Source organism: Uloborus diversus, chromosome 3 (assembly GCF_026930045.1).
Source record: "Uloborus diversus isolate 005 chromosome 3, Udiv.v.3.1, whole genome shotgun sequence".
Taxonomy (NCBI): domain Eukaryota; kingdom Metazoa; phylum Arthropoda; class Arachnida; order Araneae; family Uloboridae; genus Uloborus; species Uloborus diversus.
In genome coordinates, this window is record NC_072733.1 from 180,663,075 (window position 1) to 180,807,253 (window position 144,179).

The following is a 144,179-nucleotide window of genomic DNA, read 5'->3' on the forward strand; positions in this document are numbered from 1 at the left end:
CCAATCAATTGTAAAAACAAATATAGTTATTTAGTGAAAAAAGTCTCAGTGGCGCAACTAGTTAGTGCGAGGTACTTACTATAAGGAAGTACTAGTAATTTACGCCGAAGTTGTTACATAGATGTCAGAGGACGCGATTAAGATACCGGGGTGCCCAAGGCCAAATGCTTTTTGGGGACTAATTTAAATCCCAAACTTACTTTTAACCATTGGCTGCAACAATTTTAGGAATTTTTTTTGTAGGCCTCAAAACCGCGGGGTCCCTAGTCCACGGCCTAGTTGGCCTATTCAGTAATCAAGCTCTGCATGTGCGAATAGTACAGTGAAATACCGTTTTAACGATCACCAATACAACGAAATTTCCAGTTACAGCGAAAATAATTTTGATCCCTTGAAGTTCGTTGTAACGGGGTTTCACTGTATTAACTAAATGCACGAGGAGAAACTGGCTCTATGGGCAACAGAGACCGCCTAGTAAACGGGCAATAAGCGTCTGAAAAAAATATTAAAAAAGTAAAATCCGAATGAAATTTAAATTAAAAAAATGCTTACCGTTCAATGCGAATAACGGCAAATTTCAATCGACGCGCGCAGGATGTCTTACTAGAGGAATCTTTTTTGTTTTCTTGTTTTTTTGACGCTGTAAGTAAAATAAATAAATAAATAAATAAATAAGAGTAGTTCTTGGAACGCGTTATCAGAGTAATGCGATATGAGACAGTTCAGGTTAAAGATGTTCGGCATTAAAATTTTGATAGTGATAACGCACTGTTCACAAGGCATTGACATTTTGAAGCATTGGAATTTTAAAGCTAGAAATACCGGTAATACTAACAGACTCGAACCCTCAAATAATTAAATATTTTTTCCTCGGGAATTTAATTTGGTATGCACTGCATATTAGTATATAACTAAGATTTCAGAACTATTAAAAAAAGAGAAGAAACTAAGAACAATAAAAATATAATTTTTACGTTTAGTAATACTAAAGAACTGCGGAAATATGGGCAAAACCGTACAGGCGGGAAAAACCGACTCTTCTGGTTTCTGCTCTATTTTGTGATTAAAGGAATATCAGTTAACAGCGTAACTGCGATAATAAGTAGTTGAAGCTGCGTTATTATTTGTTTTGTTATTTATTTAAAGTATGAATATTTTTTGAAACTTTCCTTAACATATTTTTTAAGATGATAAAGATACTATATTATATCAGAAAGACTTAATATTTTCTATGGGATAAATACATATATAAATATGAATGCACTATATTTAGTGCATTGTATTTTAGTTTTGTTTAGCATCTGTTTAGTTCTGTGTTTGCATTATAACCCTAGGTTACAATTGGCAAAATGACGATTATGTCCAACCCTTGGAGGAAACCGTCATTTTGCAATGGTTGAGAAAAAAAACAATAATACAGTAACTATGTGCATCAACACTTCGAAACTCAGGACATTGGCTCCCAAATGTATTAGGACGTATGGTAACTTTTATCCTAGAAATATCTATAAATGTCTTACAATTTCACTGCAAAATTTAAAGGGACGGCTTGGCCCACTTTTCTCTATACAATTAACGCATAAGTTGAAAGTAACAGAAATGCAGTGTCAATACAAATTAACAAAAGCAATCACATATTGTCTTTCATTTTCTAATTAAATAATAATATTTAAATAAGTAAACAAAGCAAAAATAAATAAGAGCAATTATTCTGCATTACGCGTTAATAATAACCTAGTATATGAAGTTAAGAAAAATGATCCATAACGAGCAGTTAAAATTTTTCAAATGCAAACTTCTTACCTCTACTCTTAAACGCCTTTCAAAGAAGTGCTTTTCTGAATGGATACTCTTATAATAACCACTTTTTATATCGATAAAAATCTAATCAGTTATCTATCTTCATTTAATTCTGATAATAAGAAACTTTTTTTAAGCCGTATAATAAACAAACTATGAATTTCTACCTTTAGTATGTTATTACGTTCTATTTATGTAATTGTAATGTTTTTTATGTTTGACAGCTATTAGTCGCATCTAGCTTCTCATCAAGTTGTTTGATAAGAAACTAAGATAAAAGTCAGATCGAAGTGCCTTTCAAAAGATGATGCTCAAAGCGATTTTCAGTATTATCTTCTAGTATTAGAGTCGAATGACTCTCGAGTGTACATGCAAAACATTAATGAGAACAAACCAATTATAAAGTCTAATATCGTTTATTTTCAATCGCCGACAGTAATACTGCACTGTTGTTTCGTGTATTGAAAACAAAGCTTAACTTGCATGAGAGCTCTCGGAAGCACAGCTCCAGCACTTATTTACAATATTTTGCATATTTTTACTTATTCGACGGCATTTAGGCTGTTAGTGCATTTGAACGAGTTTTGAAGATCATGGTGCTCCACACTTCTTTTGATGGAAATTAAAGCCTGCTTGAGAAAATTAGAATATTATTTTTATTTCTTAAGTATGCATTCAACTCATCAATTAACTTCTTTTAGATGGTTCCTGTTTTAGGGTTTCAACAGTGCTACTATAAATATTACATCATACTAGCTGTTCCCGCACAACGATGCCTGTGTTAAGAATTTAAAGGATTTTCCTTGAATAAATGAAAAGCCCCCTCCCCGCTCCTCCCCTCGCACACACCATTAAAAAACAGAAACGTTCCTTTGCAATTTAAAATATTTCTTCAAAAAAAATAAATAAAAGCATAAGTTACATTAAAAGTTGCTTTAAAATGTCAAACCACCAACGTCATTGTTTATCGCCTATCTCGCCAAGCGACCAAGCTACTGAAAACCAGCCGATTTGTGAGCAAAGCTAATTCCAATCAGTTAGCGATCCGATGTTTAAAAAAAAAAAAAAAAAAAAAAAAAAAAAAAAAAAAAAACTCGCTCTCTCTCCCCTTTCATCCGAGGAACAAGAACGTAATTAAAAAGCACATTATATCTAGAACAAGAGAGAAATCCCGTCTCCCGTATAGAGAAAAGAATTTAACTCAAACGCGCAACGTAATTAAAAAAAAAAATGATTATTCCGCTCCATCTAGGAAAAAAAGTTTTTAATTAAAATTCGTATTGCAAACACAAAGAGAAAATCCCGCTCCTCTGTAGAAAAAAGAACTTAACTCAAATACGGTACGCAATTTTGCTGCGACGGGGAAAGAGAATACATAATATTTATACGTAAGATTTTTTACTATTCACTCATATTTGATTCTAAACTTCTAATAAAATCGAATACAATTGACCCACTTAGCAAAAATGCAATCAATAAAAATAGGACTATTTTTGTTCTATTACTTTTTTTAAAAACAGATGTAAAGCTTTCTTAATACCTGTTTACATGATGCATTTGAGATGCTATTGCGGTGTAAAATTAAAATTAAACTAATATAAAACTTGGTGATTTTCTAGTGTCTTCAAGAGGGTTATTTCTTATTTAGGGTTTGAACAAAGTTATAATGCCAAAAGAAAGACTCACTATGCTGTCCTGCCTGGGACAAAAAATAACCTTTGTGTCTTGCCACATGCAGGCGGTGAAATCGCATGCTTCCTTCAATTTTCGCCACGTGTTTAAATTTGGCGCTTTTGTGAACATTTCGGCAGACTTTAAGACTTTATGTCTCGATAACGAGGGGACTAGGGAAATAACTTTTGCGTCAAAAGGATGCCTCAATATACTCTTTCGATTGCTACCTATTTCAACGTTTTTCATTATTACAGTATTAGTATAGTTCTTTGGTGAGTCGAAGCAGAGCCCGATCATTCTGATATTGGACATGGGGCTCATTTGTATTTCAGGGTCCCCCCTAGGGCTCGACTAGGATTTTTGAAGACACTGGGCGTAAAATTCATGTTGTCCCCCTCCCTCATATTTCCGCTTATTATGAAGCTATAAAATATTTCGATACTTGCGTATTAACACAACCATGCTAAATTGGGGGGTAACCCCATATCACAACGTTTAAAAAGTAGAAGAGATATGGTACACGATAATTATATAAGATAAAGTTAAAATTTGCCAGTTTACCATAAATATCAAATATATTTATGATATAAATTTCAATAGTAAATACAGACTAAACTTGGAGTGGTTTTGAGATTTGCAAAGAGATCAATTTTTTAAGGGGAATTTTTATCAACAAATAAAGAGATTGTTTCCTTGTCTTTGCTTTTGCAAAAATATCAATGATATCATTGTACTCTAGATTCTGAGTGAAATCATTATTTATTTTTAAATAGCATGATGAATTAAGGAGATTTTGGGCCCTCCTGAAATCTAAGAGCAGGGGCCTGTGTCCCGCATGCCCCTGCAGTAATCAGGCCATGAGTCGAAGCCTTCTTCAACCATTAAGAAAGCTTCAATGAATGGTTCAGATGTCTAACCTAGAGATCCTTGTCTAACTGTGAGTTAAATACTCTTGTACGTACAAGCGTAAGTCAGATATCACTACAAGCAAATATTTTTATTTCAAAATTTTATGAATGAGTTAGTTTCACTGCTGATAATATGAGAATATTTAAACTTTGTATTTAAAGTAAACTACACTTGGCTGTCAGAAGCATGTATTCAGGTAAGTTAAATAAATACCTTTGTGCTGAAATATAAAATAAGAAATAACAACGTCAAAAAGCACAAATTGCAGATTACTGCAGACACGTGTTTCAGCGTTACGAGGAACGCCTTTTTCAACCCAAAAGAAATGAGCTTATGGATGAAAAGACATTCGACAAAAGCCAAAAGATGTCTTTTCCACACCAGATCATTTCTTTTGCATTGAAAAAGGCGTTTCTTGTAACGCCGAAACACGTGTCTGCAGTAATCTTCAATTTGTGCTGATGTCGTTATTTCATATTTTATGTTTTCGGGTATTCTTTCATTCTTTTCTCACATCAAAAACTGAAACTTTGTGTATTTTCAACAGTTTTATTTCCACAGTCAAACGAACATATAAAACAGTAGGATAAATATACACAAGACATACACTCAAGAGACAAACGATGAACATAAACATTTGGTTGCTCTTGTAAGACTCGATTACTGTGTTATGCAAGGTGTGTTCATTAAGTTTTATATGCTTGAAACGAATTCACTAAATAAGTTTAGTTGAATGCATAGCTGTAGGAACTTGGGTTTTCCCTCAAGATCTCGGATTTTCAATGGAGATCATAGGTTCTTGGGACTTATTGATAACAACGATACATTTATTAAATATTTTGACGGGGGGGGGGGATAAAATGTAATGATTTCACTAAAATATCTTTTTTTTTTGTCTTGGTAAGCTAGAATGGAGATTTCTTTCATGCACTAGCGGTGACAAAGTAAGAAGATCCGAGTGGTCTAAGAGATTGCTTCACACACTGGAGGCGATGGGTTCGACTCCCACCCTAGCTCCGGATGTACTTTCCCCTCTTTGTGATGTCAACTCTTTCATGTGGCGCTTATATGTATTCTGTACTTTATAGAATAAACGAAGTGATGTGTGCATCACAACTTAACACTCCAACTTAATGCAATTTCCTAATTATTGGCATTTTTAATGTGATTCAATAGTTTACTCTCTAAATATCACCAACAGTGGCCAAATTGAAACCAGATTTTAAAAAAAAAATCGCCAAATTTGTCGCCAATACTGGCGATATATCGCCAAGTGTCCGCCAAATTATAACACCACTTAAGTTTACATCGAAATTAACAATGATTTCCCCACAAAAAGGGGCAAAATACCCCTTTAGAAACACCCGAATGCAACTAAAAGGGGAGGTGCACAACTAGACCCCACTAAGAGTCTACGTACCAAATTTCAACTTTCTAGCACATACCGCTCTTGAGTTATGCGACATCCATACGCACATACACACATACGTACATACACGCATCACGAGAAAACTCGTTGTAATTAACTCGGGAATCGTCAAAATGGATATTTCGCGTGTTTTTATACGTTCTTAGGCACTTATCCACGTGTAGTCGAGTCGAAAAAAAAAAAAAAAAAAACTCAACATTCATTCGGGGGTGAGTAAAATGGAAATTAAGGTCGATTTTTGAGTGAAAATTTTTTCGCGAGTACAATACTTCCTTTTTACTTCCTTTTACAAAAAAGGTCGAGTTTTTTTTTTTTTGTAGACTCGACCCCACGTGGATAAGTGCCTAAGAACGTATAGACACGCGAAATATCCATAATGACGATTCCCGAGTTAATTACAACGAATTTTCTCGTTACGTCTGTAGGTATGTATGTATATGCGTATGTATGTCGCATAACTCAAGAGCGGTAAGTCCTAGAAAATTGAAATTTGGTACGTAGACTCGTAATGGGGTCTAGTTGTGCACCTTCCCTTTTAGTTGCATTCGGGTGTTTCTAAAGGGGTCTTTTGTCCCTTTTTGGGGGGAAGTCATTGTTAATTTCGATGTAAACTCAAGTGGTGTTATAATTTGGCGGACACTTGGCGATATAGCACCAGTCTTTTTGGTTGCCAAGTTGGCGACAAATTTTGCGATTTTTTAAAAAAATCTGGTTTTAATTTGGCCACTGTTGGTGATATTTAGAGAGTAAACTATTGAATCAAATTAAAATTGCTAATAATATGAGAATGACATTAAAATTGCCAGTAATAGGGAAATGAAATTAAATTGGAGTAAAAGGAAGTCATGTGATGCACACATCAGCTCGTTTGTAAAAAGTAAAAATATATCATGCGTGTGGGAGGCAAGACACTCAGGTTGTAGTCTTCATGAAAATAAACTTGTGCAATAAGCACCAAAAGATAGAAAGTACAAAGATGGCGTTCTGAAGAAAAAATCCGTTTTTAGCTCTGAATGTTATTATTGTTTTTTTTTTTTTTGACTCGTGCTCGCTCTTTATATTTTTTTCTTTCTTTTTTTTTAATGATTTTCTTTTTTTTTTCTTCTCGCATATTTTGATTTCTTTTGGTCAGTGGTTTGGATTTTAATGTGTTACATTGTCGGCCATTTTGGCTCATATTTCTTTTTTCATTATTTGAGTCATGGAATTCGGCATTTATTAGGATCAATCTGGTGTGCATTTCACGGCTAATATTACAGTTTTATTTTCCTCTTTTAAATTTTTAAGTTGAAATTTTCGGAGGAGTTCCCAACTTTGGGTACGAAAACATCTTCGCAAGCTTTAAGTTTTTACAGAAATAGAAATACAATTTTGAATTTGCGTTTTTAAAAGTAAAAATTTACATTTTGTGCAAAAGTAAACAGAAACTGCATCTTCTTCCTCCGAGAAGTACGCTGTCAGGTTAGATTAAAGCGCAAAGAAAAGAAAAATAGATGCACTAAACACACAATTGGTTTAGTTTTGACCCCAAGTAATATGAGTTAAAACAAATGACCTTATAAATATCAAAACATTCTCAATGATACATTTCTAGTCCAAAGTTTAGCAGTAATGAACACACCTTGCAAACATTTTGAAATAAAATTATAAATTCATATTGTTTGAGATACTTATAATGATATCAATTTTAATAGATTGTTTGTAGTGAGTGCTAATCTAGTAGATTTAGGCTTAACATTTTTGTCAAATACCCTGATTTTCCAATTGGCGTGTATAAGTTGACTAATTACATATAAGTAGCAGTTCTTAAAAATATGCATTTAGTATATAAATTAGTAGTTCATATCTTTAAAAACAAGAGGTAACGGAGATGTATTTCACTGGAATAATGTACAAAAATAATATTTGAATCACTTAATTTTGCAAAATAAGTTTTTTCTTCTAGTCATTGTTTCTGGATAACGTACGAACAATTCAAAAGTACAAATCTTTAGAAGACACGAAACATTGAATATGTAGTAATGTGGTCACCTTCTCTCAGAAATACTTTTGCTAATGCTTGTATTTTGCATTAGTACTTTCACAATAACGGCAGTCCAAGTATACTTTATCGTAACAGAACAGTACACAAAAGATGTGAGATATGTAAATGATGCTTAATTAAGATGAATTTTTAATGAGAAAATAAATATCATAATTAGTGTTGGCTGAAAAGCCATTGTTCATTGTCTTTCTCACAGACATTTAGCATTTGCATGCATGGAATTGAATCACAAAGACGACCATAAGAGGAAACACTGCTTCTTCCATTTCAGACAATTCAAATTGCAGTTACAGTTACACTGTTTTTCCTGTCTTGATGGATTATGCAGCGCTCGATTTCGCCACCAGTAGACGTGGTGGCTGTTGACGGAAGTATTGATCCACTGCTTACAGACCTGCTTTCAGTATTGGTCAGACTCTGAGTCAAAGGTGTAGATGTGGGAGTTTTTTGACCTGAAAAAAAAGAAGACATTATTTAGTGGTCAGTATTTTTATAAACATTTCATGGATTTTCTATGGGGAAAAAAATGTTATTTTTCACAAAATTAAGAAAGACGTGTTGCTTTGAACGTAAGCTAAAATCTTTTGCCGTAACTATTTCGGATGAAAATGCTGCGACTCATAACACATGAGCTACATGCCACTTATACCCTAAAAATCTTATTAAAGGAGAGTCGGGAGAAAGGGCACAGCTGCATTCAAGTCTAAACAAAATATTAGAAATTATTTCTTATTTTATCTGTAGATTGATCAGTCTTACTGTTACTTAATTCTAATTGTTACTCCAGCCATACTAGTGCTAAAAACAGTAAAACGTATTTTATACCTCATTAGCAATTTTTCCATTATAATTACAAGTTATATCATTATTTGTAAAATAAAAACATTACAACGTATTCTAAACTCAAAAATATAGTGTTTTTAAGCCATCTTCTATGTTATTTCTCTAGTACGTTTTTCTGTCGCTATACGAGATCTTCTCAATTCCTGTATCAAATTCCATGATATAAGGGAAGGTTGCCGTCAATGAACCACATAACAGTTTTCGATTTTTTAGAAAGGAAATTCAACTCAAATTTCACGTTAATTATAGGAACAATTTCTCATTGTATTTCTCTTTTAATACCTTCATGATATATATCACTTTCATGATAAATATACACAATGAAGAATAAAAATTAAAAATAAATATTTTAGCATATATGTGGTCCATTCATGGCTACCGGTTGCTATGGATGAACTATCGAGTTTCCATCGATGTACCACATTCTCAAATTAAAAAAAAATCAAGGCGTAACTTAAAAATATTTATAACAGGTGATCAATAAACACTACAAATAACAATAAGTTATAAAAAAAAAGAGATTTATTTTCTAAAATGTTTTATTTTCGAAATAGAGGAACATACAAAAAAAAAAAAAAAAAAAAAACAGCAATTACACAACACACAGCTGTTGTCATCACACTTCGTTCGCCACTTAATACTTTCCCAACCTGTGCAACACTGTTCTTAGCTAATATCTTTGCTGCCTCTTTTGAACTGTTGGAAATTTTTTAAAAATCGATATTGAAAATTTTCGTTCTGCGCAAGATTTCTAAAATGTCAAAAAACTTATTGACCATTTTATTACTGAAACCAGAAGCGTAAGTCTCAAACTACAAAAGATTTTGGTACTAACAGACTTTTTGTCTTAATTAAATCTGCGGACATGTTATTTTTCTCAGCCTCTTGAAAGGCCAATCCCCCCAATTTTTGGAAGTAATTCCAAAAACGTCTTCTCTAGTTTTAAAATATGATTCACTTATCTCATTCCTATTTCGGAGGGCTTATCTCCTAAATTTCTAATAATTGACCAAGGTAACAACAAACCTGTTTTTATCTTCCATGCGACTGTTTAAAATTGCTTTCAGGACTCTATATTGTCGGCAGACTTCGTTAAGGTCCATGCAATTATTTCTGTAAGCTACTGTAGCACATGCTCTCACTTGTCCACTAGCCATATTTTACTAGTATTTGCATTTTTTGGAGCAGCAAAAGTATTTGAAACTGCATTATTATGTTTTAATTTTTTAATAAATTTTATATAAAAAAAATATTGTCTTGAAATTATAATAAAGTATAAATGGAAAATAGTAAAATATTTTCCACGAATTGGACCACTTTGTCAGGTGGTCCATTCATGGAAACACCTAATGGTTCAATGATAGCAAACTGCGACATTTTGAATATTCTTATAGGTGTTACTGCTGTGATGAATCATGATGAAACGTGAAGTATGGGGAACTGTACTTGAAAACGCACTCTTTTAAGTCAATGTTCACGTTTAATTGATTAGTGATATTCAAAAAGCATGTTACAACTAAATGAAAATCTCAATAATTAGTAAGATAATGGTAGAAATCTTTTCTGACCGATTAACAATATGATGAAGTAATTTTAGCTAATTGACAACTCTGCAGTAGACAGTTTTCAGACAAATGAAGGTACTAAAACTGATTACGCGTCTGCACAAACTCTGGTACGGGAAATATCTTCCTTGTCTTGTCATTGAACCGGTTCATTGACGGCAACCTTCTCCTACCTCTCTCGTTTGAAAGCTTATCGTGCCAGCTAATGACTAAAGATAGACCCACTGTCTATTTATTTATTTATTTTTTGTTGTCAACAAATAAGTTTTTTTTTTCTGTTTTTTATTGCACATTACTTCAATGAAGAGCATCCCAAAACAGAGACACATCGGCTCGGATGGATAGAGCGTCATGCTAATAAAAAGGGCGTGGGTTCAAATCCGGGAGAAAAAAAAAAGTCGTATTAATGTATATTTTTTTCTTCATCAGGATTCTAATCCACGTTTCCATAAAATAAATAATAAACTCGTAGTAGGATTCCGAGCTACAGTTCTGTTGTTGTTAAAGTCAGGAAACGATACATTGATTTTAACACAGTAAATCGCAGTTTAGCTTATAAAAAATATTTTAACAAATTAGAAGCGTATATTTTAATTTATTTTGTTGCTTAACTACGCGTTGCTTCAGTCTACATTATCCCGAAATTTGCATTGAAATCAGAAAATCAGCTAATCATTTAACGATTCAAGTTTTAATTTCTCTTCATGTTGATTATTGAAATTAATTGTTGGGATGTTGCAATGAAATGACAAGTTGTTTTGAAAATACATAAATAACTCCGTTATATGCTACCTTAAAAATAATTTAAGTGAAACACCAACGTAAATAAAGCACAAATTTTGAAGAAAACTTCTTCAAAATTTTGTGCTTAAAAAAAGTTTTATTTACGTTGGTTTTTCACTTTAATAATATTGTAGCACAAAGCTTATATGATAATTTTTCATTTCTCTAAAAAATATATCTTTATAATGTAATGAAGTAATATTCAAAATCGTAAAAGGTAACATTCCATTCACCAAAACAGATATAAATAATATCTTAGTAATGTAACAAATATTCTATCAAATAAACTTTTGTTACTCTAAATAAAAGATTAGAATTACCAGAGACTTTTATTTATTTTGGAAAATGCTAAGCATATGGGAAGAAAATTATCCAGAAAGTGAAAATATATCAAATAATAACAAACTGAAAACAGTTGAATTGACTGTAAGTAGTATTCGAAATATGACAGCTTTAATAAAGATTTTAGACTCACAAAAAATAGTGTTTGCAACATTGTCAGAGTTATGTATACAAACAGTGAGATGAAGAATTTAGTATATGAAAAAGAAAAAATCTCATTTTCCGCAAGAAAATAACTTACAGAAAGAAAAAAAACAAAGAAATCAGAATAAAAGCATTCCCAACCACACATATTTGGTGACACCAGAGGAGACGAGTCCTACTATTTTTCAGTTTTGTCTGATCAAAATACAAAACTCGCGAAATTTAAATTCTGAAATCTTGTGCTAGTCCTCCTTCATGTTTGTCCCATTTTCCCCTCATGTAAGATAGTTATGGGACAGAATTTACATTTTTAAAATTTGGAATAAATAAATAAATAAATAAAAAATAAGTTAATAAATACATAAATTTATTAAATAAAAAGACTGGTTTTTTTTGTATGTTACAGATTTTAAATGCTTTTTACATAGCTTAACAAACATACTATTAGACAGTAAGTAGTTACCGCCTTTAAGACAGAACTAGATGCAATATACCGACAGCCTTGTTATCCCATTCAAAAACTACAGTTTCGTCTTTATTATAGATTCAACAGTCTGGAATAGGGAATAACCGATCTGGAAGCAGACTTCATCGCGTCAAAGCTATTAGATTTTTATATGCTGCATTCTTGATAAGTTTGAATTAGTAAAGTAAAACAAAAATTGTGAAATTTGTCCCACTCCTTCTAACTCCCCCTAACGTATTATAGCATCAGAAACTTTGAGTTTAAAGACCGAATAACTTTTGTGTCATCCAAGAAAAGTGGGTTTTGGCAAATTAAAGTTTTCACAATCGAGGATTGCAGCAACGTTTTGAATTGTTTTTTTTTTTTTTTTTTACATTCTCTGTATTTTGTCTTTTTGAATCTGCAATCCTCTATCATATGGATTTTTATCCATACTAAATATCACACAAAAAGTACACTAAAAATAATAATACTTTTAAAGTTTTATCATAACTCATGAATCAATCATCCAAGCATAAATTATCTGAGCAGCAAGAAATGAGCTCAACTGTAATCGTAAATAAAAGATAGTTAAAAAATATAATATTTTAAAACAAAAGCCTATTTATTTCAAAGCAGTGAAAATAAAGATGAAAAACATATTGTAAATCAGTGAATACTATGTATCTTTGTTGTAGGAAATTCTCACATCAGATATGGCTAAAAAAATAACGATTCATAATTACTGTATCTAATCATTTAAAGTTCAATAATACTCCAAAATATACATAACTATTACAAGTACAAAGAATCTACAGGGTGTTCCGTTTTAAACTGCGAGATCTCTATTTCCGCAACCGTTAGTCCTAGATGCATACTTCTAGTTGAAATAATATTCAAAATCAGATGCAAATTTGAAGCAAAAATAAAAATGAGTCAAAAAACACAAAATTTAACTTTTTATACGGACCCTAGGTCCCCTAACTTATATTCAGGGAAATAATCTCCATTGAAAAACAATTCCAACACAAAAAGTTTTACATTAGTGCGACCAATATTCACCGAGATATGAAACGCAGCGTTTTGTGACTTACACCACTTTACACTCGCCGTCAACAGCATCTTTTGGGGGGAAATATAACAGTTAACAAGGGTTTAAAATTATATGTGTGCATAGAGTGTGGTTTTTTAAATTGATTGAGGTTTTGTAGTGTGTTTATGTGTTTCATGGCATAACATTTGCATTTATTTTTGAATAGCAATGAAAAATATAAATATATTTTTTTTTTTTTTTTTTACTACGACAACCTGTCATTCTTCTGAAAGGGCGATAAGTTCAATCTCATTTTCTGTATGGTTCCTTAGAACTTTGAAATGGAATATCTCCTTGAGTTTTGGTCGCACAAATGTCACGTTTTTTGGGTCACTAATGTTTTCAATGGAGATTATGTCGCTAAATATAAGTTAGGGGACTTAGGGCCCGCATAAAAAGTTATATTTTGTATTTTTTGACTCATTTATATTTTTGTTTCAAACTTTCAATATCTTAGCTCTGCATCTGATTTTGAACATTTTTGCAATTGGAATTATGCATCTGGCACTAACGGTTGCGAAAATAAAGGTCTTGTAGGTTAAAATGGAACACCCAGTATAATCCAAATGAAATATCCAAAACGAAAAAAAACACTTTTTGCATGCAAAAAAGAAGGTGGCAATATAATTATATCAAAACAGATGCGTTTTTCGAGCCTAAATAATTTAGCTCTTACAAATTCCATTCATCATGCAATGGGAATTTATCATATGACGCTGTTTACCGATCACAAAGCAAAGCAAATACTAGTCAATGGTAAAGTGAAAGCAATACTGCCATGCGAAACACAAAAGCCGTATCTGCACTTTTTTTTAAAAAATCAAAATTGAGTTATGATCACCAAGTGATTTTTTGGCGCATATTTTACCTACATATAATGTTTTATAGTCATTTATGAATGGGAAATATTTTTTAAAAAATTCTGAAAAAGTTGCATCTGTATTGAATACATGAAGGTACACAACTTAAAACGACAATTTCTCATTTTGAACTCAGATGCAGGTACGACTTTTGCGCTTAGCACGGCAGAATAAGCAATACCAATTGCTTTTAAAAAACAAGAGAGGTAAAGAAGACCCACCAGAAATGCAAAATGTTCATGGTTGCTTTTCGTGATAAGGACAATATTCTCTGACACCATAGCAATTGACACTAGTAGTACGTAGTAAAGCTTGACCGCGAAGCGAAGGCGGATGACCATGAAGCAGAAACATCATTTGTATCGTCCGTACTAGGTTGATTATTATTTTGTAATATATAGGATCAGTGAGAACGACTCTATCTTTTAGGGGCTTTCTGGCTGGTTCTACCTATTACAAATGATACAAAATGAGGTTTCATTTCAAGGTCACCCGCCTTCTCTTCACGGTCACGCTTTACCCTCGTTGAGTGGAATTAAAATAGGAGAAAAAATACATGCGCCCGAAAATGAGCAAAATTTGAAGAGTTTTTTTTTTTTTTTTTCCTGATCGAAAGATCAGAGGGGGAAAAAATCTGAAGTCTTTCGACAAAAAAGATTGATAATAGACGTGTTTATCAATTATTTAACTATTGTGAGGGAATATTTTCATATTTACAACCAATTGACATTTATGCGCATTCAATTATACTTATCAGTTTTACTTTTCTAATATAAGTGGAGACATAAGTACGTTGAAATTTTTACAACTACCTGATCGCACAACGCATTCAAATCTCTGCAGACACACTAAGCTTCGTTCAATCCATTTTTCTATCCTTCTGCGAAGTTCTGTCGGAGCAGCAATTGTGTATAAAACAGGATTCAGCGCAGAGTTGATGGGTAAAATGAAAACTACAACACAAGCATAGAGATTATCTGAAAAGAGAAATGTCTTATTTTCAGTCTCGAGTTTTACAAATTTATAATGACAGTTTAGCAGTTTATAAACAATATTTTAAAATGCAGTTCAGCTTCAATTAAAAAAAAGAAAAAAGAAAAAAAAAAAAAACAAGACGATGACTTGCTTAATTAAATATTTTTTTTTGCTTAAATATAGGACATTATTAGGTAGTTCATTGTTATTTCATTTTCATTGTTATTTCATTTATTTGGGTACCTGCGTTATCTATATAAAAGTTGAGATTATGATCACAAAGTACAAAGAGAAATTTGTTTTGATCATTTCATCTGCAGGATGATTAACAACTTAACGCATTTGTCCGTATCTAACACGGGCGATAGTTACTGGCATATTTGCACATGCCCGTGTCCGACATGGACGTTCTTATGTGCACGTTATTTTATTTCCAATGCTCGCCCGAGTGCCACTATAGTAAAAATAGATAGTTTATATTATTATAGAAATTATTTGCCATAGCTGGTTAACTCTGCAGCATTTTTTTTTTTTTGAATAAACCAAGTTTTCTTGTGTAACGTAGTTCTTAGGTATGAGAAAGGTAATCCATCCATTTTTAATGCCAAGCTAAATTTTTAGCCATTTTTATGCTTGTAAGTATGACAATATGATTAATTTGATTTTAATATTTTTAAACTCAAAATGAAAATGCAATGAAATCGTTTACACTTTTACTGTACTGTAATTTGTTTATGACTTTGGTCCTCCCACTCCTTAGTCACTCCCCTACCCCAACTGAAATTGCTAACAATAATGCTATACCCAATTAATTTTCTGTCAAAAAATAAATAAATAAATGCAATAAAATCTACTATTTTTCGTCAGTTTTTCCAAAAAGAAAAAAACCCTCGATTTAAGGGTTTAAAATTAAAGTATACCTAATTTAAAGTGCTGTATAAAAAAAAAGCCACCGGTCACAATAACTTCAAATTTAAACTGAAATTACTTGATGAAGGGGAAAACTATGTCATAAGAAAATGTCGTTCCTGTAATGCTGTGGCTATATCTTCAATTGACTTTGAGAATCAGTTGATTTCCTCCCTTTTCCAGATTTCACTTTAAAATAATCTGCATCTTCGAATTTCTTTCTTCAATTCCTTGGCAAACATTGAATCATAGTCTTTTTTTCATACTCTTCAATGACCAAAAAAAATTTTTTTTTTTGAAAGCTGTTACCTTGCTAACAGTCTCTGTTCTTGCAAAAGCGTTTCACAAACAGAGCTCGGTACTTTATTGAAGGACTAATAATTAGAACCCGCATTATATGTAAATACATACGTGTGTGGGTGCTTTTCTCAACACATTAACAATTGCCAATAACAAGTAAAAAAAATCGTCTCCTTAATAATTGATAGTTGTTAATTTTACAAATACAAGACATTGAAGTACACAAATCAATGATCAGAAACGAAAAAAGTTTAAATTTTGCGACAGTTTTAAATTTAAATCTCATAAAAAAATTGAAATACTGTGTCCTAACTTAAATATTTCAAAAACTCATGAAGATGTTTTTAAACGTTTGTTCAATCAATTAATAATGAAAAAGAAAACAGACATTACATTATTATTTCATGAAACTTTTGACAGCTATACCTAGAATTTTGAAGAAATATCTCCATTTTTCACAAGTCTTCTTACTCTTTTACACTGCAAACATTTATGCAGTTATATCTTTTATTGCCTTAAGTAGAACCATGCTTTGAAAATTCTTAAAATATTTATATAAAAGTATTATTTGTTAATTTATGATTCAATTTTCATATACGGAGACAAAATGACAATAAACTAGGAAAAGTTTCTAATTCACGTGTTTTATTCTCTTTTGGCCCGATTTTTGCACAATTACAATCACATTAGTGCTACTTCGAAACATATTGCTTATATCGCCAATTAGAAGTTTTATGAATGAACAATTCCAAAACTTTAATGATAATATATTATGGTCCGTAAATGATTAAGAAAACATACAACCACTGTAAACATTATTATATACCCAAACTTGTTTTTGTGTGGTGGATAGGGACCGTATAAAAAAAAATTGCATTAAAAAAAATTGTTTGAAACTCCACGAGTAGCTTTAAAAAGTTGTTTTCGCAACACAGTTATAATTTTTTTTTTATGCGGTGGGTAGGGACCGCATAAAAAAAGTCTCACGTAGAAAATAACCCCAAAACTTACAAAACAACTAAGAATATCCTATCTTTAAAACAAATCAAAGTAAACCAAGTGGTGACAATTTTGCCTAGTAGTAGGACAAAATTTTCCGAATAAGGAATTTTTTGGGAGGTCAGAGTGACTTCCCATCGGGGTGCCTATGTCGTCACTTGAAGATACTGCCTCCCACTTGTTTTAAAAATAATTTCGTCAATTGAGTCCCAATCTGATTGAAATTTTCATATGCCGCAAAAAAAAAAAAAAAAAAAAAGCGCAAAAAAGACCGCACGAAAAACAGGTTTGTGTGTATTTTGATTTTATTCAATTTAAAATTCAGAAATCAGAAAAAATATTTACGTGAAATGGAAACCCCAACTAGAGCCAATAGTTTTATCAAAACAATAGGAATCCAACATAGGCAATCTGTGAGGACTATGAAGAAGAAACGAAGAGCCAGAACTGCATCTTCATGTTTTTTCATGATAACAGGTCTCGCCGACTGTCGGTCACGTTTGATAATGAAGAACATTCTTATGTACAGTACAATGATTAATATCACCTGGAAGAAAAAAAAGCGTGTGTTATTGAGGTAAGCTTTAGTAACCAAAATCGAAATACATATTCAATTTTTTCAAGTGCTTTAAGTATATTAGAAGATCTGAACTTAAAATAAGTTGGGGTCGTGTGTAAGGAAGAATTATTAAACCCATTGAAAATTAAAAATAATAATAGTTGCACTATTGACGAATTTAATCTTTTATACCATTCTATAATGCATTAGCAGCGTGAAAATACGAACGAATTTTAATGTAATCTTTTAGGTGAAGTGTGTTGGTACTTATATTCCTTTTCATCAAATACTGTAATTTACTCCAATTCTGCGTCTTGATTCTTAGTTCATCTTTCTGATTATAAGGAACAGATTATTTGAGATAAGTTTTAGTAACCAACATCAAAATACATATTCATTTTTTTCAAGTGCTCTACTGATATTAGAAAATTTGAACTTAAACTACGTTCGGATGTAGTGTAAGGAAGAATTATTAATATCATTAAAAAATGAAAAATTATAATAGTTACACTATTGTTAGATTTGATGTTTTGTACCATTATATTATAGACAGTTTTGAGTTATTATTTCTCATAGCTGAAATTTCCACAACATGTCATTTTTAATACAAAGGTGGCCATAATTATAAGGACAAGAGAAAAATCCTCACAATCTTGACTGCATTTGGTCGGAAAGTTATGCAAATTTTATAACTGGAAACTAGTGGTAAGAGAACTTTTTGTATTACTTTTATTCGAAATACATAGGAATTTCGTATTCATAGAATGAAGTTTGAATTTATACGTGCCTGAAATATGGACAACATTCTAAGGACAATTAAATTTGTTTGTTCTAAAAAGTAAAACTTGCTTGTTTTTTGTTTTGCATGCTGCACTACATAATGATATGAATGCTTAGTAAGTGATAGGGGATGTCACATTCTATTTTTAGTCATGCCGCTAAGTACTAAACTTAAAGAATTTGAGAAAAGAGAAGTGGTTGATTTTAAAAACTTCATGACTTACTGCACGTCAAATAAAAACAAATCTGAATAGACAGCGATTGGTCATTTGGCTTGGGTTTATCAATAGATCTATTTTAAACAAATTTAAGAAGGTTCTTCTGCCTTTATATAGGAGTTTAGTAAGACCTCATTTGGAGTACGCTGTTCAGTTTCGGTCGCCTTATCTGAAGAAAGATATTTTTGTATTGGAAAGGGTTCAAAGAAGGGTAACTAAATTAGTAAGGGAACTCTCAGATTTAGATTATGATACCAGACTTAATAGGCTTAACATGTATAGCCTGGAGCAAAGGAGAGTCAGAGGGGACATGATTCAATTATTTAAATTCATCAAAATGAAAGATGTAAAGGGATTAAATTTTTGCAGGGAAAGCAGGACAAGGGGTCATTGTTTTAAGCTATTTAAATCTCAGGCTAACTTGGAAATTAGGAAAAGCTACTACTTTAGCAGGGTCGTGGGCACTTGGAATAGCTTACTGGAAGAGGCGGTAATGAGCAAGGGGGTGGATAGCTTTAAGAGGGCCATTGATATTCATTGGAGACTAATTAATTGACTAGGACCAGCCTAGCTGGGCCCAGAGCCTGTTGCTGGTCGTCACATTTGTATTTGTATTTAAAGTTTTCTCAAAAATTTCGGCAAATAAGGACCACAAAGACGAACAGGTAGGAAACTTTTCTGTTTCTGAACGTGTGAAACACATGATAATAAGACGAGCTTACTCCAAAAAACAAATATCATGAGATAGTAGATGGGAATTCAAGTTACGATGCAACTCTCGAGTTATTCAATATGTTTTACAAAGAGAGAAAAAGTTTCATGATGTGAAATTAATGTCACGACCGACTCTTAAAAAAGTTCATAAGAGACCAAAGGTTGAGCGTGCCAAAAATGCGTTCTTGTTGATAAAAAGTGGGATAATGTAATCTTTTCTGATGAGAAAAAGTTTAATTAGGACGGACTAGTTGGTTTTTGCTACTTCTGGTACGATCTCTGTGAAGGAAAAAACAAATTTCAAAGCGTACATTTGGAGGCGGCTCATAAATAATCCGAGGAAGTTTCGCAATGGACCAAAACTATACCAATATATTTTATTCCGGGCAGAATGAATTCTTAGAATAATGTTGAGGTACAGAGCAATATTATTAAAAAAAAGGGGGAAAAAACCCCACCATCAGTTACGAGTTCAAACAATTAGTTCCAGCAGGATAATACATGTTTTCTCAAACCTCAAAATGATTTCTTTGTCCTTATTTCGTGAAATTACTGTACTGGCCCGAAAAAAAGGCTAGATCTAAGTTTAATGGAAACTTTGTGAGGCATTCTGGTCCCCGAAGTATGAAAAAATGATATTCAATATCGAAAAAAGCAAAAACTAATTTTCTCCAAAAAAAGCCAGAATAAAAATTTTCAAGAACGTTCTTCAATTTCCATAACATCAAGACTGATACAAGTGGCTGAAAAAAAGTGGGATATTACAGATTACTAAATATTTTCAGGGCAAAACGCTAGTTGTCCTTATAATTTTGTCCAGTTTTAACAATGAATTTTTAAAATTAATCATGGTAAAACATTTATATTTTGTATTTTCAAATGTCCTGCATTGCATAACGATTTCTATCATAAAAAGGCATTTTGTGCATAAATTTCACGAAATTATTTCATAAGTAATTTTTTTTTACTGGTCAACTTTCTGTGTGTCCTTATAATTCTGACCACCACTGTAACCAAATAACAGCGATTTCTGATATTTTTTTGCTCAGTAAAAACAGAGTAACACAGTGCAATCATTACAGCACAAAAATTAATTCAAATCAATTCTTACAGCTGAGAAATTTATCCCAAAAAATACTAAAGCAGAATATTCCCATCCCAGGAGATATGGATCGTCGATGTGGAGGGGGAAGCAAAGGCCGTTGCTCGAGTAGAATCCTTGCTCTTGAGGCCACGTTAATACTGGAATAATAGCAAGCAAAAATCCAACTGCCCAAACGGCTCCCAAACAATATCGAGCACCAGCAAGTGTTACTACTCGAACGTTGGTTCGTATGCAACGATACCTGGAACAAGCAGTTCAAACACTATTAGTATTATGAATAAGAACACGTTACACAATGTAAAAAATCCTGTATTATTTTTAGTTCCATGAGAAACAACTAATGAATTTACAATCATGATAAAGTGAAGTGTTTATGTTCACAATATCTTTACGCCTGGTAGTTATATTTTAAAACACAGTAATTTTAGCGATGGTCTACATTAGCATTAAAGGTAAAGGTTAATTGCTTAAATTGTAAATTAAGTAATGACAAGAGAGTTGTGTGATTCAACAGCAGAGGAAGAAAATCATCCAGTTTAATGACTACCAAATTTTATTGTCAATTAGAGTAGAAATAAAGTATGCAATGTAATCACAATTGGTATTAGTATTGAACAAATGCTCAGGATTCGTCATTGTAGATTTATATATTCAAAATCAAAGTTCGTGTATCCGTATTAATATGTTTTTCAAGTTACTGATTCTGCAACAGCATAAACAATTCTAAACGAAAGAAAATTCAGTGAGACTCCGCCGTTTCTACCTCGACTGCAATTTCCACTGGCCAAATTTCTAGATGTGCGAACAATTTTCAACTCAGACAAAAATTTTCGTGCCCATTTCATTTTATTTTATTTCTTTTCATGTTTTAGATAATTTACGTATATCAATAAATAATTAATATATGATTGCTCTAAAGTTAATAATTATTTCACAATCATTTATTTTTCTCATCAGTAGTACTTGAATGCATAAAGCTCCCTTGTAATATTTATTTACCGTTTATTTTCGTGTCAAAATAGTGTTAAAAGTGCAAAATTTTGGCAAATATTCCTGGAACAAGTTTAAAGACTCAGTATTTTTGCCTTGTTGTAATGACCACAAATACGTAATGAAAGGGCTAATTTTTCAAGGAAGCTGAAATAAAACACTTGTTAAGAGGTTAAATTTACTGCTATCTTATTTTCCTCTAAACTGCTAATTTTTTTAATTCTATGACTGACAAAATATAGAATGAGGCCGTTTAACCTACTTATAATTACAATTGTATGGAGAAATAAGGTAAAAAAAGTATAAAAATGCTAGAGCTCTTTATTGAAATATATAATCCTCATAAGATTGTTAAATGCATAGATATACAAAATGTTCTAGTTACTTTTCTACAGAATATGCTAATTATAATATGAAGCACATAATGGCATTGATGTACATACCTTTCGAATGTAATGAGGGACAGAATTAAAACCGATACTTCACTCGATATCATTGCTATGACACCACAAGCAGTGCAATGCCAACTTGACATCCATGCATGAGCATATTTATTATATTTGTCTCTAAAAGAAACGTCTTGAGCACCAACAGCTACTAAATATATCCCCATCAGCAAATCTGCAACTGTATACATTTACAATAAATGACTAATGTAGTTAACAACATCTAAAATAAGTAAGGATAATTTTGCAATGAAGCTCAAAAATAACTCAGCAATTTCAGTCAAATAAAATGTCTTCAATGTAATACTGGCTTTTTGATTTGGCATATTTAATATTTAAAAACTAAATATTAAGAAAAAATGTGTCCAAATCAAATAGGAATAAAAAAGGATACTTAACCCCTTCAGTTGGAATCATGAAATAATAAACCCCAGTTTTTTTGGTTGGACTTTTAGAGTACTATGTCAAAGAGCATCTTACAAACAAAATTTCAAGCTTGTTGGTAAAAAATTAAAAAAGATTAAGTCAAGTCTCGTACTCCAGACAAACATTTAGCAATAAATACTTCAGCGAAAAAAAAAAGGCTAAAACATCGCACAAGTTGTTTTTCTTTTGTAAAACTTTCAACAAGCGATAGAAAAACATAATATCAGCATTTTAAAATTTTTGAATAAACGATCATACATTAAACTAAATCAGAAATAGAACTAAAATTTTGTAGCGAGAATCCATCATTAGAAAATTATGCCATTTCGGGAACCCCAGCGGGCGCTGTTTTTGCCGTGCGCATTTCGTTTTGTCAAGGTGGTCCCGCCGACCCGCCGAATCCCAATCTTCCAATCACTATTTGGATGCGTTGCCAATCCCAAAATGAGAAACGCTTACATAGATAATATCAAGCAGAACGTAAAGCGTCAAGTACAAAAAATATCACGTAATTTGAAGTTCATGTCCGGTATACACGACACCAGGTCTGATCTGAAGGGAATAGACGGTGAAAAACATCAGAAATCCTGTCAAAAAGTAACTGTGTTTAATATTAAGAATTGCAATGAAATTTGAAAAAGCTGCATGATTGATATGATTCTTCCAACTAAGATTTTCCTTCAAAGCGGGATTTATAAAAGAAATCAGTAGTACGGTTCCAAGTCAATTTACCTGCCGTTTTCGCTCCAATTTCAAAAATTATGTTTAAAAGTATTATCTCGATGGAGTTTCAAGAATAATGTTATTTTTTCCTTTTAAAGCAATTTCCAGCTGCAGTTTTGAAGTCGGTTCTTTTTTTTTTTTTTCAAAATCAGTAATTTTATTTTGACACTTATCTAAAAATGCTTTTCTCCCAACGTTAATACACTGTTCGTGTGCGCCTTTTGCAGTCCTGGAAATTTTAAACGATTTTCCACTTCGCGCCAAGCACTAACGCAGCCAGAATAATTGCCTTCTAGGGTCCTTTCGGTCATGACAGACCTTATATGATATAAACTGATATTAGGGTAGGAAATATGCATTAAATCCAAGGATTAGGGGAGGGGGGAAGGTTGGCCCTCAACCTTTCTCTTTCTTTCTTTTTTCTTTCACAGACACAATTTTCAGTTTTAGATGTCGGCGCCACCTACAGGTCTTTAACTAACATTCCTTCAACGGGAAGAAAACTCGATGAAATGTGGGTCAAAATAAAAAATAATTATGTATGAATGTAAAAATGTTTCGTCTAATTAAGTTAAAAAGAAAGTTAAATAAATGTTCTTTATCGACGTAAAACTTTATAAAACCCTGCACGTAAAGACATAGGATGTATTATTGATTACTGTTTAGCAGCTTTACAAGAATTTTACTAATTATTATCTCAACACGTAAAACGCATAGTGAATTAAGGTAGAATATTTAAACAGAATAAGGAGGAGCGAAGTGAATAGCTTTATTTAGACAAATATTGCAACAACGCTTTAATGTTTTCAATAAAACAAATTAAATTAAAAAAAATACCTTTAAAAATACTTAAAAAAATATGCATTTTAGAAATTTCACTCAGAGCAGCATTATGGACGGATTAATTGCTTAATGATTAAATGTTATACTCACATGCTAGGTTTTTAATGAACAATGATAAAACACGATCCTCTTTTCGTGATAGCACTCTCCATGTCAACACTACTGTGTTTCCAGCGCACGTCATTAGAGCAACAAACCATACAGACATCCTCAATGCTGGCCAAACCAGGAGATGTTCAGTTGATGACAGACCGTCTGTTTTAGGGGTACAAATGCGAACATATGGAGCATAGCTGCAGTAAAAGAATTTCTTGAAATATCTGTAACAAAAAAGAAATGGTATCAGATAATTTTTTTACTGGTAATAATATTGCAGAGCTAGAATTTTTACGTGCAGGGAGGTTGTAGAGCCTCCTATATAGTTTAAAAAATATTTCTCGTTCGTAAAATGGAAACTCTATCTTTTCTCAGTTCTTTAAAAATGAAAAAAAAAAAAAGCGTTATTATTTCTGTGCCTCAAAGCCAGACTGACGTAAGTCCAAAAAATTGCGATTTTCCGATTAATAGAGCATTGTATGTAGAAGCCTATTCCTTATCGAGCCATGTGAACGCAATTCTTTAAAAAAATTCCTTTTCAATTTTGTACCAGGGTTAAAAGAGCACGCGTCAAATCTTTTGCATGCGCCAGAAAAACGTTTTTTTCTCTCTCCTGTAAAATTACCATAATGTGACTTACGTCCATGTAACTCTGAGGTACAGACTTCTCTTCTTGATACCAAGTGCTACCGTTTTTTGTTTGTTTAAATGGTTTAAAGTTTAGTTGACGGTAAGAAAACGATCATTTTTTGAGCTCTTTTACTATCACGGCAGAGTTACCAATGAAAGAATACTAAAAATAACCGTTTTTATACCTTAAAGTAATCTTTAAAAATAAATAGATTAGAGAACTTGGTAGCAAGAAGCAAAGAAAAGCGATTTTTGTTTTATATTTAAGGAATTTAAAAAATAGTAGAGTTTCCGTTTCATAAAAATTCATAAAAAATGCATATGTATTTTTCTTTTTTTTTAGAATTTGAATAACAGGCGTTACAAGATATTGTCGTAGTACTGGAGCATCTTTGATTCTGTATGCATGTAACATTACTTGAAAATGAAAATACAAGTACTTTAGAAAGACGGAAGAAAACGTAGTGTACGGCCTTTAAAGGCGTCTAAGAAGTTAGAGTTAAAATTAGTAGCTACGACAATACGTTAACTGTTGAAATTAGCTTATCTTTAGAATCATAAGGAATTACGTGACATAAATAAGCGTCTTTTCGTTAGGCTACATCAAACTGGGTATGGATGGCAGTTTCAAGATTTGTCCTGGCTCGGAAAAATTTCGATAGTGTATTTAACTACTCCAGATTTTCATAGAGTTAAAATATATAAATAAAAAGAGAAAAAAGATTGCTTCTTGCTTTAGCACTCATAATCGTATATTGAGACGATAGCGATGGAACATCAGGACTATATCTCAATTTCAGCCGATGTTTCATTGAAATGGATAGGATATAGTGGGGGTTTTGGGTAGGCGGGAGGTAATTATACGAAAACAAAAGTTCAACTTACATGAATTCCAAACTAGTTAGAGGATGAAACAATTGGATGTCAATATTTTTTATTTCCAATCCTTGGAGATATCTAGGAAAGATAAATCACACTTAAATAATAAACAAAAATTCGAGTTTCAACATTCAAGGAAATGTAATTTCGGAAGAATAATATCAAACTTACAGAGATTTCAATGAATGTAAATCTCGAAATATTTCTGTTGGCAAAGATGTGATCATGTTGGATTCTAAGTTCCTGTAAATACAAGTGTAAAAAGAATTCTAAATTCAGATTTATATACAAAGAAATGTATTTATAATATACAAATAAGATGGGGGATATTTTTTAAAACGAACAGAACTAAGCAAATTAAGAAATTGAAAAGTATGCTAGATTTTGTACTCACAGTTTATTCAAGTTCTTCAAATTGAAAAATAATTTTGGCTTCAAAAAAGTTAGTAAATTGTGTGATATATCACTGAAAAAAGAAATGAATTACAATTAGTGCATTATATTGGTGCCACAAAATAATATTTCCCTTTTTAATTTTTTGTTAATTCAATTTATTTTTGTAGACTAAGCATCATTAAAATATTTTTTAAATTTCAGATCTAATACTATCTGATAACAACTACATACTAACAAAATTTTAATAACACTTCGTATAAAATAAATGATTTTTGGCATGTTGACATACATCATATCAAAGGTTTACCAATGAGCATGTTACTTTTGGACTATACAATATGTTTTTTAAATTGAAAACCACTTACAGCTCGATCAGTTTCACAAGGGAAGAAAAGGACGCTTCTTCAATATCTTCAATGAAATTGTTTTTCAATATTCTAAATTAAAAGACAAAACAAGAAAAAAGGGAAATAGATTAGAGTTCACATTTTGCATGAAAGCATAGCATGATGAATAATTGCCTTACATTTATCAATATTGTATACTTAAGAAGTTCTGAAACCATTATTTTGTTTTATCATTTTCGTCATGAAGCAAAAGATAGAAACACTAATCCTTTTGTTGGAAATGGTAAATTCTAGTCATTTCAAAGAAGGAAAACGAATTATTCTTGAAAAATTATTCCCTTCACCATCAAAAAAGATATTTCTTTTATAAGACACTCCGACGAACCAAATGAAGTAGAAGATTGAAGGAGTCGGACTGATTTTGGGGTAAAGAAGCTGTTTTTTTTATTATTATTATTTTTTTAATATATCTTTCTGGTTAATAATATACTCCTTAATAATAGCATTATATATTTCTTAATAATAGCAAGAAATGTAAAAAGGAAAATATTCAACAATAATACTTACAGCACTTCTAGAGAGGTCAAATGCCGGAAGGTTGACCTTTGAATTTTGAGTAAGCTATTTTTGCCTAATCCTCTGTAAAAGAAATAGCATTGATATTTTTTGATTAAAATGATCAAGTTGCTATGTTAAAAAATAGCTAAGAATACACAAAATAATGTCAGTTGTGATGAATTTGTTCTCCAATAATAAATAAATAAAATGTTTTAAAGACAGAAGGTAAGATTCGATTGATGACTTCAAAAGATTTTCTATTAATAGTAATATGGCTGTAAGAATGAAAAGTTCATTTTAGTCTAGATTTATTCAAATGTATGCGTTTATCTAAAATGCATACACAAAATCGTAAAAACAGTGATTGAGAAAATTTATTAGTATAATTTTTTGTTAGCATAATCATAAAATACGAGTACATATCTGTACCTCAGAGGTCAGAGCCATAACAACGTAAGTCACATAATCGTTACTTTAGAGGAGAGAGGGAAAACGTTTGTCCGGAGCATAGAAAAAAAAAGATGGGACGCGCTGTTTTTTAACACTGGTAAATAATTACAAAAGATTTTTTTTTTTAGTATTACGTTCATATGACTCGATGCGGAATTGAATTATACATAAGATGCACTAATAAACAGAAAATCGCAATTTTTGGGCTTTCCTCAGTCGGACTCTAAGATGCAGATATATAAAGAAAAGTGTAGCACCAATTCGTAAACAACCAACAACTTCATAAGTTTGTTATCGAAAAACCTTAAACACTAATTTTTCTGGACTTTCGTCAGTCTGACTCTAAGATGCAGATACAGTGGCTCCCAAAAGTGTTCGTACACCTACGACTTTCAATGGAATAAGTCATTATCCATTGGTTAAAATTAATATTTCGGAATAGGTATTTTATTATAAGATCTGTGATCTATTCTTAACAAAACTACATGAAAATTTTTAATAAAACATTAAAACATAATTTTTAAAAAATCAAAAACCAAAAATTGCCGGAAATTTCATCTTATAAAAGTCTTCGTACACTTTGGAAAAAATGTCAAAAAATTAGTAAATAATCTAAAATTTTACAAAGTTATTATTTAGTAGGATATCATGCAGTATCAACAACAGCTTTTAAACGTATGGGAATAGATTTCATTGTTTTTTCTTTCTTTTTTTTTGTGCAGTTTCCGAGTAAGTGTTCAGCCGCACTTCGAGTCCTATTGTTTCTAGTTCGCTTTTCGTTTTAATGGTGTATTTTCGTAATCCAGCTACCAGATATCTCCAAACATGTTCCATTAAGTTTAAATCTGGCGATCGAGGAGATATTTCTAAGCTTAAGGACAATTTTTGAGAAACCAAACGCAAACGTGTGCTTTATCTGGTCTTCTTGATAAAATACAAAGTTGTTTCCGATTACCAAATTTTGGGCTAATAGTTTAAAATTGTTTTTTAAAATATTTAAATAAACAGAATGATTCATTATTTCATCAAAAAATTCCCAGTTTCCAAGTCCTGATGCTGTAAGGCACCCTCACACTAGAACACCTTCACCGTCCTGATTAACTGATCCAACTAAGTTCTTAAGATTAAATTCCTCATTTTTTCTTCTATTTACAATTATACAACAATTTAACCCAAAGTGTTGAATTTATTTTCATCTATAAGTAAGACGTTGTTCCAAAACGTTTTGAGCTTATTTATCATTGATATTACGACGGAAAGCGTAAGCTTACTGTTTTTCGCATGAACATGAAAATTTCTGCGGGAAGAGGTCCCATTTAATCTAGCTAATCAGAGAACTTGGCGAACAATTTTAAGTGAAAATTAAATGTAAAATGTTTCATTCAATTCTGCAGAAACTTTTTCAGCACTCAAATGTGTATTTTTCATAATTTTTTTAACTGTAAACTTCCGATCACGCATTGTTAACTTTGCCAGTTGACCTTTTCTTACCTTGTTTTCGATCCGATTCCTTTCTTTAAAGCATTTTATCAAACACTTTACTATAGAATGGAATAAATTAACTAATTTAGAGACATTTCAAACCAATTTTCCACTACTGCGGGGAAAAAATTCAACTTTCGAATGGTGTTTGTGGTTCTTTTCGAATACCAGCGATTTTAAAGTAATAAGCACAATATTAAGGAATAAATACACAAAAAATTAAAGCCAAATAACCTTAAAGGGTCAACACAATGCAAAAATAATAAAAAAAACGACATGTGATAACTTTAATCATGAATTTATTCGAAAATATTTCAGTGTACGATGACTTTTGTGGCGTATTTTTTCTCTAACTCTTCGTTTTTTGACAAATTTCAAAAATAAAATCTGGTAATATTTTGAAAAAAAACTACTGGGTTTTATTCAGAATGGCATAGGAATGGTGTGAAAAAAAATTGGACTTCATATTCGAATTCAGTTTTGCGTTATTTTGGTTTTACTACAAAATTTCAAGGTGTACGAACACTTTTGGGAGCCACTGTATACAAAGAAAAGTGTAGCACAAATTTGTAAACAACTAACTTCATAAGTTTGTTATCGAAAAACCGTAAATACTAATTTTTCTACCCATAATTAACGATTGAGGTGACGAAAAAAAAACTAATTTAATGCACTGATGTATATTTTTCTATTTTGTAAACTTTTTCGTAATACAAGGAAAGTGTTATAAATGCTACTTACAGCCAAAATAGCTTCCTTAGGGGTGGGAAAATTCCCAAGTTGGTCAATTTATTCTCTGTTAAATCTCTAAGAAAAGGAAAAAAAAAACATTAACTTGAATTTGCAAAAAAATGCATATAATATTTGTTATGACGTTTTATTAACTTTACATAATTATCTATAAATACGTATATTTGTTCCAAAATATTAGAAGCAAGAAAAATATTGCAATATATGTTTTTTTCTCATAAATATAAAAGTATATATTGTACGCATTAAAATTTTAAACATCGATCGTGTAGTTAGGAATTAAAAAGACATTTATGTAAGACGATTTTTTACTTACAAAACATTTAATGATGGTAAATCCCTTAGTACGTCGGTGTTCAAATTCCTAAGGCTGTTACTTTGCATAACTCTGTAAAAATTAAAACATTGTATTCCTGAAATAGTATGAAACATTTTCATAAAATAAAACTTTTACCAAGATGTCAAAAATTAATCCAATTATTTCAAAATAAACATGATGATAAGAATAATAATAAACTGCTATAACACAAAGTGGCATAGTTGGACTCTTCTCAAAGAATATGGAAGATATTTTTTAAATGCAAAAAAGAGTGGCGATCCGGCGACAAATGATAGTATAGTATTTTTAGTGGCCACCGTTTATTTAGTGACCACTTAATGAATGACGACTGCTAATATAGATCTTTAGTATATACATGTAAAGGCTTTTGTAAATTCCCCCTTCCCCCATTCGGTGAATATTTTTGGAGCGTTAGTGTTTGGTGCAGTTTGTTTTATTTGAGCTTGATACTGAGTGTAAGTAAATGTAACGTTACACTCAATGTCAATGTTCGGGGAAACTCGCTTTAGAAATAATATTTCTTTCTCTAGTAACAATACTAACAGATGTAAAATGATGACATGCTTTTGGAAATGAAATTTTGCTTAATTGTGTCTATTTCTCCACCTGTGACAGTAACCTATGTAAAATATTTTCATAGGCGAAGAGTAGAAACTAGCGAAAATAGTTTCATTTTTCTTATCCTCGGCATTAACGGAGGTAAATGAGTGAACGGTCCTTTCTGGAAGGGAAACTTAACAATCACTTTCTGTTAATCGGAGAGCATCGATTATTTCTATGATCTTCGTAAATATGAGTAGTAAAAACCAGCAACTCTAAATGGAACGAAACATTATCAAAACGTCTTTGTACTGAGCTAAGAATAAAACGAATAGTAGGGTCTATTGTGGTAAATGGTCTCAGAATTTCAATGCTTTGCTTAAGATCCCCCCCTCTTTTTTTTGATGAATTGAGAGATAAAATAATGTGTATTGTGTTCAAGACTACACAGTCTGAGAGAAACTGGGTATGAAAAATTTGACTTTATGACTGTTTGTAAGCAAAAGAAATCGTGTTTACATTAACCCCGACGTGTTTCCACTTACCCCAGAGATGAGGTGGTAAATGGAAACAGCGATTTCTTTCCCCATGAGGTTGATGCAGGTAAGTAACAGCAATATACACTGTCAGTAGTATTGAGAGATGAACTTTTGCGCACTGTGTTCAAGAGTATTGAGAGAAGCTAGGAAAGAAAAATTGGACTTTATGCCTGTTTGTAAGCAAATGAAATCGTGTTACATTAACCCCAGCGTGTTTCCATTTACCCCAGAGGCGAGGGGGTAAATGGAAATAGTGATTTCTTTCCACATGAAGTTGATGCAGGTAGGCAATAGCAATATTATATATCTATCAACTTTATGTGGAAAGTTGATGCATGTAGAGTCAACTTACAACACAATCAGAACACAATCAGTTTCGAAGCTTAAGAAGTTTCATACAACAAAACGCAATATGAGGCCCATAGTCACATGTGATCCTCTGAATCATTTAAATGTAATCAAAAATAATTTAGAAAGAAAAAAAAAATGAAAAAATTAAATTATTACCTAAACTTATGTAAAATGAACACAAAAGTGTAATTTCATTAAATTTAATCTTCCGAAGAATAGAAAGAATAACAAACTTAGTTGTTTCCCACTTACTCCAGAGTACAGTACGTATGGGGTAATATAAACACCTAAATTGCACATCAAAAATAGCAAGGAAGGTGAAATCCATAACTAAATGATTTTAATAATCATCTACATGTCACTTAAAACCAGTTGAAACCAGTTACTTTGCATTTGTAGACCCGCTAGAAAGCAAAAAGTAAGGTAACTGAACTTTCACAGAGCCATCTTCAAACAATGATGACACCTACGCAATAGTTTAAAAACACGCGGAACTCTCAGAGTGTTTTCTGTATGTAGCCTAGTATTCACTCCCCAATAGTTTCGCTTCTAAAATTACCACACGTGTAGCACAAGAGTTTGTTGCAAACTACCCCGTGTTTCTATCCACTCAAACTGACCCTAATTAATATAAGTAAATCATTATTCGTCAAAAATTACTTTTTTTTCTTTCAGTGATTTATGCTTTGCTTGCATTGATTATTTATTCTATCCACATACAGGGTGAATCTAGAAACTTGGAAAAACTTTAAGGAGTGTTAGAGGGGAGTATAAGAAGCAAAAATCATACAGGAATATACGGTCGCAAACGCAATGCTGACGCACTATATGCACACAAAACCAGAAACTGATGGATGCAAAACAGGTCACAAATTTACTACGCAAAGACGATTTTACACAATATTTTAGTTTTTAAGAAAGGTTTAAAGCGGTTGTTGAAATTTGCTTCCAGCAGCTGTAGTACATGCGTCGCAATGACTAAGCACTCACATTCACAATAACGAGCCATTTGACAAACTTGCATCCATCGCGTGTATTAGAGCCATTACAGGCCGTAACTTTTAACAACTGCTCTAAACTTTTCTTAAAAACTAAAATTTCGTGTAAAGTCGTCTTTGTGTAATGAATTTGTGTCCTGCTTTGCATCCATGAGTTTCTGGTTTTGTGTGCATGTAGTGCATCAGCATTGCGTTTGCGATCATATATTTCCGCATGAAGATTTTGCTTATCATTCCCTCTAATACCTCTTGAAGTACCTACCCAAGTGTTTGGACTCAGTCTGCATAAAAAAATCTAAAAACAACAATCACAGTAACAGAATGTTCTGTTCATGAGATTAATAATTTTTTTCTGTATCCAAAGGATATTTAGTAAAGGAAAGGGATCCTTATCTCTTACTCAATCAAGCAAAAACCATGAGCAATCCTTGATCTCTCAATAAAACGTTATAATATTATTAAAAAACGAAAACATTAGAAAGTTAAAAATCAGTAAATCTTATCAAATAGTACTAATTATAATACTTACAACCACTCTAAATTTTCTAGTCCTTTAAACGTCCCTGGTTCTATGATCTCGATTTCATTTCTCATTAAAATTCTGAAAAAGTCAATTATTTGTTGAGGAAACAAAAAATCGTATAACATACAAATTGACAGCATGAAGTTGGTTTCAAGATATCAAAGAATTTTATTACAAAGTGTTATAATACACGCTGAGGTGACTATGCAGGTTAATTCAAATCAGCCTTTTCTCAAACATATCCAAAAGAAATGCCTACGAACTAATATTTTCGGAAAACAATTAACAGAGTTAGAATTAGTGTTTTTGCATAACTTTGAATATTGATTTCAAACATAGATTTCATTTTTATCTAGCATATAAGGAGGTCTTTTTAATTTATTTATTGAACAACATATCTGATTACAATAAAAAAATATTCAAAACATATTAACACATCAAACTCTCACAGTTATTGAATCAAGTGTTTATTGCGTTTTAGTGTCATGGAAAGTCGTGGCATGTGGGTCTTTGGGACCTCCACAATTTCAGCATAGCACTGAAGGTGAGGGAGGTTCTCCAATATTTTTCATACAAGGTAATTGTTAGCAACCGACCTTAGAACTTTCGAATCACCAGATTTTACGAGCACGTACTCCGCGTGCATTCTGTGGGTCTTTGGTGGCGTCGGGCTCCGAACACGGGATCTTCCAATTCCTCCACCTATCCACTAAACTACGCACGGCCTTTTAAAACATACTGCATTCGTACATTAACTTCATATTATTGCAGTTGCTTACTGCAAAATTCTAAATTGTTTTAGATAATTTTATTGGTTTATTGACAATATAAATTTTGAGTTCGTGTACTTGGCCACACAAGACCCGTTTTTGAACTCATGTCCAATATGACAGTTAGTACAATGAAAGCACATAGTGTAGGACAAAACTAACAGTAAAGAAAAGAAAGTTACAGTCAGGGGCAAAGGGCGGGAATTTAGCCCATCACTTCAGTTTTATTAGAATGACGCGCTTCCAAACTGTGCTACCGAGGCTCCCTGAAGTGTTTCTTTCTTTCTTTCTTTTGGTGCTGATTGCATAGGTTTATTTTGATGAGGACAACAATCTGACTGTCTTTCCCCCCGTACGCGTGATATATTTTTATTACAGTACAGAATACATAAACAGAACATAAAAGTATTTACAACACAGAGAGGGGGAAGTACATCCAGAGCGAGGGCGGGAGTCGAACCCACCGCCTCAAGTGTGTGAAGCAATCGCTTAGAGTTTACACGGTAAGAAAGGTGGAGCAATGGCGTTGCCAACTGGGGTTAAAAATCTTAAAAACCAAGTAAACAATATTTTATTTCACTTTAACACCAAATTATACTTCTACATCCACTTCAAGTGATAAAGTTTGCACCAAATACCAATACGGGAGTATTCTTACACCATTTTCACACCCAACTGACGCGATACGTGAATAATTTTCATTTGCGGAAACATCAATTTTGTCGTACTTTTGTCAAGTCTCTGATGGCAACGAGAGGTCATTTGTAAAGAATCTGATCTGCATTACCGCTCCGTTGTATTGTGAATCTTCCATGTGTATTATTGTCCTGAGAATGAAATTAGGATTTAAATTTTTGGAGGTAATTAGCTTCTCCGCTGAGAAGAGCTAAAGGCTTCTATGTATCAAATCCAATACCATCAAATCCAATACCGCTCCGTGGGTTGCTACCGTTCGAAATTCCTTGATATGAGAGGTAAGATTATTACATTACTTTTTTGTGTAGCAAATGATATTAAGTTTTCATAAGATAGATATACCTTTATTTGTGTTGTTTGTTAAAACATTTTATCACATTACATTTTATATTGCAAATGCTGTGCTTTTGAAATTTTCTGTACTCAAGCCTAGTGAGAATTCCTCCTTAGTAATATTCTATGTACGTTTGAATAACGAACCAAGGTTATTAAGGGTGCATTCGGAAACAAGGATCGGTCGCCTCGGTGCAACCGCAAGCGTTCGGAAACGCTTGCGGTGGAACCGGTGACGTCACTTAACCGCGTTCGGAAACGCTGCGGTTGTTTTCTGGCGGCCGACTTGGTAGCAACCTGTGGCACCGCTGTCTGGAAGCGGTTAGCGAGATCACAAACGTCACAAAGTCTGTGTTGGCCAATCCGGTCGTGTTTCATGTTTTGATCGTAACGCACGTGACTTGCCTATTATGAAAGTTACGCTTTGATTGGAGTGTCGTTTGCTGCTGAACTAGAACTACCGCGGTTTAACCACGAGCGTTCGGAAACACAGCTGTTCTACCGGAATTCCTAGAGAAATTCCAAATACGTCATAACCACACCGGGCTAACCACGCGGTGTAACCGGTGGATAGTTTCCGAACGCAGCCTAAATGAGAAAATACATAATTGACAATAATTGCGAAATTTAGTTCTATCTTAAATATATAAGTTTTAAATGCAATAAAGTAACAGCAGGGCAGTTACTCCAATGCCAAACCAAGTTCATTAAATCAGAAGATGCATGATTGTTATTAGTTGTAAAACCTAATTCCTATCGTAAATATATAGGTTTTTAAATACAATAATGTAACAACAGGGCACTTACTTCAATACCAAACCAAGTTCATTAAATCAAAAGATGTATGATTGTTATTAGTTGTAAAACTTAGTTCTATCGTAAATATATAGGTTTTAAATGCAATAATGTAACAGGGCAGTTACTGCAATGCCTGTTCTATGTAAAATTTTATTAAGAACAGCATAAGTACAGTATGCCTGAGGAGTTGTTCATAGTAATTTTCCAACTTAACAAAAAAGTTCTTGCGACTTTAAAAAATAAAGCATATTAATATTCATACCAAATCAGATAACAATAACCGTAGTAGTTCGGAAAATTTTCGAACATTATTTTTTTTTCAAAGTTCGATTACAAAGAAAGTCAACCTAGAAATAAATGCATATAAAAACAGATGGAAAAATTAATTTGGCATACTTCTCCGCATTCATTATTGTCAGTAATTAATAGCGATGACCAAAATGACAGTTTCACGCTTGCAAACCAAAGTGCCAATACGTTTTGAAGTTCATGTGTGATTTACGACTGTAACTTAACTTGATCTCTGGCACAGAAAGGGAATTTATTTTTGTGTATTCGTAGTCATAACAATACGTCACTAAACGTTTTGATAAACTTTTATTACATTTCAAGCCTGTGACTTAAGCTTTGTGAATGAAATACTCAAGTATTTAAGTTTTATGTCAATGAATAAATTAGTATTTGAGTATTTATTTCACATATCCATGTGTCTTGTCCGTTATATTTCAATTGATGCATTTTGACTACTTACATTTTCTTGTTCTCGAGAAAATTGTTTATTTCACTAAAATGTTTTGAATTATTTTCCGATTCAGTTTTGGACTTCAAATAAGTAGCCTATTTTTGTTAACTTCTTTTTGTGCGGTGGATAGGGACCGCCTAAAAAAATCGCATAAAAAAAGTTCGTTCGTTTTATAAATACTATCATCAATTAAGTCCCAATCTGATTGTAATTTTCATAAACCGCACAAAAAAAGTTCGCACAAAAAAAAAAAAGACCGCACAAAATGGACCGCATCCATAGCTATATCAGAAACTTTAAGGTTCTAGTTTTGATTCCTATAGAGCTGAATCGAGAAATAATTTTTATAAAAAAGGAGTGTGTTAAGCATGTCAGTCTGTTCTTTGAGTTTCAATCTAGTTTAGGTTGGATCTTCACCAAATTTTGCATAAATGTTCTTAGGCCTTTACGTTGGATCTTAGACACCCACAGAGGATCGTAGGGGTCGATGAGAGTCCGTAAGATGGAATCACCCATCGCGTAAGTTGTACATTTGAAAAAAAGCAGGCCATGTGCCGCATGCAAACCACCATACTTCTATTGCGGTAATAGCCAAAAAGAGGGGAAAGGGAATAAGTCATAACTAGTCGACCCGTGCGGAACTCCGCACTGTGCTTCAAATCGTTTCATAAGGCATTTCGCTCTTTAAGAATTTCAAAGGAAGAACATTATGAGGAAGAACCGAAAAAAAAGTAAGCGCAGAGAGAAGGCATGTAATTTAAACACATCAGTAACAAAACCTCGTTAAATACAACGTTGTGATAATTTGATCATAGCTCCCCTTTTAATCGTACATATTTTCAATGCAAACATAAATGTCATTAAAATTGTGGCTGAGTGGTGACTCGTGAAAAAGCAATAATTGTGCATGTGAAAAAACAGGTTGTGGCAAATACAGCCCTGCACATGTCAGCATCTGACGGGAAAAAAGAAACACTAAAGAGATATTTATTGGCACGTATTCGAATTGGGGCCATTCTGACTAACAGCCCGACACCCCAACAAACCTAGCAATTGCGCCTTCCTTTTCGAAAGCTATTCATTTGAAGGAATGCGTAGTAAAAAACAGCAAAAAAAGCTTTTTGCCAAAAAAAAAATAATAATAAGATCATGCATCTGTGTTTTGTAATTAACCAGCATGATACGATTTAAAATTATTCACAAAGCATGGAATTTGATTGAAGAATGACGAAGATCTCACGTAGCGATTGAAACAAACATTCTAGAGAAGTAATAAATTTGATTGAAAATAAGTGTTTTTATCTTTGAATATTGAACTATTTCACATAGAAGGTTGCTTTAATCGTTACGGCTTAAATGCCCTCACATGTTTCTCTTTTAATCGAACACTTAAAATTCAAAACCAAAACCAGTTGAACTGAGTCCGTTCTTAAGTGTAATTTTTCGAACGTAGACAAAATGTATTTTTTTTCAGCAGAAAGCAGAGGAGTAGAAAATAATTTCTTGCTAATGAAGTTGATAATACTTTTAATGCTTTATATCGTATTCGCGCGAATAAAAAATTAAAGGTTTACTGAGTGAAACTCGTAGTTTTAATCGGGCGTAGTATTTTTTCATTTGTACAAAAGATCGAACACTGCTATTAGAAACATCTACATTTTAGCATACAATAAAAATGTTTTTCTGCACAAAAAGGATTTCTTTAGGTAAATCTAATACTTTTTTATGCTTACATTATGTTGAGTGGTCTGGATGTAGTCAAAGAACACAGTTCGATTAACAATCAACTTATCCGAATGATAACTGTAGCCTGCATAAAGGAGTCGAAACACCAAGTAGCATTCCCACTGCATTTATTTTATTAGGTGTGTATGTTATGAGCATATGTAATGCGTAATACTAACATAAATTTGATATTATGTCGGACAGCCCAAGCTTGCCCGAAGTTCAGATAGTTTATAGCCGAACGCTCTACCGAAAAAAACTTATCAATTAAACCGAACAACTAAGTCCAGTGCTGTTAAGCTTTATTAAAATATGAACACACACACAGGCTTTTTTTTTTCCGAAAGCGACGTAAAAAATGGAAAACTGCATTAGAACTTTGCTTTAAAAAATGCATAAGAACTACAGGCAGCATCAAGGTTTTGAAACAGCAAAAGGCGATTTCGAAAACTTGAATTTTCGACCGTAAGTCTTTTTTTCGTCATTGGACAGCCTGATAAGTTTTAAAATGAGAGGGGATTAATATATAAGATAAGATATTGAAGAAATATGTTTTTATTTTTGAAACTTTTTACAATTTGTTATTGCAGGCTGCTTAAACCGTTATAACTTAGATGGCAGCACGTGTTCATCATTTAACAGCACGGTTAAAATACAAAATAAATTGAACTATGCTTTCGAATGTAGTAAAAATGTGATAAGCTATTTGTTTTTTAGCAAAAAGAAGAAAAATTATATATTTTACCCTTCAAATTGAGGTAGTATTTTATTTATTTGTACAAAGAGTCAAAAACTCATTAGAAGAATATATATTTCAATATACGATTTATTATTTTTTTTTTCTGAACAAAAAACAATTCTATTGTAGTCTGAAATCTTAAACCTGTTACTTATATTTTCGCTTACATTATGCTTTAATTTTCTTTTCAGAGCCAAAGCTTCAAAAAAAAAAAAAAAAAACGTGCAATTTCGAAGTAATTTAGCACAAAATCGCTGAATGTTTTCATATCAGCAGAGAGCATTTCCTTCTCATTTATTCTATTCCCTCACAGTTGTTATTCAATTAATTCAGTGTTCATGTAATGCGCGATATTTCTCTAATTTTTTTGTTGCAGATTGTTCGGACGTGGGCCCGAACACGTAATCTCCTGTTTACGAAGAGAACGCTCTGCCGATCAAGCTACTCAGCTCTGTCGGTCATAGCGCAAATTAAAGTTATAAGTTTGACCGAAAACCTCATTCTGGTTCTTTAAAACAGGTTTTTCGGCTAAAAGAAACAATTTTCAGACCTTGGGTCTATTTTTCGTCAGTAGCCAGCACCATAAGCTATAAAATAAGCCGTAAATCAAAGAAATCGATCAAGAATTGAGGGAAATTTGGCGTAGAAACCAAAAACAGGCTACAGAAATAATATATAAGGATTATAAGGCTTATTTTCGAGTAACACTAGAAGACAATTTTTCCCTTTTCTTAGGAAGTCTTAGATTCGATTATCCCGGAAAATTGTTTGATAGTTGAATTCAGTGACATTATCGAAAAAGATGTTTATAAAGCACATTAATTGCATTAGTTAATACTGTAGTTAGTGTGTATTGCGGAATAGTTGTCAAGTGTAAAGCCTGAGAAAAATAAGAGTTGGTTACAGCTGCTTTAAGTCCTTCTTTTATTATCCTTTCAAGTGACATGCTACGATTAAAATTTCGCCCGAGTCGGAGCAGAGTTTATATTCATGTATGGTGGTGCAGACACGCAGAGAGGGGGAATTTGAGGGAAGGAGGAGTTCAAACTCCTTAGAACACTTAGTTTTAAGCTATTTTGCCAATCCTTGTACGTTATATTTTATAAACATGTAAGAACTGTTACGACCCCCCCCCCCCCCCCACACACAGGTGCTAAATTCTGACTGTACAAGTGTGTTCGTGTGTACGTTATACAGTTGATACTTGATTTACGAACTGTTTGGGACCAGGAAAATCGATGATAAAATTGAGATTTCGTAATATTGAATAACATTGTTTCAAAAAGACATTTTGGGATTGGTAAGCTGTTCGCAAAATGACGAGAGTAGGTAAATTGGAGATCCATAAAATCGAACGTCAACAGCGTAAAATCGGGTTTACGCTGAATCTTCACTAAATTATACACTTCGTTACCAAGAGAGAGATGAGAGAAAAATAGTTGTAGGAGGTTTGAAAGAAAATCAAAGCTTTTGCATTTTAAAACCATGAAATTGCTTTCTCTATGCGCAGGAATTGCTAAAAAACACATAAAAAATTGCATATGACGAAACTTGCTTTCCGTGATGAAAATTCTTCGTTAATTAAAACAAAAGTTTTGAGTGATTTTAAGATTGCTGGGAGCTTAGTTTTTAAAGACATTTTCTGCACGAGTTTTAATCAGAGTGGGAAAAGTTGAGTTAAATTGAGCACTATTTTATCTGCATAAATAAAACAAAGAATATATGTGTATTTATGTATGTATATATGTGTACATGTTCTATTTACAAATCCACAGTTTACGTCGGATTTCGATTAAATTTGGCAGGGAGGTATTAGAGCACCCGAGAAGGAACGCACGGGGATTTTCAAACGCGAAAAAAGTACCGAACCGTTCGAATTTTAATTTTAGGATCGAAAATGGTGCTTTTCTGTTATGAGGGCGAAAAAATTCTTGCAAAAACTTAGAATAAAATATCCATACCATCCCTTGATTTTTCTACATCAGATAAAATTTGTTCCAATGTTCCAAGGTAATTAGAACGTGAATTATATCTGTTTGTAACTAATTCCATGTTTTACTGTAAGCCTTGAATTAGAAATTCGTTGTTGATCACGGTCATTGTAGAACAATGTTTTTTTTTTAAATTGGGGGGGGGGGAGGCTGTTAGAACGCAAAAAAAAAAAAAAAACCGAACCATTCTAATTTTAAGTTTAGGACTCGAAAACGGCATTACATGGCTCTTTCTACCCGAAATAACTATCCGATCAGTTCAAGTTTAGTGTCAATCGAAAGCCCGCGAAGAATACCGCTTTGGAAGATCCCCCCCCCCCCAGAATTCAAACCACCAAGTCCCTTAAACCCCCTACAAAAAAGTTATCAGCATTTTTAAGTTAATGAAAATCAGTTTTAAATCGGAAATTAATCGTCTGCTGCTAACTCAGTTTCAATCAGCGTGATTAAAATCAATGAGAAGAAAAATATTTGCTATCTTTTTCTCGAGTGTGAACAAATGAAATTTTCATTTGGTTTGAGGATTTTATTGTACTCGGGAGATTTAAAATTTGTTTCCAATTTTGGTACTTTTTCCACGATCTGTCGGGAAATTTTACAGATTTTTATTTTGTTCAATCCGGATTGTTGAATACGCGTCATTAAACGTAAATTTTATTTTTGAGGTACACCGTGCAAATCCGGGCGACGCAGCTAGTAGTTAAATAATTGCCTACTTTTCTCCTTTCAGTTTAAATAAAAATGGACAGTCAATAAATAATAGAAATGTAGTAGTTATGTAACTCAATTGGACCAATTTCTTCCTATCTACACTGTTTCAAGCCAATTAGCTCCCCATTATGTGCATGGAGTCAACCTGTAACTCCTGAACATTACATATTCAACTGTTCTCTAACCAGCTCTTTTCATTGCACTTACAACACCAACCTTTCTTTTTCCAAAAATATTACACGTATTCTATCACATCCAGTTTTACGCGAAGAATATCTATAAAATAATGTACCTACTCATATCAGAAGCAGATGACTTTATATTTCCAGCCTAAAAACTTTCAAAGAACTTTTATTGCCGTTTATATTGTATTTCCAGCCAACCAGATTTTCCTAACTTCTATTTCACTTGTTTACTGGGTTTTTAAAATATTTTATGCGTTTGTATGTATTAAGATAGTAAATTTTCTAGAGACTAATAATCTATTGACTAGTTTTCAGTACGGTTTCAGGAAAGGTAAATCTTGTGCAACTAATTTATTACATTTCTATGACAAAGTTACCATGGCTTTGGACAATAAGAAGCCTGTAGATGTTGTTTACATTGATTTTCAAAAAGCTTTCGATAAGGTACCGCACGTTGCTCTACTTAGCAAATTAGCTGATATAGGAATAGGAGGGAAAACTTTCATTTGGGTAAAAAACTGGCTGACCGGAAAGAATCAAAGAGTAGTTGTAAGGGGAAATTATTCTAATTGGAGTGAGTTCTTAAGCGGGGTTCCTCAAGGATCAGTGTTAGGGCCTGTTTTGTTCATTGTCTTTATGAACGATATTCACAAAAATATTTCTGGGAACATGAATTGTTTTGCTGATGATGTCAAAGTTATGGGGACTGTAGAAAATGAAGAACAAGCAAATCAGCTGCAAGAGGATCTAGATCATATTACGGAGTGGGCTGATAAATGGGGTATGGCTGTTAATGTTGGGAAATGTCAAGTGCTACATTTATTGCATGGAAATAAGTGTACAAGTTATTATTTGCAAGATTCAGTCATTAGTCAGGCAGACAAATATACTGATCTGGGGGTCTTAATAAGTCAGGATTTAAAGTTTAGCCAACAGTGCAGCATTGCTAGCAACAAAGCCAATAAGATGCTTGGGTTTATCAATAGATCTATTTCAAATAAATCTAAAGAAGTTCTTCTGCCCTTATATAGAAGTTTGGTAAGACCCCATTTGGAGTATGCTGTTCAGTTTTGGTCTCCTTATCTTAAGAAAGACATTAATGTATTGAAAAGGGTTCAAAGGCCGGCTACAAGGCTAATAAGTGGACTTTCCCACTTAGATTATGATTCCAGGCTTAGAAGGCTAAAAATGTAGTCTTGAGCAAAGAAGAGACCGAGGGGACATGATTCAGCTGTTTAAGTTTATTAAAACGAAAGATGTTACAGGGCTAAAGTTTAGCACTGAAAACAGGACAAGAGGTCATTGTTTTAAGCTATTGAAATCTCAGGCTAACATGGATATTAGGAAAAATTATTATTTTAGCAGGGTAGTGGAACCTTGGAACAGCTTACCGGAAGAGGTGGTAATGAGCAAAGGAGTAGACAGTTTTAAGAGGGCCATTGATCTTCACTGGGGATTGTAAATTGACTAGGACCAGTCTAGCTGGGCACAGAGCCTGTTGCTGGTCGTCACTTTTGTATTTGTATTTATGTATGTATCAAAATTGTTCCAGCGAGTGCGTAGTTGCTCGTGACCTATTCTGTTCCCGCCACTCGCCACATCTGGTTAAACCCTCACCAGAGTTGGTACGGTGGTGATTGGTTTAAATAAATAAATAAATAATTCAATTGGAGGTTTGTTCTAAAAGTTAAAAAATAATTTTTCGAGGTAGAGGTTTTACTTCAATCATTTAAATCGATTAGGATTGAATTACGGAAAAATTCGTTTTAAGATCTATTTCTTTTTTAGCCCCACGGATTTTAGAACTTCCCCTTTATATTAATTCCTGCAAAATTCTGGTCATGTGCAATCAATCCCTGTTTTATAAATTGAACCTGAACACATAAAAAACTGAAATACACCGCCAGCTCAGTCATTTCCAGCCGAGGACTGCAGTTTCGTGCTTATTAGCACTCATCAGCCCGGCATAGGAAAGTGACTGAACTGGAGATGGAAAACCTTGCCTTGCATTCAATCTTTGAGTTGAACCGAACCATTGCTTTGGTCACTCGTCTGGTCTGCTAATTCTATATTAGCTACCCGTTTGTTTCGCACTCTTGGCTTCCTTTAGAGGTTTTCCATCTCCAGTTCAGTCACTTTCCTATGCCGGGCTGATGAGTGCTAATAAGCGCGAAACTGCAGTCCTCGTCTGGAAATGACTGAGCTGGCGGTGTATTTCACGTATTTCTGCTTTAGCCCTGGCTAATTGGGCGTTAAATTACTGAACATAAAAAACTGTTTCTTGATAAGAGACCTGTAGTTGTTAGATACTTGTACCTGCGTATATTTACCATTTGTTTAAAAATTATTTTTTGCTACTCTTCTCGTTCGGCAACAGTCATTTTGTCTTAGCTTCTTAAGTTTCTAAATGTCCTTTGCTCTAAATAATCCCGTAAGTAGTCTACATTTGCATCTAAAACATTATCTTTCTTTGTTCAAGACTTTTATGAATTACTTCATTAAGTAGACTTGCTCTGTCGTAGGCAGAGGAGAAAGTATGCTTGCAGATTTCTGTTAAACATCATTATAGGGCCTTCCAGAGGCAAATTGGGCGAACAAGCTAAAGTAAAACTTTTACGTAAGGGGAATATTACCTGATTTTCTTAGTGATAAATGCCACTATCGTAAATGATTACATCGTCTTTCACGCAAAATCCTTACATAATGGAGAAAATTGATTTATATTTTCGAATTCAGTAGAAAATTAGTACCGAAATCAATCGATCAAGTCCTCGGAACAGAACTTTTTTTGTTGCTGACCAGTGTTATAAGTCATAGAAATGATGAAACAAAGTCAATAATAAGGCACAAAAGCAGAAAGCTTGCAAATTTTGTGCTTTGATTTTGCTTCAAATTTATGCATGCAATCCTTTTCAGATTCTGTGCTTTATTAACGTTTTTATCATTGTACTCTCAGGGCAAATGTATTGTTTTTGTTTCCCTCTGATAAATCGCATCACTTAACAATTTGTAATGTTGAATCGTTTTCTTTTCAACCGCTACTGGAACTTAGTCCACCATAAATATTAGTTTTGATTCCCTTTATCCTTTTTAAAGTTTTAAGCATATTTTCCGTGCAATTTTAACAATCTTCAATGGAAGAAATACTAGTCTGTCTTCATATTGCATATCATTTTAAATATTAGCGGTATTAGAATAGATAACTTGAGGGGGGGTGCAATATTCCAATGATACAAGGACTTCCGGTTCTGGAAATATCTTCCTCTCGAAAATTAGATGTGCAAAAGACGTTTCGGAATATTTGCTCCTGAAAAATGGGATTTGTACCCAGTTTAAAGTTTATTAAATTTCAAAGCAGAGGAAATGAAGTAGAGCCTTACAAAAAGATTTCACACCCATGTTTGGTGCTATATGGTACCGTCTTGCAATGTAGGCATGGACCCGGAGCTAGAGTAAGGACCCGAGCTGCATCGCTCCGGAGCTGTATTTACTCTGTATAGCTGGAACTCACTTTCTCTAACTCTAGGGCTTTAAGGTTTTGAATTATTTTTAAATGTGATGGGTGGGGGGGGGGGGTTCTTTCCCAAAGTTTTAATGGACTTGCTAATTAAAACTTTTAGATAGTAGCCAGTGCCTTTTAGAAGCTTTTAAATAATTAGCCGCTTTTTTATTATTGTTTATCACTTGATTCAGAAGAAGGGGATATTGAACTTTAAAGATTAAAAATTTCTTCAGCCTGCAGTTCTTGCAAAAGAAAATTGAAAGCTTGACTAAAAAGTAAAATAAAAAAAAATATTTAGTAGAATATTTCATCAAATGATAGACTGAAAAAAAAAAAAAAAAAAAAAAACTTTCTTTAAATCCACTTTTTTATTATTATTTTTAATGCTCCTTTTTAAAACTTAAATTTCAAACAAAAAATGAATCTCAATAGCGTGCGCATATATATAGTAAAATTTCATAAATAGCCGGTAGAAAGAATAGCTGACTTCTTTAGAATATCGAGCAGAACCTAAGCGACACTGGAGCCCTAAGTTACTCCCAGTGGAGATTAGTCGGGGGGCTACGGGGGAAGAAACTGCAAATTGTGATAAAATTATGAAACTCGGCATGCTTGTAGACATTGTATAAACAAAAAATTTAGGAAGGGGAGGCATTCCAAAATCCCCCCCAAAACACCCCCTGGCAGCCATTTTTGGTCCAAAACCAAAAACGGCGATTCTTTTTAAATTTTCGTTATTATAATTTTTTAAACCATTGGTTGTGTCATTCCATGGATGTTAATTACATTTTTTACTATTTAAAACTCCACAAAATGTCTACTTTCAGAAATAACTTCACAAAAAGTGGTTTTTAAAAAAAATCGATATTTTTAAATTGTGAGTTCCACTGAAGTGAATTCCCCCCCCCCATAACAGAATTACAGGTTTCTGAATTTGATGATACATTACATTAGTGTTACATCAAAGTAGGGTTCCAGTTATCCGAACTCTAATTGTCCGAACTGTCCAATTATCCGGTCATGATGCCCCTCGTTTTAAATGACTGAGCAGGCATAATTCAAACTAAAAATAGAAAAAGGACTTGAAGAAAAAAGGGAGAAATTAATTTCAAGACAACATAATTCTAATAGAAATAAATTTAATGTTGAATTTTAAATTTCTGTTCATTATTGTTATTACTATTGTTGCTGTTGTTAGTTCTCCGTCACCCAATTGATCCTCATTAAGCTTTTTCCCATATTATATTAAAAAAAAAAAACATATACATAAACAAATTCAAGTTTTGGAGCACCGTATTAAAGCTGGTGCTTTTAAAATTAAAGTTTATTAGATCATAGATTTCAACCAACTTTAGTATCTTTACTGAAACTTTGAAGGAGTTGATTTTGTGTGTGTGTGTGTGTGTGTTTTTTTTTTTTTTTCATTTTATTGCTATACGCTATACATATACTTTGGTAACTATGCTGGATGGTTACCAGTTTTTATTCAACATCTCTTTCTTTAACCCACAAACCTTCCAGACGTACACAAAGCCTTTGAAAAAGGAACGTTTGTTGTAAAAAAGACAATGAACGTGTTTTCTGTGATTGAATCGGACCATGCTTAGCAAAACAATGCGGTATTGAAAGGAGATGGTGGGGCTATTGGTCTTTCACAGATCCAACTGCGTTAAGAAGATGGATGTTGGCTGGTCTTAAAATTATCGATTTAATTACACAGTTTGCAAAAAGTTACCTCTGCTGATTTAAAGAAACGCTGTATATGAGCAATGAAGAAATATTAAGTTTCCAAAGCATGTTTTCAAGAAAGGTCTTGAAGAGAAATAGTTAAACATGACAATCCATTTTTAGAATCATCGAAAGAATTATTCTCATTGGAGACGAATGTAGCAGTAGACGATGAATATGTGGAGCAACTGATGAAGATTGAGCAAGTTGAGGAAAAAAAAACAGTGCAGCAAATTTATAGAGAAAAGAGTTGTGACTCAAAAGTCACTTTATGTTCACGGGTAGAAAAACAATAACTTTTTAGCATTTCATTTTTCCAGAAAAATCAGTAAATCTGCTCTTTTACTGAAAAGATTAAAATTCGATACAGATTCGCTTTCAAAGCTTTTCATTTTTGCAATACCGTAAATTTCAACCTAGTTGAATTTCTCCTCTATGAAAATAAACCTCAACCTCCATCAATTTCAATAAATGGAGCTCTTTGAACGGGAAATAAGTCTGGTCAATAACATTCCTGCTCAATGAGTTAAATTATAGTATTCGTACTGATGAAAACAACTCGAGAGAAGAAGAAAACGAGTTAAGATGGGATGATGGAGATGCAAATGATGAATGCTAATTTTAAAATAAGTGCAATGGAGATACATAGTGACGCCATTGTCTATGATGGTTCTTTCATCGTTCACATAAAACGACCTAGGACAGAAAATGTTTCGGTGGAGTATCTGCATTTTTTTCAGGATACAACAAGTAAGACATATAAGTGGAATAAGAAAAATATCATATCAGAGAAAATGGTTTGCTTTCTAAGAACTGGTTCAGTTTCTACGAAACGCACATAAGACAGAATTTTTTTCCATGATTGCACTAGCTATATGATCTTATGTTTGCTCTTAATAATGTGACGGTGATTTTCATCGAATAAGACATTTCTAGTGCCATAAAATCACGAGGAAGCTAATTTCTGGATCTTCGTTCATGTTTTGTATGCTGCAATAAGAGGACACATGAGCATATTCGTTGGAACTGTTGACAACGATGCTTCTATCAGCTGTACAAAAGGGGACAAAGAAGATTTCGGAGCTGGAAAACACTTTCGACTTACACTAGTCCAAGACATAGCGTACAAATTCGGTCAGCAAAAATCAGTTGTTCTAAGAGAATTCCACTCATTCGCAGCGGAACTCTCATGGTTACCTCTCTTCTTGCAGGTCGGAAAAAAGTGACGATGTGGAAATGATGAAAAGACTATCCTGATGTTATTGGTGTATTTTCATATATATATCCTAACCTAAAAAAGTGTACACCTAATTAAAAATGTCAAATATCTTAGCGATTCATTAATCTTTGCTACTACTCGTCTGCATGCAACTTGCCGTCCGTAAATGAAGTTGAACACTGTTTTTCCACCAGCGAACAATGATCAATGAATAACTTACCACCCACAGCTGAAGCCCTAAGGCAAGTTATTTAGTGCTTATCAAGGTGGACATCAGTGGGGCAGTCTGTCCAAAAAATTTAGCCTTAACGTCAATTTATGATTGGAGTTTTACAGTAACTGATGAAAAGCACGTTCTTATTTGTTTGAGTTGCCCGAAGTTTCAAGTTCTTGCTGAAAGTGAATTTACGTTATGCAAGTGTAAAAAAAAAAAAAAAATGCTCTTAAATAACTTGTGGGTGCTTCAAAAATGGACTTATCTAAACACCTATGTGTAAATACTGCAATGAAAAATGATATGTACTTGTGTGAATTACTTGTAAATTCAAACGTTTTAAATTGCCTTCTATATAATCGTTGTATGCATCACTTAATAAGATTTGCATTGCAATTTAGTTGTAGTTTTTGTAACAGTGAATCATATTTCAATAAATAACAACTTTACTAATAGTAAAAATATTACTAGTTTTATTAACATAGCACTAAACTTCTTATTGTAGTAATTAAATATTTCTTCCTCTTACATCGTTTAAAACATAGAACAAACGCCTCAAATCGTCTAATGAGAAAGAACTTGAAACTTGTTTTAAAGCGTTTAATAATAATAAATATTCTGTAAAAACAACGTCCGTGCCCCCTCCCATTTATTTCAAGTGCATATATGACTGATGTGAGTGAAACTTCCAAAAAATTGCGTACTTCATTTCCAAGTGTTTGAAGGTTTTTTTTTTTTTTTTTTTCCCACCGATAATGAAAATTGATTTCGTTTTAACTAATCAAAGTGCAGTATTTATTCTTAAACAACAATTCAAATGTTTGTTTCAAGTTTTGAAAAGTTACTAGCTTTGTTTATGGTTTTTAATTTCTAGTTTTATTCGAGTTTTGTAATCAATTTTTAATAGTGAACTTTAAAACATAGGTTCGAATTTTCTGATGTTTCGGATTTCTGGGGTTCGGATTATTGGATTCTACTGTAAATAATTGATTATCCTTAACACAGTGCTTTAAAATGCATAAAAAAACATTTCTCAAACGACCCCTCAAGAAATGTGAAAGAGTTTGATTAGTTAAAGTTTTGTTTAAAAAAAATCAAAATTTTAAAATTAATTTTAAAAATTAGGAGGTTTAGAGATATTTTGATGACTTTTTACGCTTTAGTAAGCATAATAGAACTTCCGAAAGAAGATACAGTGGGTAAATTTCAAAAAATAAAAAAGAAAAGTAGTTTTGGATTTTTGACCAAAAATGGCTGCCAGGGGAGTTTTGGTTGGGGGGATTTTGAATTGCCTCCCCTTCCAAAAATGTTTGTTAGAACATTGTCTACATGCATGCCAAGTTTCAAGATTTTATCACAAAATGCAGCTTCCGGCTATATTTTCTACCATAGCCCCTCTACTAGATGAAGTTGGAGTATGAAAAATTTTGTTTGGCTACGGAATCTTGAAAGTAGAAGTTTATACGTTTTATGCCACCAGGGATGACTTGAAATTAATGTTTACTTATATTAATAAATTTAATATTGTAGAATTTGAATCGGCTAATATGTAAGTTTTATTCAACTTGAAAATGACTTGAAATTAATGCTAACTCGTAGCAATAAATTTAACATTGTCGAATTTGAGTCAGCTAATGGCAAGGCGGGGGTACCCACCTTGGGAGGGGGGGGGGGGGTCATGGCGCAATTGGCGGAGTGTTTTAACAGGTATTGGAGGGGATTTCGGTTTTTGGGGGTCTTGATGGTATTTAGGGGAAGGGGGAGTTCGTCCTTGCTCTTGTGGGGATGGACACCGCCGTTCAAGGTATTTCCAAAAACAAAGGATGAAAAACGAAACTTTTAGTTAAAAAACAACAAAGAAAAATATATCATTGTGACGAATACATATCAAGGAATAGATTTCAAATTAAAAAAACCTAGATCAAGATGCAAGAAATACTTTTTGATAAGAAATTAATGAATTCCTCACAAATTGTTTCATAACTGTAAGAATCTTATTTTTTTTTTACTAGTCTTTGACTGATTAGTGCAAAAAGAAAATTTCCAATTTACCAAAACTGCCCATGACGACAATGACGCAAAATATACAATGTGAGTTTGAAAGAAATGCCCGGAGCAGAGTTACCAAAGTTTGCAATAGTTAAATTCCGTTAAAAACATCTATAGTTTACGTTTCGTAAAATATGTTACTTTCGGCCTCTGGCACCATTATAACCAAAATTTCAGCCCTCAAGTAGGAAGCGCAATTTCAAATGCGATGATGTTTGCAATAGAAATTTAATTTAGAAACGCTATGACTTTTGTACTAATAACTTAAATCACTATATGCTTGTGCACTACATACTATATATGTACTATGTATAGTATTATTATTGATAATGTAGCAAAATTACGCATGATTGAAGTCAGAAATTAAAAGTCAGAAGCAATTGCTTTATAACTTCAGTGGAGTGGTAATAAAAATTAGTGGGATAAAACTGAAATTGGAAAAGTTCATTTCACAAAATTTATCTAATATATTAAGTTGAGGTGTGATAAGGATTGTTTCTAAAGACGCTGCGTGGGATGAGGGGTCAACCCTTTTAAACCCTTGGTTTCGACACTTATGTCAATTCGGATGTTGTAGTTTTTGTACATGAAAATGTTTTGATTCAGAATTTGAAAGTTTGACGAACAAAGCAACAACCTGCATAACGTGCTATCGTCATCAGATTATTATAGAAACTTGATGTTCAGCTGCAAGAACGGTTGAAATTTTACTTAAAAACATCTTAAAGCAACGAGCTGTATAACGTGCTACCACCATCAAATTCTTATAGATACTTGATATTCAGTTGCAAGAACGGTTCAACTTTCACTTAAAAACATACATACGGTATGAAATGATAACCGCCTCTTTTTTGAAGTCGCTTAAAAACATCTCAAAGCAACGCCCTGCATAAAGTGCTATCGCCATCAGATTCTTATAGAAACTTTATATTTAGCTGCAAGAACGATTAAAATTTTAATTAAAAACATCTTAAATCAGTACAAGTCGCAATTTTTTCTTAATAGAATAAAACTTTTAAACCTGTATACAGTTACTTTGCAATTGTATTACACCCCCTGAAAATAACTTTTATAGGAAAAACTGCAGAGCGGAATTTTTTAGGGATAGTTTTTATGCATTATACCCCTCCAGCAGTAGGGGTCCTCGTCTCCTGTGGACATTTCACTTATTTCACCGTTTTCAGGGGTACATTTGATACTGCACGCTCCCCCCAGGATTGTTTTTCTATCCATTAGGCCTTGTAAATGGATCTATGAATTGAATATAATATAGGGAGCTAAATAATGTTCAATCATCAACAAAGATGCCTTGAATTGGGAAACGTTATGTGGAAGGAGTTTTGTAATTCGGTTCTTTTTTTTTTTTTTATCGAGAAATGTATTTTCTTTTAAACTTTCAGGAAAAACAGTTAGAAAAGCCCATACTTTAAGAATGTCGCGGGACAAAGAATGTTGCGGTGAATTTTAAGCACATTTTGTGTTTCGAGTGATGCACTGAATTCGAAAAAAGTTTATCATATGACGTCAGCATATCGATATTTCGATGAAATCTGATATGATCATCAAAGATTTTTATCACATTTCGGATTAAAGTGGGAAAGGAAATAAAAAAGGCAAGGATTAAAGAAAAAAATTATACGCTTTATGTATTTTGATGTGTTTTTCCAAATAAAATTCATTGAGGAGTACATAATCATTGCTCCCACCCCCGGAAAGCTTTGAAATGATGGGCCTGCTTGAAATGTGTTTTAATTTAATGTTTGTTCTTATATTTCATTTCAATAGATTTTTTTTTTTTTTTTTTTGAAGTTGATAGTCGCGCCCCTGTAAAAATTTATCTTTGCGACTTATCGAAGCCGAAGAAGTTTGTTTTAATGATCTACACTGCGCGGCAAGGGAAAAAAAAAGAAAAAAGAAGAGAAAATTTTTTAAGTGCTTCTCACACCATTATTGCTGATTCTAAATAAAAATGGTCCCCTAGACCCAATTATGACCATAGATCCCTCCCCCCCCGGAGAAGAGGTTGGGCAGGCAGGACATCAACTGGTCAGAAGTACATTCTGCGTGCCTAACTAATTTATGAATTGGTTCTAAAAATTTTAAAAACGTGAAAGTACCCGTAAGTTAATGCATTAATTTATTTTTTTGTGTTTTTTTGCAATGTTACAGAATTATTACTTATTGCCGCTATAAAATTCGGCTTTTTTACATTGAAAATGCAATTAGTTGTGGTGGCTGAAGTGTTAGTTTAGTATCTCGTAAGCTAAATCAATTAAATTTGCTTGGGCTTGAACAGATTCCTGCAGCAATATTAACTATTATTTACCGCCTCTTTCAGTAGATGGCGCCACAAGTTTTTGCATGTAAAGTGGAAACTTTCAAGTGCTATGTTTGGAGTTTCTTCAACACTGTCACAACTTAACTGTCATAACTTTAGATTCTATCAAGTAGGCGTTTCTAAGTTGAAGTTTCTTTTCTTTCTTTCTTTCTTTATTTCTTTTTTTTTAAAGAAAAAGATCAGTTTGATTATTTACAGGGAAAAAAAAAGAATTATTAATATTTTTTTACAGTTAATTATTGTCTGACAGAAAACTTAATTATCTTTCATCGGGCATATGATTTCGAATTTTTCCAGGGGGAGATCAAAGGGTGCATACTCAATGTTAATTTTATCGCAAAACAGCAAAAGCCACGCCCACTTATCTGAAAAACATAATTTTTTTAAAACCAGGGAAGAGGGGGAGGGGGTAAGCACGGGCCTTAGCCTCCATTTGCTGCTTTTATTTATAATCAAAAATATAGCTAATTGGTGTTTCATGTGAAACCTCCTCCCGGGGTAGGGAAACAGAAACACCATGCATGTTTACTAGGGTGGCCCTTAACTATAGGCATTTTTCCTAAAGTTAAAATTTCACTGCTCCCAACCTCTTATTTTGTTGCAATGGACAAAAGATCAGCCTGTGCAAAATTTCCCTTCAATCGAACAATTTCTAGGGATGCCTCAAATGCCTTAAAGTTCAGTCAGTCCTAGAAATCTAGTAAAAAAAAATTTTAAATTGCGTTTCTCTATAACATCGCAACAGTTTCTAGAGGCTAAATCCATTTTATTAGGACTAATAATTTCTATAGAATCGAAACATAGCAAAATAAACCAATGTTGAATATTATTTTTTCATAAGTAAGGATTTAGTATCCGTAGGGCAGTTTTTAGTCTTCAGCAACGATGTGTGAAACAATTTTTTTTCCTCTCTTTCATCTTATGTGAGAATATTATTGTATGCATGAATTAATTTTACACCTCTTTCTGCAGCATCACTCACAAAAATTAGTTTGTCAAGTTTTTTCATTCCTCTTATAATATCCGAATTCATCCTTCTAAGTTGAAGCCTTATTTGTTAAGGAAATCGGAACTGATAGAAAATCGGGTGAAGAAATATTTTGTAACAGGTATTACAAAATACTTATCAGCTTCTTCCATAATTTGAGTCCTAATTCCCTTAACCGTGGTTGGAATAATAGCATCTAACAAGGAAAGAGCCACTGTTTCGTGAGCCAAATTTAAGCCATGGTTTGAAAAATTTTAAGAGTAACTTTACTTATTTCTGGATCAATATCCTGATAATTGATCAGTTGGCGCATGAATAGAAAATCCGGATAGGGAGATTTAACAGCTTTCGGGGACAGAAAGCAGGCTCGAACGTAGACTCGAGCACAAGAACAATACATAATGTTCTTAAAAAGTTCCTCTCTTTTAGGTAACTGAAACTGACCCTAAAATAGTTTAATCTTGAGTACATAAAGTGCCTTTGACATCTACCTAGCATGACTTTATTGTTCCTGGCTTACAAAATGGTATCCCATTCTTTAGAATCCCGGTAAGAATTTATAGCTAATTCTAATCTCGAAGATCGTCATCACGCTGTTGTTTCTGAATAGAAAGGTGTTGTTCAAGAAATCTGTGCATGGTTGAAAATATATCAAGTAATTCCATCGTCACCAGATATATATCTTTTCTGTCTAATTTTGTCCTGGTTCTCTGTCACTGTCGTCAAAACCATCGTTGCTTGGGTTGTTTGAAGCTAGAAGCTAAATCATAAGTTGCTGATGAGACATATAATTGTTCCATTTCTGGATCAGTTCTTTTCTTTTGAACAACTCCTTCTTTTGTTTTTCTTTTTCCCCCCCCCCCCTCCTCATTTTGTGCTATTTTTTTGTCAGCACCAACCATGGAGTCCGGGCGTCCTTTTTTGCACTGAAGAATTCAAAATTTCATATCATTTTCATTTTTGATCTCTTTCAAAGCATCTGCATGCGGATTATTGGATAAATGATCCATAACTTCAGGTCTCTCCTCTCAAAAAGATTTTTTCTCCTTTTTGTTTTAACCTGAAATTCTTGAAAAAAGAAATCTAATTGTTTCATGCTATGATGCATGAAACAATTAGATTTCTTTTTTCAAGAATTTAGCTAGTTAGGCTAAGTTAGCGAATTAGGCTAATTTATCAATTCAGTGTCCGTTTTTCTAGTAGGAATTCGTGATTTTCTGCCAGAAAACAGAAATTCTTGAAGCAATAATACTGCACCTCTTACTTTTTTGTCATTATAAAAAAAAAAAAACCACGCTTAAAATTTTCCTATTTGATGGTATTTTACTCCATCAATTTGATTGGAAATGTAATCGAGAAGATTGATTTAAAAATATCTTCTTAACTTGCATGAGCAGCTACAGGTAGACGTTGGTGCTGTGTTACAAGCCTAGTTTGATCGTCACAATAGTCAAGTAAAAGTTACCAACAGTACAAACCGCTCTTAAGTGAAAATTAGTGACAAAAGACAATGCTGTACTTGGGTGGGAAATAAGTAAACGATGCACATTTTGTAAAAATCGAGTTACTGACCAAAGTGAAAATTAATGTTAAAAGATAATGTTATACTTAGTTAGAAACTAAATAAACGATACACATTTCACAACGATACACACAAATTAAATTTATCTAATCAGATGTTAAAATAAATGGATTTATTTTGTAATATCAATAATACATTACCTTTCATAATCATTTCATAAGTGTTTTCTCACATTCACTCAACAAAAGTAAATGCCATGTTATAGAAAGCACTGCATGCTAACAAAGTTAATAAAATTCAAACTAAATTATATTTTTAATTAATTTTAAATTCACTCATAAATGTATGTGTTATTACAGAAATAACTTGGCTAAAACTAAGAGAGAAGCTTTTGGAAGATTGTTGTAGAAATGATTGCAAAAAAGTCATGAGTCGCGTAGTCTTGCCGAAAAAGCTTCGCCGCCTGAAAAGGAACAGATGAAAAGCGGGAAAGCTATACACACAGGAAAAAGCAGTTTGAATAAAATAACACTTGTGACAGGAAATAAGGCCATCAAAAATCCATATCTGCTAGAAATTTGTTTTTAAACTTCAAAAAAAAAAAAAAAAAAAAAAAGATTATAGAATTTTCACCGAAAAGACTTTTTTAATTTCACGCTAGTTGAGGCACCCTTTAAACTTTTCCGATTGAACAAATATTTTGCACACATCATTTTTTTGTAATCAAAATAGGGAGTTGGGAGCTAACTTTTCATAAAGTTGAAAAATAAGGGCCACCCTAATGTTTACGTTATATTGCACAAAACTGGCTCTGTAACCGAAAATGTTTAAAGTGCACATGCTACGGAGCATAAAAGGATGAAATTGCTTTTTTTCCCGCCCAAAAAATATTTCCTGAAATTTTTCAATAGCTGCTTAAGTCTCTGCTTTAACAGTTTAAAAATAATTCAGAAGTATTGTCCGTTTTCACGAAAAGGCACTTCGACACGTCCCCTTGAACGCAGAGTTCCATTTTACGCGGGGGTGATCTGTACGCAATCCACGCGCTTCTGAAGGAGGCAACCAGACAGCCTTAACTTGGTCGTGCATTTTAATGTGCAAAAAAGTCTTAGTGTCCTTTACATCACTTGCTTCACTTGTCTGCTGTCATTTTAGTTATTCTTACATTTTAAAAACCGCCGCTTTTACAACAAAATGCTATGATCCGAATATACAGTAGGTGCCGCTTAATGTGATCACTTTGGGACAAACATAGCTTGATAATAATAACCGATTGATAACAATAACCGAAAAGAATCCAGGGCAGACAAAATGATGATTTTTTCAATTAAGAAGCATTTATTCTTACAACTGCAAATTAAAATTACAGTAACTCAACTAAACGCATTTCGGAATTATAAATTACTAGTTTAGCAGAATGGGATAGCTCTTTTTTCCTTCGATTTAACCATCCTGCAGATGCTACTAAGTCTTTTTTGCCCCTTTAAAAGCAAGATCTTTTTGCCGCATTAACGAACGCATCATCTCTGACATTCGTAAACCACAATTTCAAAGCAGATTAAACTTCACCATCTTCTCCAGCACGGTTTCGTTTGTTGTTCAAATTTTCCCGTCTCGTTACGTTTTTTTTTAGAAACTTACAAAGTACTGGCTGAGAAATGTTTACTTGTTCTTCAGCATTTCTTTGACTCATCACGGTTATATTGTCAAAGCATTTTAAAATGTCATTTTTTTTCCTTGAGAGTAAAATTATCGTATTTTTTCTCCATGGCTAAAATGTTTGACCGTTTAGAGTAAAGATCTTACCGTAACTGAGCAGGTAGAAAAATTCTACTTTACTGATAAAAAGGGAACTTGTTTCTCTGGAAGTTACTTGGCAGGGTTTGCCTTTGTGTTTCTTTTGATTGAGGAACAAAAAAGGGAAAGAAATTGAAAGTTTATGAAAAAGTGATAACAATAAACGAAGACACTGATTACAATATCCAACTTCTTTAACACGTGTTACTATACAAATGTTTCGGAACTTCGTGATTCTGATAATATTAAGCGAATGATAACATTAACCGTGATCACATTAAGCGGCGCTTACTGTACCTTCTGCCAAAAACAACGAAATAGAATCATCGGATACCACGTGCCGAGGGAGGAGTCAAGTGTCTTCTTGTGAAAAAAGGACAATAGAGTCTGTCGCATCGCATTACTCTGTTTTGAAAGATTTAAAATATATATAATTTTGAGGTTTTCCTGAATATTGATCGCAAAATTAGAATAAAATTTACACAAAATAGTTATATTTCTCTTTCATGCATCTCTTTGAGCTAATAGAAAAAGCAATTTAATACCAATAACCAATAAAACAACTCATTTCATATGCGTTTTCTTGAAACAAAATTATATATCTAGGTGTAAACATCTTTCTCGGTGAAAACTTTTGGTAAAAGAACCTATAATTATCTCCACATGACTTATAGATGTTTGCGAAGAAAATTTTAAAGATTCTTGTTTGATTCTTTAGTATATTGATTCTGTTTCCAGATGTTAAGATAAAAATCAAATTTTCTCTGCTTTGACAATTAAAAATTATGTATCATTTAATTTTTCACAGAAACAACTTTTTTGGAAGAAATGAAATGGTATTCTGTAAAGTTTTCAAGTTATTTAATATTTTCTTTAGTTTGATGTCAACTAAGCTTTAAAATATGTAAGTGTCACTTTCTTTAGTTGTAATGAAGCTCTATTAACTTGCCATTCGTTGTATTGATTTTGTTGATAATCAATTACAGTAGTATAGTTATATATATATATATATATATATATATATATATATATATATATATATATATATATATATATATATATATATATATATATATATATATATATATATATATATATATATAGTTAAATTTCAAAGTGAGATTTACAGTCGACTCCCGCTACAACACAATTCAACTCACGCGAAATGGCTATAACGCGAATTTTACACGAGTAACGAATTTATAGCTAACGCGAATTCCTCGTTCACAACACGAATTGTTTTGAAGGAAGTATCGGCTTCGTTATTGGCTACTAAATACTGATTTCGGAATATTATTACATCCCTTTAACATTACTGACAGTGCATGTTCCCACACCAAACAGTGTACACATCGCTAAGTTAGTGCATCAAATAACCACTCAGTATTTTTCATTTATCTTTTTTTCATTTTAAATGTTAAATTTGATGAAATATAATGGCATCTTAGCGCACTGTTTCATCTCAAGTTTGTTAAGATGGGAGAAAAAAAAGTTTCTGACAAAAAAAAAAAAAAAAAGGGGAGGGTTGGTTAAGATTCTCGATATGCTTGAACAACTGTCAAACGTCGACGGTAGCACGACACAAGTATGAGTGAATCTACCATATTTACAATTAAAAAATCCAAACCAAAAGATCTCTAAAAGTTCAGAACTTAGTTTCAATATTGAAGCTTGCAGAGTTATGTCTAAGCAAATTAAATACTATGAAAATGGAAGTTGCTCTTGTGTTGTGGATTAAAGAGATTAGGAAGAGAGGCTGTTGCTGTAAATAGAAACGTTATAAAAGAGAAGGCAAAGCAACTTTATTTAAAAATGTATTAGGTAACGAACCGAGATCCTGGAGCATAAATCATCTCAATTTTTTCACTCATAAATACTATTACCATATCTACTTTACAGTAAGGGAGACTGGGGATACTTGATCCCTACTTTAGTTTTCGATTGTTTTCTCTGCAGCAAATTATCAGTTTTTTTAAAGAAAAAAAAAGTACGTGAAGAAAGGTTATTTTTTTCTCTATCTGACAGTATTTTTTCAGTTGAAACGAAACAGATAGTTTTGGTAAAAATTTCATAAAGGGATTATGTATCCCCACATCAAGGGATACATGATCCCTTCATGGGGGATACTTGATCCCACCGAGAAAATATAGACTTTTCATTAGATCGGCAATTTATTTATGGATTTTAGTTTTCTACAAAATGTTTCTAAAAACAAAATTTCTAATTTTCTTTATTAGATTATAATAATGTGAACACAAAATAACATAGTTTCAAATTTCACTAGACATTTGTAAAAAAAAAAAATGTACACAACTTTCATGAACTTATGATGCTTTTGATCAGTTACTTATCCAATACAGTTGTGAACAATACTATATTTTATAAATGAAACTAACAATTTTTTTAAAGTAGCGTAATGAAGCTAAAATTACAAATAATAATAATAATAATAAAAAAAAAAAACAAGCACGAAAACCATTTTATTTGCTTCTTGTCTTGCAATAATAAAATTAAGAGTTTATCATTTGAATTAATTTTTAAAAAGAGGGAAGAAAAATGTAAGTATCAGTGTATACATAAAAAAGAAAGCCTAGCTTATGTTTTCAAAACCTGAAAAGTCAAATGCAGACAATTCGTTTGTTGTAGTTCTTTAAGTTCCGCACACCCAACTGGATGTGTGCAGCTTAACATATTTTGTCAATTTTTCAGGAAAAATAGATTGATTAAGCATATTACCTTTTCGCTTCAGAAAACTTATTTCAAACTCTAGAAATCCAATTTTGCATTCTATCCGCTAATGGGTCAACATAATGGGCAACTCACTTTTATGTTGTAAATCTAACTATAGTAAAATCATTTATTTTTTCTTTCAAAAAAAGATTTGACATCTATTTCAACTTGTTCAAGCTCATTTGGCTGATCAGAACATAATTTATCAGTAGAGTTGCTTTATGTTTAGATGTTTGAGGTGTTATTTGGGTTACAAGTGCGGACTGATATTTCAATTGTTTAGCATATTTACAGTAGTGATTTTTTTGAATTTATCACGCAAACTATGATTAATTTTATTATGTTAACATAGTTTTGAATGTTTCAAGTTAATGGCAACTAAGTAAACAACATTTATAATGTTTTCATTGCGTTTATACTGTCATATGGATACTTGATCCCCGGAATCATGTATCCCTCTAAACAAAGGAATCAAATTTCCCTACTATGCGATTTTTACAAACATACTTATTCTATTATTAACAATCAGTGGCAATTTACTAAAAATATGTCTCAATTATTAAAGACTGTCTATACTTTAACATTGCACTTAGAAATTTTTTTTAAAGTTGTATTTAACGAAATGCTTTCCTAAAATAAGTTTCCCTTGTCACATTCAGACGATCATTTCTAGAGCTAAAACAAAATGACTGAAAAAAAAAAAAAAAAAAAAAAAACAAAATGTTACCAGTTTTTATGTACAAGTATAACTTTAATATAACTGTCAGGTTTCAAATTTCTGCTTAATGATTTTGGCACATTTTTGGCTATGGGATCATGTATCCTTAGGGATCAAGTATCCCTAGTCTCCCCTACTAATTTAGTTATAGTGCAGTATTTTACTATTACTACATACTGTGCGTACCGTGCTGTTTTATTTAAGTCCTTGATCATTCATTTTGTGCATCTTAAAATATTTCATGTTGAATAAAACAGCTTTTATGGAAGAAACTGTAATGTACAGTTTGGGAATGTTTTAAAGCAGTTTGAGGGGTGTTTATTAGAGTCTAATCTAAAAGAACTTGACTTGTTTCTAAAAAAATTATGTGCCTATATTTTTCCACAACGCGAAATTTCGACTTACGCATGTAGTCATGGAACGCATGCCTCGCGTTAAGTCAGGACTGACTGTAGCTAGTTTCCGTCCTTTCTATGGTCAAAAAGGAAATCTACTGCGTTAGAAACGGGAATATATCCGTAAATCCTCCCTCTGGATAAGATCCTGATCACGTGGGGGACAAGCAAGACTAATTTTATTCATGGCAGTGTGTTTCACAATGTCAGATAACACTAAAATAACCATACTTTAATAAAAGGTTTTTATTAAAACATTAATAAAACCATGATTCTGTTGCGAAGGCTGCATTTTCTTATGAGTCGCTCAGAAGCTAATGCGTTCAAAATATGTATAACGTCGTGGGAAGGTTAAGGGCAGAACCTGCAAAGATGAGTTTTTAAGACATTTGGAAGAAACGAGTTTTGATTTCCATATTAACAAAAATAAGAATTGTAGGAACTTGATATTTTTTTCGTGCTTTATTTTCAGTGCAAACCAACTAAGCAAGCTTGTACAATTAAACTAAAGTAGATAAGAATGATAAAAATGCAAAATGAAAAAAATGCAGCTACTGCCCTTACTAAATTTTTGTATATAACCATACATACAAAAATGTGTGTAATATAGTATTGTATATATAATAGCATTATATGTATTGTATATAATAGCAAGGGGTCTTGCAGATGAAACAGTACTGTAATGATTTATGTATATTTTCACTTTATAAACAGCGCGTGCTTTTCCATTATTTTAGTTGTATGCTACGTACCCCCACAATAAATAAATTTTATATAGTGAAGTGGTGATCAAAATCTGAATTTAAAAGGACAAACTTGCTATTGCTTTTCTTACCGGCAGTTTTGGCCAGTAGCAGCAAATATACACAATTGAAACCTGTGCGCGTCTGTGTCTGTCTGTAACACTATCTCTTCTAGACTGACAATTTGTACCAGGTCAATACTGTTACCGTTGAATACAGGACATCCAGGGAAACCATTCCGCCCCGTCTCATCTCTCTAAGCCTTAAGGGACCGGACCTTCAATCCTGATAATGTCCAGGGACAAAAGCATTAAGATTATCAGTTGTCACCTGCCGCAGGCGGTATTGAGCCGCTGCAAGTGATGAAGGAGGCGGGATGGGGCGGCGAGCGAAGTTAGCGGGAAACGGAGCCCCACAGTAGGTAATATATAGTTTTCATACGGCCCAGCTGTTTGTATGATGCAGTTTTTATTAGTTGTCGTTGAGAAGATAAATAACTTATAAAAGAGCTTAGAAATTGCGGTTTTTTAATTTCTAACACCATTTATGAATATGCAAGAAAGTTGCAAATAAAGAAGAAATTTAAAAATAAACAATTATTTTAACTTTCTAATTCTTTTTTTGCTGCCAGAGTTTTGCTACCAGAATTGGTTTTAAAGATAATATATAATGAAATTCCTTGCGGAAGGACAAATGAAATGGCCACGAATATCAGGTTAAAAATTGACAATCAAAATTTTATTAGTTAAATATTATACACGTTCTGAATTGATGCGTTTTTAATATTATACGCTGTAGCAGTTAAAATTAAATGAGATATTATAAATTAGTTTTTGTGCATTTCTTGGTGCAGAGCATATGAAACAAGTGTTTTCAAAGGAAATTTAAATACATTTTCATAATGGGGTTGTTTCCTTCAGTCAAAAGTACTACTTTTTGTCACTGAAATTGATAGAATAAGCAAAAGTTATAACATGGGCCCAGAAAATACTTTCATTTTCCCAACAGTTATTTTTTAATTAATTTTTTTAAATGTCCGATTTTTCAAACAAGGCGTGGTCTTGATGACGTCACAAATGATACATTTTGGCGCATCTTTCTACAGCGTTTCCACGTTATAATCAAGAAGCGAATTAAACATTGCGCTCTACGCTTGCTATCAACCGTATCGTTGCCAATACACGTGAGTAAAGATGCGAATTAAATATTTAGCTCTGTGAATGGCAGCACTGAATGGCATTTTATCATTTGTGATGTCATCAGCAGAAATATAAACAATGAAAGCACACCGATATAAGTATTTTTTAAAAAAATATTGAACTTAAGCAAATTTATTTAAAAAACGGTCAGATCCTACGTTTTTAAACATGCTCTTTCGGAAAAAAATACTTATAAATTTTTGGAAAATACCCCATTGGTGTGGGTAATTGCCGTTGTGATTTGAATTTCTTCAAGAAATTATTTTTTTTTGCATTACGATTCTTGCCGTAAATTGCAAAGACAAAACATTCAATTGTAAGTATAAACTATCATTTTTAATACGCTTTTATTAGCTTCACTTGTATGTTTGTGAGTAACTCTCCTTTGGACTAAGAGCTAGTGGCTTATTACTGTTAGTACATTCCACCACTTTATAAGCGTTCGTGGCCGAGCGGTCTAAGGCACGGGTCTTCGCTGACGTTCACCTCCGGGAATCATTGGGCGTGCGTTCTAATCTCGTCTACACCGAAATGAAATTTATAATCTTGCAACTCAATTTTCGCCCACTTTTTGTGCTCTGATTCTTTTAAAATTTGGAGTGCAACCTCAGACCCGATGTAAAGACCCTATCATCAGACCCTGTAATCAAATTAATTTATTAACGATAAGTTATTAGTTTATTCTAATTGACACACTTTTATTAGCTTAACTTGTATGTTTGTGGGTATGATTCTGGGTCCAACTTTCCTTTGGACAAATCGCCAATGGCTTATTAGAATTACTTACAACGGACAAATCAGAGCTGCGGTGTATAACAATGTTTGCACATGAATTTACCAGAAAGCATTCAAAATGTCTGATGCAAATAATGCAATAGAATACTAAGATATATTCCATTATAAAAATCGAACACACGCACAAAGATTTCATTTAAGAGTTTCAAGTATTAGCAATATTTAGTATCTAAATCTTATTTGAAATAATAGTTTAAAAAACTAAAAAAACACGCTTTTGTAGCAAAATGAACTAAAAAGTTAAAAATTATCAGTTATTTATTAAAGTACAGTACAGTAATTTATTAAAGTTAAAAATTACAGACAATATATAAAGTAGTTGACCAAACAACTTAATTTTACTGTAATAAAAAAAAAGTGTGAGGGGCTTCTTAACAGTTGTCTTAAATTTCTTCCACTTGTTATCCATGCAAAAATGTAAATAGGCAGCCCTCCGCGCTTTTTTTATTACAGTAAAATTAAGTGCTTGTTCAGTTACTTTATGTACTTGTCATCCAAAGATTATTTTTAACTTTTTAGTTCATTTTGCTACTAAAGCGTGTTTATTTCAGTTTTTTAAACTATTATTTTATATAATTAAAAATTTAGTTACACTAGAAATTTTTCTAACCGCTCAGTTTATATCAATAACAACATTTCCACTACGGGTCCGTTATTTCGAGTTTTTCATGGGGGAGAATTTTTTCAGGCAAAGATTATACACTCAATGCAAATTTCACCAGAAAACAACAAAAACCACGCCCAATCAACGTAAAAACATTAGTTTATCAAAGCGAGGGAGGGGGGGGGGAGGAATTGATCTCCCTGACCCAAATTAAATGATGAGCCTGGTATGCAAGTGTTAATTTACGTTATTTAGATTGAATGTCAAAATGGTTCGCTGTCAAATGATTTCGAAAAGAAGGTGGATAGATAAACTACAGGAAATCATTATATGTATATCTAGTACTTAAAATTGCATTTCTTTAGCAATGAAACATGTATAGTTAAATTAAGTATTAAAGTTTTGACTGGTATACCCTTTTTGAGCTGCATGTTTGTAAATTATTACTATTCTAGAAGAATAGTAATAATTTAGCTTTAGGAAATAACTTTTGTGTTCTGCAGTGATGCAATAAATAGTGCTATAGCTAAAAACTAATATAATTTTATGCTATGGCTGGGAATAAAAATGAACTTTATATTTCTAAGCACGCCATGTCTCTTTTTTTTTCTCAAAAAACAAACAAACTTTGTAACATGTCTAGAGTAATTAAAGCGCTTTATGGCTTCTTACATGTAACGGCTTAAACAGCTGTTTCTTTTGGAGCAAGTATAATGTATCGCAAATAGTTTTGTTGCTTGTGTCCTCAAATGTGTTGTTGAAATGTAAACCCAAACTGCAACAACATTGTAGAAGATCAAGTTCAAAAAAACTAAGTCAAAAACTTTTGGTAATCAGGGATGCCCACAGGGGGGGGGGGGGGTATGGCACAAGTTGGCGCCATCAAAGTTTTTGGGGGAATTTCTTATATTTATTTGAATTGATTTATTTTTTTATTTAAATTATTTTATTTTGTTATGTTTATATTTTTTTTCATTTATTTATGTAGTTTGTGTGTGTGTGTTTGCTGGTGTATGTGGTATGAGTCGTTGGCGTAGCACAAAACTTTTCTAGGGAAAAAAATAAATAAAAAATAAATAAATAAATAAAAATTAAAAAAATATATTTAAGAAAAAGAGAGGTAAAAAATGAAAGACAAAGATGGGAAAGAGGGTTGGGGAAAATGGGGGGGGGGGATTTGCGCCATTGAGCTTGGGGGAGATGGGCACCCCTCTTGGAGAAAACAAGACTTTTTTGACAAGGTAAACTATAAAGTAGATTCTGCGCATACAATAATAATATGAGGCAGTGAGAAGCAAAGAGATGAAAATCGACGTTTTAAAGTTTTGAGTAAAACGCGTTCGAAGTTCAGACCGAAGGTAAGCCTTCATTGAAATTTCGTTTATTAATAATGCTGTTTCGCCGCAACTGCCAGGGATATCAGTTTCTGTTATTGGCCTAAAACAGAGGAGAGGTTCTGTTCTGGAGTAGTACTGGTTTTGTCTAAAATTGTAATTTAGGCACTTACATCCCTCTGTCTCTCACTGTCTTTTTTATGGTTCAAAAATTTTATAACACAAGTCACTGAAAAGCATTTTTTAAGACGGCAAGAAGGAAATTCACAATGAAATATACTTTTCTTCCAATTTTGCCGGAGTCGAATTTAAGCTTTACGTTAAAGTAGAATTAGTTTCAAAAAAGTTTTACATTTCTTTTTTTCTTTTTAAATTTCGGGTATGTATTTAGCATGATAAACTTTCCCTTCACTGACCCCACTCCCCGTCAGCACTTGAAAAAATACTCTATCTGCACACATTTAAAATCGCTCTCCGAGGAAGTGAAGGTTGGCGTGTCGCCAATGTTTGGCATAAACATGTCAGAGTTGGCAAAAAACCGTAAATATAAAAGGACCTTAAAAACAGCGGCAATTCCTTAGAAGACTTCAAAATGACAGTGATGTCAGTCGCAGTTGATGAAAGGGTTTACTGAAGTATCTCTGCGGGGCACGGTTTCAAGGGTTCGGAATCACTATGCAAAATGGTTGTGAGTGGGGGCAGGGGATTCACTCGATTTTCCAGAATCTCATCCTCCTCCTCCCCTCTATAATTTGATTCATTTCAATTTTTTTTAAAAATATTTTCCCACAATTTTTTAAGTTTACGTCTGGAGTAAGACAAATAACGGTTCCACATTTCTGGAATATCCGTAACTTTTCCACTCTTGTGTCCTTATTATTGTCAACAAGAGACATTTTTATGGTCTGTGTTAGTCGCCATTTTAAAGTAGCTTTTAACTGCTGAGATTAAGCTGAAGAATATTCGAAATAATTGCACTATGCATCTTACATTTGAATCCCTTTGATAATCACGCTTTTTTAACCCTAACAATTAGTCTTCCTATTATTCGTTCCTATTTAGCTAATTATAAACTTTTATAATATGGCAGCAAGTCTGGTGAATAATAGTTATACGAAAACAAAGTTCAAGAAAACATTTATGCTTTAAAGGATAGTATTGCCGTTATGAAGTGTGTAACAAGATTTATAGCAACAAAAGTATGATGTTGTGCACAAGTCGCGGAAAATATCAAGAACATTCATGTCAAACTAAGCCTTAAAATATTTGTTTTCATATAAAATGAGCTGATTCATCAGCACCGGGTACCTAAATTTAGTCTCAAATCAATCATCAGAAGTCATTAATTTACTTAAATAAACAAATTCAACAGCAAGCTTTTAACATTTGTTTCTAAATTTTTTACCGCACAGCATCAGAATTTGATGATAAATTTGCCATTTATTGGCTGTTAAGATTTGTTATCCAGGGATTAGCGCTCAGGAACGCTACACAAGAGTTACGAAATTTGATTAATTGCTTTAATACTCAACCCTCCCCCGTTAGATTGATAGAGGAGGAAATTTCTAAAGTCTAGTTCTAAAGTATACTTATACAGATAATTATTATTTTTCTAGAAACAAGGCATAGATAAGTAATGATTTTACCTATGAACTTAAAAGTAGTAAAAGTTGTACTCTTCCTTCATATATTTATCTTAGATGAAGGGTGTGTCGTTGTTTCGAGACAATTGAAAGGTGAGAAAAGGTAGAGACAATCTTACGTAAGTCCTTTGCAAAAATGGATTTTTCTCCAACATCTGATTTACTTTAAAAGCCTTACTTTTGTCAGAGATTTCCTTTTTTGTTATTAAATCAACCCTTTCCTTTCTAAATTTTTATGCAGTGTCAGATAAGATAATTATGAGCGCTTGTAACTTTCTTCATCAACATATTTTCGTTTCCTTAAAATAGACGTTTCAACGTTTTAATCTTCAACAATTATTTTTTTTTCTTGATTCTTGTTAAGAATATGCAAAATAATGTACTACTTCGTTATTTACTTTATCTCTTAAACGAGAGGTTATAAAAATCCTAGAACAAATTCTGAAAAGTAAGAAATCATTGTAATTTCGATCGCTTGTCGGGGAGTTACGACCACTGGTTTGTGTAACAATTTATCTGAGTTGGATTTGATTATACAATTCTGACCATTACTGCTTAGGTTTGTACTTGAATTTTTTTTAAATATTAACATAACTGAAATAATTAGTGATGGTCACAATCACCCATCATACGATTTTAGAACGACAAGTTAACACTTATTCGATTGGATAACTTTAAATAAGTTAAGTTTCTGTATTGAAAATACTTTAAATTTTTATAAAAGGTCCTTGGTGTTAGTCCATGAATTAAATGCTACATGTATTGGTGACTGATGTCTTCTTTGAACTAAAAAGCTAAAACTTGCCTGAGCATTAAATGTTTTATGTAACGAAAACAGCGAAATACCTAATTCATGAAACATTGACGATTTACAAATCTCTCGCTTAAGTGAAATTGTCAAGGCAATATATTCCCACAAAGAGAGTAGTTGAAGGAAATCTAGCAATATTATAACAGTTTTAGCTAGATCAGTACAAAAGCTGTCGCTGGCAATTTGACACTTCAGAATAATAAATTATCTTTTACTCAATAGATAGCAAGGTTTGACATTAGAATCGCGGGACTTTCGATATACCTAGAGCCGAGGGACTGGTCCGTTTGCCTCCAGATTGTAAACCAATAAAATAGTATGCATTAAACACTTTAGGTAACTGAATCATTAAAAAAAATTAAAATATTTCTCAGGATTTACGTTAAATAATTTGAATAAAGCAATAAAACTCAACTTAGTTGTTCCAAAATCGTATGAAAATTTTTGCACTCTTGTCCCTTACACCATATGACATTAATACCCTAATTTCAATTGGAAAACGCAGTATTTCGTTCGATGTGTTTAGATATATTTTGAAAAAAAAAAAAAAAAAAAAAAACGCGTTATGGTGTTAGTAATCTGCAATTTGTGCTTTTTAACAATTGTTATTTCTGGAGTTTAGGGTTAATCCACTAGAGTTAGGGTTAAAATTTCAACTTTCAAAATATCACCAGACAAGCAATTTCTTAATTCAAATGTAGAAGCAATTTTCACCCGTCATACCTTGACCGGGTGATTTTCTAGTATTAAAGAATAGTTCTCAACAGCTGAAATTCTCATGACACTACAAAGAATAATTAAATTACAAGACATTTAAATTGGAAAGTGACATTATTTATAACTTTTAAATTTTCATGCCTAGTTAACATTATGTGATTTTATTAACATTAATATGGAAATTGACTGAAAGAAATTGCATGAAATTTTGAAATTATATTTTGAAAATTAGGAAAGAGGAGAAAAATAGTCTCTCAGAAAAAAACTGTTAACTATTTCTGTAGAAAAGAAAAGAAAAAAATGACAGAGGAATTGGTAGCATTAAAAATAGTCATTATGGTGAATAATCGGCCAGTGCAGATTAATCGGTAATCGGCCAATTTGCTTATTGGTGCATCCCTAATTCGTAACATTTTCATCCTTATCATAATTATTATGCAACATCAGATCATTGTCACCGAATTATTTTCATTTTCAACCTTATAATAATTGTTATTATCATTATTCTTATCATTGTCATAAATTATTATTTTCATCATTGTAACTATGATTCTTATTATCTTTATCACCAATTATCATCATTATCATCTTCATAATTATACTTTTCATCCATATCATAATTATTATTCTACAAAAAATCATTGTCACCCAATTATTATTTTCAATCTCGTCATAATTGTTATTCTCATTATTCTGATCATTATTGACAGCAATTGTCATTTTTTTTATCATTGTAATTACGATTCTCATTATTATCATCATTGTCACCAAATATTATCCTCATTATCATTTCCATCCTCATCATAATTATTGTTATCATAATTATATTCATTATAATCATCATTATCATTTTCATCATCATAATTATGAATCACATTATGATTATCATTGTCACCAATTATTGTTCTAATTTTCAGCCTCATCATACTGATTTTTCTCACTGCTTTGATCATTATTGTCACCAGTTATTATGATCATTTTTCTCCACATCATAATTTGTATACTTATTATTATGATCATCATTGTCACCAATCATTTTAAGCATTTTCATCGTCATCATTATTGTCATTTTCATCTTCATTATCATTTTCATCCTCATTATCATTTTCATGAGCATTACTATCATTATCACAGTTCTTATTTCTATCATTAATATTATTCTACCGCTGGCAGTAAAACGGCAGTATCTGCAGAAATGTGTTTTCGATTTTTTTGAAGAACCGCGTATTGGATTCAATACTAACAGTAGGGAAATATTTGGTTTAGACAGCTTTCTTCAGCCGAAAACAAATAAGCAAGCTTGTACAATTAAGCTTGCATGAAAAAGATGACAAAAATGTAAAAAAAAGGAAAAATTTGCAGCTACTGTCCTTTACCTATAAACGGCAGTATTATCACTATCCTCATTATTTTCATTATTAGCATTATTATTATCATCCTTAATTATCCATTAACATTGTTATCTGTATCAAAATGCTCGTTATAATTAAAATCCTTATCACCATTTATATTTATTTTCTTTCTTTATAATTTTCATTATCAGTATTATCATTATTTTTTATCATAATTTTCGTCACTATCATCTGTATCTCAATGATTTTTCATCTTTGTTACGATCATAATTAACAGTTCTATTATCATTATTAAGTTTAAGATGATCATTGTTGCCAATTATCATCATTTTTGCCGCCTGCCTTGTCTAGTGGTCAGAGAAGTCTGACTGCAACAGGAAGGTCCGGGTTCGAATCCCGGCTCGGGCATGGAAGTATTTTGTCTCTCGTGTCTTTCTCCTTCCTTTGTGTGAATGTGTTGTTATGCTGTGAATGGTTGCCTACCCTATAAACGGGTCTTTATGGCATGTGTGTACTGTAGAAGTCAGACTTTACACCTAATTGCGGTACAGTTGGAAAAGTGAAGCAGCGCAGCCCAAATTCCCAGCCTAGCTGGCACACGAGAATAACAACATCATAATCATTTTCATCTTTATTATCATTTTCATCCTTTTCGTAGTTATTATTCTCCATATAATCACTGTCACCAATTATTTTCATTTTCAACCTCATCATGATTGTTATTCTCATTCTTATCATTGTCATAAATTATTATTATTTTCATCATTGTAACTATGATTCTCATCATCATTATCACCAATTATCATCATTTTCATCTTCATAATTATAATTTTCATCCATATCATAATTATTATTCTACAAAAAATCATTGTCACCCAATTATTATTTTCAACCGCGTCATAATTGTTATTCTCATTATTCTGATCATTATTGTCAGCAATTGTCATTTTTTCATTGTAATTCGATTCTCATTATTATCATCATTATTGTCAACAAATATTATCCTCATTATCATGTTCATCCTCATCATAATTATTGTTCTCATAATTTTATTCATTATTATCATCATTATCATTTTCATCATCAAAATTATGAATCACATTATGATAATCATTGTCATCAATTACTGTTTTCATTTTCATCCTCATCACTCTGATTTTTCTCATTGTTTTGATCATTTTTGTCACCAGTTATTATGATCATTTTCCTCCACATCATAGTTTGTATACTTATTATTATGATCATCATTGTCACCAATCATTTTAAGCATTTTCATCGTCATCATTATTGTCATTTTCATCCTCATTCTCATTTTCATGAGCATTACTATCATTATCACAGTTCTCATTTCTATCATTAATATTATTCTACCGCGGGCAGTTAAACGGCAGTATCTGCAGAATTGTGTTTTCGAGTTACTTGAAGAACCACGTACTGGATTCAATACTAACAGTAGGGAAATATTTGGTTTAGACAGCTTTTTTTAGCCGAAAACAAATAAGCAAGCTTGTACAATTAAGCTTGCATGAAAGATATGACAAAAATGTAAAAAAAAGGAAAAATTTGCAGCTACTGTCCTCTACCTATAAACGGCAGTATTATCACTATCGTCATTATTTTCATTATTAGCATTATCAATATCATCCTTAATTATCCATTAACATTATCTGTATCAAAATGATCATTATAATTACCATCCTTATCACCATTTATATTTATTAATTTTCTTTCTTTATAATTTTCATTATCAGTATTATCATTATAATTTTTTATCATAATTTTCATCACTATCATCTGTATCACAATAATTTTTCATCTTTGTTACGATCATAATTATCAGTTCTATTATCATTATTAAGATTAAGATGATCACTGTCACCAATTATCATCATTTTTGCCGCCTGTCCTTGTTTAGTGGTTAGAGAAGTCTGACTGCGGCAGGAAGGTCCGGGTTCGAATCCCGGCTCGGGTATGGAAGTATTTTGTCTTTTCTGTCCTTGTCCTTTCTTTGTGTGAATGTCTTGTTATGCTGTGAATGGTTGCCTACCCTATAAACGGGTCTTTATGGCATATTTGTACTGTAGAAGTCAGACTTTACACCCAATCGCGGTACAGTTGGAAAAGTGAAGCAGCGCAGCCCAAACTGCCAGCCGAGCTGGCACACGACAATAACAACAACATCATAATCATTTTCATCTTTATTATTATCATTTTCATCCTTTTCGTAGTTATTATTCTCCATATAATCACTGTCACCAATTATTCTCATTTTCAATCTCATTATAAATTTTATTCTTTTTATTCTGATCAGCATTGTCACCAATTTTGCATCCTCATCCTATTTATCATTCTCATTTTTTTGATCATTATTGTCACCAATTATTATGATTTTTTTCATCATTATCAGTTTTATCCTCATGATAATTATTACTCTTCTTATTGTCAAAACTTATTATCATTATTATTATTCTTAATCATTATCATTGTCATTATCACGGTTTTTATCTTAATCATCAATATTATTCTGCCGTGGGAGGGTAAACAGCAGTATCTGCCGATGTGTCTTTTCAAGCTATTTGAAGGACCACGTTTTGGATTTAATACTAACAGTAGGGAAATATTTGAATTAGACGTTTCTTTGACGCTTTTTTTCAGCGGAAACCAAGTAAACAAGCTTGTACAGTTAAACTATGATGGAATTGATGAAAAAAATGCGGAAAAAAAAAGAAAAAATGCAGCTACTGTCTTTTTCCTGCTAACGGCTGTATTATCACCATCATCATCATTAGTTTGAGGAAAGGGGTCGAATTCTGCACACTTAACTTTACCGAACTGTAATATCTTAAACATAGCCACTACTTGTTTAATTTTTAAAACACGTGAAACATTATTACACATCCAGACTAAAGAAAAAAGTTTAAAATTGTCTTTAAAGTATGTTTTCAAAAGCGTCCCTGCAAATGGCAGCAACGTACATTGTATTATGTGAACACGGGACCACAAACGCGTCGTATTTTACTCCTGAGTAGAATTCGAGCACTTCCCCTATTATCATCATCGTCATTAATATTACCATCATTATCATGACTTAATAATCAAGGTAATGACGGTAACATTAACTTTATACTCACTGTCATAATATTTAACATCATCTTCATCATTACTATTATTTATTTCAAATAAATCAATTATTATTAGAGAAATTTTCACAAAATAAAAGATAAAAAAAATCTTATTTTTGATAGAATAATGTTTTTAAATGAAAATAAATATATCTGGTTCGAAAGAATAAATATTTTAAAATGTAATAATCAGGAGTTCATTAGACTAAAATAGACTGCAGGCCGATTTTGTATGCATTTTTTACATGTGTATTATTATTATTTTTTCTTATTTCACGTTTGACTAGCTGACTCGTGCGCAGCATTCACGCTCGTCAGCGTAATTAAAAAAATTGGTTTTTATGAAGTTATTTTTTCAAAAAACAGCCAAAATATTAATTGTTTATTTTTCGCCAATGTCGGTAACCAAAAAAAAAAAAAAAAAATTAAAATGATGCTTTATTTATGTAGTTCTATGAAGTGTTGAGGGCGTTAAGTGTTGTACTTTCCAACACATAGTAATAAAAAAATAAAAAAACATCCTTAGGAAACATTAGGCGAGTTATCAACTTGCGATTTATCAGGTTGAAATAATAGTTTTCTTTTCTAGTTTTCTTTAATGCAACAACACAACTGAATCTCGCGTATGAGTTTAGATTATATATTTTTGGAAAGTTGGATCAGAACGCACCCGAGGAAAAAATCATTCAAAAACTATATTTTCTGGCCAATGGTGGGATCGAACCCACGACCTCTACGTTACCTCGACGCTCTAACCGAGTTAATAAGGGCTCCGTCATGGTACGTTATATATACTAAAGCAATGTAGAAAAAAAATCAAAAAACCATCGCATTGTGAATCACTTGTTTAGTTTTCACCTATAGCGGTGAAAACAATTCTTTTAAAACATACCTAACTTACGAAATTTAATGATTTGGTAAGGTATGGCGTTTCTACAAAAAAAAAAAAAAAAAAAAAAAGACTTTGAGAAATAATATACATGCTAAAATTTTACATTAATTAGTGACTTACATACTAACCAGGGAACCACATCAATGATGTAATAATATTTCTTCTTAAATAAGTAGGAATTGAAAGAGTATAGTGAAACATCTTTTATGACTGGATAAACCATCACTCCTCGTCTCCCCATTCTAGAAATAAGGATTTAGAGTCGGGAGTCATTTGCTAAAAATCGCCATATCTATAGAGAAATGGTAGGTTCTGGAAACTGTGATCAGAAAATCATCTTTGAATGTTAACAAAGCTGCTGCAGCTGTCAAAGTGTCCATTTCTAACTTGTCTATTTCTGTTTAAATTTGGCGTGTTTTTTTTTTATGTGGAGCGACTTTAAAACCTTGTATTTCGATAACCAGGGAAGCGGGATAATTTATGAGTCATGAAATATGCTTCACTACGCTCTTTCAATCGTAAGTATTAAAGAGAAATACGGTTACAGTTTGCAGTAATGTATGGTTTCTTTGTAAGTGTATTTTGTAGTCCTGTGTTTTGATATTATTTAATAATGTTTTTCTACAAAAGTAGCGCTAGACAGTAATCATTATCAAAAAAAAGTTCAATCTGACAACTTTTTAACAGTGGCATCTATGTCATTGACATTAGTTTCAACGGTGTCTTCCAAGTTCTTTTTCTTAATGGAATTCAAGTAAGCTCTAATTTTCTAAAAGTAATTTCTCACTTTTTTAGCTGGAATTTTCCTCCTTTTTTAAACAGGAACTTCGTTCTGTATAGCAGGGAGTTCCCAAAGTGGGTGCCACGAAGTGCCCATGGTTTTATATATAATAGACTTACTAGGGTATCGCAAGAAAATTCTAATTTTTCAAAGAGTGCTGCGAATCGGAAAAGTTTGAGAATCCCCGCTGTATACCATTCACCTTCACCACCTTGTACTAATTGTAATTGTCTATATTCTAGGTCTGCAATCTGAGTTAAAATATAAAAATGAAGTAACAATACAAGTATTTTACGCAACTAATATTAAATTTACACGCAGTAACTACATCAATCATGTGCATTAAGCAACTTTGCAACCATTGAGCTACCTCTAAATATTGTTAGATCATGCTAAAGTTTTAAACAATTTAGCTATTTTATCAATTCAGTTTCATAAAAAGGAACCAAGTTATAGGTGAAACGATATTATTTTCGTGCATCAAGAATAAATGTCACTCTAACACATTTAAAAATAGTTTTTGGAAAAGTGCATGAGCGCTTTGGTTTGACAGCTACCCCCCCCCCCCCCCCGCTCCGAAAAAAAAGTTCAAGACACACTGTTAAAACTACAGGTTGCATTCGGCACCTTTCAGGGGTGAAACGCTTGTTCACCAGCGGCACCCAATACGGAGCCGAAATTGCACCTCTAACTAGGGTGAAAAACAGGCACCTTTCAAAAAGTAGGCAGCCGGGGTGAAAAGAATGAACCTTCGGAGAGAGAAATGGCACCCTTACTGTAGATCCTCCCCCCTCCCCCGTATTGTGTGCGTTTTTGAATACAGTTGTGTATTTTTCTTTTTTTTAATAGTTTTGTTTTGATTCATGATAGTCTACGCTTTGCACACTTTTCACATTGCATGAATTCAGTACTGGAAATGATTAAAACTTGTAATTACAGCATTTCACCATATGTCAGAGTTTTCAACATAGTTAAGAAGTGCTCATTGCTTTAATTCATCTGATCGTTCTCTACATCAGTGTTTCTCAACCTCTTTTGACCCACGGGTCGGTAAAAAAAAAATAATAACATTGCGGACGTGTGAAATTTTTATCCTTTTCTTAAAAATAAATAAAATAAATAATAATAATTATAATAACTCTCGGGGCGGTAAAAAACTTGTGAAAAAATTCTGCGTACTGATGAGTTTTTTTGTTTTTTTTTTTTGTTTTACAAAGTAATATTAAAGATGAATAAAACAATAAATATCTACAGACTTTATTTGGTATCAAAGAGTTGTCACAAATATATTTAAAGTTAAAGACGAGTAATTATTTGAATAATCATAGTTAAGTTAATGATCATTTGTGAGAAATAAGCGCACCGAAAGTAAAGTGTGGATGTACTTATGAATTATTTACATGAACAACCAAAAATATTCTGGGATATTAAAGTTACGATAAAACAAAATCGTTTCTCAAACGTTCAACATTTCAATCAAAATAACAATAAAATAAAATGCGCATAAAATTTTTCGACAGTTCAAAATTTAAAGAAACTCCTAACACTATCGAATAACCGCTAACAGGAAATGATTCAAACACTAGAACGAAAAAGCAAAAGAAAAAGATAGACGGAGAAAAATTTCTTTTTTATTTTTTGCGCTCGCTACACGAAGCACAAGAATCATTTTTATTTAGGTTCTCACTTGTTGATTATTGAAAATATCATTGCGGTTACTATTTCGGTGATTAAATGTTGCTTATCGAGTACTCAAGAAAATAATGATAGATACATTTAGTAGCGTTTTGTGTGAATGATGGAATTTTCACGATAGTAACGGTAACCTGAAAATAAACAAATAACGGTACTACGATATCGTAACGGACTAACGGTAACTGATAAGCATTAAACGTACTTTTAACTATGTTTGAAAGCCCTAAAAGCTACAAAGTGATCAAAAGCTGTACTTACTTGTTATTTTAAAGAATTATCCTACAAAAGTTGAGATTTAATCCAATAGTGTACTTCATTCAGTGTGAAAGACGTAGAAGTCACGCGTAGTGCAACCTATCATTCGTCCGCCATATTGAAGTGGTTGAATGGTGAATGTATGCCGGAAGCGCATGCGCCAGCAAGTCATTTAGCGATTGCTTGCTGTTTTGGCACCCCTGTCTACGACTGTCTGCTACTTTCGCACCTCTGCTTTACTTCCTGGCCAGTATGGCACCCTTGGTCACCATGCTTTCACCTTAGGGGGAATATATTCACTCGTCTGGAACCTCTGGTTATAACAGTGCACACTACGGTTTCTAAGTAAATAACTACATACTTTCAAAATGTCAGTGTGATTTATTACTCACTTTTTAATATCATGTTAATGGTTGGTTGAAATCTTAACACATTGTGATATTTTGCAGAAAAAAATATTTTGTATCAGAATTTAATGAGTGGAAATTTTAATTTTCTTGTTCGAATATTAATTAATAGGAAATCTATAAATGAATGGCATCTGCATATATGTCCAGATGTTGTCTGGCCTAAACTTTGCATAAATTTTCAAGATAACAACTAAGGCTCAACCCATGCACATGTGCCGATGGTTCAAAAATTTAGCCATCGGTGTCGGCGGCGTGTGATAACTTGGAGAAATAATTGGCCCATCGACATTGAAAACATCTAAATACATATGTATCGCCCATGTTTTTTCGACAAAAAAAAAAAAAAAAAAGGAAAAACAAACTTAACTATTATCTATTTTTTAATCCATAATTAAAAGTTAGTACAGCATAGGGCCCAAAACCGGACAACAGCGGACCAGCACAGTTCTGGATTTCGAAATGTGTCGAGTTTCCAATTGCTACTGAAAGTTTCACACCGTTTATCAAATGATAGCTTTGATAAGAGTTTTAAAAATTTTATGCATATCAAATGAGAAAATTTTCTTGTATTGCTATTCGAGAAATTTAGTACAAAAGACCTGATGAGCATCAAATGATTTCCTTTTACTTCAATTCAATGATAATAGTGCCTTGAAGTAAGCAAGGAAATACTTTAAATATTTTCACTCCTAATTTGTTGCGAACCGAAGCAAAAAAAGCGTTTTCCACAGATTATTTTTCCCAATATTGGTAAATCTAATGTGATTCAATGGTTAACTCTCTAAATATCGCCAATAGTGGAAAAATTAAAATAAGATTAAACAAAAAAAAAAAAAAAAAAATCAAATTTGTCGCCAAGTTGGCGAGAAAACTTGGCAATATATTGCCAAGTGTCTGCGAAATTATAACATTGATGACATAAGTTTGCATTGAAATTAACATTGATTTTCCCCCAAAAAGGTGTAAAAGACCCTTTTTGGAACACCCTAATGCAACCATAACGGGAGGTGTAGAACTAGACCCCACTAGGAGTCTACGCACCAAATTTTAACTTTCTACGGCATACCGTTTTTGAATTATACGAGATACATACGCACATACAACGTCACGAGAAAACTCGTTGTAATTAACTCGGGGAAAGTCAAAATGGATATTTCGGGCGTTCATATCTTCTTAGGTATGTATGCACGTGTGGGTCGAAAAAAATAACTCAACATTCATTCGGGGGTTAGCAATGATTTTTGAGTGAAACTTTTTACGCGAATACAATAATTTCTTTACTATGTAAAAGGAAGTAAAAACGAGGTTCAAATTTGGGAGATCAATTCATGTCGCAGGACAAAATTTTTCCTCCTAAACAGAAATCGAACACCTCGATATTATCAGAGTTTTAGCTTTACTCTTTTATTTAAACACTGAGGGAATCAACACTTACATATTCTGAGATGTAATATGCCTGAAAGACTTAAGAGCCATTGTCTGTAAGGATCAGGCAGGTTGTGATTGTTGGGATTTTTAATTTTCTTTATTTTCACATAGGTTGTTCCTTATCATGAATGTAATGTAAATCCGAAATTTGAGCTTTGTCTGACTCACCGTTTTTGAGAAAACAATTTTTTTTGTTTAGGGGGCGTGGCACATTTTTGCTGGTTTTTCAAATTTGCAGATTTTAATGTGCTTGTTGCTTGAAGCGTCCTTATAATAACATGGATTTTTTCATTCCATATTACTATATGGTCTTGTTAGATACTGTTACAGCTGTCAAATCGGTGACACTACGAGGGCGACGCCCACAAACTCCGTTTGAAAATGACCGAAAATGAATTTTTTTTCTATATTCAAGGCCAATTTTCTCGAATCGCCTTCATGATGACACCAACATTTTTAGATCATTTTCTAGTCACACTTACATACATCAAAAATATGTATCAAAATCGGTGTCACTATAAGGGCGCCAGAAGATATTGGAACTTTTATTCGATAAATTTCACAAAAACACAAATATTTAAAATCTAACAACTGTCGCCCTCTTAGCAGAGATCTGATACTAAATTACGTTGCTAACCAACATGTTTGTCTGACATTTGCACGAAAAAAATCGGTGTCACTCCTATTATTTTTGGAAATATGATCGTTCGAAGTTAGTACGTTATGGCGTTTTTTTAATATTTATTTATTTAATCTTTTCACCCCCAGATAGTTTTTTGAACATATTTATTTTTAATTTAATACAAAAAAGTGTATCTTTTAACATAAATAGCTTTGGGAAGTAAGTGCGTCTTTTTCTTGAATAGAAAATGCCCGTTTTGATATAGGTACAAGCGGATATATTGTGCATAATATGTCTAGATTATCATAGCAATACTCATCTTGCTTTTTCGGCCAAACAAATCCATTTATTCCAATTGTTCTTGACATACATTTGACCTCAACTTTCAAATGGATTTTATACGAAAGATGTATAGAGAGAAGCTCTTACAAACATCTTATATAAATGCTTCAAATTTTCAACTAATAAATACCCCTACATTGCCACAAGTTCAATTTAATGAAATTGGATGGGCTCTATCTTTACGAGCTCAGTTCAAGTTCACTTCAAAGCAGAAGCAGTATTTATAAGAACAATTTACGATTGGTGTAAATACTGGGAAAAAACAACATCCCTCTCAAGTTGCACACTTAATGAGAAATGCAGTTCGTAACGGGGAAAAAACTGTTCGTTGCTTCAGAGTATTGTACTATGAACCAAATCCTATCCCTTTTTTTTCGATGGAAGAAAAAAAAAAAACGAATGCATTCTCAATGCATTAAAAGAGAATATTGAAGAAAGCGAACATTCAGAATCTGAAACTGAATTTGAGGTAACGTAGACCAAAACGAAGAAAACATTAAGAATCAAATCAACCAATTTCAGAAAGACGGTCATCTTTTATTGAAAACTGCTAATTTTGTAGCACTAAAGCATGGGAAAACATGGTATTCCAGAAAAATAGAAGTTGACCATTTGCAAGTTTAGGGCAAATGCATGTCAAGAACAATTGGAATAAATAAATTTGTTTGGCCGGAAAAACAAGACGAGTATTGGTATAATAATCTAGACATGTTATGCACAATAGATCCACCTGGTACTTATATCAAAACGGGCATTTTCTATTCAAGAAAAATACTCTCTTGCTGCCCAAAGCTGTTTATGTTATAAGGTACACTTCTTTGTATTAAGTTAAAAATAAATATGTTCAAAAAAAAAAAAAAAATCTTGGTGTGAAAATATTAAATAAATAAATTTAAAAAAAGCGCCATAACGTACTAACTTGGAACGATTATATTTCCAAAAATAATAGGAGTGACACCGATTTTTTTTGTGCAAATGTTAGACAAACATGTTGGTTATCAACCTAATGTAGTATCAGATCTCTGCTATGAGGGCGACAGTTGTGATTAGATTCTAAATGTTTGTGTTTTTGTGAAATTTATTGAATAAAAGTTCCAATATCTTCTTTCGTCCTTATATTGACACCGATTTTGATATATATTTTTGATGTATGTAAATGTGGCTAGAAAATGATCTAAAAATGTTGGTGTCATCATGAAGGCGCTTTGAGAAAATTGGCCTTGAATATAGAAAAAATTTCATTTTCGGTCATTTTTAAACAGAGTTTGTGGGCGTCGCCCTCGTAGTGTCACCGATTTGACAGCTGTAACAGTATCTAACAAGATCTTATAGTAATATGGAATTAAAAAATCCATGTCATTATAAGGACGTTTCAAGCAACAAGCACATTAAAATCTGCAAATTTGAAAAACCAGCAAAAATGTGCCACGCCCCCTAAAAAAAATTTTTTTTTTCTCAAAAACGGTGAGTCAAAGCTCAAATTTCGGATTTACATTACATTCATGATAAGGAACAACATATGTGAAAATAAAAAAAATTAAAAATGTCAACAATCACAAATGTTCAAAACTGCCTGATTCTTACAGATAATAGCTCTTAAATCTACAGTGTAAGCTCAACTGCTCAACCCTAAGAATAGTGCTGAAAGCTCCGAAATCTGGGATTGTATGGTGATTAAAATCTTTAAAAATTTTGGTTTCCCACTTTTAACGAGTAAAAAAGGATTCATTTTTATTTTTTTCGCTGAGACCCTTGTTCTAATTTTATAGCTCGGTGCCTTAAAAAGGGTTGCATAACATGACTTTACTGTTACAATAGTTTTTGATAGAGGGTGGGATGAAATATGAAAAAAAAAAATCTTTCAATTCTACTTCAAATTTTCCCCCACGTTCATCGATATGAACTTTTTTAAAACAATCCATTTTCCACAATTATTAAGTGGGGCGACTTAACCGGGAAATCAAGGAATCTAGTTTTAAGGGAATTCATAATATATTCATATTTAGATAAATTTCCAAAACTTGCGCAAATGCATTTATTCTTGCAAGTCAATTATATCTTTCTGGTTACTCAACGACCTACAACAGGTCGTTTGTTCGAAAAAAAAATATCGGTTATTAACGAAGCTTAACAATATGAAGTATACTCACAATAAGCCTATTCAGTACACTACAATAAATAGCATTTTTGTGTAAGAGCTGTTTTTGTTACAGTATGTGTACAGAACTTCTCCTTGTGCTGTAATGAATATTAGTTATACAGGAATGCCTTCTCAAAAGTGAAAGTTTTATTTGAACCTCAGATTTACTGCTATTAAGTATTAATCAATAATCTAGTTTTGTTTTAAAACGCTATTGTAAGCCATCTTTGGTAGGGAAAAGAATAAGGTTTAGAGACCCCCTTCTGCTGCAATTTTTCAAAATTAAAATTCCAAAATCTTCGATTATGTTAGGGGAGGATAAGGGATCCTTTCACAAAAAGTTTTAAAAATTGGAGTCCTAAAAATAATTTTTAGAGACTTGAAATGACATCGGTGGCGGGGGAGGCTCAGGGGGGCTCCTCCTTCGAAAATCTTCTGAAATTGAAGTCTTATCATGCGATTGGTATGCCACAGATTTAGTAGCAAAAGAGGAAGGGTTGGGGTTCACGGGCTCACCCTCTGCTATTTTTAAATTAATTTCTGATACCGTAATTGTATAGGATCTTCAGTGATATTAGTCAGGTTCTGCTTCCACAAGAAGATTTTCAAAATAGTCTTAAGCGCGAATGTAGGCCATTTTGTTTATGTTGAATGAAAGGGCTGGGATTCAAAGACCGAGCGATAGTTTTTTGAAACGGAGGTTTCAAAATACAATTGTAGACGATTTTTGAACATGTTTGAAGGGGGGGAGGGGGATTAAAAGCTCATTAATTTTTCAAAATGGAAATTTTAAAATGTAATTTTAGAACTTTAATAAAAATGTTGGGAGGAGGAAGTTTGGGAGCGCTCCCTGAAAGTTTTCTGAAATTGAAGGCTTATAAATGCGATTATAGCTCATCTTTTGATAGCGGTGGGCGAAAGGATGGGACGAAGGACTGTGCTATGGCAGGTTTTAGAAACTGAGGGTTTCAAAAGCGCATTTTTAGGCGATTTTCGGTAGCATCGCGTGGAGAGGGTTTTCCGCGGAGAGTCTTTGAAATTTAAGTAGATAAAACATGATTATAGACCACATATTTGGGAACTTTAGAAAAGGGAGGGGATATAGGAACTCAATCACAGCAATTTTACAAAATTGAAGCTCTAAAAGGCAGTTTTAAGCATTATTTGGTGCCGTTAAGGAAAGGATTAGTTTTGGGGATTGCTTCTCTTCCCCCTCCTGGGCGACGTCCCTATATCTTACTCATTTTAAGTAAAAATATTGTGGAAAAAACTAAAATGTATCTAAATGAAAAATGATGAAGAGGCTCCATTGTAGCCTTGAAATAGCTATATGCTGCATTTTCTCGAATATTTGTGCTTTATTTACGTTGTTTTTTCACCTTAATCATAAAATGTATCTATTCCAAAAACGTTTGCCAGTTTTATTTTTTGATTGTGATGTTTTCGATTTAAGTCCTTATATTTTTATTTGTGGAAATGTGTAAATTTGCTGATGAAGTTCTGCTTTACTTACGCTTTTTATAATAATCCTTTAAATCCCCTTATTTCTTCTTTGACTTTTTTTCTATTAAAAAACATTTTGGAGGTTCATGTATCTTCTTCGCTTAACAGTGATTTTATATATATTTTTATCAAAGAAATTAGAAATGAAATTGTGTCAGTGGCTCTTATCTATCTATAATAGTTGTTTATGAATTCATTTCTTTAAACTAAGGCTTGCTAATGTTTTGTACAATACAATTAATATTTTTTTACTCTTTAAAAGTCTTGGAAACGTACATTTCGGCGGCCTTTAGTTAGGTGTTGCTATCTACCATCGGCCATTCGAAAGGTAAAATAAATCGGCCATCATCGACCGTCTTTGAACAATCGGACAGTAATCAGCCAAAAAATGCCATCAGTCGAGTTCTAATTACAACTGCAAGTTTTTTTTCAGCTACCCATTTTTATCAACTACTACGGCGCTCACCAATTGCGTGTATTTTCAGAAGTCCATAATCTCCACGGGTGGAGTGCGACAAATATTAGAGCTACTGATAATACAAGTCTAGTTCAAACTGCACTTAATTTTAATGACTTTCCATTAGTTTTGTTCTTGGAAATCTATTGTTGAGAAATATGAAGCTACATAGCAATATTACAAACTAAAGATATAGTAATTAAATTCTCCGCAGAAGGTGGGCAGTAAAAAAAAAACTGAGATTGCCCAAGACATATGAAGCTATGACTTGTTTTTGATTAGCAAATAATACGTTATCTTCTTACAAGATCTGCATGTAGAAACAAAATTCCTTTGGCGGCATATTGCGTAGGGAGACGTGTTTATTTTATTTCGGAAGCTCCTGAAAGCGGCAAAATATTAAGCTTGGAGATTTGTAACAGCAGGTTCGTGATAAGAGATAAATTGTACGATAATGGCAAAAGAAGAAAACGGATCCCCCACACTTATAACTCAAGTATCTATTACAGGAAGTTATACAGAGGGGGAGAGAAAAAGTTTTATGACTTAGTATTTTTTGCAAAGTAAATAGAAATATACTAAAATGCATAAATAATCAATAATAAACTACATTTGGTGTTTATACAATTTGATACTTTCTGTATAAAAAAATTTTATTTTTTCATTAACATTATTGCATAAATTTTTTTTATGCAATAATGTTAATAACTGTATAATTACTGTAATAGTGCCTTAAATTCTGAATTAATTTGAAATTATGATATTACTAATCAACGAGTAAAGTAATCATAAAGTTGAATGGATATTACTATCTAACACACTTTTATGATATTCACAACATGACAGCACCTGAATTGTTATTATATGTTCAAGTTTCGTAACTTCAAGAGAAAAGAAGTGCTATTTAAAGAATGGATTAAATATCACTTTTTTTTTAAATTTGAATAATCGGCAATTATTGAAATCATCGGCAATGAAGCTCAATGAAAAAAGATCTAAGATATTTCTTGGTTTTAACAACGTGATATCAGTTGAATCGTTATTGCATTTAAAAGCAGTAAATATTTTGAGATCAAGAATTAGCTATATTTCATAGACCTAAATATTAGCGTTTTTAACACGCTTTTATTAGCTTCACCTCTATGTATGTATATATTGTATGTATGTATCTTGTAACGGAATCTTGCAGCTCAAATTTCGCCCACTTCCTGCGATCGGATTCTTTTGAAATTTGGCACGCGACCTCAGAACCCATGACAATGCAATATTCTATAATCAAGTTAATTAATTAACTCTTTTAATTGTTAGTTTCCTCCAATTTTAATCAATATTTTGGCATAAATCCAACAATGTGAAAAAGGAAAAATTTAAAAAAATACATTAAGAAATGCTCGCAAAAATTATTGAAAAATATCTACAAAAACCTGTAATTTTTTTTGCATCAGACAAAATTTGTTCCAATGTTCCAAGGTAATTAGAACATGAAATGTAATTGTTTTTAACTAATTTCATGCCAAAATTTAGGCGAGCCTTCAATTAGAAATTCATTGCTGATCAGACCATTGTTGAACAAAGCTTTTATTCAAATGCATCTCAATTTTGCAAAGTAATATAAATATGATTTCCGCAAACATACATAGATGACTCACAGTAGCTTCCCATCGAGGTGCCCTTGTCTTAACTTTAAGATATTACCACGCACTCGTTTTATAAATAATTTCGTCACCTGATAATTCTCCAACATAAGACTAAAAAACAGAAAAATAAAATAATAGTTTAAAAAACTTAAAAAACACGCTTTCGTAGCAAAATGAAATAAAAAGTGAAAAATAATCTTTGGATGATAGTAGTTGACCAATCAACTTAATTTTAATGTAAAACAAAAAAGCGTGTGGGGGGGGGGAGCTTCTTATCAGTTGTCTTGAATTTCTTCCATTTGTTGTCCAAGCAGAAATGTACATAGACATGTAAATAGACAGCACCCCACGCTTTTTGTTTTACATTAAAATTAAGTGATTATTGATCAACTACTATCATCCAAAGATTATTTTTCACTTTTTATTTCATTTTGCTACGAAAGCGTGTTTCTTAAGTTTTTTAAACTAATATTTTATTGATTCTGTACATTCTTGCGTCGAAGTTCTCATATGAATTAAAGTAGAACCGGGAAACTTATTAAACAATTTCTGATGGGAAAATTTAAAATTTCCTTTTTTTTGTTGCAATTATTTGTATTTAATCCTCATTAGGAGTATAACTGATACACTATTAAGCTTAATTCTTCTCTTGCATTCCTATTTTCAGAAATACTACGAAACAAAAAAATCGAACAAGTAGCAATATTTTAGTTTTTGTGCTTAGCCTAGGCTATAGGGCGGTAACTTACTGAATATACCTGCCTTGCCTTCAAAATTCGAGTTGAACTGAACCATTGTTTCGGTCACTTGTCTGTTCTGTCCTAATTCTGTATTAGCTACCAGTTTGTTTGGCACTCTAGGCTTCCTTAAGAGGTTTTTCACCTCCAGCTCAGTTGGTCCTATGCCGGGCTGATGAGTGCTAATAAGCACGAAACTGCAGTCATCGGCTGGAATTGACTGAGCTGGCGGTGTATTTCATGTATTTCTGCCTTAGCCCTGGCTATAGGGCGGTAGTTTGCTGAATATTATAGTATTGTTAAAGTAAACGTAAATTATTTTAGGGGTAAAAAAAAAAGGAAGAAAAAGGACTCGCACTAACATTGCTTTATTATTTTTAAATCTTTAAAAATATTTTTGCTTAAAACCATGTAATTGAAGTTGAGATTGTGATACTTACAGAAAAGTTACGTTGCTTAATTCTAAAAAAGGTCCTGGTGTTAGCATCGGGATGGTATTTCCTTCGACGTGTCTAATAAGAAAGGAAAATATGTCAAAAAAGTGTTTTTAAAAAGACACTGTTTAGGGGTCAGCCATAAATGATGTCATCTCTTGAGGACGAGGAAGGGACTCGTGAAATTGTGAGAGTTTGTGACGAGGATGAGGGAAAAGCTAGCAAAAAGTATTATCCCAGTATGATCATTGTGACATATGAGAAGGGAATGAAAGGGGGTAAGGTGAAGTGTGACACTAAGTGTCAAAGGGGGCGAGGGAGTTCAAATATAATGGAAAAGTGTGACATCATATATGGATAGCCCCTTATTTAACTTAAAAGAAGGGAAAAAAGCTTTCCCATGAAATATAACAATCTCTCTAGTTGTAACAGTTTGAATCGTGGTGACGATCTAGAATAAAACATTCAATTATGATATCGTTTGTACTTTCTGTTTATGCATCCTATCGGGAAATCGAACAGTTTGTTTTCTTAAATGCATTAGGACATTCTTCGACAGTCATTACATCGTACATGTTCATTAAAATGAGGGCCATTCATTTGAGGCTTTGTTGTAAAAGGAAAACAGCCTACAACGCGGCTAGCAATTAAAATCCTACATAAACTGCTTACAACGTTAATGGCCAACTTACGTTTATGGTTTATTTTGAGAAAAAGGCGAGCATAATGCATTTCTGAAGAAATTATATAATATAAAAAACAATTTGAAGCACTTTTTGAGAGATTGACAAGCCTGGCAAACTGAAAGTAATTGGCTTGAATATTTCATCTCCAGTGAAAATAATTTGGCGAATTTCACGGTACGTTTGTTTCATGAGAATTGTTGCCAACTTTAAAGTCCTTTCCTCTGAGCCCTAAATGCATGCTTTCTTTATAATAAAATCATTCGCAATATAACGGAAAAATTAAGTGCATATTAAAGGGAAAGTTGAACTATATTGGCGACAGTAGTTTGTCAATCAAGGATGTGAAGTGAAGGCATTATATTGCTCTGCCCTGTAATCCCTGCAGTTAGTGACATATTACTGTTGTTTTTTTCATATTTTTGCCTATGTAGGGAAATGTGGGACTAAGTGCAATAGTCAAATACTCCACTCTGCTTTGAGGCATCGCCTATCTGGAAGTATTTTAACTATGTTACTAAGCACGCTATTGATTCCAGTCATATATAAATACATAAGAGTTAGTGAGAAGCAAAGGGATGCAAGTGGCAAAATTAAATATTTGGAGATAACCAGTACAAATGGTAGGGGTGAACCTCTCCTCTGTCTTGGGGCAAGAGATTGTGCTAGTAGCCCTGGTAGGTGCTGCTGTATAGCATGATTTAGAAAAAAAATTCAATGAAAGCCTACCTAGGATCTGATCTTTAAACGTGTTTTACTCGAAACTTAAAATAATCCACTTGCTTCCCTTTTGCTTCTTGCTGCCTCATATGAAGATCGAGGTGTATGGCATTACAAGCCATTTTCAGAATTCGATAACGATATTGTTATTTATCGCAAAAAGAAATAAATTTCGTTATTATAAAATGATAAAGATCTTGTTATTAACATTTCAAATACTGAGACCTACTGATGCTCAGTGCAGTTTTTGTTTATTCAATACTTGGCTTGTTTAGATCTTGGTAAAGTTTGTCAAGTGCATATGAGGCTAAGTGTACTTGATTATTTCATTTATTTATTCATGTCTAGATTCATTTTTATATTCGTTGGTTTAGCCATACATTGATTTTTACACACCTTTATTTATTCATTTACTTATTTGTTTAACATTCACTAATTTATTCACACAATTATTTAATCAGTCATTAATTCAATTTATTCATTCTTCTATTAGTTTATTAATTCATTTTTTAATTCATTCGGAGGAAAATATTTTCAATAACGCTAGTCTACAAAAAAGAACTTTTTTGTTGCATGGAGAAAAATACATGATCTTAGTGTAAAATGATGCGCTGAATTCAAATATGCAAACAGTTTTTCTCCATCACCCACAAGTTTTTTGTAACACTAGACTGAAGTTTGAAAGAAATGCGCACATTTACATGCTTGATTAATGCAAAAATGATGATCAAAAACTTAGCTATTGTTCATTTCCTTCTGTATTGGTGTCAGGAGCATTCCTCTCAAGTGCCTAGCATTACCCAGCAAAAATTTATCACTTGCACAATGGGGGTCCTCCAAAGATACGTTTATTTAGCTTTACACTAATAAAATACATATAAATTCTGGTTTTATGTATTCAAATTCAGCACCAGTGTTACAAAGTGTTTACAAAGTTTTTAAAGGCCCAATTTAATATAAAAAGCCTGTAGAATAACAGGTCGAGTCTTTTTTTTTCCTTAAATTCTTCTTGCCGTTGTTTTCCAACTTGCAGCGGAGAAAACAGCCTTGTGTTAAAACCAAGAAGTTCATAAAATTTATTTAATTACATTTTTGACCAGAAAAAATTGTCCCATGATATGTGTTGTACAAAAATTTTTTTAAAAAAAACTTACAAATCTCCATATGTTTCCTTCATTTTGACCGAATATGCTATTGATACCGAAAGCAACGGGTTTCAATCATGCACTAGTATAGCTTTTAAACTAGTTTCGACAGAGTTAATGCCAAGTCTTATCTGTTCAATATTAAAATACGAACATATCCATTATAGAGTCAATACTATTTCAGTATACTAAAGCATTTTCCTTAGAATAAAATCTATAAGTTTTTTATGTTTACATTCAATTGTAAAAACACAAAAACTGATTCAATTCAGGTAGCGTATATCAGAAAAATAGGTGCCATTAAGACTGACCACCATGTTACCACTGCAATACTAGCAAACCTAATCATCCATCTCTACATTTCTAGTCTTAATAACGAGATTTTGATTGCTAATTATAAGTTTTTATCATTACGCGACATAGGAAAACACGGAAAAAATCACTTAAAACCTATGATTGCACAAAAACTGTGGGTGATGGAAAAGTTCTGATTAGATATTTGGGAATCAGCGTCAAAAATTGCTCTAGAAACGCTATAAATGTTTCATGTAACGAAAATCTTTGTTTACCATTGTAATCAAATACACTGCTTGACAATTGCTAAGGAACAAGTGATTTATGCAAATTTGTATCTCAACCACCTAGCCAACTGAAATAAATTCAAGTTCAGATGGCGTGGTAGACCAATACTCGTTATCTGTATAAAAGACAGTGCATATACGCTCAAGATTCGCACGAAAATTCACGCTGTTTGGTTTTTAAAAAAATAGTGCTGGATGTTAAAAAGGGTTTTCTCTGAAATTCTGTTTGGTTCTTGAAATACTTAAGAGTAAAATGTCAGAAAGACATCATTTGAGTATCTACGATCGTGGACGAGCGGTTGGACGACTGGAAGCAGGTCAAAGTGTCACCACTGTGGCTGCTGAAATGGGTGCATAAAAAAGTGCCATCTCCCGATTAAAGACGGCCGCTGAATTTGGAAATGTTTTGCAAAAGCATGCCGGGGGGGTCGTGGTAGGAACACCGTACCTTCAGAGGATCGCTATGTAGCCCTCGTAGCATAAAGGAACATAAATTTCATTCTTGGACAGGTAGCTGCAAATCTAACAACCGCTACCGGTACGCATGTTTCTGCAAGAACCATTTCACGGCGAGTAAATAATGTCGGTTTGTATGCAAGAAAACCCGTACGTTGCATCCAAGTTCAACCACGCCATCGTCGAGAGAGATTACGCTGGTGTAAGGAGCATGTTGGTGGGATTATCAAAATTGGTCTACGGTGGACGAACCCCGTTTCAGTGTGACAAGTGATTCTGGACACAAACTACTATGGAGAGAGCGTGGAACACGTTATGCACAAAAATTTGTTTGCGAATGTGATCGGTACGGGCCAGGCGTAATGGTGTGGGCAGGTATCATGCACAATGGCAGAACACTGCTTCACATTTTTGAATAAGAAAGCGATACGTTGCAAATGTATTGCAGATATGTTATGCTGGATCATGTTCGTCTTTTTAGGGGGGCTGTAAGTCCAGACTTTCTCTTTACGGACGACGATACACGACCGCACTGGAGCATTGAAGTGTCAGACACACTGCGAAGTAAAAACATTTTCCGTATACAGTGGCCTGCTTTTTTTCCCGACTCAAATCCAATTGAACTTGCCTGGGAGGTTCTTGGCAGGAATGTTGCGTGAAGAACCGTCCCTTCCAGAACAGTACAAGAACTCAAATCCGCATTGAGAGAGGAGTAGGAAAACATCCCCCAAGCACTCCTCAATAATTAGTGGGGAGTATGGAAAACAGATGTAAATTGTGCATCAGTGTCCCTGGTAATCATACATAATATTAAAGTACTCATGTCATCATCATTCTGACCTAGATCATTTTTTGTGGTTGTATGAAAATCATTTAAGTTGGATTATTTTTTTATTTTTTAGTTTTTACTTCATTGATGCAGTAGTATCTGTATTATTTTGTACTTATAATAAAGGCACGTCCTTCCTACTAACTATATATTTCGTTCTGTTTCTTTAATCATTATCCATTCTTAACTATCCTAAAAAAGGTAATTGTTCCTTAGCAATTGTCAAGCAGTGTAGAAAAACTTTTCACCGTGCAAATTTTTTTTTATTATCCCTTTTACTTGAAGAAACAAATTTTGATGCCAAACATGAAAACTAACTTTTCAATATGAGTTCTATTATAAAATACATTGTTCTCTCTTCATCTACTGTAATTTTTAAATTAATTTTGATTTTTTTTTTCATTTTGAAAAATGTAATACATCTTTACAACTTGCACCACATAGCATTATTACATTTATTTCTTGTTCCAATGATCTTTTTTTTGAAATTAAACACATAATGTGACGCATTTTTAACAATTTTAGCGAGAGTGAAAACAGTAATATTAAAGAACATTAATTGCATTTCTACAGGATGGCACACTGATGCTACACTATAGTTATGCTTTCTTTGTGTCTAGTAGCTTTGCTTGCATTCTTATTGAATCGATTACCCATACAATGAGTTCTATAACAAAGTGTAGAATTATTTCTCAATTTTCGTCTGGAGTATTTGAGTTATTGAATAAGAGTCGGACACGATTTATATAATTTTAAGAACTTAAAGACGAAATTCCTCATATATAGGGTGTATCAGTACAGCGTTTTCAGACTTTCAGGGCAGATAGAGTACACCTAGACGATTGGAACCACATAGCAATGCATGGTTGGAAACGCTTTCCTGGCGAGGTAGTGATGACACAAACCACCAAAAAAAAAAAAAAAAAGACACGAAAAAGAGAAGAAAACATGTTTATTATCCTTAGTACAGCAAAAAACTAAGAAAAAAGAACATTAAGGAGCCAACGATCGTCATCAAAGTAGGTGTTTGAAATTACGATCCCAGGCCGTGATGCATGCCTCACCTCTCTGGCGCATTGAAGACCGAAGTATCAGGTGACGGTGCACATGCACCATCATCTGACGCTTCAGTTTACGTAGCGACATCTATAGCGTACACCAAACAGAAACTTACCAGCAGTTTTGCTCTATTTAAAATAACAAACATGTTTTCTTCTGTTATTCGTGCCCTGTCTTTCTTGTGCTTTGTGTCGTCACTATCGTGTCAGGAAAGCGTTTCCGACCACGCATTGCTTTGTGATTTCCCATCGTCTAGGTGTACGCTATCTGCCCTGAAAGTCTGTAAACGCTGTACTGATACACCCTGATACACCCTGTAGAGTAGAAAAATTGAAAACTTAAGGAAAAAAAAACAGCTTTTTAATGACAATACAACTAAATGTTGTACTAAAAAGGTTGACTGTCGGAATTTAATAAAACAAAGAATTTAGAAGTTTATATTGTCCAATGATTCTTCTCGCAACAGCTTCACTTGCTGAGTTCTTCATCTAATGAAATGCTTAGTTATTGAACTTAGGAGTATATGTCGTTACATAAATCATTATCAATGTCTTAAGAAATAACTAAATATTAAAAGTGGTTTCTTACATGACTTTTAGTCCAGTATATTCAGAAAATGCACCTTTAGGAAAGAAGTTAATTGTATTGTTTGTCAAAACCCTAAAAGAGATAAAGTACATATAGTAATTAAAAACTATATATTTTTTTAAATCGCACAAAATTCTAGATATTTTGTTGAAAAACATTATCTATAAATATATATATATACAAAAAGAAAAATAAACTTACATTTTTTTTACCGGTCCTTCCACTCCATGTGGTACAGCTGTCAGGTTATCACTTTGGCAATAAATGGCTGTGAAAAATCGACATTCACAAAAAATTGGCACATTGGAAAGACCTGCCAAAAAAGTAATATTTTTCTTAAAACATTGTAATACGTTATTAAATTTCCAGATCATTTACTCCAGCTTTTCTGATTACCTGAATAAATTTGCATTTTTAAACATAAATTCACGAAACTGAAATCTGTAAATTTGATATTTTACTGAATTTATTATTATTTGAATTGCAATTTTTTTTTATAGATTATACATTTGTTTTACTATACACGATTCATTAAATATGGGAAGGTATTTAATAGAAATTTAAGTATTTTAGTTGAATGCCGAACATGGGAGAGAACTTTCCGCTGGAGAGACTTGTGTACCTATAGCCACCCCACTTTATTTTACATATGAGGCAGTGAGAAGCAAATGGATGTAAGTCGACATTTTCAAGTTTTGAATAAAAAGCGTTTAAAGAAAACATCCTATGTAGGCTTTCATTGAATTTTTTTTTTAAATCATGCTGTATAGCAGCAACTACCAGGGCTACTACTACTATCTCTTGGCCCAAGACAGAGGAGAGGTTTACCTATCAAGTGTGCTGGTTATTTCCAAATTTTTAATTTTGCCACTAACATCCCTTTGCTTCTCACTGCCTCATATATTGAGTCCTAAATTTTATTTTCATTTGGGTGTGTTAACAGAGAATGATCACTATTTTCAGCGATTATAAAACCCTGTAAAAAAAATTAGGACAACAAAAAGTTATAATGCAGTTTAAAATAAAATTTTGCAGCAGATCTTTTATTTTTGTGTAGAGCGAAATCAAAACATTCTCTTAGATTTTAATCTAGTTGATTTGATGCATTGGATACCAAACGATGTGTTAAATAAGTCCTTCCATACGAATTTCTCGATTGAAGGCATTTTGTATGAAATAATGTAGTAGTGTTGTATCTAGGGCCCACATAGTTTCTTTGTAAATGGGCCGTATCTTTATGCTATTATTTAAAAAAAATATTTTGGCAAAGCTAGCTAAATTAAAATAATTAAGGAATATTAACTCTGAAAACTTTTAGAGGCGATTAAAAAAACAAAAATACTCTGCACTAATTATTAAATATTAATTAGTCAATCAAAAATAAGACCAGAAGAACTCTGAATGTGAATTCAAGATAGAATAATTTATGTAAATAACTTCTGTAAATTTAATAATGTTAGTGGGTTTTTTTTCCAGAAATATTCCTATTAGAACTCAAAATACCATTATTAAATTACAAAAGGCACATTTTGAATTGAGTGTAACCTTTTTTTTAATTTTAGAAATTAGTGCTGTAGTTTCACATTAGTAAGTTAAAAATCAATTTATACTTACTGCAGTTATCGAAAGAAGTATCAAATGTAACGTCATGCAAGTTCTCATGTTGTGTCATGCCTTTTACTAAAGAAGTTAAGCTCCCATAAGCATCATCTGAAAAAAAAAAAAAAAAAAAAAAAACTTTAAAGTCACTTAAAGGAATTATTCCCTTTTTTTTTACTATGAGTTAGTCAAGTGTTATTTAATTCAACTAGACAGAATTTCTAAATAAACAAAAGGAAAACTCCAGATTAATTATGTTTAGACAATGTCTTAAACACAGCTACAAACTTGTTTTCTATTTCAAGTAACCGCTAAAACAATTTTAAAAGTAAGAATGGAAGCAACCATATGGTAGGCTAATGTGATTTCGAGATTCTTATATGACGTTTCCTGCGTTCAATATTCATTCATGAATTTATCCTCTTTTTAAACCATAATACTAGGGACTTTGCCTCCTACTCGCTTCGATCGCCAATCTCCGTCCGCCACCTGCGATGGCTCAATGCCGCCTGCGGCTGTTGACACTTGATGATTTTAATTCTTTTACTCCTAGATGTCCTGACAAGATACGAAGGCGTCAGGATATCCCTGGGTGTCCTCAAGACTGGATGTTCGGTCCTTTAAGGGTGAGATAGGTTGTAATGGCTTTCCTTTGACATCATGTATCCAACGGTACGAATATTGACCTGGTAGACATTGCTAGTCTGAAGGAGATACGGTTACAGCCACGCTCAGACTTTAATAGCATATATTATCGTAATATGTAAAGTGGTACAACTAGATAGTAGAATACAACTATCAAGTCTAATTACGCGAATTTGGACTAGCTTTAAAACTTTCACTACTAGATAAACTCAAAACTTTTGAACTTGCTTTGAAATAACTTGTTCAGCTCTCTGGAGCTCTTTTTACGGTCATTCTGGAGAAATAGTTTATATAAGCACCAACTTAACTTCATTCATTTACCTCTTAGGATTTACTACGATATTTGGGGAATTTTGTGAATGTATTATGTATACACGCCCTTACATTTAAATACATAATGACAAAAGATTTTAAAAATTAAAGTTTTTACTATAATAGTTAAATCCACCTCTAAAAAAAGAGTAATAAGTAGTTAAGTTACAAACTCGATATTGGTACATTAAAAACTTGACTCGTTTAGTTTTGAATGAACTTTTTCCCCCATTGAGGTCAGGATTACTGCATCATTGACATTGTGTATAAGAGATGACTGACGTTCTAGTCAAGGTACGGCATCGACGCTGTCAATCTCCCATTTCTGTTCGTGGGCAATATTTTGAGCAGCTGCTATAATGGTGAATATATTTAATAATCTTTTATTTCTATTTGAATTTTAAGTATGGATTATACGTATGGTTACCGAAAGCCCGGATTTTGTTTGGATTTCACACCTCCATTTGACTGGTCCAAGTCCAGATTTGAAGCAGATAATCTAAAAATGATATTTTTGAAATCAAGCTGGGAAAATTGTCTCTGCGTAATCTCGCTCTTACCAGGGCTTTCTGGTCTCACCATGAAAAAAACCGGAAAAGCCATGAAAAAAATTTAAATAACCATCCTGTTTAATAACTGCAAAACCTACATAAATTTGATACTTTAAATAATAACCATGCTGAGAGTATTCATAACACTGTTTCTTTGTTTCCAGAAGCAAAATTTTAACTATTGACTCAATGATTGTTACTTTAATATTCTTTGAAAATTCCTGAAATTTACGTTTAAGTAAGTTTTATATTGCTTGGTACTAAGCATATTTGGGATAGTCACATATTAGGAAAAAGCAACTTTCAGAAACTAATACGTTTCGATGTTGATGTCATAAAAACCTCTTTTTCGAAGCGAAAGAAGCGCGGTTCTCTCAGTTTGGTTCTGATCAAAGGTATATAGCATCTGTGTTCAAAGTGGGTGATAAGGCACACTGGGGTACCGCAGTGAGAAGGGAACGGTACCACCCTGTGTCTATGGCTTCAATATGTACAGCAGATATTGACTAGGGGATGTTGTGAAAAAATTCTAATCCTTCAAAAGATATCGCGAATGGGAAAAGTTTAGAATATAAGTTATATAATATTACTTCTTAAATAGCAATAATATTTTCAAGTAAATATATTCAATTGTTTTCAGATTTTTATTTTTTTAACAGTATTTTAAGTAAAACATGAATGCTCTGCTTAGAAGTTGATAAAATTTGTTAATGCGATCAAGTGTCAATTGACAAAGCTTTATGCCAGGTTTTTCACATCCCTCCTCGTCTCAGAATAATATGGGTGTCTAGATTTGGCCTACTTAAATTATGATAATTCTAATCATAAAATATCTTGCACTTGTTAAGTTCTGTTACCTCGTTACCTAGTATCATGAGTTTTGGAACAATTATTGGGCGCAATCTTTCTAGGTAGCTTCCCACCATAATATGCGAGATCACAGCAATACTGAGCTTCTACTATGATTTTTCAATGCTGCAATTACCAATCAATACCAGTCGACTGCTAGTTGATTAATAATGTGCTATTGTACGTTGAAAGTACTCCGTTCGTTGAAATTTTTATTTCGGGTGCAAGTGGAGATGTCACAAAGAATTCTTTAAGACAAATGTTTAATTCCTCAATAAATGATGCAAAAACTGAAAATACAGAGCACTTTTTATCACTAATTTCTAATTTTTGAAGGCAACAAAAGTAAGAGTTTTTCAACTGATACATTTTAATAAAAATTATCGAAAGATATTTGTGTCAAAACTTTCCGTTATCCAACCAAAATATGTTCATTTTATAGCTAAAATGAGACGTATTGAATACACATTTCAGCTCTTCATGTAACGTTGTAAAACTTACTAAAATATTTTGAAACTATTAACGATGTGCTGGGCAATTGAAGTTCCCTGCATCATTTAACTATTCCTTTAAGAAAAACTCAAGACTGTTTTCATTTATAAATATATTCGCAGCCTAAACAAGAATAATCATTCCCCTAAAACTTGCCAAAGCATAAAAGTTGATTATTAATCGGAGACCCATCAAAAGTTGCTCCCTAAAATCATTCTTGTAGCAAAAGCTATAAAACGGTCAAATGAAAGAGCTGGGATCGTCTTCAGAAAACTTCGCTGGAAATAACCTTGATTTATTAAGCTGTTCAATTCTTTAGGGAAATGTATTTATAGCATCTGATCTAAAAGATCGGTATGGAATAGATTTTGCACCTTGTTTTATTATCCGTGGCATAACACCATATTATCTGATGCCATAAATTTGCTGTTCGTGATGCTCTTATGCTTGTAATGTGTTAACTGAATGGTAAGGTATTTACAGAGATATTTATTTTGTTACTTGCAAGAAGATATAGATTCAGATGGACTCAAAATAGCAGTTACTGCGTGAGGTAACTACTGAAGGAAAAAAAAGAATCTGCCTTTAGTTTAGCTGCCACTATTGCACGAAAAATTTCATCAAAATACGCTACTTTAATCTCAAATTGAACTATGTATACCTAGGTAAATATTTACCTCTCCGGCGGCAACATTTAAATAAATTCGTTTAAGGAAGATAATGCGTATTTTCGCTGTTGAATGTATTCAAGTGTAAAAAAGATACATTATAAGAACTTTCGATATTGATTAAGTTTAAGTCAAAGTTTTCACTTAAATTTTTTGACCCCTTCTGTAAAGGTTATCACATTAAATTAAGTGATAAACAATACCGAGCCCGACTATGACTTTTGAGGACAATGGACACGATTTTTATTTGGTGCCCGTTCCCACACTTATACTGTTCTGTGAAGTAATACATAATTTTATATTTTCATATTACCGCTGCCGTAAATTATGGCAAAAAATAAATTATGGCAGTGTCAAGTACATATAAATTTGAGACTAGAATTTGAGTTTGAGTCAAATGTTTGTAGCTGTATGTCCCTGCAGCTCAAATACGGATTAAAAAGTTTATTCTTCTAATGAGTTGAAGAAACAACTTTAAAAATGATCAATTTGTCAATGACCGATTTTGACTTCAACAACCCTTTATTAGACTAACTTTTAAACTCCGTCTTGGATTACGCGCTCAATGAATTCATTTCCGTTAAAAGCTTTTCCAACTTTTTCAAAACCTTTTGCTAATGAAAAGTTTTGCGAGGAAACAAAGCTTTAAATATTTATTCAACATAATTAGCGATTCTGTAAAAATCCTTCCTTTTTAAACTGTTTTTACAAGTCGATGACCAAATTTTGTTTTTCTTTGTTTTTATAGTAATTGCAGAAAATTCTTAAAATTTTGAGGGTTTTTGTAGAACAAACACTTTTACGATTTAAACACAGGATCTTACGTAGTACTAAAGCAGAAAGTGCATTTAATCCTAAAATATGTTTAAATTCAAGTTACTCGAAAAATCGCTTCCTGTTAAAGATCAAGATTTCAGATTATTATTATTATTGAGTAATAACCCGTGTGTAATATTTAATGCTGATTTTAGTTCTGAGTTATTAATAAGATGAGACGAAATAAATATTTAATGGCAATTTCTTTTTAACGGTTGGATTATATTTTGAATTTCTTTTGTTTTAAAATATAAGCACAAAAATGAACTAAGAACCATAATTATGAAATGAGAAGCAAAATTAAGCTTTTCTTTGCAGTAATAAAGGTTAATTTGAAGAGGTAATTATAGTTTTAGAGAGTATAAAAAAAGCTTTCAGTACATTTTAAAAATAATGTTTGAAATAGATATTAAAATGTTTAGATAAAATAATGTAATGGAATATAAAATGCTTTTTAGTAAGATGAAAGCAATAAAAAAGATTAACTTGTGCATAAAATTATTAAATATGTGCATGAAAAAATACAATTTGAAAGCGATAAAAGTAAATTATACTATATAAAATTAGTAAAAGCATCAATGCAAGATCTTTTTCCTTCTGAACAATGGGCTACTAATATTCAAGAATAATTTAAGAACTTTTTTGATAAAAATTTAAAGTTTTACATTTTTGCTTCGAAAACACCATATTGCTCCTTAATTTTTCATCCAGAGAGTCCTATGTTACTACAAAATGTTTTTTCCATGCTTTTTTATTCTGTCCTTCAATAATTTAATTTTTTCTTTTATTTTTAGTAAAGCGAATTGAAAAAAAAAAAAAATCTATTTTATATAGTGCTCGGTTGATGGCAATGAAAAATTAACATTTTTCTTTTATGCTCTCATTACAATAAGAATTAAGTAGCTAAATAGAAAAAAAATGGGGGTGAATAGAGAAAAGAATAGTACTCCTCGTAATACGTAAATATTTATCTCCCTACTGTTTAAAACGTGATCAATCTTAGCAGTAACCTTTTTCTTGACACAGCATCGGAAATTAAAAGTTGTACACAAATACCATGCATCGAAATATTACCTAAATAGGATGCAGCCTTATCTTAAAATAACAAAATAATCTCTAGGACTTTACTTAAAACTTCCATACAATTTTGGAGAACATACTTGCAAAGGACGTCAAGTTTGTAATGCAAAAATGTGCAGAAATAAAGCATATAAAAATGTTGGAGTACATAAAATATTAGAACAGAGAAGACGGCATTTGTCAAATGTTACGTTTTATAAACATTGGAGAAATCTTAAGTTAGGGTTGGTTGGGGGAAGTGGGTAACTGAGGTAAGTGGGCTACCCCCCTAAAACTGAAATATGGATAAAGTTTTCAAACTTTTTTGCACAGATCATGTTACATTTCATCACAGTGATTGGTTTTGCACATAATTTGGGATTCGTGTAATTTTTTTCTATGGTCATAGCGCTTAGTCAAAAAAAAAAAAAAAAAAAAAAAAAAAATCCAAAAAATTTTTTTTGCGAGTTCAAGCATTATTTTCAAAGAAGTGTTTGCAGGTTAGTTTTTATTATTCTTTTTATGATAAGTAATTTTTCAAGAATATTTTAACTTTAAGTTCCAATAGCAACAAGAATTTTTGTATGAAAAATATTATTAATAAGTGTTTAAGAGAAAGGGTCGTACTTACCCCGTACATTTTTACTATATGGGGTAAGTGAATCCCCCTATAATAATGGAGATTTCAAACTCAAAAGCAACTCTGATTAAATATTTGTATTGGTGAAATACAAGACAACTATAATGACTTAGTAGGAATTGATAGTTTAGTTACAAAAACTGCTAAAGCGGGTGATTACGTATTTGTGAAATATACATGAAAGAAAATCATTAAGATTTAAGTAGGTCTAATGGTGAAAATTGATGATACAAATTAAAAAATACTACTGAATTTGCAAGAAAGAATAGAAATGTTGACACTTTCTATTGCCATAGCGCAGATGATGTTGGAATAATTACTTAGGATGAAGTGATAATTGTTCTTTCTTAGCTAACTTTACATAGACGCAGTCATTTAGTGTTTCCAATTTCTTTTTCAACTTGTATTTTTTGCAAATTTACTCAAACTGATCTTAATCAACTGTATTGTGTTCATTAAACACACCTTTATATGTAAAAGTAAAATATATCCCTATAGAATTTCAATAAATTTCACACATGAAACTTTTGTTTTTCGTTTTAAAATTTTCCGTGATGCAGATTTAAAAGACAGTAAATATCTCATAAATGGATGCATTTACAAAAAAAAAAAAAGACTCGCACGAAAAACTTACATACTTTATCATTTAAGACCCCCTAACCCCTTTTTTAGATATGCTTCATTTAAATTTAAGTAATAGGGGGGGGGGTGACCCATTTACCCCTTATTATGGGGTAAGTGGGGACACACATCCGATTTTTTTTAAAAAATATAATCGTTAAGAACATTTAAAACATTATTTTAGAAAGTAATGATGAACTTTTGTTTATTAATAATGTCCAAGATAAAGTAAGACAATAAGTTACAGTTTTTTGTTTCATATCTTTTGTATAAGGTTTCAAAACCGAACTATTCTTAAAAGGGGTCTCACTTACCCCAACCAACCCTAATAAAAAAAAAGCAATCTTTTTATAGATTCAAAAATTTTGGAATCCTTTCAAATTATTCTAAGAAAACAAAACTAAGATTTTCTCTTATTTTAAATTTTGTTCCCAAAGCTTGTATCTTTGAAATAAAATAAATTTTTTAAATATTACTAACTCTTGTGCAGATTAAATGGGAGTCAATGACTAAAATGTTTACTGAATTTCGTGGGAGACATATTAGAATAAAAGTAGTTTTTTCGGTATCTATTTTAAGATTTAAAATGATACACGGGAAAGTGAAAACTCTGATTTTTTTTTCAAGAAACTTATTTTTTTTTTACCTGAGGAATCAATTACGAACAAAACATGGCGTTCATTTTAAGCGGTATATTTCTAGGATTAGGGATAAATGTTATCAAAGTTTTCAAAGAATAAACTAAGAAATGTTTGATCAATTTTATTGTGCTAAACTGTTTGAAATGGATTTTTTTGACGGCAAAAATTAAATGGGAGTTTTATTCATCGAAATTCGTATTTTAAGGAGAAAAAACGGAAAGACATCGATTACAGTTTGCTCCTTGAAGGTATGAAGCGTTTTTAAAAAGTTTTCTGTTAAGGCCAGCAACCGGATTGGTATCACTCTCTTCATGTTTTGAGAGGTTAAAAGCGAGGACTCTGCTTGAGAAATATACCTGTAAATTTTGGGAAAAGTCCAAATTTGGAATCGAGGGGGGGGGGGATCCAATATTGAGTTCGGGGCTGTCGACAAGTGATGTCACGCTATGAGGGGAGAGGGTTCGTGAAATTGTGGCAGTTTGTGACAATGGGAGGGAGTGGGGAAAAAGTGTGACATCATGCGTTTTTTTAAGACTTACATTTAGGAAACGTAGCGTGACTTATGATAAAAGGGAGTGAGGGATAAGGTGAAGAGGTACTTTGTGACAAAAGGAGGAATCAGGGGGGGGGGGGATTCAGAAGATTGAAAAACAGTTTGACCTCATTTATGGATATCCCCCATCAACCATCTTATTCGTAAATACCCATATGATGAATTCGTAAATACTCATATGATATGATTTTAAATGAAGAAAATGCTAGAGAAATGGGCTGATGAAAGAGTATGTTGGTTGAGAGAGTAGAAACCCCTCTCAAAAAGGTAGAGAATTCCTAATTGAATACACTTAGTTTTCCCTGTACCAATACGACTGTTGAGACTGCATATTTTGGCTTGATATTGGTTGCAGGAGCTCTGAGAAATTGAAACTATCTGTAAAGACACTAGCTGAAAGAAATAAATATCTTTGTGCAGAAAAGTGAAAGAAATTCGTACAATTTTGAACCGCATGAATTTTTCATAGAACTGCATTGAACGTGGTTCAGGGATACAAAGAACCTCTTTTTCAAAGCAAAAACCGTGAGTTTCTGGAGGAAAATCCTTGCATGTATAAGCTCACTTCTTTTGTATTGAAAATGTCGCTCCTTGTAACTTCGAAACACGTGCCTGCAGTTCTCTGCAAAATTTGTGCGATTTGAAGTTGAAATATTGTCCTTTACTAGCTGTAGTTTTAACTATTACCTTCATTGTACAAAAAGCAAGTAAATTCTCCTGAAGTGTTTTCGTCGTTTAAAAAAAAAAAAAAAAAAAAAAAAAAAAAAAAAAAAAAAAAAACTTACTACAAACTGCAGGAAGAATATTTTAATGTTGAAATTTGCATAAAATTTAAGTATTTCAGTTAGTCTTTGTATAATAACTGAAGGTAAGCAGGCTCTGGGGTTTTTTCCCTATACATTTCTCATTACCATGATAATAAAACCCAATTCATATTCCTTTCGTAAAAGCAATAGATGGTGCCTGAATAGTTGCAAATTTTATAGCTATGCATAAATGTTTACTAAAATTTGAATGCTTACTTCATTTCATTTAATTGCTTCTTGTTTTCAAAACATGTCGAACATATTCGTTTTAAATGTCTTGAGGTGACGCATTTTGCATGCTTTATTCCTTGAAAATGGAAACCAGCGATTTTTAACCCTTGGGATGAGAAACAACTTTCTGACCCCCCCTCCCTTTGTCGCATGTCAAGCTAACTTTCATTAATATATTCTCAAAAGAAAAAAACGTGATGTCGCACTTCTTGTTTCTCCTCCCTCCCCCTTGTCACAAACTGTCACAACTTCATGATCCCCCTCCCCCCTCAGCATGATAATACCTGTGGATAGTCCAAAACCTTCATATACTTGGGGAAGGGAGGGGGCGGCGATGCCTTCATAAGAAAGGTGGTAGCATATCGCAGCAATATTGTGTATCGTATGAATATGTACAGAAAACATAAAATTATAACTTTTATGAAAAGTTTTTGCAATTATTTGGTTTCTTATGAGCAAAAGCGTGAACATATATTTATTATTTAGGTGAAGAATTGCGTTAAACCTATTGAAATGAAATATTAATAGTTAAGGCAAGCTGTGGGAATTTATTGCTTAATTTAAAAAAACAAATCTTTCCAGGTTATGCAGATGTTTAGTGTGTCACAGCGTACTGTCAGAATTAAAATGTAATGGTGCTCCTGAAAAGGGTGTCATGGCTCAGGGATGAAATTTTCAATTTAAGTGTCTTTTGTGGAATGTCTGGTTCTTGGGACTGGATATTTTAAGGAGGGCCACGAGGAAAATTGTGGTTCGAAACTGGATTGCAAATACTTTAAGGTTGAGGAACACTGATTTACACTAGACACATGTTATATTTCAATTTATCAAGAAGTATCGCAGTATGGGTGACAATTATAAATTATTGTACAGAAGTCGACGTCATACCAAACTGGAAAACAACTAAAAAAATTTTAAATGGTCTTTTTCTTTTTAACATAGTTTTACATTTAGCATTAAATTAGCTTTGTATATAAATTTCTGCATAATTTGTTTCAACTTTCGCTTTATAATTAGACTGAGAAAAGTTCTCTTAGTAGTGTTAGAATATTTTTTATGTTTTTGCTTGACAAGGTATACAAACTATCAGGGTTGAGACACCTATTTTTTATGAACATATGTCGAAAAAGAAAAAAAACATATGAACCGAAAAAACAATAAAAACATGCTTTACACGGTTGCAAGTATTAAATTAAATTTTGTTACTTTATTGAAATTAGCATTAAAAAAACAAGTTGATCTGAAACATTGCTTCGATAAAAAATAATCTGGAAAAGCTTTTAGTAGGATATCCTGCATTTTAATTAAAATAGTATAGTATTTGCCATACTTAAAACTATATTTTTCTGCTGCTTTAGGGTTCACATGTAATTGATAAATGTAAAAATCTGTTTGGGTGAAAGTAAGAGACTAACATGTTAAGAAGTTATGATGGTTAACCTATGAATTTGAACGCAACTGCATGCGGTATTTAGATTAATTTTGAGCATTCTGAATCCATTTTTGTTTTATAAAAAAAGAGGGGATAATTTTATGAAAAACTTTATTTGATGTCGATCGGTACTTCACTTTCTATCTAGTGCGCATGATTGACTAAGTAATTAGGAATGTTTCTCTTTTCTCCCTTGGAGTTCCCCCAGTTAAAATTATATTATTATTTCAGAGCGTGTGCAATGTACATGCGTCAGAATACAACTAAAAACTTCAATGAAATGAAATCTGTTATTTGTTAAACAATAAGCTCCAAATTTCGCTTTTTTTGATGAATGAAGATAGGTAAAAATTAGTACATGCTTGAAAAGACATGGGGGTTCATTGTAATGACGAAAAAAAAAAATCACTGGATTCCTATGTAGGATGGTGCTCTATTCCATACTGCTAGACTTGTGGAAGATCTCTTGCACGCGCCGTTTGGTGATGATCGCGTGCTGACTCCCCACTTTCGTGGGTGTTTCAGGTCCCCAGATCTCACTCCGTGTGATTATCTTCAGAGACTGATGTCAACAGTCTACCGCGACCGACCGTCATCTATATGGATGTTAACAGATAATATTCAACACCAATGACTGAATGTATTTTTTTTCCTTATTTGCAATGAAACCTCATGTCATTTCAAGCATGTGTGTCAATTTTTACTTATTTACAAACATTATTCCGTGTAGTATTAATTTTTAAAGCGTAAACTTTTTTCTGCTTACCCGATCACTACTGGTGCTCATCTGTTCACCCCAAATCAAGGAGTAGGGTTTTTAAGGTTCAAACCCCCTCCGAAAATTTCTAAAAGCATTCAAAAAAGGACTTTTTATCATATTTTTTTTGTTGAAAAAAGTATTACTATCAATTAATTTTTTTTTTTTCAATTCAATTTTTCTTCTTCATTAAAAAAGTAGACTTACTCATTGTGGCTTCTGCAACATTTATTTATTATTATTATTCTTTGTACATTTGCGAACACCATTTCTTGCATGACAATACAGCGTTTTCCTTCAGATTCCAAAACATTGACATTCTTTAGACTTGAAAGGGCCAAATTCTATGCTTAAATTATATTTTTGTCCAAAAATATGTCTTTAAGAAGTATTACTTCGAATGCGCGCGTATGAGTACACGCATCTATTCTTTAGTCGTATTGAAAAGACATTAACTAAAACGGGTGCACGAAAAGTTGCATAGTATACATAAATTATTTATTTCTTTATTAAATAGATACGCTACCTTTTCAATTTGCTAAGAAATGTAACAAAAATCAGTAAAATATTTAAACAAAACCGAATTTAAGTTATATAGATTTCACGAAAAATATGTTTGGTAAAACACACAACAACAACAAAAAAATCTGGTTACGTCAATGGTATACATATTGTTGGTTATTATTCTACAATCTTGGAATTCTTCAGATTTTATAATTATTTAGAACTAAGTTTCCTCGGAAAAATGAAGAAACTGCGTAATTCATATGCCATCTTTCCGACTTTTTACGATTTTAGCCAGCATAAATATTCATTTTTTTTTTTTTTTGCTTTCAAACTGAATGCCATTTTATGGGTTTATCAGCTTCGTTTTTCTTTTCATTTATATTTTCATTTTGTTCAAAATTATTTCTCCGAAATATTTTTTAGAATTATCTTCTTGTTCTTTCGCAAAAAAAGTTCTAGTTACGATTTTGTTCTTTTGGGCCTTTTTCCCCCCTACAATTTAGAGATTTTATCGGCGGCTTATATTTTACTGAAGTACAAATCCTTGCATTTCAATTTCTGGTACATGAAGTCCCTTTTAATTAAAGCCGTTTTAGAAGTTATGTGTTTTAAATTTGATAATCATAAACATCATAAAAGCAGTACAGCAAGAGATTTTTTAAGACTTGAAAAATACTCCCTCACGTTTTTTGAGAAGTGAAAGTACTCCTTGACTTTTTGTAGGAAAGAAATTCCTCTAGAAACAGTGAAATGTATGAAAACAGTGACGGGACCAGAAGTATAAGCAAGATAATTTTTCAAGGCTTGAAAAATACTCCCTCATAGTTTTTTTTAAGGAGTGAAGTTTATTTGAGCGGAATTAAATATATAAAAACTATAAGGACCGTATTAGAGAATTAATACATAAAAACCAAGTCTTTAAGGATGAAATGAAAGATGAGAGAGAGACGAAATCCATACTATTTTCATTTAACATCATTTAAAAGATTTGACATTTGTTTTTTAAGCTCCCATTCAAAAGCATATTTGAAAACATCCGTTTAACTGCTTTTTCCATTGTTCACGATGCCAAATATTTGGGGCGTACTTATAATTTTCAATGCGTGAAATAAGTCCGTAGATGTTACAAAAATATTGCTAGCAAAAATCACAACATTGATCAATTACATGAAAGAAAAACAACTGTCAAAGAATAAAATGTAAGAATATATGCGATCTATTTTTTTGTTGTGTAGTTATTTTGCTTACACTTTGTCTCTCTCAGTGCATTTAGAAGGTATGACCTTTTTCATGAAAGAAAAAAAAAAAAAAAAAACTAACTGTAATCTTTTCCAGAATTCTACTGCATTTTTTCCATTTTCCACAGTACTAAATTTTAACTCAAAGCATAAAGCGGGAAAATAATCTTGATCACATCTTTTGAGGCATATTCACAATTTTTTATGCATGAAATAAACTTGGAGAGGTGGTGTTAAAAATATCTTCATATGCACACACACGTGTGTATATATATAAAATGCTAAAACTTCAAGGTAAGAGTTATTTAAACCATAGTGGTCCTATTAAGATTCTGACGAGACATCACTTTCTGTCTAACGTTTTACTTCCATACTCAAGAGGTTCTTCAACTAAGAATTATGAATAATTACACGCATCCTTGACGCCACTTTTATGCTTGATATACAGCGCATTGGCTATATGTAATCCGTGTTAATCAATTATAAATGGCTGGACACGAAACATCAACTACACAATGACAGGAAGTATGTGTGATGAATGTATGATGTCCCCAGCACTTATCTGATGTATGGACTAGCTTCTCGGCTAGTCGGATCGAGTTCTAGATTAGTATCCTACTCATTTATGTACGGAATATTATATGGAAATATGTCCGAATGATGAAGTTATTTGCATTAACAAATCTAAAGCATTTTAGCACGTATTCGAAATAAAAGTAGGAATGAATGAAATAAATTATCCGATTAATATTTGATCGAGGTAGCTGAAAAGTAGTCTTTTAAGGTGAAGTGACGTTATCTTTTCTATCTTCTTTTAAAATCATTTGCTCATGACTGGTTTACATGAGTAGTGTCCAGCCTACGGCCAATATCCGGCCCGCGAAGCGGATCCGTGTGACCCGTTTTGTTTAATGTTACCAATTACGAAAAGCACAATTCATGATAATGTTAAAAAATAATGGTGCCAAATATTCAGAAATTGGTTTCAGGAAAACAGGTATTTAATAAAGTAAGCTTAGTAATTTACAACAACTGTCAGTTTTTAATTTTCCTTTTTTTTTCTTATTTTCCAATGTTATTTAGAGAATTATTAAATATTTTGATATTTAATGCGTTCTGGCCAGCTAGAATCATTCCAAATTGAGGTGAGGCCCTCGGAAGAAAGAGGTTGAGCACAACTGCTTTTATATGTTCTTTTTTCATTGAACTATGCAAGAACAATAAGTTAACGCAAACGGCGTTGGTTTTATTTTTTTTTTGGATTTGATGATTAAGTAGGTAAAGGACGTTAAGAAATAAAATGCAAAAGTTAACTGTCATAGAACCGTTATTGTCATTTCTTACATTTGATTTATTTATTTTCCATCAAAAAAAAAAAAAAAATCACAAAGTAAAAAGCAGATTAATTTTAGTAGGCTACTTTTAGTATGAATTATGTTTTATATGTTTTATTTGTGTAAAGAAAACTATTTTTTCATAGTTCTGTAGCATATCTTTTTAAAGAGGGAGCTTTTAGACAACAACAAAGTTACAAAAAAATAAATGCTAACCTCATCTTCTATAACGCCTCAAGAAATTATCCTGATTATAAAGTAGTTTACCTAATAGTTTTTCTTGGATATATGGTGCCAGAAATATTTATCGTCGATGGCAGAAAAATCTTTTATGTGAAGGTCTTTAAATTTTGGATAAAATAAATGAATTTATGCTTTTATCTGCGTATGTATTCATGAATTTTAAGTTTCGAATATTTTAACTGTCGTTTTCTGGTAATTTGAGTAGATGCTCGAAATTGTGCTTCGTCTTGGGCTCGAGCAAGGAACTTTTCAATTATGGTTTGAATTTCTTATCCGCTATTCAGGCTTTGAACAAACACGTTTTTTTTCACTTGTCAAGTAATTAGTTACAAATGAATATCTTACTTCGTTCGTACACTTTCTGAGAGGGTCAGTTATTACATGCGGTAACTCCCTGGAGGGTGTTCACCTTCTACCATTGCTGCTTTGTCGACTAATTATTAAAGTCATTTGAACGGCTTTTACAAAAAAAAAAACTTTCACCCCTCCCCAAATGCAATTAAACAGCTTAGCAACTTTTACAAAATTGCTCTTCAAATTTTTCTTTCCTTACCAGGGAACCACATGAATCTTGTAATAATGAAAGATGTTTAAATGGATAGCAGTAGAGAGAGCATCTTGAGACAGATTTTTGATGACAAAAAAAAAAAAAAAAAATTGCCCTCGTCTGCCCGTTGTCGAGGTATAAGGTCTTAATCTACTGAAATTTCAAGAAAAGTGCCAAATTTATTGACTTGGCGAGAAAATGATCACGCAGTGGTCACTATCTACATCCGTCTAATATTTTGTGAAAAATGTCTTCCATTCCTCACTGAAACTCGCTAAAATTCAGCGACTTTGAGATCTCATATTTCAACAATGGGGACTTGAGGGCAAATCATTAATGCATCCAGAGACATTTTTTACAATGCCCTTTCGATTTTAACTTATTTAAAAAAAAAAAGCTATGATTACACAATCGTGTGATTTCAGGGGTGCCCCTATCCCCCAAGTTCAATGACACGAATCCCCCCCCCCCAATTTTTCTCGTCCTTCTTTCCCTGTTTAGTTTTTTATTTTTAATTATTTTTTAATTTTATTTATTTTCTTTAAATATTTTTTTATTTATTTTAAATTATTATTATCATTTTATTAGAAAAGTTCTGTGCTAGGCCAATGACACACACAAACTAAATAATGAAATGAAATAATATACAAACAGAATAAAATAAAATAAATAATTAAAATAAATCAATAAATAGAAATAAGTAAATAAAAAAAATTTAAATCCTCCCCAAAAATTTTGATGGCGCAACTTGCCCCATAATCCCTCTCTGGGGGCACCCCTGTGTGGTTTCCTGTTTAGTAACAAATCTAATTTTTTCCTTATGAGATTAGCTGCATATTTTCTCAACACAAACAACTCCCCACAGCAAATAAAAGGGAGTGAATGTATGCTACAAGTGCTCAAGAAAATGGTAAATCGCAAAAGAATATGCAAATCCGAATTCAGACTCGGGGCATTTTTTTGTTGGAACCAGAGTAAATATTTTGAACTGATGAAAGAGTTAATTTTTGGAGAGCTTCCAATGAGGATTGAGAAGGAAGGAGTTCGTGCCACGTCATTAAACATGATGGAGTATCTGTTGAAGTTTTAGGGGTAAAATACATTTGTAGGTGTAAGGCGTTTTGTTTACATTGTGATATATCTTCTGCTTTAATCAGACTCATAGATTTTTAAGCTTGGGAAACTGGAATCATACGTACGAAGACTTTTTTTTTTAGTCTAGTTTCATTTGACTTGAATATAATTAATGAATTTTTTCCGACAGCAAAATGATACATCATAAATCCCGTTTTCAAGGGGTGGTATTTTGAAAATACATTCATCAGTCTTCTATTTTTAATGCTCAAAAACTAATTACAAAAATCGCATACAAAATGTATTTATGGCGAAGAGAAAAAATGCTAACTGAAATAAAAGCTAGGAACCGTCAGAAGGATATTTGGTGGTTCCGAATTATCTATTTTTGTGCATAAAAACGATTAATGACCCAAAAATCGTAAAATATGAGGAAACGTGAATGTGACGAAGTTAGACCGCGATTGAATTAAAGGAAATGTGCGGGAAAGACTCTTGGAAATTGATATCTTTACCTGGCTTATTTCTCTTTCTATAAAAACCTTAACCTTTCGTGAAATTCTAAACCTAAAAAATCAAAAAATATCGTTCAATTTCAAATTTAAGCGCTTTGACGTTGATGACAGATTTCTTTAACGTGGCGCACATGCAGTGACATTTTACTATTGATGCGACAAGGTTTCTAGCATTAATACGCTTTTTTTTGCAGTTTATTACGTTTGAGCAGTATTAGTAAGAAAAGAAAAGAATTGACCTGACGAATTTCCGGAAAAAATGAAATAAATGTCTTCTGAAAAAAATGTGTTTGATTTCTAAACTCAAAAATAAACATGAAAAATAAATCTTTAAAAAATGAAGCTTTTTTTTCCAACATTAAGCAGCAAGGACAATAACTATAACAAAACCGCCGGAAAAATCAATTTTTTGGTAAACGATAGAGCATTCTCATATAGAGTGACAATTATTGAGATATATATGTATTGGAAATAGTAATATGTATAGGAATATATATGTATAGGAAATAAAAATTAAAACAAGCTAATGAACTCAAAAATGTATGTAAATGTTTAAAACCAACTTCAGATATTCAGATTTAGTTTATGACGTGTTACATATACTTGACATCAATGGCACTGGTGGGCACGATTTAACAAATTATTTTCGACATCTGGATCTCTTGGGTATTAGAGGATGAAATCATTTTTCAAATGTTGATCTAGTGTCATTTGGGGAGTTTTTAATTCATATTGCACTGGATCCTGTTGCCTTTTGCTTGTAATCAAGCACTAATTTCCTTTCAGTCTCAGTCGGGCTGTTAGCGTCCAATTAGTGGGCCTTAAAATAGATATACGCTCTAAACGAATGTGCTTCTACGTTTCCAGAAAGAAGAAAAAAATCCAATAATATTGCGCATTAATCAAAAATCCTTATGTGCATTGAATTCAATTAGTAAGTTTGAATGTAATTTGTTTACGCTCCATTAGTTTACTAAGTTTTTTTTCATATCGTCACCCTGTAGCATGAAACGTTTCTAAAGAATATTGGACAAAAGAAGAAATATTTCCACATAATTCAAACTGAGTTAAAATTGAGTTACCGTAAACTGGGGTTACTTTAGACTAACTTTATAAAAACCTGTTTTTTATTTTTGAACCGTTCTGGCGGGCTTAATTTTACAATTGGCGACTCTCTGGTGGTCTCAGGGTTTTAAGAATCACTTTTCAGAGTGCGCTGACATCACCAATTGATTGAAACAGTAAAATGGTTTTGGCAACACTGATTTATGTGTTATCCGTGATATCAACTGTTTTCAGTTTGTTGTCCTAACCTCTTCTGGTGCCACCAACTGAGCAACCTTTTGAATTCGGGTGAGTTATTTTCTGATTACACAACTATTTAAGATTTTGTCTTTTCTTTTATTTCTGTAACTCAGTTCTACGATTTACTATGAATTAAAACATAAAATTCTGAACATGGCCATGGGGTTACACTGAGAATGCACTGTTTTCAGTTGACTTGAAGCCAAAGATCAAAGACTGCTGTGAGTGCACCTTAGATAATGTTCACGATAAGAGAAAGATCTCATGTGCTTCATTTATTTAGAAAAGTTTGTGATTTGTGTGCCTTATTCTTAATTTCTTTTCGAGCGTTTATAATTTTTGAATCGATTCTTTTCAAGTTCTAGTTCAAGTTCTATTTTATTCTAATCAAGTGAAGTTACCTTGATATTTTTTATTGTCGAAATGAAGAAAAACATTACGATGACTGTGGTTTTACATTTAAAAAACACGCTTGCTGTGATTTCAAGCTTTTTTCAACTGATGTTTTATAATAAAAGAAGTTTCCTATGAATTTCTCTCTTTTTAGTTTGATTCAAACCTGATTCCTGCTAGATGAGCATGCTTAGAGTGGTAGGAACCACTCTACGTGACTTAAGAACTATTTTGCATTTAAAACCAGCTTTTTAAACCCAAAAAAGTAGAAAAATATAATTTTGTTATTAAAAAAAACTCAGGCTATCTTTTGGATGGGGTAACTTTATTACAAACCACCGAAACAGTCGTTTTAGATGGAGAAAACACGTTGTTACAAAGTAACCCCGGATGATGGGGTAACATTATTAAAAAAAAAATTGACCCCCTCCCTCCCTATTCAATATATGGAAGAATTTCAAACGACAATTTAAAGCTGAGATGTTAAGCTATCGTTTGATTCAAGAATTGTTGAAATATCTTGAAAAATGAGGGTGCTACAATACAAAATATGCGAAACCTGTATCAAAGTAACCCCGGTTTACGGTATTGAGAGAATATAAATACTGATTGAATAAAGTAAATTGATAAAATCAAGTAAAATAGATGAAAAAATTGGTGAAAATTTAAATCGAAAAATTTTCAGCTGCTGTTTACCTGCTCAGGGCAGAAAATCTGATCCGTCGCACAGAGGGGTATTTGAGCCAAAAAGCTGGCCAAAAGTCGAAATGTCAACTTTACTGATTGTTTTCGGCTTTAGGTCTCCAAACAGGTATATAAACACGCCAATATGCGGAAGTGTTCGTTTTTCATTGAAACTATCCATAAAAATGTGCCGGCAATCGAAACTTAGCTCTTCGATGATTCGGTTGTCTTTATTTACGACACTCGAGATTTTCAATAAACCATCGTCTTATTTTTCGCGTTAAAATTAGATTAGAAGAAAAATTTTCTATTGATTGGCTTGGGGAAGGTTTGTATTCTTTTATTCATCAATTTTTACATTTTAAGACTGTTAGTATTTTTTTAATGCAACTCTTGAAGCCTCACAAAAATATCATCCATTTTTAAAAATGTTTTATGTAAATGAATGTTTTTAATTACTATGTACTCATTTGTGCTACTTCTAAGATAAGTTAATCCTTTGTTACTTTAGTATGTCTACTTTGATAATCTACAGCAAAAGTTCGCCCGAGTTCGCCCGAAAAAATAAAACTATAAATAGAGCACATTATTTCCATAATTTTGAGCTTTTTCGATTACTTTTAGGTTCTGTGGCTTCAGTCATGAGTACGACTCAAAAGCAACTATACAATATTATAAAAGACAGTACATGAAGGCTATTTGATGCAAAGTTCAAGCAAGAAAATATCGAAATTGAAAAATATTAACCCGTTTTATTTCTGGGTCGGACTTTGAAGTCAGTAGCATCAAATTGTCTTTCTATAGTGTAATTTATAATACACTGTAATTATTTGTAATTTATGCACCTGACTGAAACCTGTGAACCCAAAAATAACCGAAAAAAGAAAAATTTATGAAGTTAATAATCTTTTCTATTTAGAACTTTATTAATTTTCTGTGCAAATTGGTTCTAATTTTTGCTGTAGATTGTCAAAATAGACAGTATTATAGGAAAACTTGAAAGTAGGAGCGCAATATTTTAAAACATTCACTTTCAAAAAAAAGAGGGGGACGTGTTTTCGTGCGGCTGGAAAAAAGGCATTAAAAGAAATAATACAAATATATACATATAAATTGATGAATAATAAAGTACAAACCTTTCTCGAGCCCTTCCATTATAAATGTTTCTTCTGAAACCACTTTTAACGCGAAAAATAGAACAATGAAGGTTTGTTGAACAAGGACAACGGAATCGTGAAAGTGTAAAGTTCTGACTGCTGATACATTTTTATGGTTAGTTTCAATGAAAAAAACCATAAAAATGTACCAGCCATACCATAAAAATGAACCAGAACAATTTCACATACTGCCATGATTATCCGCCTGTTTTGTGACTCGGAACTGACATTAACCAGTAAAGTTGACAATTTCGATTTTTGGCCAGCTTTTCCGCTCAAATACCCGTGTGTGCGTCATAGGATCCATGATTGAAAATTAAATTTCCTTCTGTTAGTTTCTTCTTTTCTAATATTTTCTCAAAATTGGAGTCATTTATTTAAATTTGATCTAAGGGCATTTCTATAATCAGTAGCGGTAAAAGTACCGCTATTTGTTTTCTCAATTATTTGTTTTTCTATCACTTGGCTAAGTCTCGGCATAAGAGCAATTTTATTTAGGTGATTAGTTTTAGTGATGATGGATTTAAACTAGTAGTTTGAGGTTCTGCAGGCTGTAAACTGATTTGAGGCATGCTGCTTAGTGTTTTGCGCAATTAATTTACCTTTTTTTTGTTGTTTTTGGTACTTGTAGCCAACTATCCGTTTATTCCTGAAACAAATGATCTGGAAGATCAATGTAGTTTAAAAAGAAAAAAAAATAACGCTAAGGATACACAGAAAATATGCTCCAGTAATATGAGAGTCAGTAACATAATAAAAAAAGTTATGGTAGGCTAAAGTACAATTTTAGTGATTGAGTTATCTCGTGAAAAGAAACGGCTAAATTATCAAATTTTGTACGGTTAAGAAGTAGCACACCACAGTTCCCTGATATATTGGCATTTTAAATGAAAATGTCGTATGCGTACAAACAGTAATTTAAGGAGACTTTACACTTAGTTTTGACTTTAAACATCGTTACAATGCATGATTTCAGAGTACAAAAATAATTTTAGCTCAAAGGCAAAATTTCGGTAGGGAAATTATGCATTTAACTAAAAATAACGATTGTACAACTAAGAGTTATTCATCAAGTTGGCACTCACGCTATATACTGGATAAAGAATTTTTATTTTGCACCTATATCGCGTGTTTGAGCGCTCTCTATCTCTAGTTTAAGAAAATACAAGAGATGGGGTATATATTCCTGGTGCGGCTATTTTCCCGGATTTACGCTATGTACCAGATGCGAGTGTTTTTCATTTTTCGGCTGTTATGAAGAATTTTCTTTCTTTTTTTTTTTGACTTCAGTCGTTTTCTATTTCTATTCAATTATTACAACACATTATAATTCTTGTCATGCTATATACATAATTGCAACGCTGTTTAAATGTATTTTAAAACTTTCTATAGAAGAAAATTCCCTTTTAAGTTGGTTAGTTGTCAAATGCACTCGACATTTCGACATTTAAGATCGGTATAAGTCTAATTAAAAACATTTGGCCTTTTTAGTTTCATTGGTTGGCTTTTGTAAATTGTTTTGCTGTCATCGAAAAAAAATTAATCACCTTAGTTTCATATTTTAAATAATATGACTTCTGCTATGAAAAGGCTAAAAAAAAACATTAACACATTAGTTAGTTTACAAAACATTATTGATTAACTTAAAAGCTTGAATCGTTAAATATATATCGACTCTTCAAGTTTGTTAAAACTTGTGAATACTTTTCAACTACAAGACACGCGTTCTTATTTACTACAAATATTTATTAAATAAGTTGAACTACCTACGTACGTCGTAATGATGTATTCATGACTTTATAATGGACAACGTGCACGTGTATGATTCCTTTCAAAACAACCACTTATACGTGCCTCTGTGGTTAAAAAATGATACTGTTTTTTAGAGAATAGGATTTATGCACTTATTTCCATGATTTTCTTCGGTTTCGGAAGTCCCATCAAATTTTTTTCAGATCTCAACAGTTTCATAGTCGTTATTTTAATTTGGAAAGCAGGAGAAAATTAGATAAATTGTCAACACTCTTCTGTGGGGCAAGAGAGGTGAAAAGTTCAAGAGCGTGAACATTTGAAGCAAAAAGACACTTAATGAGTAATCTTGCTAAAACATAAAAAAAAAACAATTAAAAATAATCGTTTTCTACTGGATATTTTGTTTTAAATATTTTCACTTATTTTTTGGTTTAAAATCAGAGTATCGGCCTCATTCGTATAAGCATCATGTCCAAAAAAGTTTTCACGTTGTAAAACATTTTTTAAATAAAATCTTGGAAGCATCGCATGTTGCATACAAGTTGTGTCACAGATCTTCAGTAAAGGACTTTTCCGTAATTTTTATATTAAATTACAGAAAGAGTCTTTTAAAGCAAGTTATGTACAAGTTTAAGAAATTAAGGTTTTAAATTTTTATGACTAAAAACAAATAAATTGGCATTTTCTTGAGTTTTTTTTTCACCAGAAAGAACTTATTCCGAGTAATTGTGTTGATTTAATTCCCTGGTTTTCAAATAAAAGAGCTTGAAAGTTTTCTATCTTATACTGTATTTATATCTTTACAACTCCTTTTAAAAAGCCTGAGAACTGCAATAAAGGAAGTATTTCTAAAATAAGTTTTCTTTGCTCATGGTTCCTCAATTTTCATCGTCATCCAGACTTTACAGTCTGAGTAAAAACTTTAAGGACAGTATAATTTTCTTTGAAAAAAGGAAAATGAAATTAAAGGGATTTTAATATTATTGAATTATTAATGTTCATTAGTAAGAAATAACGCAACAGACAGGATTTGTAAAGCATGCAATAACCAGAAAAGCAGTGGTTTATTCAAAGTTAGCATTTCAGCTTGAGTAAAAACTTTAAGGCCACTAGTATTTTTAAAAAACTGCAAGTACTTGTACTGTAATAAATGTTACCTCAGATAACAAGATTGTGAAAACCCTTCAACTTGCAGTTTTGTGATTAATTTTTTCAAAGTTTTTGTCCTACTTGTGACGATGTCGTGAGGTAAAAAGTTAACTGTTCAAGAAAGAGGGCAGATTGAAGCTTTTTCTTCAACAAGGATAAGTAGGCGTACTATTGCGAAAAAATAGGAAGGTCGAAGACTGAAGTCAACATTTTTGTTTGATTTAAATACATTAGGGTAAAAAGAAAACCCGGGAAAACTTAGAGCTTTGTCCTCGCGTCATGGAAGAAGAGTTTGGAAATTATTATTTTACCTGAAAAGTACTCAACCAGGAAACTTATTCAGACGATAGGTTTAAGTGTTTGTCAAAAAAGATATACAACACAATTAGAAAGTGTGGAAATTTTATTAATGCTGCAAAATAGCTTAAACCTCATTTATTGAAAATGCACACTCTAGAGCATTTCAACTTTAGCTAGGAAATCATGACCTGGGATAACCAATGAATACAAATATTTTTTTCTAACGAAAAGAAGTAGAGTTTGGATGGACCAAACCTGACGGAAGTACTTTTGGCATGATTTACGAAAAGAAAAAGACATATTCTACAAGCGCCAATGAGATGAAGGCTCTGTCAGAACTTGAGAGTGCTTTGCTTACAATGGTGTGTGCTCAGTTGCGTTTGTTTCAGGTTAAAGAACTCACAAACATATCAAAATATCCTCCCAAGTCATCTTTTACCAAATGCTGAATTTATTGCTGGAGAAAATTGAAAATATCAGCAAAACAATGCATCTATCCATCCGAGTAACAGTGCAAAAAACAGACTGCAAGTAAACAATGTTGAAACTTTGAAAGGACCAACTAAGTCTCCAGATCTTAACCCAATAGAGAACTTATCTGGTGACTCAGCAAGAAGAGACATTTAACTTTATCAATAGAGCTGAAATCTACCATCGAAGATGAATGGTAAAAAATACATCCTGAACCTTGTCAAAAACTAGTTTCATTCATGAAAACAAGAATATTTGAAGGAATGGCTCCCACACAAGCTTATAAATATTTGAATATTTGTCCTCATATGCTTTTTTCTATGTTGGCCTTAAAGATTTTACTCAGGTTCAAATATTGATCTGTAATATTTTCTGATAATGAAACACTTATAATTAAATTTTTTTTTGTCTTTTCTACTTCTATTTAAGGTTAATAATTATCACTCATATGACTTTTTGATCCTAAGATTAAGGTGTGTCCAATTTCTCAAAAAAATGCACTGGACTTAAAGTTTTTACTCAGACTGTATACGTGTTTAATCATGGTGACAAAAAGTTGATCTTTAATTTTGCAGCAGATGGTTTCCATTATGATATAGATTAAGTCAATGATAAGTAAATATCAAAGAGCCATCTAAACTATTAATTTCTGTGCGAGTCTGTGTGTGCGTTTGTAACCTTTTCTCCTCCGGACTGGCAATGTCTAACAGGTCAATACTAATACCGTTGGGTACAGGACGTTCAAGAGGGAAAGCCATTCCACCCCGTTACAACTAGTCTTGAGGACATTAAGGGATTGCCCGACACTCCCAAAATCACTAATTGTCACCCGCAGTAGGAGGTATTGAGCCCCCGCAGGTGGAGAAAGGAGGTTTGCGCGCGAAGCGAGCAGGGGAAGGAGTACGTATTAACGCTAGTACATACTAACGCTTAAGACCATTAAGAGTGTACTGGAATGATTTGCGCAAATTTTTTGTTACAACAAAGTACTAATCGAATCTTAACGCTTTCTGAAAGAAATATTTGGCGTTACCTTTCGATTCGTGTTCAGTTATTTTTTACTGTAATACCAGACACGACTTTGCAACAGATTTAGCTTGTTTTAATGAATCCATTTTTATCAATAAATAACAAAACTGTTGAAATTTTTTTATCGCACCTCAAAGGCAAACTACCATTATTTAGTTGTAAGTGAGCTATATTTCTTAAACAAGCTCTGCAAAATCCATATATGGTATATAAATAATAATATATTGTACAAAAATCATAGAAATCTACTTCTCAAAGCCAATTTTAGCTCAACATTTTCTACCACTTTTTTATGTAGTACGATGTATTGCTGTTGTTGCAAATGAGTCATTTAGCTTAACCTTATCTCCAATTTTCTTCGTACACACATACGAGACAGAAGTCTTAGGACACATACTCTAATCACATGAGTCGTTTTTCCGCAAAAACAATTTTATTTTTCATTTTTCTACTGCGCACATTGGCATCAAAACACAGGTTCTAATCACTAATGAGCTGTTCAATTAATAAAATGCATGAATCTCAACTCTGTTACATTGATGTCGCGATTTCTGCTTTAGTCACATTTGTGTCATTTATAAGTTAGAACAGTCATACGCAGCTATCTAGAGATTATGACGTATGCTTTGTCATGAGTATCTATATGCATAAAGCCGTTGCGTGGAGGCTAAAAAAAGCCCTCATTGCAACTCATCGAATGGCAACGCTTGCGAATTGACCTACGATTTCATCTAAAACTGCCACATATTAGATCTAACTGATGTGGCTCGACGTATAGCGCATTTAAAAACTAAAACAACTGAAACACCTGACATTTCAATGGCAGATGAAGCTGTAAACTTTATTTTAAACGGCTGACGTATTTTAGTTTCAAAAAGTAAATGTATTTTTCAAAATTTATGTATTTCTGTTAATTTTACAAAATGGTTAAAAGATAACCGATTGAACGACGCTTGATCAGGGAAAAAATAGGCAGACAGTAACATATAAATGTAAATTTGTTTACAGCACACTTTTCCCTCTCGAACGAATTTAAATTTATTAATTAGATGTAACATACTTTTTTTCAGGGTCTATTGATTAACATGAGAATCATCTATCCAATTTTATAATTCCTATATTTAAGAGTTGAGAAAGGGTCACTTGGGGCAAGACTAAAAAATTTAGAGATCAGTGAGCGAGCGCAACGATCTTTATAGAACTGCGTTAGCAGTTCTGGGGGTTGGGTAGCGTCAACGAGCTAGGAGCGGAGCCCAATAGTAGAGGTTAACACGAGAATACGTACTCCTGTATCCTCAAGGTTGAAAACTGGTTGTCAACATGAAGGGGAAATTAGTGGTCAGCTAAACGAGGGGGGTGGGGAGAAGGGTCTATATGTGGCCATATAATCGTAAGGCTAAAGTACATATTTAACTAAGGTGGTATGTGTTTTTAGACCGTAGCGCTAGCCAAACTGGTGGCCAGAGCCCGCTTTCACTCTTACAGCTAAGTGATAGTTCTAACGTGTGCTCTAGTTCGATCGTTACTCTAAGAGTATGAACCCTTAAAGTTATAAATTGACGAATTGGACAAGTCCAAAAAGTTTATACATATTCATTCTAAGATGGAGATCTCTGAACACTTGCGCTCCTATTTCTACCTTCTCGTGATTAAAAATGTACTTTTTCAACTTTTTATATTCACATACGATAGGCATTTTTCTTCTATGGTCAAGAAAAAATTGTCAATATAGTATCTTTAATGGAACGAACGAAAAGTGTAACAATTTATTTAAAAAGGAAAGTGCACTTCATATCTTTTCTTAATACTTCATTGATAAATACAGTAAGCATGACGTCAAATACAGTGTAAAGAGAGAGAATTCGAGAATATATACTCACAACATCCAATTTCATCTTCACCATTTTCGCAGTGCTTGATGCCATCACAATGTAAGCTTCGGTCTAAACAAATTGACGTGTTGCCGCAAGGAAATTCCTCAGCTTCACACATGACTTCCATCCGACCTGCGACAGAAAAAATAAAGGAAACCATGTTCAATGAATGAAAAGGAAGGAAAACACGGGGATTTGTTTTCTACCTGGAATGTTCCGGAAAAAGAGGACTCGACTTTTCTTGCTATTTGTTGTCGAATCGGTTGCAGTTTTATTTGCGTAAAACAATCTTTTACTTTCCGGTTGGCACAAGTTAGGTCGTAAAGAGAAGCTTTATTTTGGAAGAAAAAACGGATATTGCTGGAGTTGCTCAAATGTCGTGGAAATCAGTGTTTTATTTCAGGTCGATTTTAGTTTAACATGAAGGAATAACGTGATTTGGTCTCGTAAGTTGAAAGGGGGTTGAAACGTTTTTTTAAAAAATGGAGATTCTTCCTGAAAAGAATTTAAGAGCTCACGGATGGTTAAAAAAAAGCGTTTTGAAATCTTGAGGCATGAAAGATTTTGGTACAATGTATTTTAGTGGAAAACCCTCTACAAGTTAGCCCCCTGTTCAACGCTATTTCAGATTTTCAGAATTGATTTTTGCATGTTTTGCATTTCTCAAAGCGTTAAGCAGGAATGGTTAAGAGAAAGGTGTAAATTCTTGAACTGCAATTGCGACAGAGATTTTAAGTGGGACAAGTGTCAGTGACACTTTAGTTTGGAAGCTTTTAGTTTAATTGTTTATATGCGAATTAAAATCCTTTCAGCAATTCAAGTTCATGGCCAGGATGCTAAATGTTTGCAACATAATATCTATACTATTTTGTGTCCTTACGCGGCATTTAGAAACATCCTTTTACAAAAAAAAAACCTTCATACTTTAGTTTTTCCTCTTCAAAATTTACGTGTAAAACATTTTCATGTAATGTTTCAAGAAGTCATGAAATCTCAGTTAAGAGAATATCAGTTACTAAAATGTGCTAGCTATTTAGTTACTTTTTGTCCGAGCCTAGTCAATTTATGTTGCGTAAAAAATGATCTTTTTGAATATTTCCAATTCAGTCATAAAGGTGTAATAAAGAGTAGAGAAAGCATTGTAATACAATTAGAGAGGGAATGGTGGGTCCTGCATGAATCACGTGAGAGGATGTGAAAATTTTCCTATTTGGGTGAGTTCTTTTACAATTGTTACTTGCGGCGATGACTTCTCTAAAAAAATTGCACCATTGAGGTATAACAGGTAGAAAACGCATTGTTGGGGCTCGCTTCGTCAAATGAAGGGCTCATTTTGTATCACAAGAGTCGAGATTTTTGCTCAAGTTCGCCGAGTCATTTCATTTCGCTACTTATTACTCGCAGATGGCGAAGTATGGGAAGGGCCAGAGAAAGAAGGTTTCTAAGAATGACGAATGAGTAGACAAAGAGAACCCGTCACAGAGCAGTCAAGAGACACATGGATCTCAGGATAAAAGTTATTTTAGTCATGGAAAATTTCAGTCAATAGGCTCGTTTACAGTAATACTATTCCGTTCTAATTGATTGTGCTAAACCAAATACCTGCGTGGGAGCACGCAATTTGTTTTTACTCCCTGCTAGGAGGGTATATCCTGTTCTGATTGCTTGCATTCTCTCCCCACATTACTCCTATCAAATGCAACTCTTTTAGTGCTGGCACTGAACAATGCACCACCATTACATTGGATTTCCTTAAACTAGGTTTCGTAAGACTGTTTTTTTACAAGTAGGGAATACTGTCGAGTAAATGAGCTTTTTTGGAAGAACAGCTCATTAAAAATTAAAATGAAGTTCAAAAGCTAATAGTGACTTCTTGTATACACTTCCAAAAGGAAACAGACAAGAAAATGCTGTGTTTGTTCCCTGGTTGGGTTTGGGAGTGTTCACTTACTGGTTGGTCTGCCCCATACGACGTAGTTACTCATCTGAGGCGTGAAAACATACGTACTCCCCCTAAGTCTCAGGTACATAGACATCTATAATATGCTCCCCCTTTGTCACCTGGCACGCATCCTAACGTTAATCCAGTTAATAGTTTTCAAACTTCTTATATCCTGTTTTCGGGAATGTCCACCACAGTAGCAGTGATGTGTTCCTGCAGTGTTTATGTTTTAGATAGTGAGAAGCAAAGGGATGCAAGTAGACATTTTTAAGTTTCGAGTAAAACGCGTTTAAAGATACGTTCCTATGTAGGCTTTCATTGAAATTTTTTTTAAAATCATGCTGTATAGCAGCACCTACCAGGGCACTATCTCCTGCCCCAAAACAGAGGAGAGATTCACCTACCATTTGTACTGGTTATCCTCAATTTTTAATTTTGACATTACATCCCTTTGCTTCTCACTGCTCCATTTGATCTCTTCCAATAAGATGTTGGGAAAGAAAATCATGCTGTAACTCATTTGCTAACACTGCTTGGGACACTACAGAATCGCATTTCTACTGCTGTGGCGGACATTGGGGAAAACATGCTATTGAATATTAGAAGGAAGCTGGATTACCGTTGGGATGCACGTCAGGTGACCAAGGGCGAACACATTGAACATTTTTAGCATGAAAGACAAACTTGGAGAGTATGTATCTTTTCACGTGTAGCATATGTTTGTGCGTCGTATACTTGGTAAAAAAACAGTCGAAATCTGGTGGATCGTTTAGGAAAATCTAGCATATCGATGAAGTCAAACTCCAGTCGAAAAAATAGCACCTCAGTCAAACGGCTGAAGCCATCTATAGTTGAAACCCGTTTGGGAATAGAAGGTTTTGGTTCTTTAGATGGAGAAGGTATGCTCTCTTTAATCAGGGCTACTATCTCCTGCCCCAAAACAGAGGAGTGGTTTACCTACTCTTTGTACTGGTTATCCCCAAATTTTTAATTTTGACACTACATCCCTTTCCTCTAACCTCTTACACCTCTGTGAGTGCACATGACAAATAATATTTTTCTTGTTGAAATGCCTTAAATATATTTTCCGACACTGGTTTCAGACATAAAAACTTTTAAAAATTATGAAATCGGTTGCAAAAAACAATTGCATCTTAAGAAATAAATACCTTTGTACAGATAAGTAAATGGAAATCAACAATGTTTTATCTCACAGAACTAGCAGATTACTACATATATCTTTATAAAAACTGTATGAAGCGGCAAGGATATTACAGCAAGTATTTATGCAAGCAATTTAATTTAAGGGAAGAAAGTAATTCGAAAGAGAAACTGTTAAATGAATATAGTTGGGGCAAACCTAACCAGGAAGCATTTTGAAGGCTACGCAGATCCTAATCATAGTATTACTAACCTGTCAGGTTAAATTTACCCCAACTATACGTAGAGTAGTTGCACTAAAATCGATTGGGTTATCTATGAACTACATAGTCAAAGAGTTAAGTTTCTTACAACATTGCTTAAAGAAAAAAAAGGAAGACTTTAAAATCACGTTTCATTGATATTGGTTCTTTGGTTCTGAGAAGTAAAATCATATAACGAAACTCTGAAAGCTATAACAGTGGTTAAGAATGGTAACTTAATTTAAGTTCGAAAGGCAAGAGAATACAGTAGTTCATATAATACAAGAGATCTAAAGCATTGGTAATTGCAAAAAGGAAAAACAAATGCTCATACATTTAAACGATGCGTGCAACGTTAGTTTATGGAACCACTTTTTAAAATAAAAAAAGTGACTTTTTGGACGAAACTGAAAATAAAATTGTAAAAAATTCCTATTAGAAGGTAGAGTTAACTATAGAAGAAGAGGGGGGAAAAAACCTTTGTTTTTTAAATTTCTACAAAATACTTTTATTATGGTTGTTATACGCAATTATGCAATAAATAAATAGCGAAAACAAGACTTTCAAATGCAGAGGATAACATGACGAAACCTTAAACAAATTTAATGATTTATATGCATCTTAAATTACTCATAAGTGCACTAAAAATCATTTATTATCTGAATGTTATAGCTGTAAATTTAGTTTAAATTAGTCGTAAGAAGTAGCAAAAATCTATCAACATTTCAATGCTGATACTTTTAATCGGGCCATTTTAACAGGACGTAAATTGTAAATACTTAATTTATTCTAATGCAATGAAGAATTAAATAAAATTGAAGAAAAATAACAAATTAGGAACCTAGAGCAAGAGTTTTGTTGAGGCATCGCATAACTGAATTTGAAACTACTGAGCATTTGAATGAGAAAATATTCCAAGAGTTATAAAATCGACAATCATAGAGGTTTCCTGAACATTTTAAACATTTTTAATGCTCCATAAAAGTATTTTATGCCCCGTAAATACTCATTGAAGGCAGTTTTATTTTTCCAAAAGAGGAGTTTACGTGCTTTTCCTATAAAACATTCGGTTTTATGGTTTGAATACAAGTGTTGAATCGTATATATACCGTAGTTTGCCTTTTCACAAATCTAAACGGTCAAACATCGATCTAAATTTTGAAAAATTGAAATCTATCGTTTAGATTTAAGAATCTAAACGATAGAAAATAAGTTAGACTGCAGTGTCTTTTTGAGAAAAAGTTGTATGTTAGTTTAGTATTATCAACTAAGTTTTACTATCAATTGATGTTTATCAAATTTCAATTACTTTTTAATTTTTTGACAAATTCTCATACTTATGATAACATACGCATTAACTGAAAAAATTGTATTAAAAAAATATCTGAAGATTGTAGCATACGCAAAAAGTTTCTAGTTCCATTTGTTTTCAGTTTGCAATTACTACTGCTACAGATTTAAATTTTCGTTTCGGTAGAGCTATGTAAAAATTGAGGTGACTAAACTATTAATATGTATATATAAGCTAGTAATAGACATGTTGACATTTAAAAGCAGAACATTAAAAATATTTAAATATGGAGATTGAAAATTATAAAACCACAAAGAGTAAAATGCATATGAGAATGTAAAATATGCTGCCTTCATTGCTGTATTGCTCCAAACAGTTTAATGTTTACATCCATTACAAAAAGAAGAAAAACTTGCTAAAAAACTTAGTTTAGATTGAATTTCATAAAAGATAGATGAGGGTTTAAAAAATAAATCTCAATAGGTACACAATCGAGAACGATTTGCTTTTAATACGGAATATTAGAAATTGTATCAGTTTAATAAAGAACAAGAACAAGCATATAGTATAAGAAAAGGGAAACAATAATTATATTTTTGACAATGTTTTCGCTGTTGAGGAATGAAGCGAGGTTTTTTAGTTTTTTATTTATTATTATTTGCATTATTTACTTATTATAACTTTAAAAAGTTTTTTTCTCTCCTTTCGAATTAAAATGCTCTGTTTATAATTACTCCATGTTGCTAAAATTCATACTTCTCCATATATTTAAACTATCGGTTCAAAGAGTTTATTTATATTGAAGAATATTACAAAACTGGCACACTTTACCAGCAAAACTATAATACGTAAAACAAACATCAAGAATAAATTATTTATGCCGTGAGAAATGGGTGCAATTGTAATTTTAAATAAGCTGGTGGTCATTTTCTGGTGATCGTCATTGTGATTAATTGTGATAAACATTGTGATATATTAATATCTATACATACAACGTTGTTATTTGAGTCGGCTCGGGTGGTTTCATTGTTCATACGTGATTGGATAGAAGGTCCTTTATTCTTTTCATTGAACATTTCCAAAAAAAATGTAGGAAGGAATAAAGAGGAGTAAAAAAACTATATTAAAAATAATGAATATTTTGTTTCAATTTTCAAGTTTAATTTCAGAAGAAAATGCTTGTTTTTTTGCAAAAGTGATGATATCCACTGTTTTTCACCAAAAAGGAATAGATCCAAAATAAAATTGGCAATTAAGGTCTGGATAAAATTGTGGAAAAATTCCTAGACTTATGCCAAAAGTAACTTATTATTCTACCAAAACAATGTGAAAAATTAGAAATTCTAACAGTTAGTGTTTGTGCGTAAAACGTTTTTTCGTTTTGCCGAAAAAATATAATCCGTTTTGAAAGTAAACTCTTCATATGTTTCATTAAAAGGAAATCACTTGAAAGGGACTAATTTTTTTTGCTTAAGAAATCCTATGTTTGTAACTTCTTTATCAAGAAAATTTCGTTCATTACCTTTTAAAATTATTTTTAATGATGTATATTAGCTGCATGGATTGGCCCTTCTGCAAAATCTTAAAAATTAGTTTTCTGTGATCGGAAAACTGAAAGGGAATATTACGATATATTCCAAAAGCCTGAAACATCTCTATGCTGGTTTGCTTGTGAAACAACAGGACGAGTCTATTAATATTAACACTAACTTTCACTTAAGATAGTATTAAACTCTATAAATAAAGTAAGAAGGTTTTGAACTTAAGCTTTACTACTACTTATTGACATTTAATATAATATTTTGATCAAATATTGCAAGCACTTATGAATTACAATTTTCTTTCTGGCAACTCACAGTATCTGAAAAATAATTTCACAACTGATGTCGCTGTTTCCCAGCAAATCCAAGCTTTCAAAGCAACCATTCATTCATTATTGTTATCCTAATCGCTGGAACCCACACTCTGCTTTCATAAGGTGCGGGGGGAGTGCGGTGAACGACCTCCTCACCTCAAGAAAAGCACTCATTGGCCAGATCCATTTGTTCTGATGAGTAATTCACCATCAAATTGAAGATTCTCAATCCCGGAAGGAAAAGATCGCGAGAAGTTCGAGATTTTTTGGGCAGGGGTTTTCGAATGCTCCAACAATTATATATTTCTAGACAATGCCAAAAGTAGGTAATAGAACTTAAACTAATCTTGGTTTATCAGTTCTAACAGCATAATACTAATAGAAGAAAAATGTATTTCCAAAATCACACGCAAAGTGTTAATAAATAGTGTTTCAAAAAATAATTTTTTGAAACTTTGCTTTCTTTGTTTTTTTTACAGGAGAAGGGGGCCGGTGGTTCAGCCTTTTACGCGGTGAAAAATATGTTTTAATACTGATCGCATTTTTTAGAAAGGAAAAATTGGAAAATAAACTCCTTTCCCTTCTTTGATTGTACCGAACAAACTTTGCTTCTCGCATTTATTATATATACAGCTTCAATTTTTTTTGAATAAAACATTCATTTTTCAAATTTAATTTAAAATAACTCATCCGTGTTTCTAAAATTTTATAACGGTACTGTTGTGTGTTTAACGGTAAAGGTTTTTTGTTTCGTTTCCAAAATACGAAATTCTAGAAAACAAATTTCATATATAGCTCCAAAAACATCCAACATTTACAAACGTACGAAGGTTAGCTTTGTTTCAAATAATATATCTGTGTTCCGTTTCTAGGGTATACGTTTCAACGTTTAGGAATTATTTTTCACTCCATAAATATTTTAAAATGTAGATTTGTTTTGATTCGTTGAGTTTATTTCGACAGTATCTTCTTTTCACTATATTTTCCTAGACATTCTTTTTCTTTCTGGATTTTGTTTTGCTGCTTATTTTGTTAGTATGTTTATTTCATAGATTTTTAAGAATATTTGCTAAACAGGTGTGATTTCCCTTCCGATTTTGATTATATTTTCTGTTGAGATTACAATCGTAATATTTCATTTATGATTTCAAACTTTCAGTTAATACTAGAAAAATTACCCATTTTTATTCTCAATTTCTTGAAACACTGACATTTCCTTCTATTTTTTAATGTGCCCCATCAAACAGTTTTATTCCTGAAGGTGCACTTTAGGAAAGTGCTTATCAGGGAACAGTGAAAAAAAGATCAAATAGATAGTAATCGGAGTAGCATATTGAGACAATTTTGATGTAAAAATTATTTGCCGTAGTGTCTCTGTTATCGAGCTATAAGGTCTTAATATCTCCGGAATTTTTAAGAAAATGTACAAATTTAAGGAAGGGATGAGAAATAGAAGATACCTCACAATTTCTCCGTCTGCATCTGGCAGGGCACCTGTTTGCAAAGCGTCTGAAAGATATCTTAAATTGCTCAACGACGCGCTACATTTGGTGACTATTCTTAAAACTTTTCTTCTGAAAACATTTTCTTTCATTCAGATATCGAAATATGAGGTCTTAAAACTTTTTTTAAGAACTCAAATTTTGATAACGAGGATACGAGGCCAAATAATGTATTCGTCAAAAAACATGTTTTACTATGCTCTTTCAAATGCTACTGATTGATTCTTTTTTATTACACTATCGTATAGTTTCCCGGTTAGAGTACCCCCTCCCTCCCTTTAGGTGTAGTAATTTTTACCTCATCAAAACAAACTCCTTCTGTGTGAAGGTTTCATGTATGCCGATGATTTTCAAATTAGTTTCACAGCGGAGTTTGACAAAGATATGACAGCTACTAATAAAAACAGTGAACGAGAAAAATAGATTAGTCAATCACTATCGAATTTACAAAAGATCAGGAACAATTGTTAGGAGTTAATATTCTGAAATTCTCAGCAAAACATTCATTAAAGTAGAATCGCAGAGTAAATGTTAATAACTTTTAAGGCTCTGGCATATTTTAAAAACTAGAATTCTTAAATTGGTTTCACAGCTTAAAAAAAAAAAAAAAAAAAAAAAAACACCCTGGGCTTTTAAAATATTTTTATATGCCTTTAAAACAAAGAAAAAATTAACATTATTGCTTAGCTTCTAACAACATTTTTTCTTGAAGTTAAATATTCTCTAATTCTTAGCAAAACACTTATTAAAGTACAGACGTCCTTGTTAATAATTTTCAGGGCTGTGACATATTTTTAAAATGGATAATTTTTAAACTGGTTTCACAGCTTCGACAAAAAAATTCTTACGCCTTTAAAATATCCTTATACACCTTTAAAACAAATAAAATTATCTACATTATTGTTCTGAAAAACCAGTTTTGCCAGTCACTTAGCCTAGAAAATTTGTGTAATGTCCCCCTCTTACTATGTGATCAAATATGGCCGCTCTGTGAAATTGCCAAATCGAAAATTATATAACTCTGTGCGCTAAAAAGTCGCAGAAAGTTGAAAGCTTGATTTTGGAAGTGATAAATTAACACATTTGGGTAGTGAATAAATGAATTTTATTTCAAAATCTCCCATTGATAGACAAAAGTGGAGTAAAATGAAAGACGAGGAGGTTTCGGAGTTGAGTGATGATACAGGTTCACCATTCTATTTCCTGAATTACTAGCAATGATTTTCCGTAAGTTTTTGTTTTGAGGATGACTTTCCTTGCTTTTATGGATATGAAAATGGATATTTTAAATAACTTTATTTGTCACTTATATTCTTTAATGCTGAGTTTAACTAAAAAAGCTTTTTTAATGAAAAAATGTGTGCAGTGAGCTGTAATATTTCAATTTATTATACATTTCATATCTCAATGCGTTTTCTGGGATTATTTTTGAAATATCAGCATAGATAAATATATTTTACAAAATTGGGCAATATTCAACACATTGATGAAGTTTGCGCATAATAATATGCCCTTGCACTTCGAAAATCAAAGGGCATTACAAAGTTATTGTTATTTGCTCTCAAATGAGACATGCAGATGTATTATAAAATTGGTATTTAGTTTCATGCAAAAAATCTCAGGTGATTTGTTCACTTGCTTTTAGAAAGCGACTAAGTGAATTAGGCGTCATACTGAGGCCTCATATTTTGTTTTATTTTATCATTATTATTATTTTTTTTTGCATATATCTTCGAATAATTTTTAATTTTACTGCATCTAAATAAACATGTTCATTGACATGGAAACTTGTTTTACCAATTTAGCGATGGATGGAGAGAAAAATTCTTTTTTCCCCCCCAAATTGGTACTTGGCCAAAGGATTTGTATCTCCTTTCTTTAAGCTTTATTGCCATTTTTCTCACAGTGTTGGGACCATTCTAATGTCGGATTCATTCAGCTTAAGAGTTCATTTACAGTCCGGTCAGTAAATGAGCTCCATATTTCTTAATACCGCTAAAAACTGTAGTATTTGGTACATTGCATGTGAAACATGTTTATGGGTACGTGTAATTATTTTTAAAATACTGGGAGAGATTTTATAATTCTGTTTCGGGTTTTTTAGGGACTTAGAAAGAAAAGTGGCGTAGCAAACAATTTAATGAATTTGTTTAACCTGTGGATAAATAAAATTTTTTTAGTTGTTTCTGGTTTTAGAATTGCATAAAAGGTCCACCGTTGCCGGTTGAAGAGCATGTTTCGAAAAAGTGTTATAAATCTTTTTTTTTTTTGTTACGTATAATTTATTGAATTTGAGGAAAATATTTTTTCCAGCAATCTATAAGTGATAGAGTAACACTAAACTGTATGATAAGCGGTAAAATACCACCGTTAAGCTGTTTCATGTGGTTAACAAAAAAACTAGCAGTATAGTTACAGAGAAAGAAAAAAGATGACAACCCTTTTCGGAACGAATGAATTTGACTCTTTTGACAAAATAAATAAGTAAAATAAATAAATAAAATAACTAACTTTCATTTTAAAGTAATCCAAGTATTTTTTTTCATGTAAATACAAAATTGTATATGAACTATTTCGAAGTTAATTGCTACAACCCTCCATTTCCAGATTCTATTTGTTCATAGCTATCACAATTTTCAATTATTTGAGCCTAAAGTGTATCGCTGCAAGATTGCTATACAAATTAAAACATTTGTGCAGACTGTTAATTCTCAAAACTTCAAGTAGTTTTAAAACATTTGTTTGTTTCTTTTTTTTTGCTAATCTCGTATTTCTTTTAGGTTTTTTTTAAGGATGCACGGAAAAAAATTTGTTTTTCTGTGTGATCCATGTGAGACAAACTACGCAATCTCAAGGCACATTGCAATCGGTTAAACCTTATTTAATCCCCTTTGGCAAGAAACTTACTTGTGCTTTAATTTTTTTCAAAAAAAAAAAAAAAAAAAAAGAGTTTCACCATCTGCTTTCAATACGATCAAATTTTGTCTTTAACTTCTACTTATTGTTAATACCGTAAAAGCGGGATACTTTGGCCCAGATTTTGGAACTTTTCTCATTTCTTTTCGCACACACAATTTTATAACTGTTCATATTTCCAAGCTGTGGAAACTTGTTTTACATATCTACAGATATCTTAATTACATTTTTGAAAAGTGATCAGTTTGTTTCCAAGTATTTTTACCCTTTATTATTATTTTTTATTTGGACCAGTGTTGCCCTTGTGTTTGGGTTACTTTGGCCTAAAGTGGTTTTCCCTATTTAAAGTCATTGTAGAACTAACTAGAGCCAAAAAATAAAGTGTGCTCATAGAGAAAAATATTGATTTGAAAGAAAAATACATTTTACAAGAAGTTTGAGTCGTACATTAGTCGTTTAAAGGAAAATTACTATTTTTTAAACGTCTGTGCATACCTAGTTATTGTTTCAGAAATTACCGACAGAGAACAGTCATATTTTCATCAGTTTTGGAGGTTGAATAATTTTATGAAGATAATACCCTTCTTAAAATAAAGGATCTTGCGTTTTCGGTCACTTCCAAAACTTTTTGGTGCATTCCTTTTTCTGCTTTCAACATTTACTCCTTCTTCACTCGCATGAACAGCTATCTTTGGAAACCTGAGCTCATTCCATTCTACAATAATAAAATTCCGTAAACTTTATAACACATTAAGAAATTTGGAAGAAGTAGATGCATCTGGGTAAACCTTTTTCTAAACCTCCTGTAACTTTTAATTCCTCTTCATCTTCCATAATGAAAGCCATGTAACCCCGGATGAATTGAGTCTGCAATCTTTCTCTTTATCTGTTGCCGAGAATTCCAGGTTTTTTCTTATGTTTTTCAAACTTAGTCTTACTTTTAGCTATTCTTTTTCTACGGTTTTTTTTTTTTTTCAATTTTTTATGCTGAGCCAAAGTAGATCGTAATTTTTTGGTTAAGAGTTATGTTGTCATTGTCAAATTAAAAAAAAAAATTTTAGTTCAAAATAAAGCACATATGTTAAATCCAAAGGTCTCTTATTATTACTACACTAAAACCTGTCTACAACGATACTGTTGGGACCTAAAAAAATGTCGTAATAGACAGGTTATCGTTTTAGACAGTTTGATTATTCATGCTGACATTTTGCTGGGGCCAAAAAAATATTGTTATAGACAGGTTATCGCTATAGACAGGTTATCGTTATAGACAGTATCGTTATAAACAGGTTTCACTGTATTATTGTAATTATTTCATGTACTAAAAAGAAAGAGTATAGATTTATGACACTTCTTATGTGAGAAGTAAAGCTTCGTATTGAATAAATAGATAAGCAAACGAAAGGTTCACAACTTTATACACCGATGAAACAGTTTCTTTCAATCCTGAAACACGTGTAGGTAATGCTTTAACGAAACTTGTGCTATAGTAACGTTGATTTGCTTGTTTAATATTCGGAATACGTGTAATTTCTTATATTTTCGACTATAATTATTCCATTATGGGTGCAACCCTAAAACTCCGGAAGCTAAACCTTAACTACAAGGAATGTCACTAATTTGTGTCAAATTTTCTATTAAGTTCAAAATTTATTTCTGACGATCTTTCGAGGTTTCATTTTCTAGCTCTTTTAATAGAAAATATTATAACGTGATGAGATAACAATTTCCGGAAAACAATAGTGTAGTAACTGAAGACCAACTTTAGCGGGTGACAGTCATTGAGATAAATAGTTTCGAAATTCTGGTATAAAGTAGTTTAATTATTCTACATCATGTTGGGAACTTTTCGGATATGTGCTCATTTATAAAAAGACTTCCTTTCATTATCACGAGCTGTAGATCTAGAGTATTTTCTATCTATATCTAGGGAAAAAATAAATAAATAAATAAAAAAAGCATTTCGATTGTATGATTAAGTTAATCGGATTTTTTTCCTAAATATTATGAGTTAAATGATTGTATCTCAATTTTGGTTATTGTTACTGTATACACACAATCTTGATAATAATTATTTATAGTGGATTGAAATTTTATGAATCTTGGTACCTCTAGAGATAAATTTGTCGATATGGTTTTGAAAAGGAAATTATATTCATTCAATTTTATAAGCGTAGTAGGAAATGGCTACTATTACAACATTGTAACTAAGGTCTCATTTCATGCGCATCGTTATGTATGAGGGTTTTTTTTCATTATTTTTTAATGTAAACTGCAAAAGAGTATTTAAAATTACAATGTTAAGCCCATTTCAGGATATAAAGCCCATTAAAGGCCTAATTTCATGCGTATCGTTATGAGTTTTTATTATTATTATTATTATTTTTTAATGAAAACTGCAAAAGAGTTTAAAACTAAGCATTTTCAACCGGCTATTGCTAAAGAAATAGATTTCAATCACTTAATACTATTTTTTGTGATGATCTTCACACCACATTGGTCTTAAAGTTGAAAGCGAACTACTTAGTACATAATATAAAAGTTTTAAACCATTTTAGAACATAATATAAATTATATCAAAGTAATGCAAATTTTTAGAAACAAAAGTGATTGAAATTGAATATTTCCTACAGTTAATAATACTAAAAGTTTATTTATACTCGTATAATAATTTTGAAAGCTTCGTAACTATATCTACAGATAAAAAAAAATATATGCTCCTTTGATCTTCGACTGTTTTGATCGATATCTGTATCAATATGTTACTAGTTTCTTAGGTCATGTTATCGATTGATAGCGTCAATACTTCGTCTGAGCGATTGTATTTGACATCCAGCGGTGTTTTGCTTGTTCCTTTTCTTATTTGCACTTTTCGCATATTACGTTTACGATGTTGATTAAAGGGTCTTATTTTCGGGTTTTTATTTCAGCTGCATATAAAACAGTAAAGTATTCGCTGCTAATGGATTTTACGATGTCCGTTAGTATTGTTAGTTTAGTCTAAATGTAATTAGCGTTCATTAGCATTTCTGTTAAGCTTAGCTGTAGTTAGTGCCATTTGTACTTGGTTGAGTTTAGATGTAACTATGTCAATTGATATTTCGTTTACTTAAAATGTAATTGGTGTCAAATTCCTCCCCTACCGCTTTCATGGAAAATGACACTGTACTAAAATCTATGGAAATATTTATCTGGAAAATAGCAATCCTGTTTCTTTTAAATTGAATTCTGAATGTTTTTTTTTAACACTCACGCATGACTGTTTCTTACGCTTTAATAACTTTTACCGATTTGCAAAAGACGTAACATTACCAAGTAGTGCTTAAAAATATTTCTTAAAAATAAATATATTTAAAAAAAAATAAGTCTGAAGTCGAAGAAATATTTGTATCTTTTATCAAATAGAAATTTTTTCAAATGTCTTCAGTTATTTAGGCGGAAGATGATATCTGGGTTAATATAGTAGAGTGCTGGCCAAATTATTAGACTAAAGGGTTTCTTTTCTGTTTTTTTTGTACACTATTTGTACTAAAATATTATTTATTTTACTGTTAAAGTACAGTATACACTGTACATTGATTATTTTAGCATAATTTAATGTTTGAAGGTGGCAGCACTGTCTGCTTTGTTTATGTTCTTTGTTTATCTACCTACCAGGAACATAACCTCAATCAATTTAAACAGTTCACTAGTTCTTTTTATTAGTGTGTTCTGTTATATTTAAAGTTAGGTTTAGGTGATTAGTGAGTATGTGTATGTGAGTATATATAATAGTGAGTATAAATAATTTTTTACCTCCATTTTTAAAAAGTTAAGAAATGGTGTAAACCTTGTGAAAAGTATGCCAAAAAGACTTAAAATGCTCATCAAGAACAAGAGAATGCATACTAAATATTAGATAATTATTTCACTGTTCGTTAATGTGTCTACAGTTATGTAATCAATAAAAAATTTGCTTTTAAAACAGTCTTAGTCTAATAATTTGGCCAGCACTGTATATTTCGAAATCGAAAAAATACTTTGGACCAAATATTTTGCTAGCAAAACGTAGGTTTATGCTAGGCCAGATCGAAAAAAAAAAAAACATTTTTTAGAAACTCGAAATTTCTGTTGATAAAACGTTGCCTCTCCCTCTCTATACCGCACACTCCACATATACCGCAAAAACATTTATTCAAATTAAAAAACATTTAGCTATCCCCTACCTTGGTCTAAAATTTATAATTTTCTTCAAAAAACTTAGTTTATTTCAACATAAATAGAAAAAAAAATATTAAGATCAAAAAATTATTAGCGAATACATTTTCAAATGTAACTTAACCTTGAAAAAAAAACATATCTTTGTGTACTATGTGACTTAAATATTGCAGGAAAGCAAAAATGTCCATTAAACGCTACTTACCTACTTAACTGTTTATATTTTACAGCTTGATAATTTCGTAAAATTTACCTCACATTTTTTAAAAATGTGTCGAAAAAAATGAATATTACAAAAAAAATCATCTATTCTTTCTTTTTTTTTTTCAAAAATGCCCGTTATCACTGTAATGCTCGTATTTAGTGTAAGCCGGCTAGGGCAGTTCAATATCATCCCCTTCTATAACATTTACAGTAAGTTCTTTATTTGGTGAATACAGTAAAAGCACTTATTCTCGCGAAGTTTAATTTTTACGATTTTCGCGTGCCCGTCGTAATCACGAAAATTTAAGCCTCGCAAAATATTTTTGTTTTTCAACTTTCGAACTGTTTATATAAAATTTACGAAATTTTCAACTCGCGAAATCAACTGATAGAATGTATGGCGTCAAAATGATATACATGAAGTCAGCTTGTATTTTTATGAGCCTTACCTGTATTTATCATTGCATCGTTGCTGATGTACTTGCGAAAAACTTGGGCCAGTAAAATTCGTTTGAATCTTGATTCTTTTTTTTTTAAAGTTTATTTAAAAGTAGTTTCCAGAAATCCCTAAAAACTACTATTTGCCTGTATCGAACTACTCACTACACTACTTTTTTTTTAAGTAGTGCGCAACACTACAAGCTACTTAAAAAAATAGAGCTACTAGAGTAGCATCTCTACTTGTAGCGCGCTACTTCCAACCACTGGTCTTACTTAGACAAAGAATGAAAAAAAAAATTGAACTTCATAAAAGGATGGAATAACGCGGCACCAGCATCGAAAGTATAGTGAAAAACTACATAACAATTCCATTTTCATTCTTCCACATGAAGTCGAACGACTAGGACATGCACAGTCCGGTTATTTAACTGTCACACCTTGTATTAGACTTCGAATAGTTAAACAAAATTTTCTTTCCCAAAATTACTCCGAAGCCTTCCTTTTTTTTTAAAGTAAACTTATCGAGGCATTTTTTACATTAAACGCATATGACATTACGTATCTGTTAAGTGGTACAGCTGTCGTGTAAATGAAATAATAGTTCTGTGAACAAAGAAAAATAAGTTCAACCGATTTTAATTATTTGTACAGATTTTTTTTTAAAGTTGCCATATTCGTTTCATTTAGATATTTTAGTCATTTATGATCATTTGACATGACAGCAGTTGCAGCAGATCTTCTAGGATTTTTTTTTTCTCTCTAATGCGTTATTTTGTTTATAATGGGCTGAAGTTGTTTTTTCAGATGAACTAAATATTTTTTAAAAAAATCTACTTCAAAAGGATTAATTAAGGCATTTAAAACGCATTATCTAATTAAGAGGACATTCCTGTTAATTTAAAAGCTAAAAAACTTATGTTCAGCAGTAGTGTCCCTGTAAATGAAAATGAAAACTACAGGCGATTTTTTTTTAAGTTGATTATTTTCCCGGTAACAAATGGATAAAGCCGTAAAAAATGAACTGTTACGAAGAATATTCAACAGATGTTAAGATCACAAAAATGTTCAGTTTCTGAATTGTAAATACTTAACGATTCCCTTTTTTCCTTCTTCCAAAAAATCAATAAATCAATGTTGCTGAGAGCAATCTGTATGACGTACAAAATTATTCTGAGAATTATACATTTTTTTTTAACATTCTAGTTCTAATACACAATCATTTAATGCTGTTGCTTGGTTTTTCAGAAACGCTTTTTGGTTCGCTTTATTGTCTTAGAAAATTTAAGAAAAAAAAATATTTTTTTCTTGTTAAATGATTATTTTAAATTAAGTACCTAAAACTTGTGCTCAACGTTTATGATTTTGAAACATGTATAAGTTTTAATCAGTTATATATTTATGCATTGCAAATAATTATTTTTGAACATACTAGGCAGTTTAATAAATATAAACTAATTAAACACAAATAGCGGCAATAGTGGCACGCACGGGTTTTGAAATCGCAAGAAGCACCTTATGTTGTGGAATTGTCACCTTCTACGAATTACAATTTTCGGAAAGTTTGCTAAGTTATAAATTAAATTTTTAATTCTACTTATATTTTGAATCTAAATGCAAATATAGTAATAATATACACTTATACATACATTGAGATGAGAAATAGCATAGGTTTATCCTTGAGCAGAAAAATAAGATACTTGATATGAAAAACAATGACGAAAAATTCACTTTTCATCTTGCATTAGAAACCAACAGTAACTCCCAACATTTTTGTATTCCATTTTCCTTGGTAACGTACTGCTATATGTTTAACATCTTGGTGAAAGCGTTCACCTTTCTCAAGACTCACCATTGCAAGAATAAGAGGGAGAGAATCGGAGTGAAGATGCAAGAAATGTATCTTAAATGACAGTCTGCACCCGCATCATTTCAAATTTTTGCAAACAGTTTTTCACAAAGAATTTCGTATTTTTAGTTTTATGACTAAAAGTAATCGAGTTACCTCCGGTGGAGACAATCAAGCCGCTAATTCTTTTTGCGTGAGATTTCCATCAAGGTCATTGTTCTTCTTAAGCGTTCTTATTTGTTGGTCGACAAAAATGCCTTCTTTTAATTTAGCATTACTAAATTTGGGAAAAATACTTTTCAAATACAGAAATCCTTTGCCATTTTTATCCATAGGTTTGACAAGATTTTTTGTCAAACTGAGTTTTATACGTAAGGGTGGAAGAATTATTTTCTTGCGGAAAAGGAGTTAAATTAAAATGATAATTGTTGAAGCTTCAGAAACTTACAGCAATTCTAGTTGAAATGAAATATTCTATTAAACAATAACTTTTGCAGATGATATTTTTCACAGTATATACTAATAGGCCGTTTTGTACTTCTAATTATTGAAATATGTCTGGGATTAAATTATTTTTATCACGTAATAAGCGAGGATGCATGAAAATGCTATAGATGCAATAACTAAGAAACGTGACGTGTTAGACACTCATATTTTTCGGCAATATTGGTTACAATTAAATAAGTAACTAAATACACGTGATAGTAATTCATGTTAGAAAAATCGTGTCACACTATGCAATTGAGGCGTGCAGCTGCAAAAGTAAGTATCTCCAATTTGTTCGCAAATGCGGCTTTTTCAGGCCTTACCAGGCTTAGTTAAGCCAACAACCTGAGATAGTCTGAGAGTTTCAAAATGGTCCCCTTTAGTCTCCTACACACGAGGCGATTAGTAGATTCAACGTTTCGAATAAGTTTCCTGTCAATCAGTTGATTGAGTTGTCTTTCCACGAGTCAACTCTGTTGAATCAAGTTTTCTTTCAGTAAGCCAAATTGTATCGAGCAGCTGCTCCACAATGCTATTAAAACTGAGCCGAGTTGACTGTCAACTAGTTGACTCGTATGTAGAGCAAACACTTGGCAATATTCAGATGAATGTAATCAACTAAAAAGTGTATACACTCATAGGGATGAGAATGGTAGCAGCACATGTGCCAGGTGTGCCGAACTCACAAGGCGCTATTGACTGTCGTATAAAGGATTATAGGCGATTCCTTCACTTTTCTACCCTATTACACGTCCTAATAACCGGCCGTTCTAAAGTTGATTCAACTAGGTTGCCTAGTGTAAAGGAAGCCTAAAAGAATTAAACAAAATAGGAAAAGTTATGAAACATTACGTTTTTACTTCCTTTTACAAAAAAAGGAAGTATTGTATTCGCGAAAAAAATTTCACTCAAAAATCGGCCTTAATTTCTATTTTGCTCACCCCCGAATGAATGTTGTTTTTTTTTTCGACTCAACCACACATGGATATATGCCTAAGAACGTACAGGCACCTGAAATATCCATTTTGACGATCCCCGAGTTAATTACAACGAGTTTTCTCGTGACGTCTGTATGTATGTATGTGCGTGTGTATGTATCTCGCATAACTCAAAAACGGTATGTCCTAGAAAGTTTAAATTTTGTACGTAAACTCCTAGTGGGGTCTAGCTGTGCACCTTCTCTTTTGGTTGCATTCGGATGCTCCTAAGGGGGTCCTTTGCTCCTTTTTTGGGGGAAATCATTGTTAATTTCGATGTAAACTCAAGTGGTGTTATAATTTGGCGGGCACTTGGCGATATATCGCCAATCTTTTTGTCGCCAACTTGGCGACAAATCTGGCGTTTTTTTTTTTAAAATCTGGTTTCGATTTGGCCATTGTTGGTGATATTTAGAAAGTAAACTATTGAATCACATTAAAATTGCGAATAATGGGAAAATGACATTAAATTGGAGTAAAAGGAAGTCATGTGATGCACACATCAGCTCCTTTTTTTGCACCGATAGATATATTTTTAATTTTTAGTTTTTGATTTTTCATTTAATAATCTATTTTTGCAGAACCTACTTTTGCAGCCATACGTTTCAATTACTGTAACGACAAATACTCGTTTTTTCCTCATATCAACTAGATGTGTGAACTGTTCATCGTATTTGTTTCAGTTTTTTCAGAACTTAATAGCTTTTAACGAGGATTAATTCAAATATCCCGCAAGTGAACTAAGCATGAGCCTCTCAAGCTCGTTGTTATCAGATGGAGTAAGATATTTTGTTATCACATTCTTTCGCAGCTATAAAACTTGACCCGTGCGCATCATCACGCCCCGCTTCTGGTTAATGAGGGTATGTAATCTAACTTGTCATTAAGGATGCGACTTTGAGATGTTTATCAGGCATCCTCTGCGTAGTCTAATTAAGTTGAAATATGATATAAAGAGTCAGAAATATTGTCTATTATTTTATTAAAAAAGATAGCAGCATTAGATTGTTATCTTATAAAATGTCTCTAGTTGACTCTTTAGTCAACATTTTAAAACTGCCTCATTTATTTCATAAGCCATGGGATTTTTTCATGCTGTTTGCGCATTAAAAAGCTTCAAAAGATAAACACAGGAAGCTTAAGAAAGGCTAAGATCCTTTAGTTAGAATAATAGTACAATAATTTGCAAATTATTTATACGTTACAAAACTATAAAATATACTTTTGATTTATATTTTTAAAATCCACCTTAATTTTTTTGTTATGCACATTTTTTTTTTGTACTTTCTAGAGATACTTAGTGTTGATTCTGATAATCGATTCTACTTTATGATACATTATTTTTACTACTTCTTACATTCACTTAAATTTTCATACATGTTTTAGAATTAGTGAAACGAAAACAATTTGTTTAACAAATATTATTGATGACCTTAGTATGCCAAAGGTAGCTGTTATTTTTGAAGAGGTAGGGGAAAACCGCCTATATTGGACCCCCTAAGAGCAAGAGGCCCGTGTCGCCAAATGTGAAACAAAAATAAAAATTACGGCATCTGAAGCGAAATTTAATTAGGAACCACCATAGGTACTTACATTTTCTGTAAATATGACGATAATTTTTTAAAAATATTTTTGACAAAGTTGCAAAAGTTCAATTTAGGAATATATGCGCCTATATTGAACCATGCGCTTCGTAAATTGAACCGTAACAATAAATGATATAATAACTTACATTTTAACCGTAAAGTCTTTTTACAGGGTTTGCAATAGACTTCAACTTGCTTTGCGCTAACTTGGCGCAGTATTAATGAACCCAGTGATGGCATTTCATAGACTGAATCATGTTTTGCACTTCATTTCTAAGGCTAATATTGCAATACCAGTTGTTTTGTGCTGTTTTTTGTTCCTTCTTTTGCGGCTTTTTTTGTTCTGTGTCCTTTTTCTGTGCCGATAACGTTAGAACGTTTGCCGAAGTAGGTATCCTTCTTCTGCCTTCCATTTTTATGCAAAGGTAATATGTGTGCTACGTTAACAAAATCATCAATTGAACCGACGATCATCACTTGATGAGAACTAACCACTGATTCCTCGGAACTTGTATTAATTTTATCGTACATTGTTCTTGTGCATCTTGAACAGCTGACACGAAACATGTCGCAAGTTTACTTCGGTAGTCTCATCTAGACTACAGTCGGATCCCGCTACAACGCGATCCGACTTACGCGAAATAGCTTTAACGCGAGTTTTTCATGAGTAATGAATTTTTTAGTGCGGACACAAATTACTCGCCTGCAACATGAAATTTTTCGGAAAAGAGCGGTGGAGAGTTGGAATGGGCTTCGTTGACACTAAATCTTGGTTTTATGAATGGGCTTTCATCCCTTTAGCATCACTGAAAGCGGAAGTTCACCCACTGTATTAGTCTAAACAACGCTTTGCTTCAGTTTATACTAAAAACCGCTCCGATTCTTAACTTTTTTTTTTTCATTTTACATATGAACGTTGATAAAATACATTCTGATATCATTCTGATCGCGCTGCATAAACCTTCTTCATGTTTTAAATTATAAATATATTTCCTATATCTATACTTTTAGGTGCTATAATAATGCTGTAGTGTACATACTGTAAGTAACATACCGCTTTATTTTAAGTTTCTCTCCCCCATTAATCATTGATTTTGTGCTAAATTACAAAATTTTATGTCAAATAATAATGCTTTTTCTAAAATACAGAAAAAGTCGGTTCTTTGTAAAAGATACTGCAATATATAGTTAATAAATAGTTTGAAACAATATGAGGGGTGTTTACAAATGTCTGAAACAATTGGGTATGCTTATAAAAAATTACTAAAAAAACCTTGTTCCACAACGCGAAATTCCGACTTACGCGTGGTGTCTTGGAACGCATCCCTCGCGTAAGTCGGGACTCGACTGTACAACATTCTGACTCGGTTGCTGCAAAGTAGCTGTCAATAAACACAATTGTACTAATAGGTCAAACTCCTTGTTCTAGAGGAATATTGGCACGCTTCACGAATTGAATTCACAGAATATTGGCCACGCTTGTAGTTTGACCTTAAGAGTCACCTAACAGTTATCTTATTTTATATTGGGTAATGGACTTCATTTGATGTTCTTGCTTCCACGTATCACAGGTTCGATTGAAATATGTAGACACGGGCTTGAAAAAGGCCACGTCTAAAGGTTGTAAACGATGCTTAGTGTATGCTGGAAAAGGAAGCATTGTTACACCGTTATCGTTAGTTAGGTTTATAGCATAAGCCCATATCATCATTCCTACAAACAGCTAAGGTCCTTTCCATTATTTTTCCCGTCTAAGAACCACATTTCCCCTTTGAGACATCTAAAACCAAGAATGATAGAAATTAACGTAGCTTGTAATTAATAAAGAAATCAGCTAAAAAAAAAAAAAGATTAACGAGTACAAATTTCAGCCAAATCAAAAATAAAAAAAAAGGTTTTTTTCTAACAAAACTGAAACTGAAGCTTCTGGCTAAAAAGAAAAGAAGAAAAAAATCTATTTTATGAGGTTGAAGCTTCTAAGCAACTTACTGAACAAAAACCAGTGTGAATGCTTTTCAATAAGCATTCACACTGGTTTTTAATAGTTAAGCCTTAATTTATATTTTAATCGATCATAAATGCGCATTTAAATGTCACCACTAAATTATTTTCTATAAAAAAATTAAAAAGTTTATTTGAATTTCATGTTCTTAAACTAGACTACCAGTCCTTTTCTTTACTAATAATAAAGCTGAAAGTCTCTCTGTCTGGATGTCAGGAGGATGTCTGGATGTCCGGAAGATGTCTGGATCTCTGTGGACGCGCATAGCGCCTAGACCGTTCGGCCGATTTTCATGAAATTTGGCACAAAGTTAGTTTGTAGGATGGGGGTGTGCACCTCGAAGCGATTTTTCAAAAATTCGATGTGGTTTTTTTTCTATTCCAATTTTAAGAACAAAACTATCATAAGATGGATGAGTAAATCACGAAATTATCATAACGTGGAACCGCAACATGGGCACAAACCAATTGGCGTGATACGAAATTATCATAACGTGCAACCGTACCTTGGGTACAAGCCAATTGGCGAGAAAATTCACCATACATTATTTGTGAATACAGGCGGACCAAAAGACCTTTTAATTTTTCTATTACGGGCAATGCCGTGCGGGTACCACTAGTGATATGAATAAAATTGGACATTACAGCCACTTGGACCACCGTTCCTAGGCTGCCGCAACTTAAATGAAAAGCAGCTCAGAAGCAGTAGAGCTTCTCCGTCTACGTTCACGGCGACCCCGAAAAAAATCAGTTATTAGTGTGATCTAAAAATCAAGTTTCAGTGGCTTTGGAAGGTTTGATATCATTGCTAGGAAGTGGGAGAAATAAAAGGGAATGTCATAGAATAGATTTTTTCACATATATAGTTAAAATGGTTTCATTTATCT

The 144,179-nt window shown here is 32.4% G+C and overlaps 2 protein-coding genes across 2 annotated transcripts in view; both read right to left on the minus strand.

Annotated features, from left to right (window-relative positions):
- Nucleotides 1–630, minus strand: part of LOC129219194 (sulfotransferase 1C4-like) — a 15,856-nt gene extending 15,226 nt beyond the window's left edge. The window contains exon 1 of the mRNA XM_054853520.1: nt 553–630. The gene's annotated coding sequence lies outside the window, so the exon portion shown is untranslated. The remainder of the gene's footprint in view (nt 1–552) is intronic.
- Nucleotides 631–8,132: 7,502 nt separating this feature from the next.
- LOC129219076 (relaxin receptor 1-like) lies at nt 8,133–70,614 on the minus strand. The gene is made up of 13 exons (XM_054853394.1): nt 70,420–70,614; nt 30,932–31,068; nt 29,823–29,894; nt 29,498–29,563; nt 26,834–26,905; nt 26,285–26,356; nt 25,695–25,766; nt 24,009–24,238; nt 21,924–22,107; nt 20,497–20,731; nt 17,460–17,661; nt 14,744–14,908; nt 8,133–8,308 (listed from the first exon to the last, which is right to left on the minus strand). Exons 1-13 carry the CDS (start codon nt 70,612–70,614, stop codon nt 8,133–8,135), a joined length of 1,878 nt encoding a protein of 625 aa, XP_054709369.1.
- Between the last annotated feature and the right edge of the window lie 73,565 nt (nt 70,615–144,179).

Bases quoted from the DNA above. Each gene is read 5' to 3' on its own strand.
- LOC129219076 (XM_054853394.1), bottom strand. From the start codon at position 70,614: ATGAGAATAACAATCATGATGAGGTTGAAAATGAAAATAATTGGTGAC. The intron at 29,564-29,822 runs GTAAGTAAAAAA...TCCTTTTCTTAG, and splicing joins TTACCATCATTAAATGTTTT to AGATTTAACAGAGAATAAAT. The intron at 17,662-20,496 runs GTAAGAATTGAT...TTTTTCTTCCAG, and splicing joins TTGGGATAAATTTCTCAGCT to GTGATATTAATCATTGTACT.